Genomic DNA, 129,605 nt, shown 5'->3' on the forward strand with positions numbered 1-129,605 from the left:
TGTAATAATTAGCTTGTGTTCAGGATTCCGTCATAATCAAGGTGTGTTTGGCATTCATCTATAACCTCTGTTGCATGCCTTTTCTACTACACTCAGAATTAAGCAGGAAGCAGCTGTGTGCTGTCTCAATCCTCAAGAAATGAAAACAATTAAACAAATGCTTGACAGGATCTGTTTTGTTTTTTTTCCACCCCAGACTTTGGGATCAAGTTGTATTTCCAAATTCTGGCCTTGAATGTGGCAGATTACGTGGAGCACTTGAAGGCAGCATTCCTCTCCAGGTGTAACTCATCTTCTGCCTCCAACAATAGAACTGACAACCCCACCAGTCACAGAAGAGATATGTGGTCACATGATGGACAGAGTTGTATTAAGTGTGCTTTTTGGACGGGAGGGGGGGGGTGATGATTGAACTTGTGTGCGTCTGGATGTGAAAGAATCCGACCTGAATTGGCTGCTAATCCTATCTCTTCCTACAGGAGGTAAGATCTGAACGTGACCTCTCTGCACGACGGCAAAAAAGGTCAAGAAATGCATTCTTTGAATTGACTTTGAAGTACACTTCATGTTTTGCCATTTCTAATGAAACTGAAATGTTCATTTGAACTGAATTCTGTCGTCTGAGATTCCTAAACCTCCTCAGCATGATCTAACAAACTAGCTGTTACTCCTACCAAGTCACCAACGCTGAATTAGATTGGTCAGACATTTTTTCTAAGTAGAGTCTTAAAGATTTTATGTTTTTTCGTTCATGCGTTCTGATCCGAGCAGTGCATATAGTGGTGAGGAAGGTGCCGAGCTCGCCCCTGAGACAGCTGCGTTGGTAGCATGCTTCAGGCTTTGACTAATACTGCCTAATGCCCAAACCAGCACCCGCAGCATTCCTGCCGCTGTCAGACTGTGTTATTTCACGGTTCCAGCCAGACGGGGACTGACCGCATGCATTAAAGCAAATACACGTTTAATACCCCAGCCATGACAACCGTCATACACTGTGAATTCTTTCTGGGTTTCCAGTCGGTGCTTTTTCTCCAACCAGATGGTATTCCTCTATTATTCAGTCTTTCTCCTCTTCACATTTCTCTTTCCTCGTCCGTTTGACGTCAGCTGCTCCATCCGATCACGCGTGTAACAACCGCACAGGGACCCCAGGCACCACACTTTTTGAATTTGAGCAGATATGTAACAGAAGTTGAACAGAAGCGTGACTTTAGACAGTAACCATATATATAGTGAATTTAATGTGCAGCTGGCCCTTTGGAACGACTCTGAAAGAGAGAACAGGAGCGTAGCCAGGCGGGAGGAGGGGGGTCAGACCGGGATCCAGCATCACCCCTTCAGTATATCAAATAAGTCAGTGTTGTTAAATCTGAGATACAACTTGATTAGCGTTAATGTTTAAGAAGCAAGACTTCTGAGATGCATTAAGTACAAAGCTCCCCAACCAGCAGCTGACCAAACCGCAATGACAAAAATAGCCCGTCTGAATGCGGGACCCTGCTCATTGATTTACGGCGAGGTGAGCCAAACCTATTGTCTGGAGGAGTAACTCCACACCTGTTGAAAAGCACACTTTATTCTTCTTAAAAATAGACCCTCGCTCCCCTCCACCGTTCAGCCCACTGACACCGCTTTTTACGATGCGAGGATTTATAAGCCCGTGGAAATGAACCTTGTCCAAGGGTTGTTCTGACACGTAACTTATATATATACAGAGCCTTACCATACAGAGCCTTATTGACCTTGGCCGCAAACACCCAATGTTGTTCCTTTTTAAAAAAAATAGATTGGAATTTATCCTCAGAAATATACTGTATGTAATGCAAATGAACATGTTTTATTTTTTATGGATTTATGTGTACTCCAGTGACTTAGCATTGCACTTTCATTAAGTTGGCAGACTTGTGAGAAGCGGATAAAGATAATATATTGACACTTTGATGAATAAGCTGCTTTGCTTTCTTGTGGAGAGTTTGGGAAGATTGATAGCACTCATGTCTGTCGGTCTTTAATATGAAGCTATAGCCAGGAGCGAGTGTGTAGCGAAGCAGAAAGACTGAAAACCAGCAGCTAGCCTGGCTCTGTCCAAAGGCAACACAAATCCACCTAGCAGCACCTCTAAAGCTCACGAATTAACATGTTATATATTGTTTGTGTTGTTTTTTACAGGGGTTTATGTGCTGGACTATTTCCTGCGAATTTTCCACAATATCGAGACAGATCAAAAACGGAGCCTAACTTTTAGTCCAGAGTGTGGCTCAAGCTCCTAAAACGCCGGTTCCTGCATTTCTCACAATGCGAGTCAATCGTCTTTTGTTCGACAGCATAAAGCCTCCTGACTTTAGAAAGCTCCTCCAGAGCCACGGGGCCCATCATACAACTGTTCTCACGGGTTGAGTACAGGACTCCTTATGGAAGCCCATTTCCGGCCACTGTGATGAAAAAAAAAATAAAGATCCTGGAAGTCAATATAATGAGAAACCGTCTCAAAATAATGAACTTAACATCTCATAATAGTGAGTTAGTATCTCATAATGATGGCTTAAAAAGGCAGCTTGTCCTCCGGTGGAACAGGAGCGACGGACCACTCCAGGGATCGGCACCGCTGAACCACATCGGTATCCCGTCCCAGTCGGGCTGACAGAGGAGAAGCTGCCTTTCCAAGTCCTAATTATGAGATAGCAACTCATATTTATGAGATAGTAAGTCATATTTATGAGATAGTAAGTCATTATTTTGAGGAAGTTTCTCATTATGACTTACTGGATCTTTAATTATTTTCATCACAGAGGTGGAAACGGGCTTCCATAACTCCTCGTGACAAACTGATCTTCGTGTTAAACTGTTAGAATGCCCTTTAACTAGACCTCTACTGTGTCGAGGCTTTTTGATACTCCAATCAGATTTCCTCCCCCCCCCCCCCCCCCTTTTTTTTACAGAGTAATAAGCAGTTATGCATGAGTATCAGGCTAAATCACACTCGTTGCGATGGACATTTATTGCAGCGTTCTACTTCAAAGCCTTTCGAGCGCCTGGAAAATTGTTTACGGGCGTGCAGATCTGAGCCAATATGACACGCGTGGCTTCAGATGCACGAGTCGCTCCCTGACGGACTCGTGCGGTCCTGGTACTTTCAGTGCTGTTCAGACTCCTGTCGGCCGCCTGCAGCCTTGATCATTGCCAAGAGGAAATGGCTGAGGATTAGCCCTGGAGCTGTTTAAAAGCCATGCGCCTCTGCTTTCAGTGCCCATGGTGGAATCATTTCAAATTCTACAATCGCTCCAATCTCTCAGCATGTAGCAACGTTTTTTTTTTTTTTTTGGGTTAGTTGTTTGTACAAATAATAAAAGCATAGAAAGGATAAATACAACCCATCTGTCCGAGGAACAATAAACCTCAAGGGCTTGTAAAAACATAAGTGGATAAGACAAAGAGGACAAACAACAATACATCACAGTGGGAACAACAAGAAAACACCAACACAAATATAACATCTTCTAATTATATTGATCCCAAGAGAACTCTGTCTGCGTTTGCGTCAGTTCGACAGCTGCATTAAAACTCCTGTTATCTGAAAACAAGTTCCTTAAAAATGTATCTCGTCCTCTGTGAGGTGAGTTGAATTGGTGATTCTTGATGTTTTGATTGTCTGCTTTCCTCTTTGTTTCAGGTAATTCAGATCCAAGATGTCTGGAGAAGAAGTAGTTGGGGAGATGCCGTGAGTACCTTCATTGCTTTTTCATTGAGTCTTTAGTGTTTTAAATCGACAGAAAGATCTGCGCTGAGTTTGACCAATCGCTCTGAAAGTTCATTCCCTTCACTTTTCTATTTCAGGGAGGAAGATGAGGAAGGTGAGGAAGGCTTTGAGAGCATTCACTGTGTTTTTGAAAGCAAAATGTCACTTTCAAGCTTCTGTTGCGAGACGTAGCTGACCTTATTATGTCTGCTCAGAGGTAGAAACCCAGCAAGAGCAAGGTAAAAGCTTCTGCATGCCTTCATGTGTGTATTGTGTCGTTTCCGTTGTGTCTACTGCTGTTGAGTGTTGTCTGTCAGTGATAAAGGCCGTGTACCAGGGTCAGGACTAAAAGGAGTTAATAAATGGTGACCAAAAAGAGTCACAATCTGTAGTTTGATTTTTGATGGAGGCTGAAAGGTTTTCCATGGAATCGTAGGTTGTGTGTGTTGTTTGGAAGGTAACACTTAATTTGACAACACTGTGAACGCTGTCAGCTTCTCGTGTAACCGTAGCTTTTTATCTAAATAACTTCCATCCTAATTTAGCACTGCAATGTTTGCTTCTAAATAATTCTGTACTGACAAAGGTTGCATGATGGGTTTCCTGAAGTGACTTCCCAGTCGAGGTTTAATGTACAAATAAAGCTTTTTATTGTAATGCATGCCAGTATTTGGTCAAATAAGCATTGTGATGTTTCCATGTCAAAGAATAAAAACGGTTATGAGCATCAGTGGTGGAAAGTAACTGAGTAAATTAACGCAAACATGCTGTACGTGTACAATTTTGATATTGATTGATGTTTTAATGTTACTTTTACTTAAATACATTTTAGAGGGAAATATTTAACATTTTACTCTTGATACCACTCTAGCCCCTCTAGGATTTTGACTTTTTCTATTGATGTATTTGTTCTTATACGTAAGCAAAGTATCAGATTACTTCTTCCACCACTAATTAGCATTGGATAAAAATAATTAAATAGTGATGTTAACAACATTATTCCTGTTTTGTTATGTGACTCTGCTTTGTTTTCTGCCACGCGACCGCTCACAGGCTCAGTTTGTAATCCCAGATCATTTTAGCTCTGGTCACAAAGACCTCAGCATTGCTTTCAGTGCATCCCAAGAGGCAATATGAGTGTTCCAGGTTTGACCAAATCCCAGCCTCAAGCTGTTTACCACAGGCTTATTGATCCACTAATCCATATTCTGTTCACTCAGTCATGGAGACACTGAAAGACGGTTTGTATGACTTGTTTTTGTCAGTAAATATTGTGTGTGTGTGTGGAACCATCTCTTCTTTTGTTGTTTTTTTGGCCAACGGTAACAGAATTTGGCCTCAATAGTTCTTGTTCTGTTCTTGTTGTATAGAAGTTGAAGAAGCTGTACCTGAAGTAGAAGGTAATTCTCCTCTTTAGCTATTACGTGTCATAATTCCATCAGTGTTTTTCTCGAACATATTTATATGGAAAAAGGCTCGATTGAATCGTTCACTTTATATGCAGTACTACACTGTGTGTGTAGTACTGCTCTTGTGCTGTCATAAATATTGCATACATACCCATTTTATATTGATGACACACCGACTCAGTAAAAGCTTGTGTGCTTTCCACCTGCACATTGCAGTCGAAGGCTTTTTTTCACCTCTTCATTAAAGATAATAGCTTTTTTATGTTGAGTAGTTGTGACATCTACTCAGACGCCATTCCTGTTTGCATGCAAGTAAAACTGAGCACTGATTGTTTCATTGACGAACAGAATATTGGTTTAAACATTTCTTTTTAATGTGACAATTTTCTAGAATGCATAAATGTCTATTTCATTTGAATCACATCATACTGAAGGTCTTGTTTATTTTATGTTTACAAAGAAAAGCTACCGTATACAATGAGACATTTAATGTTTTCATTATTTCACGTCGCCTTACAACCTCCTGGCTGAAGATGAAAAAGCTTTATTTTGTCATCTCTTATGTCGCATGTGTAAATTCTTTAACTTGAGTATATTTTGGCTGAATCGTTCCCCTGTTAACTTGTTGTTGCAAAGTCATGAACATCTACTGATTAGCTATTCTTGCATTTATTATGATCACTGCCTCTGATAAACCGCCTGTTCCCATTACTTCCACACAGATCCTGCAGAAGAAGGTAAAACACAGTCTCTGATCATACTTGCATGCATGGTGTGACTCTGGTTTGTGCATCCCACCATTTTTCACATTCATGTAGACCTTAGTGCTGAGATATTTTGGAAAATAGTAATGGTTCAGTCTTTTGAATTTCCCATCGGAGATGAATTCATGTTCATGTGGCGGTGTAATATGTTTCCTCATGCCTTTATATTTATTCTGATAACACACTTCTACAAAAGATATGCCTCCATTTTCTGAAAATATACAAAGCTTCCATGGCTTTGAACCCCTAGAGTAGTTACACCAACCCAGTATGACAAGGCATGCAGGAGCTGTTTAGACTTTCTATTTCTTCTCCTGACAGGCGAGAACATTTTTCATATGAAAATATATAAAGTAGATGTCTGACCTGTGTGAAACATGGAGTGAATTTATTTGTGTAACGTGTCCTTTGCCGTAGAGTCTCCAGCTGAAGGTACTTTGTGACTGTTACCGTTTAAAATGAATGTCCAGTGTCTTCACTTGTTCACTGGACAACTGCACTGTACAACACACCGGCTGCCAAAATACAGATTATTTTATATCCAACTTTGGGAGACAATGAAGAAACCGCCGACATATTTCGTGTACTCCATTTCAGAAAGCTGCTGGTACGCATGCTGCTCATTTTACTGTGTTAGACGTCATGCACAAGATGGATACAGACGGTTCATACTTGTGTTTTTGCAATAGAAAGTGCTGTTGCATGTCAGAATATTGACTAATAGCGTTATGAGCAAGAGTTCTTGTTCTAGTACTTTTGTCAGAATGTGTGTTGAGTGTATGAGCACTGCCATTTTATCTAATAAAGATCAGTTTGACACATCAGTTGAGAATTTGTAACTACAAATTCATGTTGAAACGAATTAATTAAAGAAAACAATGTAAATGAGTGTTTATAATATTCGAATCCTTCTTTTTTTATATCATAGATGACGCCAAACCCAAACCAAAGTAAGTCTAATGCCGTGTGAACTTGAATCTGTTTACATCAACCAACTAGTGGTTAACTGCTCATTTAAAGTTCGTCCTATTCTAACCCAGACATATTATTTTAGGGCATTTGCGCCACCTATAGCTGTGCCGAAGATACCAGAGGGAGGAGACAAAGTCGACTTTGATGTAAGTGATTGATTACATTTTAAGGGACATAGAAATATAGACACAACTTTTCTTGATTTTTCTGAGGTGTGTGTTTTTTGGTCTATATTGTATGTGTCTGAGTTTGTCTAGAATGTAGTCGTTTATAGTCAATACTTTGTTCAGTACTTTTGCTCAGTGGAAATGCAATACAAGCAATGTGCACGTGTAACTGCAGGACATCCACAGGAAGCGTCAGGAAAAGGATCTGACGGAGCTGCAGTCTCTGATCCAGGCCCACTTCATTCAGAGGAAGAACGACGAGGCGGAGCTCGTCACTCTCGTTAACAGGATCGTAAGTCTTCCAGGAAAGTGTGCCAGAACATTGTAGTTACATACCACCCAGTAAGCAATTTCAGTGTGTGTGTGTGTGTGTGTGTGTGTGTGTGTGTTTGTGGGCATGGATGAGCAGGAGAAGCGTCGTACCGAGAGGGCTGAGCAGCAGAGGGTCCGTGCTGAGCTGGAGAAGGAGAGAATGGCTCGTGTTGCTGTGAGTCCCCTCTAGTTGTCATCACATATTTTTCACGACATAACCACAAATATAATAATTAAACAGCATTCCATGAAAAATAACTGACACTCTGAAGTTTCACCTTGCTTCCTGAACACAATTAGGGTGTTGGGCATGTGTGTATCCTGCTGGGGAATCTTCTATGATAAATATAAACTCCAACCGGTGCAGTTTACTCATGTCATGTTACACGATTGCCTTGTGCAAGTTCATTTCAGCTCGGATGACATAGGTTTTGATGAACTTGAAGGCTTTTGGGGACTATTTATTTTCGTGTCGTCTGTGGCAAATATTTCTGCATCACATTTTTCTTTAAAGCTCAAAAGGTGGATCAAAAGACTTGTGTTTAATGTGAGGAGAGTCACTCATAGTGAAGAGCCTATTGTGAATTATCAACCAACTCTGCTGCTCCCATCAGCTTTAGTTATTTCTATTGCATATGTTTAGTCATTATTTTGGTTTTCGGCCTCGTAACTTTAACGACACTGTTTTGCGTCTCACACTCACACAACTCTCATGGCAGGAAGAAAAGGAGAGAAAGGAGCTGGAGGAGGCACGTAAGAAGCAGGATGACGAATTGAAGAAGAAGAAGGCTCTGACAAACAGGACTCATCAGTATGGTGGTGTCCAACAGAGGGTCAGTCATCACACACAGGAAAACTGTTTCTCATAATTGATAATATGTGAACAACCATCACTGAGATAAATGACAAAAGACAAAGACTGTTACCATGATCGTAAATACAGCATGTGTACAGCACTTGAATTAATAGGAAAAAGGATCAGAGATTCAGACTTTGTGGCCTTATATATTTTCTGTCTTCCATTCATTCTTTCTTGTTTTCTTTCAACACAGCAAGAAGGAAAGAAGGGCGCGAAAAAGCAGACGGAGAGAGAGAAGAAAAAGAAGATCTTGGCAGAGAGGAGGAAGCCTCTCAACATCGACCATCTCACTGAGGACAAAGTCAAGTAAGGACAATAAATTATGTTTTTACTTGCAGTCATGGTTCACAGTTCTGTAGACAGGCTAATGTCCACATTTTCAGTCTGATGCAGGGGATTTGTTTGTGAATAGACTTTCATCTACTTCCATTCTTTTTATCTTCGAGTTTTACAAGTATCAATACGGCCTTTCAGTTTTCTGTTACTGAAATACTTCCGGTTTTTGCTGTAAAGGGAGAAGGCCAATGAGATGTGGCAGTGTCTGGTGACGCTGGAGGCCGAGAAGTTTGACCTCTGCGTGAAACTGAAGAAACAAAAATATGAGGTAAGAACTTTGCCTTGATGTTCATGGGCCAACTGCTTTTAGAACGGTGTCAGTGTAAAAGTGTATCTGTAGATCTGGTTTGGAAAGTATGGAAATGTTTTTCAGAATGATTGTTTTTATGACATGTGAAGATGGATACAACTCATGTCTGTATGCTAATTAGGAACAAGCCAGGAAGCTTAGCTCAGCAAAGACTGGAAACAGGGAAACAGCGAGCTTAGCTCTGTCCGACAAAATAAAACATGTTAACTTGTGAGCTTTTAGACGTCCTGGTTGGCAGATTTTGCAACCTACAACTGTGTGCAATGTCATTCTATATCTATATATGTCACTACTGCCTTTTACAACAGTGTATCCTTTTTCAAACTTTAAATTCCAACTCATGTTTTTGTTTTTGCTGATATATTTTAGGAAACCTTTTTTCAACAGCTTAGCCAGGGACTGCAGATGTAAAATAGCATTTTGGCTAATTCTTGCATGTTTATACCATGTGTATTTATTAATTTGCACATTCCCTTTTCTCAAGTAAACTAAACCGCACTGACATTAGAGTGGTATAGATCTTCTTTTCTTTTCTCTTGGGAAAAAAATGTCTATTTCACAATATATCTTACTATGTTTACAAAATTGGGAAATGGTAGTACCGGTGTTTGTTGTGTTTATTTTTTTTAAATCAAATGAGATAAATATCCTATAATGTGGCTTTAAAGCCACAGACTACCTGGGGTAAAATGTTTATGACAAACATTGCAAATTGATGGTGCACAGCCTACAGCCCTGAAAAAGCCACAGAATGCTAAAGCTCTCCAAGTATGTACTGTGCTTTTTGAGTGGAAGATTGTCCGGAGGGTGCCTATTTAACATGAATGTGGCTTGACTTCCAGATCAATGTACTCCAGTCCCGAATCAATGAGCAGCAGAAGTTGTGAGTAACCGTGAATGAGGAGTGTGAGCCTCTTGCTTTGTAGTTTTGCTTTCTGTGTGTTGAAGAGCTACAAACCGAGCCTTGGACAGTGGAGCATGAAAAAAACGTATCGACCACTTAGTGACTGAGTCACAAACAGGTGAAACAAGATGTGTGTTGATGATGAAGTCTGCAAGAAGCTGCCATTAGGATTATTTGATCCAGCAAGAGAAGTCCCGGAAGTCAGGTATTTTGTTTCTACATTTAGTCAGTGATTCTTAAATGATGTTCAGTCAGGAAGACTGGAGGTGAGTCTCATCTGCAAAAATCATAGTACAGTATGTCATAAGAAATTCATTAAAGAAATGATAGTATATTGTGCCATAAAAATCCATAGCATAGTATGTGTTTAGATTGACCAAGCGAAACACATTTTTGCTTGAGAAGATGAGATCAGATTTAACTTTATATCAAATACAAAATTACGGTGACAGTTGAGGGGAAGAAGCTGTTCTTTTGCCTGCTGGACTAGGAATGCCAGTCATAGTACAGCATGTTGAATAAAGCCATAGTATAGTATGTCGAAAAAACGAAAAGACGCTCATAGTATAGTGTGTCGAAAAAACTAAAAGACGCTCATAGTATAGTGTGTCGAAAACACTAAGACGCTCATAGTATAGTGTGTCGAAAAAACGAAGACGCTCACAGTATAGTGTGTCGAAAATACAAAAAAACGCTCATAGTATAGTATGTCGAAAAAACTAAAAAACACTCATAGTATAGTATGTCGGAAAAGTCAAAGTATAGTACGTCGAAAATACAAAAAAACCCTCATAGTATAGTATGTCGAGAAAAGTAAAAACGCTCATAGTATAGTATGTCGAAAAAACTAAAAGACGCTCATAGTATAGTGTGTCGAAAAAAGTAAAAACGCTCATAGTATAGTGTGTCAAAAAAATAAAAACGCTCATAGTATAGCATGTCGAAAAAAGTAAAAGTATAGTACGTCGAAAATACAAAAAAACGCTCATAGTATAGTATGTCGAAAAAACTAAAAGATGCTCATAGTATAGTGTGTCGAAAATACAAAAAAACGCTCATAGTATAGTATGTCGGAAAAACTAAAAAACACTCATAGTATTAGTATGTCGGAAAAGTCAAAGTATAGTACGTCGAAAAAACTAAGACGCTCATAGTATAGTGTGTCGAAAAAAGTAAAAACGCTCATAGTATAGTGTGTCAAAAAAATAAAAACGCTCATAGTATAGTGTGTCAAAAAAAGTCAAAGTATAGTACGTCGAAAATACAAAAAACGCTCATAGTATAGTATGTCGAAAAAACTAAGACGCTCATAGTATAGTGTGTCAAAAAAATAAAAACGCTCATAGTATAGTATGTCGAAAAAACTAAGATGCTCATAGTATAGTGTGTCGAAAAAACTAAGATGCTCATAGTATAGTATGTCGAAAAAAGTCATAGTATAGTACGTCGAAAATACAAAAAAACGCTCATAGTATAGTGTGTCAAAAAAATAAAAACGCTCATAGTATAGTACGTCGAAAAAACAAAAAAACGCTCATAGTATAGTATGTCGAAAAAACTAAGACGCTCATAGTATAGTGTCGAAAAAAGTAAATAAACGCTCATAGTATAGTACGTCGAAAAAACTAAAAGACGCTCATAGTATAGTGTGTCGAAAAAACTAAGATGCTCATAGTATAGTATGTCGAAAAAAGTCATAGTATAGTACGTCGAAAATACAAAAAAACGCTCATAGTATAGTGTGTCAAAAAACTAAAAACGCTCATAGTATAGTACGTCGAAAAACTAAAAAACGCTCATAGTATAGTGTGTCAAAAAAATAAAAACGCTCATAGTATAGTACGTCGAAAAACTAAAAAACGCTCATAGTATAGTATGTCGAAAAAAAGAAGACGCTCATAGTATAGTGTCGAAAAAAGTCAAAGTATAGTACGTCGAAAATACAAAAAACGCTCATAGTATAGTATGTCGAGAAAAGTAAATAAACGCTCATAGTATAGTATGTCGAAAAAACTAAAAGACGCTCATAGTATAGTGTGTCGAAAAAACTAAGACGCTCATAGTATAGTGTGTCGAAAAAACGAAGACGCTCACAGTATAGTGTGTCGAAAAAACTAAAAGACGCTCATAGTATAGTGTGTCGAAAAAACGAAGACGCTCACAGTATAGTGTGTCGAAAAAACTAAAAGACGCTCACAGTATAGTGTGTCGAAAAAACTAAAAGACGCTCATAGTATAGTATGTCGAAAAAAGTCATAGTATAGTACGTCGAAAATACAAAAAAACGCTCATAGTATAGTGTGTCAAAAAAATAAAAACGCTCATAGTATAGTACGTCGAAAAAACTAAAAAACGCTCATAGTATAGTATGTCGAACAAACTAAGACGCTCATAGTATAGTGTCGAAAAAAGTAAAAACGCTCATAGTAGTGTCGAAAAAAGTAAAAACGCTCATAGTATAGTGTATCGAACAAACTAAAAGACGCTCATAGTATAGTGTGTCAAAAAAATAAAAACGCTCATAGTATAGCATGTCGAAAAAAGTAAAAGTATAGTACGTCGAAAATACAAAAAAACGCTCATAGTATAGTACGTCGAAAAAACAAAAAAACGCTCATAGTATAGTATGTCGAAAAAACTAAGACGCTCATAGTATAGTGTCGAAAAAAGTAAATAAACGCTCATAGTATAGTACGTCGAAAAAACTAAAAGACGCTCATAGTATAGTGTGTCGAAAATACAAAAAAACGCTCATAGTATAGTATGTCGGAAAAACTAAAAAACACTCATAGTATAGTATGTCGGAAAAGTCAAAGTATAGTACGTCGAAAAAACTAAGACGCTCATAGTATAGTGTGTCGAAAAAAGTAAAAACGCTCATAGTATAGTGTGTCAAAAAAAGTCAAAGTATAGTACGTCGAAAATACAAAAAACGCTCATAGTATAGTATGTCGAAAAAACTAAGACGCTCATAGTATAGTGTGTCAAAAAAATAAAAACGCTCATAGTATAGTATGTCGAAAAAACTAAGATGCTCATAGTATAGTGTGTCGAAAAAACTAAGATGCTCATAGTATAGTATGTCGAAAAAAGTCATAGTATAGTACGTCGAAAATACAAAAAAACGCTCATAGTATAGTGTGTCAAAAAAATAAAAACGCTCATAGTATAGTACGTCGAAAAAACAAAAAAACGCTCATAGTATAGTATGTCGAAAAAACTAAGACGCTCATAGTATAGTGTCGAAAAAAGTAAATAAACGCTCATAGTATAGTACGTCGAAAAAACTAAAAGACGCTCATAGTATAGTGTGTCGAAAAAACTAAGATGCTCATAGTATAGTATGTCGAAAAAAGTCATAGTATAGTACGTCGAAAATACAAAAAAACGCTCATAGTATAGTGTGTCAAAAAACTAAAAACGCTCATAGTATAGTACGTCGAAAAACTAAAAAACGCTCATAGTATAGTGTGTCAAAAAAATAAAAACGCTCATAGTATAGTACGTCGAAAAACTAAAAAACGCTCATAGTATAGTATGTCGAAAAAAAGAAGACGCTCATAGTATAGTGTCGAAAAAAGTCAAAGTATAGTACGTCGAAAATACAAAAAACGCTCATAGTATAGTATGTCGAGAAAAGTAAATAAACGCTCATAGTATAGTATGTCGAAAAAACTAAAAGACGCTCATAGTATAGTGTGTCGAAAAAACTAAGACGCTCATAGTATAGTGTGTCGAAAAAACGAAGACGCTCACAGTATAGTGTGTCGAAAAAACTAAAAGACGCTCATAGTATAGTGTGTCGAAAAAACGAAGACGCTCACAGTATAGTGTGTCGAAAAAACTAAAAGACGCTCACAGTATAGTGTGTCGAAAAAACTAAAAGACGCTCATAGTATAGTATGTCGAAAAAAGTCATAGTATAGTACGTCGAAAATACAAAAAAACGCTCATAGTATAGTGTGTCAAAAAAATAAAAACGCTCATAGTATAGTACGTCGAAAAAACTAAAAAACGCTCATAGTATAGTATGTCGAACAAACTAAGACGCTCATAGTATAGTGTCGAAAAAAGTAAAAACGCTCATAGTAGTGTCGAAAAAAGTAAAAACGCTCATAGTATAGTGTATCGAACAAACTAAAAGACGCTCATAGTATAGTGTGTCAAAAAAATAAAAACGCTCATAGTATAGCATGTCGAAAAAAGTAAAAGTATAGTACGTCGAAAATACAAAAAAACGCTCATAGTATAGTACGTCGAAAAAACAAAAAAACGCTCATAGTATAGTATGTCGAAAAAACTAAGACGCTCATTGTATAGTGTCGAAAAAAGTAAATAAACGCTCATAGTATAGTACGTCGAAAAAACTAAAAGACGCTCATAGTATAGTGTGTCGAAAAAAGTAAAAACGCTCATAGTATAGTGTGTCGAAAAAAGTAAAAACGCTCATAGTATAGTGTGTCGAAAAAACTAAAAGACGCTCATAGTATAGTGTGTCGAAAAAACTAAAAAACGCTCATAGTATAGTATGTCGGAAAAGTCAAAGTATAGTACGTCGAAAATACAAAAAAACGCTCATAGTATAGTATGTCAAAAAAATAAAAACGCTCATAGTATAGCATGTCGAAAAAAGTAAAAGTATAGTACGTCGAAAATACAAAAAAACGCTCATAGTATAGTATGTCGGAAAAACTAAAAAACACTCATAGTATAGTATGTCGGAAAAGTCAAAGTATAGTACGTCGAAAAAACTAAGACGCTCATAGTATAGTGTGTCGAAAAAAGTAAAAACGCTCATAGTATAGTGTGTCAAAAAAATAAAAACGCTCATAGTATAGTATGTCGGAAAAACTAAAAAACACTCATAGTATAGTATGTCGGAAAAGTCAAAGTATAGTACGTCGAAAAAACTAAGACGCTCATAGTATAGTGTGTCAAAAAAATAAAAACGCTCATAGTATAGTGTGTCAAAAAAAGTCAAAGTATAGTACGTCGAAAATACAAAAAACGCTCATAGTATAGTATGTCGAAAAAACTAAGATGCTCATAGTATAGTGTGTCGAAAAAACTAAGATGCTCATAGTATAGTATGTCGAAAAAAGTCATAGTATAGTACGTCGAAAATACAAAAAAACGCTCATAGTATAGTGTGTCAAAAAAATAAAAACGCTCATAGTATAGTACGTCGAAAAAAGTAAATAAACGCTCATAGTATAGTACGTCGAAAAAACTAAAAGACGCTCATAGTATAGTGTGTCGAAAAAACTAAGATGCTCATAGTATAGTATGTCGAAAAAAGTCATAGTATAGTACGTCGAAAATACAAAAAAACGCTCATAGTATAGTGTGTCAAAAAACTAAAAACGCTCATAGTATAGTACGTCGAAAAACTAAAAAACGCTCATAGTATAGTGTGTCAAAAAAATAAAAACGCTCATAGTATAGTACGTCGAAAAACTAAAAACGCTCATAGTATAGTATGTCGAAAAAAAGAAGACGCTCATAGTATAGTGTCGAAAAAAGTCAAAGTATAGTACGTCGAAAATACAAAAAACGCTCATAGTATAGTATGTCGAGAAAAGTAAATAAACGCTCATAGTATAGTATGTCGAAAAAACTAAAAGACGCTCATAGTATAGTGTGTCGAAAAAACGAAGACGCTCACAGTATAGTGTGTCGAAAAAACTAAGACGCTCATAGTATAGTGTGTCGAAAAAACGAAGACGCTCACAGTATAGTGTGTCGAAAAAACTAAAAGACGCTCATAGTATAGTGTGTCGAAAAAACGAAGACGCTCACAGTATAGTGTGTCGAAAAAACTAAAAGACGCTCACAGTATAGTGTGTCGAAAAAACTAAAAGACGCTCATAGTATAGTATGTCGAAAAAAGTCATAGTATAGTACGTCGAAAATACAAAAAAACGCTCATAGTATAGTGTGTCAAAAAAATAAAAACGCTCATAGTATAGTACGTCGAAAAAACTAAAAAACGCTCATAGTATAGTATGTCGAACAAACTAAGACGCTCATAGTATAGTGTCGAAAAAAGTAAAAACGGTCATAGTAGTGTCGAAAAAAGTAAAAACGCTCATAGTATAGTGTATCGAACAAACTAAAAGACGCTCATAGTATAGTGTGTCAAAAAAATAAAAACGCTCATAGTATAGCATGTCGAAAAAAGTAAAAGTATAGTACGTCGAAAATACAAAAAAACGCTCATAGTATAGTACGTCGAAAAAACAAAAAAACGCTCCTAGTATAGTATGTCGAAAAAACTAAGACGCTCATAGTATAGTGTCGAAAAAAGTAAATAAACGCTCATAGTATAGTACGTCGAAAAAACTAAAAGACGCTCATAGTATAGTGTGTCGAAAAAAGTAAAAACGCTCATAGTATAGTGTGTTGAAAAAAGTAAAAACGCTCATAGTATAGTGTGTCGAAAAAACTAAAAGACGCTCATAGTATAGTGTGTCGAAAAAACTAAAAAACGCTCATAGTATAGTGTGTCGAAAAAACTAAAAGACGCTCATAGTATAGTCTGTCGAAAAAACTAAAAGACGCTCATAGTATAGTGTGTCGAAAACACTAAGACGCTCATAGTATAGTGTGTCGAAAATACAAAAAAACGCTCATAGTATAGTATGTCGATAAAACTAAAAGACGCTCATAGTATAGTGTGTCGAAAAAAGTAAAAACGCTCATAGTATAGTATGTCGGAAAAACTAAAAAACACTCATAGTATAGTATGTCAGAAAAGTCAAAGTATAGTACGTCGAAAATACAAAAAAACGCTCATAGTATAGTATGTCGAGAAAAGTAAAAACGCTCATAGTATAGTATGTCGATAAAACTAAAAGACGCTCATAGTATAGTGTGTCGAAAAAAGTAAAAACGCTCATAGTATAGTGTGTCAAAAAAATAAAAACGCTCATAGTATAGCATGTCGAAAAAAGTAAAAGTATAGTACGTCGAAAATACAAAAAAAACGCTCATAGTATAGTATGTCGAAAAAACTAAAAGATGCTCATAGTATAGTGTGTCGAAAATACAAAAAAACGCTCATAGTATAGTATGTCGGAAAAACTAAAAAACACTCATAGTATAGTATGTCGGAAAAGTCAAAGTATAGTACGTCGAAAAAACTAAGACGCTCATAGTATAGTGTGTCGAAAAAAGTAAAAACGCTCATAGTATAGTGTGTCAAAAAAATAAAAACGCTCATAGTATAGTATGTCGGAAAAACTAAAAAACGCTCATAGTATAGTATGTCGAAAAAACTAAGACGCTCATAGTATAGTGTCGAAAAAAGTAAATAAATGCTCATAGTATAGTACGTCGAAAAAACTAAAAGACGCTCATAGTATAGTACGTCGAAAAAACTAAAAACGCTCATAGTATAGTGTGTCGAAAAAAGTAAAAACGCTCATAGTATAGTGTGTCGAAAAAACTAAAAGACGCTCATAGTATAGTGTGTCGAAAAAACTAAAAAACGCTCATAGTATAGTGTGTCGAAAAAACTAAAAAACGCTCATAGTATAGTATGTCGAAAAAACTAAAAGACGCTCATAGTATAGTGTGTCGAAAAAACGAAGACGCTCACAGTATAGTGTGTCGAAAAAACTAAGACGCTCATAGTATAGTGTGTCGAAAAAACGAAGACGCTCACAGTATAGTGTGTCGAAAAAACTAAAAGACGCTCATAGTATAGTGTGTCGAAAAAACGAAGACGCTCACAGTATAGTGTGTCGAAAAAACTAAAAGACGCTCACAGTATAGTGTGTCGAAAAAACTAAAAGACGCTCATAGTATAGTATGTCGAAAAAAGTCATAGTATAGTACGTCGAAAATACAAAAAAACGCTCATAGTATAGTATGTCGAAAAAACTAAAAGACGCTCATAGTATAGTGTGTCGAAAAAACGAAGACGCTCACAGTATAGTGTGTCGAAAAAACTAAGACGCTCATAGTATAGTGTGTCGAAAAAACGAAGACGCTCACAGTATAGTGTGTCGAAAAAACTAAAAGACGCTCATAGTATAGTGTGTCGAAAAAACGAAGACGCTCACAGTATAGTGTGTCGAAAAAACTAAAAGACGCTCACAGTATAGTGTGTCGAAAAAACTAAAAGACGCTCATAGTATAGTATGTCGAAAAAAGTCATAGTATAGTACGTCGAAAATACAAAAAAACGCTCATAGTATAGTGTGTCAAAAAAATAAAAACGCTCATAGTATAGTACGTCGAAAAAACTAAAAAACGCTCATAGTATAGTATGTCGAACAAACTAAGACGCTCATAGTATAGTGTCGAAAAAAGTAAAAACGGTCATAGTAGTGTCGAAAAAAGTAAAAACGCTCATAGTATAGTGTATCGAACAAACTAAAAGACGCTCATAGTATAGTGTGTCAAAAAAATAAAAACGCTCATAGTATAGCATGTCGAAAAAAGTAAAAGTATAGTACGTCGAAAATACAAAAAAACGCTCATAGTATAGTACGTCGAAAAAACAAAAAAACGCTCCTAGTATAGTATGTCGAAAAAACTAAGACGCTCATAGTATAGTGTCGAAAAAAGTAAATAAACGCTCATAGTATAGTACGTCGAAAAAACTAAAAGACGCTCATAGTATAGTGTGTCGAAAAAAGTAAAAACGCTCATAGTATAGTGTGTTGAAAAAAGTAAAAACGCTCATAGTATAGTGTGTCGAAAAAACTAAAAGACGCTCATAGTATAGTGTGTCGAAAAAACTAAAAAACGCTCATAGTATAGTGTGTCGAAAAAACTAAAAGACGCTCATAGTATAGTCTGTCGAAAAAACTAAAAGACGCTCATAGTATAGTGTGTCGAAAACACTAAGACGCTCATAGTATAGTGTGTCGAAAATACAAAAAAACGCTCATAGTATAGTATGTCGATAAAACTAAAAGACGCTCATAGTATAGTGTGTCGAAAAAAGTAAAAACGCTCATAGTATAGTGTGTCAAAAAAATAAAAACGCTCATAGTATAGCATGTCGAAAAAAGTAAAAGTATAGTACGTCGAAAATACAAAAAAACGCTCATAGTATAGTATGTCGAAAAAACTAAAAGATGCTCATAGTATAGTGTGTCGAAAATACAAAAAAACGCTCATAGTATAGTATGTCGGAAAAACTAAAAAACACTCATAGTATAGTATGTCAGAAAAGTCAAAGTATAGTACGTCGAAAATACAAAAAAACGCTCATAGTATAGTATGTCGAGAAAAGTAAAAACGCTCATAGTATAGTATGTCGATAAAACTAAAAGACGCTCATAGTATAGTGTGTCGAAAAAAGTAAAAACGCTCATAGTATAGTGTGTCAAAAAAATAAAAACGCTCATAGTATAGCATGTCGAAAAAAGTAAAAGTATAGTACGTCGAAAATACAAAAAAAACGCTCATAGTATAGTATGTCGAAAAAACTAAAAGATGCTCATAGTATAGTGTGTCGAAAATACAAAAAAACGCTCATAGTATAGTATGTCGGAAAAACTAAAAAACACTCATAGTATAGTATGTCGGAAAAGTCAAAGTATAGTACGTCGAAAAAACTAAGACGCTCATAGTATAGTGTGTCGAAAAAAGTAAAAACGCTCATAGTATAGTGTGTCAAAAAAATAAAAACGCTCATAGTATAGTATGTCGGAAAAACTAAAAAACGCTCATAGTATAGTATGTCGAAAAAACTAAGACGCTCATAGTATAGTGTCGAAAAAAGTAAATAAATGCTCATAGTATAGTACGTCGAAAAAACTAAAAGACGCTCATAGTATAGTACGTCGAAAAAACTAAAAACGCTCATAGTATAGTGTGTCGAAAAAAGTAAAAACGCTCATAGTATAGTGTGTCGAAAAAACTAAAAGACGCTCATAGTATAGTGTGTCGAAAAAACTAAAAAACGCTCATAGTATAGTGTGTCGAAAAAACTAAAAAACGCTCATAGTATAGTCTGTCGAAAAAACTAAAAGACGCTCATAGTATAGTGTGTCGAAAACACTAAGACGCTCATAGTATAGTGTGTCGAAAATACAAAAAAACGCTCATAGTATAGTATGTCGAAAAAACTAAAAAACACTCATAGTATAGTATGTCGGAAAAGTCAAAGTATAGTACGTCGAAAATACAAAAAAACCCTCATAGTATAGTATGTCGAGAAAAGTAAAAACGCTCATAGTATAGTATGTCGATAAAACTAAAAGACGCTCATAGTATAGTGTGTCGAAAAAAGTAAAAACGCTCATAGTATAGTGTGTCAAAAAAATAAAAACGCTCATAGTATAGCATGTCGAAAAAAGTAAAAGTATAGTACGTCGAAAATACAAAAAAACGCTCATAGTATAGTATGTCGAAAAAACTAAAAGATGCTCATAGTATAGTGTGTCGAAAATACAAAAAAACGCTCATAGTATAGTATGTCGGAAAAACTAAAAAACACTCATAGTATAGTATGTCGGAAAAGTCAAAGTATAGTACGTCGAAAAAACTAAGACGCTCATAGTATAGTGTGTCAAAAAAATAAAAACGCTCATAGTATAGTATGTCGGAAAAACTAAAAAACGCTCATAGTATAGTATGTCGAAAAAACTAAGACGCTCATAGTATAGTGTCGAAAAAAGTAAATAAACGCTCATAGTATAGTACGTCGAAAAACTAAAAGACGCTCATAGTATAGTACGTCGAAAAAACTAAAAACGCTCATAGTATAGTGTGTCGAAAAAAGTAAAAACGCTCATAGTATAGTGTGTCGAAAAAACTAAAAGACGCTCATAGTATAGTGTGTCGAAAAAACTAAAAAACGCTCATAGTATAGTGTGTCGAAAAAACTAAAAAACGCTCATAGTATAGTCTGTCGAAAAAACTAAAAGACGCTCATAGTATAGTATGTCGGAAAAGTCAAAGTATAGTACGTCGAAAATACAAAAAAACCCTCATAGTATAGTATGTCGAGAAAAGTAAAAACGCTCATAGTATAGTATGTCGATAAAACTAAAAGACGCTCATAGTATAGTGTGTCGAAAAAACGAAGACGCTCACAGTATAGTGTGTCGGAAAAGTCAAAGTATAGTACGTCGAAAAAACTAAGATGCTCATAGTATGTCACGTCGAAAATACAAAAAACCGCTCATAGTATAGTGTGTCAAAAAAATAAAAACGCTCATAGTATAGTACGTCGAAAAAACTAAACGCTCATAGTATAGTGTGTCGAAAAAACGAAGACGCTCACAGTATAGTCTGTCGAAAAAAGTCAAAGTATAGTACGTCGAAAAAACGAAGACGCTCGCAGTATAGTGTGTCAAAAAAAGTAAAGACGCTCATAGTATAGTGTGTCGAAAAAAGTAAAAACGCTCATAGTATAGTGTGTCGAAAAAACGAAGACGCTCACAGTATAGTACGTTGTTACGACCTGACTCAAAGGCTGCAACATGAGGGAGACAAGTGATAAAAGTAATAGACATTTATTAAACGAACATATAACCAAACAATCAAATGAAGCAGCTGCCGTGAGAGTCAGAGCGGAGGCACCTCGCCAGGTGGGACTCGTTAGATCAACATCCTGAAAGACAGAGTAGGCAGCAAACAGATCCCTAGTGGATGAGAGGGGTCATCACAACGTTGAAAACAGTCATAGTATGGTATGTCGAAAAAAGTCTAACAACTTCACCATCCAATCTCTTTGGCTAAATACATATGGAATGGAAACACATTGTACCTTGATTGATTTATGAACTTTAAATCATTAAGCTGCAGAATGCCACGGAAAAGTTGAGTCAGTTATGCAGTATTTCATTACTTTTTTAGCAGAGTGTATTGATTTCTTACAAAGCTTCATTTCCTGATTTGTGTAACACTTAGTTTCAAATTTTGTACGTCGACATTTTAAAGACGTCTGTTTAATCAGCTATTAAAAGTTATGGGTAAGAGTAAGGCTGCCGCTGAGAGGACACAATCATGCAAGCTGTGCGTGCTTAACCTTTTCTAAGAGCATGATGCATTACCCTGTTATAAGCCTGTCAACATTTAAGGAATTCAGCTGCTTTTGTTCACCAAACATCCATATTCTTCAAAAAAAGTACAATACTGTTTACAAAGGAAGCCAAAATCCTTAGATGTCAATGCATTTTTTTTAACTTGCTATGCCATCACCGTCTAAAATTTGATCATTTAGATTTGAGTTGTATGGAGAACCAAAATGAAGACAGTAACAATTATAAATTTGTTTCATTCCACAGCGCCAAAGGAAGGGGCAAGGGCAGGAGATAGACATCAGCAGGAGCTCTGCAAGGAAACGTTGGAAAATGAGCAGCAGTATTGACAGATAACATTTATGTATGCTTCAGCAATAAAAAGTTAAGTTTGAAACTAGTCGATATTTTTCGTCTACCAATCACCACACGTGTCAGTTTAAGAGTAAATTAATCCAAAACATTCACCGGGAATTAAAATATACATGTTTATTATTCTGGCCACAGTGCACTTCACATATAGGCAGTGATATGTAAACAATTTAACATTCTGATTGTGTCAGAATGATGAACTTTCTATACAGTATGGTGACAACAGTGCAAAAAATAAAGTGATTAAGTACAGAGAACTAACATTTGCTGAAACTCATGTATTTAGTTACACAATCTCACTATGAGGTTTGACACATGACAGCTACTCCTAAATGAAACAGTTGCAGATGAGCAGAATATTTAGAGCCTGAAGCTTTGTGGAGCTATCAAAACTCCCATTTCCATACTGGTTAATCGTATCAAACTAACTTTGGAGCCATGGGTGGCAACTGCAGTTTCTATACTTTCACCTTTTAACAGAAAGTGCATTTCCATATACTGTATACATTACCAAGTATTTTAAATAAACAATTAACTTACATTTCTTTCAGGTAGCTTACGAGACAATATGAGACCTACTTCAAGCAGGAATCAGAACAGTGCATTTTCTTATTTGCAAATCCAAACTTCATGTTCAGACATGAACGCGTGGAGCGTCGGTCCTTTAGGCATGATGAGATCGGGTTCAGCTCCCTTTGTTGATTTTTCACCACAGATGTGTTTCTCTGATCTCGGCGATCACCTGGCTAGCTTTCTGCAAAGCCTGTGGACAAAACAAAGTCAAACTACAATTAATGCCTCACAGTACAACCAGTCACTTTACATCCATGTCTGTCCAAAATGTCATAATTAGCATGTCAGTTACCTTGGACTCAAGGATTAACTGATTTTGTTGCTCAAAGCGTTCCTGAGACATGACAATAGGACGTACATGAGGTCAGAGTGAATCTAATCAGTTCATCCTTGAGTCCAGGTGGATGTTTGTAGAAATTCGCAGAGGCATACAACAATGAAGTGACTGATAAAGGATCCTCAATCATGGAGAACTAGACACTAAACAGTGGGAATCCGTTACCTGCAGCATGTCGGCGGCCTCCTTGCGCCGCTGGGCCATGTCCTCCGATTCAGTCAGCAGATCGTTGAGGAGGCCAGATTTATACAGCTGGCCGACGAGCTCGCTCTGGAGGCTGTCCTTCACATGGTTGACCAGGAAGTGCATCACTGCCTTTGGCACACTGAGAGGGCGAGAGGAAACAGACCGAACAGATGGCAGAGAACAAGGAGGCAAGATGGCCTGGTGATTGTGTTGTCCCCCAAAGATGGAGGGGCTCGGGTTTGGCCCACCAGGTGGCCGTGCTTGTAGAAGTATCAACAATATGGAAAATAATCAAATTGGTCAAATCTTATGAATTGATTGTTGTCGACGGTAATTGTCATAAGTATTTGTTATGGTAGGTCTATGCTTAGAGTTACAACCACATTGTGAAAACGTTATCCAGGGAGAAATTCTTAATGATAAGGGTGGCAATGTTTGATATTTTGGATATTGTGAATAAATCCCAATAAAATCCCCAAAACAATGTTTTCTCAATACTTTCTGACTTCCCTTTCCTGTCTGTGGCTTCGAGCCCCGAGCCTGTTGGTTCCTACAACTACTTTATCTTAAACAGTTCCTAAAACACATGGTTCAATCTTTGAAAAAGGCGAGGTCATATTTCTACAACAGCTGGGCACATTCGTTTTTAGCAAATATTACTCAAACAGGAGTAACTACTGCACTTGTTGGGGACAATTTTCAGCAGAGGATTAATATACATTTGGCGCATTGGTGAGTATCTATGACAGCAGGAGGGTGTGTGCGATATTGGCTCAACATTACCTACTAAATAAACTGTAGGTAATGTTTGACGTCGTGTAGCGGCGGCTCTGGTTAATATCTGACCCAGCCAACTCTAGCCAGAAATGAACAGTGTCGGCCTGGTACAGCATTTGCAAAGCAATCAGAACAACCTACTAACCTTACAACACAGCACTGCTATCACATGGGGGCTTTTAAAGTCGTCTCACTCATAATATAGAAACAATAGTTGTTGCTAACTCACAAACTCAGCGGGCACATGTCACAGCAAGCATGGTGATCTTCTTCTTCCTCTGATGTTAATGTTTCAAGACAAATCAGAACTAGAGACCACACTGCCATCTAGTGGTCTGACAGACTTCCTTTTCAAAAGCCACAGAGAAATAAGCTACATTCACCAGGCGTCTCGGTTTAAGAGGAGCTAGCCGGCTTACCTGTCCTGGATGTTCTTGCGGACGATGAGGAAGTAAGACTTGATGAGGCGCTCGATGACCTCACAGTCCCGCTGCTCACGTGATGACAACTTCCTGGCAACCGGCACAGGCTTCGGGGGAAAGAGAGGTCATGTTTTTAATCAATCGTTAAATACTGTGATCTTTATAAAGGGGCCATGCTGATCGGCTTATGATTAGTTACCACATCGAGCAGGTTAACAGCTCCTCTAAGGGGGCTGCCAGGTCTGGAGCCAGGGGCGTCCTCTCCTTTCTTCAGCATCCCCCTCCAGTTCCCCGTGCCATCCTGCTCCCCCTGGGGCCCTGCTGCTGGGGCCTGACGAGCCAGGACCACAAGAAACATGAAAATAAATGGTCATTAGGGTGCACAGGGAAACGCAAGGCAAACAGGCATGTACACACAAAAAAGTTCATAGAGAGGAAATTAACTATTACTGCACAAGTTAAAGAAAAAAAGTCTTGTTTTTTATTGACTGAAATGTAATGGTGCTTTTAGCTAAATCCTAACATCATCACAACGACAATAGAAAAGCTCATGTAAAGCAGATATAATGTTGATCCTACCAACAAGCTCAGTTTAGCATAGCTGACAAATGGAAATGTGAAAGATGGAGATGAAAAGTTAAGAGATTTGAAAGTTATTCAAATTCACACTGATGGGAACATGAATGGCCGTTACGCCGATCCATTCGATTGTTGCAAAACACAAATGTCAACCTCATGGTGGCGCTAGAGGGAAAGTCAGGGGATCACCAAAGCAGGTCGCTTTTGTCCTCTGGGGACCATGAATGTTTATAACATGTCAAGTCATGTCTGGACAAAAGTGATGGAGCGACCAACAGACCGACGGCTCGGCATCCCTACAGCCGGGAGCAGGTCTGCGAGTGCATATTTTAGGATAATTTCCAAACAGGCTTGGCTTGATGATGCACAGTAGTAGAACTTCCACGATCACATATTTCCGACAAACTAAGTACAAATAAAACGGGCAACCGAAGTGTTAAGAGGTTGGAAAAGGAAACGGGGAGAGAAAGGCATTTTCTGTGAGACAGGTGGACCAACTTTGAGGACTACAGAGTCTGCAGGAAACACAACGGTTGTTAGTGGAACTCCTCACAGGCTGAGGGAGAGCAAGACAAGAGCATGGCATCAAGAGACAAGGATGAAAGTGCATGCCAGCAGCCCATGCTCATCCATCCATCCATGCCCCACCATCAGCCCCGCACAGAGCCAGCGAGCTGCGTTTGTGCCCACCATGGCAACGTCCATGTCTTCTCCAGACGCAGAAGGCTCGCCAGGAACCTCAGTTGGGCGAACCGGGCCTTTGCCAACAGACTAGGCAAGGCAAGTTTATTTGTATAGCACATTTCAACAACAAGGTAATTCAAAGTGCTTCACATAAAACCATTAAAAGCATCAAAACATAAGGCAAAATAAATGGAGATTTTAAAACAATTAAAGAAACAGTGTAAGAAGTAAAATGCAGGAAATTGATTAATATATTAATTGAATGTGGTTCAATTAAAGGCAGCAGCAAACAGAAAGGTCTTCAATCTTGATTTAAAGGAGCTGAGGGTCTCAGCAGACCTGCAGCTTTCTGGGACTTTGTTCCAGATATGTGGAGCAGAAAAACTGAACGCTGCTTCTCCATGTTTAGTTCTGACTCTGGGAACAGAAAGTAGACCGGTCCCAGACGACCTGAGGGGTCGGGATGGTTCATAAGGTAGCAGCAGATTAGAGATGTATTTTGGCCCTAAACCATTCAGTGCTTTGTAAACCAACAGCAGGATTTTAAAGTCAATTCTTTGTTGGACAGGAAGCCAGTGCAAAGACATCAGAACTGGAGTGATGTGGTCCACCCTCCTGGTCTTAGTGAGGACTCGAGCTGCAGCGTTCTGAATCAGCTGCGACTTTCTGACGGACTAACAGGAATATGAGAGGAGGAATGGAGAGAGAGAGAGAGAGGGAAAAAGCACTGAGAAGCAATGTGGAAAGACGGTTGGCAGTTGAAAGTCATTTGAGGTGAGGAGAGGAGACTTTCTGAGAGGAGATGTGGGATAAAATTCCTCAATGGAAACTATTCACTGTTCACAGACCCTCGTCCTGTCGTGCCATGAACGACTAACACTGCACAAGCTCCCTTTATACGACCGGGGACTCTGCAGACTGCAACCAAACGTTAGAACACATGAGCTGCTGCGTTGTATTTTAAAATAAGCTTGTTCTTTTACCTTGTCCCTGGGCACTGCAGAGGGCAGCTCTCTCATTCGGTTTCTCCTTTCCTCCTTCAAACACACAAGAACACACGCTGGTTGAAAGAATAGTTTTCATTATAAAAACACTTGAACACATCTTAGGAAAGTATGTCACTGAAAGACTCAAAATGAAGTCCAATAAATGTTCGACCAACTATTATGCTCATTAAACATAAATGGTATCATGCCACGGTGTAAATTATTTTCTGTGTAATATATACAAATCCCACCTGGATGTTTTCAGCAGATTAATGATCTCATAAATAACAATAATGCAATTTAAATGAAGATGACATCCCTGTGGAAACAAAAAGGGCAGAATAATTTAAATACCCAACTGTGAACTTTAATACCTACTGAATAATTTATAGCATTGAAATATTAACCGTTTATATGGATGTGGTTTAGTTTCCCCTTTTTAAAAATTCCAGAAGGATATTTGGAAAAAAGTTGCTCAAATTCAATTGATTTCATTTCTGATCGAAACATTTTAAAAGTCAGGAAACATTTATGGATAAAAACGGATTGGCGAAAGTCAGACACCAAAATATGAGATGAAATATTAAAATTGTAACAATCAGGCTACAAAAGACAATTTGTCAGTCACATGATCCAAGTGTGTAATCTGCTTTACTGTCAAAACAAGAGAAAGCCAGAGCTTCATGTTTGAGCTTTTTTAGGTTCTCCTGCAGTGCCGGTTGAAGACCTGCCTGTTCAGACCGTTGGGCCTCTGGAGAAGCGCTCAAACAAACAACTTGCAGTTATGAGTACAGACCTCTATATTGTTATTCATGACCCCACAGGCGTCTGCAAAGTCGGGGTGTTTGGTGTTGATGTAGGCCAGCTCTATTGCAACCAAGTTATGCACCTGTGAAAAGAGAAAAAGGACAACTTAAGTTACCAAACTAACGTTGTGCTTCAGGTTCTCATTAAACACAGCAGCCTGAAAGATGATGACTGCAGGCAACGGAAGCACAAATGCAAAAAAAAGAGAGATGAACGTGATGGTACCATTTCATTGGTTACAGGCAGTCTCTTCCTCAAGAGGGAGGTGACCACTTCCACAATGGCCTCATGCAGCTTAGGGAATCTCTGCAGCTCCTGCAGGACAAAACATTATGAATATGAATGTCTGTGTGTGTGTGTGTGTGAGCGAAAGATCAACACGAGTGAAGATGTGAGCCTCGCTGTTTACCTGTGTGCTGTAGTTGCTGCAGTGCTGGATGATCCTCTGCATCTCCTCGTGGACGAGCTCCACGCAACGCAAGCTGGGCTCCTCCAGGCGTTTCACCTGCTTCTTCACCAACAGCTCGAAGGAAACCTCGGGCACAAACAGGGACGGACGCGGGCCCTGACGCGGGGGGGGGGGGGGGGAGCAGGGAGCTGCAGGTTAGCAACTATTACCCAGAGCTCTGTTTTAAATGAGCAACAAAGGCAAAAGAATAGACTGTAGCTCACAAAAAGAACAGAGCTGTGTTGCTTTACAATAGCTCAGTGAAGTAACGATGTCGTATTTCTGGAATGATGCAGCAGCACTCACTGTTGCGTTCCTTATGGCCGTTAGGATGTCTATGGTGCTGAGTCCTCCCAGAGAATCCACAGACTCCAATGTTCTGCCAAAGGTCTCGTGGAATATGTAACAAATTCTGGCTCCACCACACCTGAAAAACAGCAACGGGGGGATATTAGCTGTGATGTGAACCCCGTGGCCCACGCTCCTGTCAGCTCCTCCTCCGCCGAGGCTGCGCGTGCCTCAAATCACAAGTTGTATCGTATGAAATGATGAAACCGATGCAGTCGTTTTGCTCATTTTCACCGCGCTGGATCAACAGCATCACCCTGTGGCCGAGCGGAGGAGAGGCTCCGGTACTCACAGTTCTGCCGTCTCAATGTATTTGGCCGTGCCCTCGATGGTGTTGCAGTATTCTGTGGCGAACTTGGTGATGAGCTGGAGCAAGGTGGCGCTTTGGTCTTCCACGGGTTCACCGTAGCTGCTGAGCAGGGACTGGTACTGGGCTGCCAGCACGTTGATCCGTGTCTTCAGGTTGGGGAGGCAGTCTCTGATGTGATGCATCAGTAACCTGACATGACGGAGGTGAAGGGCAGAGGGTTCTGTGTTTATGCAGATATGAGCTGAGCGTCCATTGTTTAAATAAAAGACAATTTCTCTGATGGCTGTTATTAACAGCAGGGCTGCTTCTGACATGCTGACATAACTTCATGGGTCCTGGTTACATTCATACTTGTATATCTGTGTCGCATCTTATTCCTTGTTCACTCAGTCTTGGAAAAATGAAGAATTATATATATATATATATATATATATATATATATATATATATATATATATATATATATATATATATATATATATATATATATATATATATATATATATATCTTTTTCACAAAGACAGGCTGTGGGTACCTGGTGCACAGAAAGAATACTGCCGAGTAAAGTAGAATGAACGTAGCTACAAAGGAAGCACTCTGCACACTAATAGGCTGCAGAACTGTTTTGCATGCAAAACTGTTGATGCGGTGACACAATGGTTGTAAAATGGTTTACACCGATCGCACCATGAGCCTCCCATGTGTCGTTGAGGTTTACCTGTTCAGGGTTCTGGCCAGGTACTTGGTCCCGTTTCTGTTGGCAAGAGACGGATATTTCTTCTGCAGGAACGCATGTTCGTCTCGGATGGCATCGGCCACAGACTTCTTATTGTTGATGTCCAGCTGGCTCCTAAACGTTTAAACACAATACGCCATCAATTAGTCCTGGGCACTAAAGGAGATCAACAATAAATGCTGCTTAGAAGATCTTACATTCATCAACATCCCACAATGTATTCCATTATCACTGTAATCACAAGCAATAGATATCGATATACCAGCATTAAATATGTATAATAGTACACTCATCTCTATTGAGCCTCTCGTCTCCATCAGATCACACTCATCTCCGTTATGAGTGATGGATTATTTCATTATATATTCCGCAACAGTAAATGTGCTTGTCCAGACCTGTTGACTACTCCGATGAGGCCGAGTTTGACCGGAATGACTCTGCCCATCAGCACGTCCATAGCATCGGTGCCGGCGTCCATCAGGTCCAGCTTGGTGACCACAGCCAGTGTCCTCCTGCCTGGTGAGTCGCAATCATTTAAAAAGGTCATCATCTCGACGACAGGTACCGACACACAGCTGTTATTCATCATCTTTGTGCCAATGAGTCCAGTCGATAGCGGTTGATTTACATTGAAAGAAAGAAACTCACGATGGTGTGTTTTGTTTTCTTACCGTCGGGGTCGACCTCCCGGGCCACCTTGAGTGCCTCCGAGGTGGCCATGTCCGTGTTCGCCGCAGTGACGGCCAGGATGATGCAGTTGGGGTTAGCGATGTGCTTCAGGATTAGATCCTTTATCTGAACCTCGATGTCAACAGGTTGATCACCCACGGGCACCTGAAGGTGGCAATATCAATTCAAAGAAGAGACTCAATTTGATTCATTCGAGACTACAGCGGGGGGGGGGGGGGGGGGGGCGAACTAACGAGGCTGGAATCAAAGCCTGCAGACACTTTGGCTTTGACAGCGCCGGGTTTAGAAGCATCAAGAACGAGTTACAAATCCCCTGCAGCCTACAAATATTAGATACACAAAAGCAGAGACCAGACAGGGAAATGAACACCAGTGACCACGCATATCTGGTACAGCATTAGTACCTTTTAACAAAAAGGGAGTGTTGTATAACAGATTTCCCCAGGGGTACGAGGTGATCAAAGCCTCGGGGAGTAGGCAGCAGGAAGTACAGCGCGCGTTACCTTCGTGATTCCAGGCAGATCCACCAGCGTGAGGTTGACAACGTTCGGAGAGAATATCTTCAGATGAATGGGATCATCGCTGATCCCCTGCAGAGGGACGAGAAAAGAACAGACGCGTACGGAATGGAGTAGCTCAGCTGTGTTTCACAGGACGTGTTGAAATGTCTGTCAGTTCTGAAGATGGCAATATTAGAGGCGCTATCTGAACTCTCATGGTGCCGTTTTTCACACCGCTGGGTGTCTGCTATCGGCCCTGCTTGCACCTCTCGCGTTACATTCGAGCCACACAGCTGAGCACCCGGTTCTCGAAAAAAATAAATACCCAGCAATGTTTGAAAAACCCACAAAAAAATAACCTGCCTGCTGCGCCCCAAGCTCTGTTTCCTTTCGGCTCCATCTCTGTTTGGATTAGGATGAGAAGCTGGTTAATCGTGGTTTATCATGCAGAGGACTGAATAGTGTTTGATCCAGATGATTAAAAGAGCCTTTGAGGAGTTTGGAAATACTTTCAGTAAATCCACAAGTGTTGAACAAGCTTGTGGGTTTTTCAAAGATTTCCATGCATTTCATTTTTCAGAGAAATGGACGCTTAGCTCTGTGACTCAAATGTGACAATGACGTTATCAATATGAAACTTTTTTTAAATAAAGTGCTTTACAAGAAAACCTGGATAGAAATATCAAGATCCAGAACTGTACACAAGATAGAACAATCGAAATAGTTCTGATTGTGTAGTGTCAGCTTTATTTAAACGGAGAGGGTCTCTATTATCACTGACACTAAAACAGAGTGCTCTTAATGTAAAACCATAACTCCTCTCAGCTACTCAGATAACCATGGTAATGTGAATAACCCAAAGTTTTACAAAGCCACATGAAAGCAAGTCTTCCTTATCTTTGCCCTCCTTTCAGCTTTCTAGAAGCGTCACCAAACCCTTTGGGCGCCTGTAGCCTGAAGCTACGTGCCAGAAGATGCGGGTGTGATTTTCAACTGTGGTCTCAAATTTGATAAACAAACCGTGTAAGCTCTGCTGGGAAACCCAGTTTCCTCAGCTCGGGGCTATCTCCAAAGTCAGTCCTTAGCTCACATCCTCAGCTTTGGGGGAAAGAAGTTGTGTACGCTTTCATCTCATTGGGCCTGGATTACTGTAATTCTCTGTACATCGTGTGCTCGTCACTAATCCTTGGTTCGCCTGTAGCTAGCCCAGAACATGCACCTCGTTTTTTTAACTGGCAAAAGAAAGTAAGAATACATTTCTCATGCACCAAACCCCCATCCTTTACTGCTACAGCACTTAAAGAGTTGTGTATCTACAGTATATATGTTGCTTTGATTATGTTCTTATCACTCGAGACCTTCTAATTACTTCCACCCCCTTAATCACTTAGTCATCAAACCAAAACCTTCCGTCTATCCCACGCATCTTTGTTCAATTAGGTTGGTACGACTGAGACGGTTTCATATCATCTGAATCATCATTAGGTCCTTGGCTATCATGTGTTTTTTTCAATGTTTTGTCTGAAACACCATCACTATTTTTTAAGGTCCTTGCTCAACATCTCTTAATGAGTTTTATAGGCAAACTGAATTTACTACTAGACACGCTTTGTGAGGATAATATGCATCTTAGTTTTGTTTCCCACCAGCAGCACTGCCTGTGGTTGAGACCCAAACAGTTCCTCATTTAACAGTATAGATGAAAACCCCTCCACCCACGACTCACCTTATTATTCCCAGATTGTCGCTCCGTTTCATTTTCAATTTCTTGCCTGATTTCTTCAAAATCTGTGTAGATCTGCAACAAGAAATAAATGAAGAACATAAAGACATGCAAAGGTCTAGAGAGTAATACTTGAATATTTAGTTTCTTAAATTCATACCTGGTTTTTTGTATGCAGGAACTTGCCCCAGTGTTCACCTTCTCTGCCTGAGAAGCATAATAAAACAGTTACAGTTGTAGCATCGCATTCTCTAAAGGAGGAAAACGCAGGTGTTAACTATGACAACCTCAAAGTCAACCGCTACAGCTAAGCAAGCACGGATAACTTAAGGATCGACGCCTGGCGACATTTACTGGTCTGGAGAATAAAGCTGGAATCACAGGTGGGGCTTTGAGGAGGGGGGGGGGGGGGGGTCAGAACTAAGAGGAGAATCCATGTTATTGAATGTGAAGACATTTGTACAATGCACCTTTTGTTAAAGCACAGTGCTTTTTTCACTCCCTGGAACCTGCAAATGATTAGAAACACAGCGACAGAGACAGAACTTTAAAACTGATGACTTTTTTTCACACTGGAAACAAAAACAATGGGCCTGTTCCCTACATGTGGTTATTAGCCTAAAGAAAAGGGAAATGATGGGGACTAATATGTAAGAATCCAGCACAACATACAAACAATTGATGCAGAATCCAAAGACTTGGAGTTGGAGAGATTTTGATGCTTACCACCGTCATCATTTTTCCTCGCAGCTCCAGGCTCTACATGGACCAGTTGGAGGATGAGAGGTCGCCTGGTTACGACACCAGTCCCACGGGGAAGCAGGTCCCGGCCCACCAGGCTCTCCAGCACTGAGCTCTTACCACTGCTCTGGAGACAAAATACACAGATAAATATATGCGTTCGATGAGCAATGACCTGACGTTACATTCACTTTCTGATTTAACACACCAGGTCCATCAATGCCTGACATGGGACCATGCTGGATCAGGGCTACAGCCAACACAGCAACTTGTACAGTACTTTCTTCAAGCAGTGGCCTGGTTTTGGCTAACAGCAGGTAGTGTCTGGATGTGGCTCTTAAAATAGCACTGTTTGAAGATGATCAAAATAGATTCCACTGCCAGTGCAAACTTTGCAAATGAAATGTGCAGCAGTCGAGCACCATTTGCAGTGGGTTTTTAGCAGAGCTGCATTACCAAGGCCTCGGTGAAGCCGCAATTCATGTCTGACTATTTCTTAGTTCTCAGCATGTTGCAACATTTCTTCCCATAAGGCTATCTCTAACTGTGCATGGTTATCTAGCTAGCATGGCAGCCGCTAAATCACAAAGTGCACACAGTCAAGGCATTTACCTGATTCCCAACTACTGCTATCTGCGGGAGCTGAATGACATCCGCTCCCACTGTGTTGAACACATCTTGCAGCTTGTTTATCACGGGGATAAGAGCCTCCATGCTCGCGGTTTATGAGGGAAATGATAAACCAAACGTTAGCGACATTCGTGGTGGAGCCAAAGTCATTCAATGTCCCACCGACGCCACCATTACGACAACACCCACTGGCTGGACGATAGATTTTGTTTGGTGTTGGGAGTTGTAGTTCTCTAATTTGGAATAATAAGAAGAAGCTACAGGCCAGGCTGAGGAAAAGACTACAGTACTTGTTCGCCGAAGATAACGCGATAGTCGATTGTTTTCTCGCGCATGCGTATTGTTGATGACGTGCTAGCTTCGTTAGCCAAGTAGATTGGTTGATGTCCTCCCTCCAACCTTTAACTGTCTGACTTTAAGTCAGCACATTAGTCTGCTTTTGACAATCCTTCGTTATTCCACCATGCTACAATTCCTGGTGAGTTTAATTGACGTTGTCGTGCATGAGATCGACTAGGACGCTAAGGGATGTGAAACTAGAATAGCTAATCTGTTAGCATAACTTGCTGTCAAAACTCTTGACGGGGTTTATGGAAAATCTCTACTTTGACGTTTAGGAATAACTTACATTTTTAAAGCAGGTTTCACCAATCCTACAGCGAGCAGTTAAACATACCACCTAATGAAAGTACTTTAAGTTAACGTTAACATGTAACTTAAGAGCTGTTACTCTATCAGAAAGGCAGACATTTTGGGCTTAAATGACAGTTGTTTCTCTTCCAGGTTGGTTTTACCCTGGGGAACGTTGTGGGGATGTACCTGGCTCAGAACTATGAGGCAAGTATATCTACATTAGTTCACAGCTGCAACTAAAACCGACCTGTGTAGCCTTCATGGAGGTATTGGACCTATGTCAGGACTGTTGTATTAGACTACATTAGTTTTAGCAAGGTGTACTGTACCTCATCAACTGGTATCTGTGCGTCAGATCGTATTGACTGTTTTTTACTTTCTAGCTTCCCAACATAGCCAAGAAAATTGAGGCCTTTAAGAAAGATGTGGAGGCCAAGAAGAAGCCCCCAGAGTGAGCAAAGCCGGACCATGTCGCAAGAAGAGATACACTCTGTCGAGAAATGTATTTATTTTACAGGGATATAGTACAATTAGTGTACATTTGATAAAAGGATTATTGTGAAATATATATATAGTAACAGTGCCTGGAACCATATTTGTTTCTTCCCTTTAGTTTTATAGGCATGTTATCATGTGGCCTATTTTTATAAGATAAATTGTGCAAAAGCTGGATTTAAAGAATGTAACAAGTGACTGATGGGATCACTTCAAGTCCAGTATCATGGCACTTTTGACTGGTGTTTTCTAGGATGCACTGTGGTGTTTTAACTTGCACATTACATTCATATTCTCAACATTAGGTGTATATTAAGTGAACATGAATGGAGCTTCTCTGTTGTCTCCCACAAAGTTCAAAGATTTCCTTCACAAGCTTCAAGTGTATCAATAACTGCCAACTTTTGACACAAGTGTAAACGCAGCTCTGGATCATTCAACTTACAATAAAGTTGCTGTATATGAATTTTAAAGTCTGTGTCATGAAGGTTCACGAGTACAAGTTTGCTTTCCTGTATGGCTTTGCAGAAGAAAAACAAATCTATATTGCTGCATTGCACTGGTTCCAACAGTCAGAACTCTGTATACATGCTGTCACTACAAATGTGTCCACCAGGTGGTGCCATTTAGATACCCATAATTTTAACCAAAATGGGGGGAAAAGTTACTTAGGTTTGGCAAAAACTATAATTTACTTTTTCTTCACCCTTTTCATTTGATTTTGGCCACCCAAGGCCTCTAAACTCCAGTCTACTGCATTGTGAGAAATGTAGACATTCTCCACAGCTGCTGGGCTGAGGATGTCCACCTCCGTCCTGGTGGATTTGGCACTAGAGGACCTTTTTGAGTGTTTTTGGACTCAGTCTTCTTGGTGGGTCCAGAACTGTGGGACCTTGATTTCCCTGATTTGGTGGGCTTTGAAGAAAATAAGGTTAACTACATTCAGGTTTGGTTCCTCTACTTTGACATGTTTTGATAGCCCTGATAGTCTGTAATGTTACATATACTTTAACATGGTGAAAGATGTCGAGGTCACTTCCAATGAGAGATTATTTATCCATCTGTAAACTCAGATGCGTACACCGAAGAATGCTAGAATTAACAGATCTGTTTTTTCAGATACACAAGATGATTTAATGGCCAAGTAACAAAGTGCTTTCTCAAAACAGTTTGTGCTAAAAATGGTCACAAATAGAAAATATCTATGCATATCTTACCAGTTCAGCACTTGGCACTGTAGTAGGTTAATTATTGTTGCATCCAAGATGTAGCTAGGCTTCACAGGCAACACTAAGCTAAAGAAGAGATGAGCTAAATTAATTGATTAAAATCCAACAGCCAGCTATCTTTACTTTTTTTATTTTTAGTGCAGTGGAAATCCTCACTTGTTACAACAATAAGCTTTCAAATTCATTGGAAATCCTCCCCAAATTCTCCCAATTTAAAAAGCCCTCGCATTCACAATGTGAAAGTGCAGTTTTGACATCACGGTAACATTTAAATACATTCAGTGAATGTAAAACAGGGCAGTACCATGCAGAAGCTCTTGGATCTCTCAAACATGCATTATAAATAACAATAATTACAAGTATGCAGCCACTGTCAGTGTAACAAATCCAATATGGACCCAAGAAACTTCCGTTGTGAGTGAGACACAACCCAAAATAAAAATGCACGATAAACATATGAACTTAAACAATCGTGTGCCAATAAAACTAGTTGTCGCATGGCATTAACAAACACCTTTTTTCTGTTGCATTTAAATGTCAAAATAAGACTGTAAAAAATACAGAGAGGTGCTTTATTCCAGCAAGAACAATGATGGAGGTTTGTCAATCACCTGCATAGACTTTTTTTTTTTCTTTGAAGGCAGAATTTGGTTTAAAAAGCCTCCAGTGCAGCAACAGAGTAAGTTGTTTTTTTTCTTCATGTAAACTGATACTTAAACAGTCAGGTGGCAGTACTTCAACCAGAGGACGTCACACTAAGTACAGTATCTGCCCTGCCGATGGGTCTGTGGTAGTAGAATACAAATTTGAACCAGTAGTTTACCCCGGCGACCCTAAATAATGGAGCAGCGTGTTATCAAAACTGTGGCAGTGATGCAGGCGCAGACACACATGTTGACTGCAAAAAGGGTTGAAAGGGGGCGTCAAGTAGCAGAGCTACTGTGTAGAGACCAGGTGGACTATCATGTGGATGATGCGGGAACCGCGGGGGCAGCTGCACAGGTCCATGCTCGGGTTCCGGATTTTATCTTCCAGCAGCTGGTCCAACTCCCAGCGCAGCTCCTTCACCAGCTCAGCCACCTGGATGACACGCACACATATATAGCGCCAATATCTGAAACAACCTCGGCTAACGGCGCTAACATCTGAACCAAACCGTGCATTTCTTTTTCGCATGTCGGGCAGACTATATGGCACCGCATCATGTTTTCTTAGTTTAAAGGGCCCCCATTAGTGCACTGCATCCCGTTTTCTCCACTGGAAGGGGGCACTGTCATGTTTTATTGAACATAGGGGCATCGAAAATGGCACTTTAGCATGTTTTCTCCACTGGAAGGAGTCGTGGGAGTCCAGTGGCAGCATAAGCGAAGCACAGGTGGAGCAAGACTTGCTAGCACACTTCATTTACCGGTAAGCTTCTGCGACATCGGACGGTGAGCGAAGTTTGCAAAGATATGCCCTCAAAAGGATGCTGAATGAGAGCCGAGCAACACTTTTCCGAGGGCCGAATTCTATATTATATTAGGGACGGGTGCCAAGAAGGGAGGTGTCGCATTTTAGACGAGTAGATTGTGTTTTTTTTCTTCATAAAAGCCTGTTAAATCCTTAGAGCATATAAAAACAACTTTACAAACAGCATGTCACCTTTTTACACCATCACCTCTCACCGAGGTTTGGGCCATGCTCACTTATCAAAATATCACGTGTTTCTATATTTCAACGAAGCCAAAATCTGCACAGACATGTTTGGGGAGATGTGCAAAGACATCCCAAACAGCGTTGTGCATGTAAACTATCAAATCTCCGTTATCTCTGACCTGATGAGAAGCGGCAGCAAAGCGGATCCATCCATCGTCGAGGGAGATGACAAACTCTCCCTTGTGCAGCTCCATGTGGACCTGCCCGCCTCCGAACAGCACCAGCGGGTAGACGGACACCATGCTGCAGTCCCTGATGAAGATGCGGCTCGTCTTCACCTTCTCGTGGTAAACCAGGTAGGGGCTGTTGTAGTGGCGGACCTGGAGCACAGAGAGAAGTCTCAAGGGGCTTGTACCTCTAAACAGCTGTTGGATACGGGGCCACATCTGTCCTCTTATCTCACCGTGTAGTTGACAGACGACGGGTGCACATGGACGCAGCCGTCGTCCTTGGTCATGTAACGGAGCTCGCTGGCTTTGGGCTGCATCTTCATCGCTCCTTTGCTCGTCATCTTGTAGTTCCCTTGAGGAGATCGCACCTAGAACAAAAAAGGACCAAACACAGGAGCGTGAAGCCAAGTCGAGGAATGGGACCGCTGTATACCAACACACTGGCTTGACTTTCTTATTCTGAAGGAGGGAAATAATGAATACACACCTGGACCACATTGGGATAGAGGGCTGCACAGAGCATGGCGGACATCAGCCGGATGTTATCTGCGTTCAAGTTAGCCTGAAAAGGAACATCTGTGTGCTTAAAAGCAGACTGAAATAAGTGCAGCTTATACAATTGAAATAAATGATCTGTGTGTGTTACCTCGGGGCCGGTGGCCTCTAGAACACCATCGGTGCCTTTAGAGCTCATGCGCTCTATAACCCGGGCCCTCAGTCCCTCCTTGATGAAGCCAATGTCAGACAGCAGTTCGGCGAACTGCCTCTTCAGACTGGCGATCTCCTGCGCAGATCACAACAGACATTGTTTTTTAAAGAAATGTCTGACAGCACAGTTGTTGAAGAGAGTGAAGTAGGCGCTTTCAGACAGCACCGCCTCACCTGTAAGACTCGCCCAGACAGAAAGTTCTCCCTGCAGTAAAGGAAGCCAGCCTGGTTGCCATTCTTTGCAGCACAGCACCATCCCTGCAAGAGAGGGATAATCCATCACAGCTACCATTTGGAACGCCACATCAACATTTCTACAACGATGAGTGGACTTGGATGAGTGCAGTCTTTACCTTGTATGCCTGCAGCAAAGCTAGATGGTCACTGCTGGCCACGGCAAAGGCCAGTTTCTTCTCATTGGCTTCTTCCCGCTTATCCCATGGAGACACCTGGAAGACAGACGACCAAATATATAAAGCATTTCTATAGAATGAGACACTTGTTGATTAGTCACCATTGTGTGGGTTCTTCCCGACAGCAGCAAGCGATTTCTTACAAATGGGGATTTGAAGGCCAGACTGGCTGCGATGGTGAGTGCCGGGTCGAGACAGCGAAAGATGGCACCGAACAGCATGAGTTTCCCGATGCGCACGTCAACGGGCAGGCAGGCTAGGTGGTAGCCCAGCGGGGTCAGTTTCTCATCTGCCGTTAGAGCTCCAAGGTCCCGCAGGCGCTGCTTGGCTGCATCCAAGCTTTCCAACGCCGGCGGCTCGATGAGCCGAGAGAAGACCGACACCAGCGTCCGCTCAGCAAACACGTCCAGGATCTTGATTCTGTTGGCGAGAGAGGGAAATGGATATTGCATATTGTTAAATTTGACATGGTGCCACAGGTAAGGCCTCTTTTCTCAGTAAACCAGTTTCCACTCCCAAGCATAAGTCCCAGTAGCCATGTCACACATGATGCTCTATTGTTTGCATTTACAGAGACAAAAATCTGATGGATCTACCGGAGGCAGAGCTGCTCCAGAGGAACCCTCTGGATCTCAGGCAGCTGTTGCTCAGCCAGCTGGTGTTGGAAGCAGTGGCTGGTGAAGAGGTGGAAGCAGATCCCCGAGGCCACGCGACCTGCTCGACCCCTCCTCTGCAGAGCGTTGGCCCGGGAAACCCACGAGTCCTCCAGGCTCTCCATGCTTTTAGTTGCATCGTACCTGAAAATATAGCCAAGAAGAAATGTACGTATTAAAAACTCCACGTTGCACAGATTTTAAAAGTACTGGATGATTGATATCGATTGTGTGCGGCAACAAAAAGTACAATTATTACAACGATTATTCTCTAAAAATTGCACAAATACAGATCATCCAAAGACTCGACTTGAGGTTACCTTTTCTCCTTCATCTTGCCGGAGTCTATGACATATACCACATCGTCAATGGTTACCGAGGTCTCTGCGATGTTGGTGGAGATGATAATCTTCGTGACGCCTTCGGGGGGGCGGCTGAAAACGGCCTGCTGCTCCTCGTTGGACAAGGTTGAATGGAGTGGGTACACCGCACACCTAACGATGGGAAAGTACAGCCACATGAGTTAGCTTCTGATTAGTAGAGCATTTAAAGTGATAGAAGACCACCCGATAGTGACATGGCATTCTTGCTGCCATGTAACAACCCTTAAAAGGATTTGGTTTTAAACAAGTCAAGAAATTCTGGTTTGCACCAAAAAGGAGAAAAAAGAACCACAGAACATTCATTGTATACCCTCATGAACAACAACAGGAACTAAAGTCGCCAAAAGCACACGACTTGACACACGGACCTGCTGTTGCCCCTGTTGTTGAACATTCTGTTGGACATGAGCTGCTCGTAGAGCATCTTGATCTCAGCCAGGCCGGGCAAAAACACGAGCACCGCACCTGGATAAAGAAACAAAAAGTTCAAACTGAAACGTCCGGTCTTGAATTCATACCACTGTGATTATACACATGGCGGATTCTAACCTGGAGGGTAGTCGTGTTTTCCATCTACAATCCACTCCAGCAGGCTCTCCACCAGGTCCATGTTGATCTTGTCCAGGTCCATTGCAGCAATAGTCTTCAGCACAGACTTCTTAGTGTCTGCAGAAACACAAATGTAACATTCATGCATTAACAGGCAGCAACAGAATGTTTGGATAAGAGCTACAGTAGAAGAACCCACAAAACAGACCAGCTCTGTTGAACTCACCTTTGAATCTGACCGTGAGATCCTGCAGGCTGAGCTGCTGGTCTGGAATGGAGTCTTTGACATAGTCCTTCTTACAGAAAGACATGAAGTTCCACATGTCGTCACCCAAGTCGTCCACCGTGTCTCTCGGCTCTACTTTGCTTCCTCGTCCGACTGAGGAAGACGAATTCTGTTTCCCTGAGCGCATATAAGGGCTGCCATCCTCGATGACATAGCTGGGAAAATGAATTAAACTTAACTGAGTATCAAGACAAAAAGTCAACTACATCCTTTCACCTGTTAATATTCCTCAAATATTTGTTGGACTGAAGTACTTACCGAGATTTATCGATTGCATCTTCAAGAAAAAACTGGTCCACGGGAAACGTGCGACCTGAAACGAGAGAAATCCACTGAGTAGGAAAAACAAAAAAAACCAATCTACGAAATGAGGCGTGCGAGTTGAACATGTGACGTGTATGTCATGTCTAAAACAGATACCACACATAGGGCTGATTACCTGGGATGTGGACAGTGGGACAGTTGTAGAAATACTCAGAGAAAAGTTTGGCATTGAGCGTGGCACTCATGAGAATGATCTTCATGTCTGGCCTCTGCAATATCAGGTCTTTTAACACCAGCAGCAGGAAGTCACTGACCAAGAGAAGACGAAACAGAGACAGAGAGTGAAGCCAGTTACAAAGACGTAAATACTTTCCTGTTTGAGAAGGGAACGTCTGAGATTGAGTAAATAACAAAAGGCTATTTGGTGACAGCTCAAAGCACAATGAGAGCAACGGTTTGATTGATACCCTGCTATTTTCTTGATTTTATGAATTGTACTCTTTTCTTTTTAACATCATTATTGATTGAGGCTCTGGCAATATTGTCTCCGTCACACTCGTGCCAATAAAGCACAATGAATTGAAAATTGAATGCACACGTTCTGTACCATCTGGTCTATGGAATCTCACCTCTCCTCCGTTCGCTCGTGCACCTCATCCACAATGACGTGCGTGACGCCTTTGAGGTCCGCCTCGCTCTCCAGTCTCCTCAGCAACACGCCTGTGGTGCAGTACAGCAGTCTGGTGGCAGACGTCTGTCAGTCAGTGAAAAGAGAGGTAGAAGTCATTATCTTATAACACAAAGCTTGGCTACATATACTTACGTTAGGACTTTGAATCACATGCAACGCATTCCAAGTCCTCTGGATCCAGTGGCTAATGCTGATGGCTTAAAATCCTGCACACTACACACATGTACAAGTCAAATGTGGCCGTACCCGAACACTCTCCAGGCGGATCTGGTAGCCCACTGAGTTGCCGAGAGACTCTGCACGCTCCTGTGCCACTCGCTGGGCCACAGAGATGGCAGAGATGCGGCGTGGCTGAGTACAGATGATGTTGACCACCTCCTCCGCTGGTCCGCCCAATGAGTCGTCCAGAATGAACTGAGGGATCTGAGTGGTCTTACCACACCTGCAGAGAAGCCACAGAAGATAAACATTAAGACAGAATCATATCTGTTACAGAGAGGTATGAATGGGCTGAGTGTCTTTATATCTACCAGATATTTGCTTCATATATATAACCTTCTGGGATCTTTATTTTTTTAAATAATGTATTTTTACACATTGTTTATATGCTACCCTGTGTGACCCACCCTGTCATCCCGCTGACAACCAGCACCTGGCACTCGTCTAACAGGTCGAGGATGTTTTCCTTTTCTTTCCAAGCCGGCAGTTTCCTCCTCTGCTCCAACATGGACCTGAAACGCCCGGATGACTGGGTGAACGGGAGGATGAGAGAACAGCAATGCATTAAAACACATACACCGCGTCGGAGAAGGTGCGCGCTGTGACACAATGTAAAGATGGGCCTTCTTTCACCTGTTTATTCTTAAACTCTCGGCACAGCTTGCCATTTTCCTTCAGTAGGTTGTCCATCTTCGGGTTGTGCCTAGTCGCCATCTTCTTCCTCAGATTGGCGTAACTCTCGTTCTCAACCGGAACGTCCTCATCGTCCTCGTCCCTCTCGTCCCTCTCGTCCCTCTCGTCCCTCTCGTCCCTCTCGTCCCTCTCGTCCAGCTCCTCTGCCTCTACCGGCTCTTTCACTTTAAAGACAGAGGTGGGATTTTAACTCATATACACACACACACACACACACAATGTTGAGCTCTATTTGGTGAAAATAGGGACGATTAATAAAAAAAGGCATTGATCTTGTTGACTCACGATCTATTGGTCTCCGGTTGGCAGGTGGAGCAGTCCTTCTGTTGCTGGTATGATTGCCATTGTTGGTACCATTACTTCTGCTTTCTTCAGCAGCGTTGATCCTCACACTCTTAGCCATGGGAAGAGATGGTGGAGGAAGCACCACGACGGGCAGTGGCGTGCTGTATTTGTGATGACTGACAGCCAGCAGGTCCTTCATGGTAGTTTCATCCTCGCATAAAGTGATCAGAGTGTAAACAACAGGCTCGTTGTTCTTTGCCGCGGCCAACGCCTCTCCGAACAATCTCTCAGTCACGCTGAGCCTCCCTGCGGCCCCGAAGGACTCGTCGGTGGTGCTGAAGGCAACTACTGGTGCCTGGAATGGGTAACGGTTCCCTTTGGGGAATCGGACCTCTAGTTCATACTCGGGAGGAGAGTAGCTGCTGAAGCCAGGCTGGCTCGGGCCGTCCAGGTCTGGGGAACCAGCCCCAGATCTCCCTTTAGTGGGGAGCTCGTGCTTAAACTTGCACTTGTCCCCAAACCGGCAGCCTTGCCCTTTCAAGAAGAACCGGCAGACATCTCGGATGCTAATGGATCCTCCTCCACCTCGACTCCCGACTTGCCTACCATTCTTAGCAGCATTGTCTGAGAGGAATAAGAGGTCCAGGGTTATTGTCCAGACTGTATTGGCAATGCGCTCACTGAAGCGCTCACCATAGATGGCAGCTAGAGCCAGAGCTTCTTCCTGCCTCTGGCTCAGCCACTCATCCATAGGCACCGCTTCGAGGCCATCGGGGGAAACTGCTTTCTGACCGTAGCGCTCACTGAAAATCTGGCAGAGGAGCTGTTCCAAAGTGGCCCCGAATTCCCCTCCACCGGACTCCAATGCTTTTTTCCCACGCTCCCTGTCAAACCCATACCTACACAAAGTCAAGATGAGGAGACGAATGGTTAGAAGACAAGGGAAACCTTCACCAACTCAAATCTTTTTAGTTCCTGACAGCACAGCAGCAAAAAAACAGACTTGAGATGAAATTGCACGATCATTTTCAACAGCAAAATAAATGAATCCCAACATCACCTGCAAAGTTTTCCTATCGCAAATAAGGAGAGGACAGGCTCAGGGGTGGGGCGGTCCTCATCGGACGCAGTCTCATACGCTGGGCTCTCCGCCCTCTCCACAGGCTCATCAGTAGTGGCCCAAAACTGGCCTTCGTCGCGGTGGTCCAACTCGTCAAATTCTTCCTCATTCTCTTCGCCCTCTGAATAATCTGAATCGGATTCACTGAGGCAGAGAGGATGATACGAGTTCATGTCAACGTGCAACGGACAGACTTAACTGAATTCAATCGAATTCCAATTAGTTTCTTTAAACAGGTAAAGGGATGTACCACATTTAGTAGAATGTACTTACTCGTATGGCTCGTCAAAATCCCGTGTCTGCAGATTCCGCAGAAGCTCCTTGAGTTGCTCTTGGTTCTCATTAGTCATGAAGAGCTTCTGCAAGGGCATGGTGCTCATCATCTCTGGCCTGATGGTGTCACTTGCCTGTGGGCTTGTTCGTGTCCTCGCCAGGGACCTTGGGAGAGCCTTGCCGCCGCTTTTCCCATCGCCTCGATCTCTACCTCCTCCCCTTCCTCGACCTGCATCCCTGCCGCCGCCACCGCCACCGCGACCACCGCGGCCGCCGTCACCGCGACCACCACGGCCGCCGTCACCGCGACCACCACGGCCACTGCCGCCACCACCACCACGGCTACCGCTACCACCACGGCCACCGCTACCTCGTCCCCTCCCAGGTCTTGAGGAAAAGCCAGGTCAACAAAGAGAGCGGGAAAGAGGAGGGTGTAAGAATAAATTAGCAGGGAATGGCCACACTGTCACAAACTTAAAGTCTTATATTTAATTCCTTCACTATAAAAAGGAATACCTGCTAGGACGAGGGGGTCCAAATTCAAGGTTGAAATCATCTCCTTCATCCCAGCACCCAGCTCCTCCTTTCTTACTTCCACCTCCACCTCCGCCTCCTCCACTTCCACGTCCACCTCCTCTTGGCTTGTTAAACTTCCCCCCTCCTCTGTTTGGCTGCCCGCCTCTTCTCCTTGCACTCATTTCTCTGTTAAAAACATACACACATGGTTTCTCAGACAACAGATTGTTAAGTAGTCTAGTATCACCACCACCAACACATCATGGATTGCTTGAAAAACACAGCTGTTATCCCACAGAACACTCACCTTCAATTAGTGTCCCTTCATAGCAGCAATCAATCTGTGACGTAAAGAGACATAAAATGCACAGTTTGAATGAATCTTCTCAGGAATGTACAATAATCCTGGATACACCAGAGAGAGCAGTTAGTCCAGGCAGGCAGCTACTGTACATCCACTGCAGAGCACTGTGTCGCACATCGCTGCGGGCGGCTCGTCGTGGCACTTCATTTCAACTGTGAGCAATGAGATGGTGGCTGACACACACACACCGCGCTGGTGGCTACAATTATGCAATCATACACGGTGGCATGCAGACCGACAACCCAACCAGGACGATGACCATTAAACCCAACCCCCGGCTGACTGACAGAACAAGCTGTAGTTAACAATAACGTGGTGTTGTGTCGCCTAGTGCGACACGCCGGGTCTGTAAAGTTGATCAAGCTTCAGCTAGCTAGCGAGCTAACAGCTAGCTAGGCTCACTCTTCACTATATTCATCTAACAATCTAACAGAGAGAAGCTTTATCACGAGCCAAGTCGAGAGGTTAAAATGCTCTAGAATACCATTAGTATATGGAAAGATATCATCAGCGATACAGTACAAAAAGTACTTGAAACACACGGCGTTAACTTTCACAAGTATGGACAAACCTGAGACAGCAGTTTCACCGGTAGACTGCTTGTCTTTGATTGGTCGAAACCTCAGGGTTCATACTTCCGTTTCCGGTGTTCGGTACCGTTTTTAGGATATCATACTTGTTAACGTTCAATGTATTATTTGTAAGCATCTGTAGGTTGTTGGACTTCATATGGTACTCATATACTGAGCTAAACTATACAATAGGAGAAATAAAATACCTTTTTTGTTAAGCAGTTCGTTAGTTTGCTCTGCGCCAAATATTGTAACCATGGCAACTGCAGTTCGCGTCGAGTTGAGCTGACACGATGTTTGCTTGTGTTATTTTCAACTTTTTAAATCGAGTTGTTTGACTTTTTACATTTATAAAGTGGCCGGCACACAGCGGTTCCTGTCGGTTCTGACAACCATCTGTCTCGGATGTCTGGTGGGGTGTGATTGTGACATTTTAAAACACCAAACAACACCTTCTGTCTTTACTATCTGCTGTATAATGTATCGTTTTCACTTTCAGACCATACGGAAAGGGATTATTTATTAAAAGATCAAGGTAGGATAAATATTGCATATTCATGGTTTGCAAATATTGCATATTCATCTGACAGATAAGGTGGTAAATATGTGTATTTGTTTATAGGGGAAGGGCCTATAAAGGTGTCCTACATTTTCCCAAATGGGGACAGATATGGTGAGTAATCACTGTACATATAGCTAGACACTTTTACATCACAGAACTGTGTCAACGAGACGTCTCCTATGTCCTGTACAGAGGGAGAGTGCGACAGGTCTGCATCAGGGGTGATGAAGAGGAGCGGTGCTGGTAAACACACGTCAGCAGGTGGCGTCCTATACACTGGAGAGTGGCTTGAAGACAAAGTATGGATTCAATACTCCTGATGTTACTGAAGACTGCATGGTTGTATTTGCTGTGGTTAGTCACACTGTCCTCTGTGGAATAGATCCATGGCAGAGGGACCTTGCAGCATCCCTCTGGAGCGCTCTATGAAGGAGAATTCCAAGAAAACATGTACCACGGCACGGGAACATATACCTTCCCAGACGGCTCTACTTACAAAGGTCACTTTCACAACAACAGGTAAAAGGCAATACATTTTTGGCACTTACTGTGCGATTCCTTTAATGTTTTCTGAAAAGATCCATGATTATACTGCAGAGCTGTGGTCTAATTGATGGGCAGCCCTCTTGTATAACCAGAATAAAGCAGCTAGGCTCCAGTTGTACGCTCCCACAGCAATCAGTGGTTTAGTGCATCTTGATATGACGTTTCTCTCTTAGAGATTAGTCACTTGAACCCTATAGCATTGCTAATATTTCCGTTAAATTTCCCCTTGTTTCAAAGTTGAATAAAACATTTTATTCAATATGATTTCATTACTTTGGGGGGAAATATTCAAATCCAAGACCTGATGTTTATTGTTGTTTTGCCATCCATGTAAATGTAAGAGTTTGATGTCTCCCAACTGGTGTGTTCTAGGTTGGAGGGAGACGGGGCGTTCACTGACACACAGGGACGGGTTTGGACGGGGGAGTTCCACGGCAAAGCAGCGCTGGGCCTGAAAATGCAGCACACTTTGGCAAAACAAGCATAATTGCGCTACACTTTATAAAACACTGTATATGTTCTACAAGAAAATTAAACCGTATAAGTACTGGCCACAGTGTCTCTTTGTGTAAACTTCAATTTCACTCAGAAGATGTTTTCCTGGCCCTTTGTCACACTGCTTTTATGCTGCTGCGACAGGAAAGGTGAATTACATGCTACACTTCTCAGCTAACACAGATAAATCAAAGAACACTAGTGGCAAGTTTATGCAGTTATTTCATTGCACACTTTATCTTACTTGTCAAGACTTGAATTTTGACAAACCTGTAATTCCATCTTTGAAATATAAGCATTATTTAGCGTGCAAATAGCTAAATAAACCCTGTATACCCATTTCTCCCTGGCTGTCTTGACTCAGTCAGGTTGAAGGCTGAATAAAGGGCAGTTGTACATCATTATAGCACCAGCCAATCACAAAGCAGGATATGCTCACGTCCCCATCCACAACAGCTGTACCCGAACCGTTGGAACATTGGCCCGAGGAAATGTGTGATGTGATGCGAGTGTGTGGTCAGTTTGACCTTCTGTGAACCAGCTGTCAAGCCTCTGCAACCCTGCAGCTAATGAACGATAACTTTACAAACAATCACAACTGTTCAACATTGTTTAATAAGCAACTCTGACATTGCACTGTCATTGCATTGAATAATGCCTATATGGATCTGTAATTGCACATACCCCTGAACAACTGCAGTGTTGAGTATTCATTTGGACTATTCAGATATGGAAATGTAACAAAAACACATTATATATATCTATATATAGATATATATATAGATATATATAACGTAGTAACACCGATACAATGTTAAACAATTCTGGTAAAATACTGTAACCAGATACAAGAAACAGCTATTTTTATTGATTGTACAATTTTCCGGTAGAAAATAAAAACTTTGTATTGCAAACCTTCAGCTGTGATTTGAATGAATAACCTCACGAAGGCAACAGCGATGAAAAAACAAACAGAAAATGGCACTCAAATTTGGCACAAGATACAAAATAAATACATCTGAACTAGAAATGTCACCGACGTAAATACAAACGCACAATGAAGTTATTGTGTTCAGTGAAAATGTACAGCCTATGCAGTAAATGTTTCGTGCTGGAGGTGTTATTGTCATACAAGAATGTGATGGTACAGGTGTCTTCATCACTACAGGTAGTGAGCTAGATGATGGCAAGGAAGCTTAAAAACGTTTGCAATATATTATCTCCATGAACCTGAGAATCTATAAAGTATACAATATTATTTTTTAACAATTTCACCTTCCTGAAGAAGACAAAAAAACACCCATGTAACGCAGAACACTGACTTTGAGAGGGGGAAAAAAAAATACACTTCTAATTGTGCTGGAAACATTAGAAAAAAATTCCAAAGACTATATTTAAATGTCACCAGGTACCCAAAACAAAACAGTGGCCATGCACAGAGAAGCACAAGACTGCGTGTCAAAAGTATTGTTCTATGCCGAAGTAAAAAATGACTGCTTTTGACCCCTCGAGGCAAGTATATAACAATCTGAACCAAGCGAGAGTGATGCAAAAGAAAGGCAAACATGCTTTTTCCTGTGCTTGTTTGTGTGCTTCAGTTTCAGACATTTACGGGAAACAAACCAGAGCTCTCGACTCTGGAGCCCCGCTTAGGTAGTTGGACATGAAGGAACGGATAAGGTACAGTGAAGACAAATAAAAAAAAACAGCACCATTTATGCGACAGCTGTGTTCTTCCAAGCGAGGGTGGCAAAGTCCCCCAACAAGGTCATCTCCAAGGGGCCCGGTGTCTCACATATTGTGCCGTTTGTCAGGCAGATAGATAAGAGTCGGAGTCAGCTGGTCCAAGCAGGGATTCACAATTGTTAATTATTCTCATAGCTGAGGTTTGATTCGACCAGGATGGTTCCATAAAACAACTCAGAGAAGTGCCACCTCACTGAGCTTTTCTATTGGAACACAACAGGCCGTAGGTTCGATATGCCAGCGTGAACACATCCTGGATGACATCAGTGATTACAGATTTGTTTCTGTGATTTCTGAATTCAAAGTTCATAAGATATCTGGAATAGCAAGGACTCTTATATAAAGTACAGTTTATATTTTAGAACAGAACAAACACAATACAGTTTCTTCCAGAAGACTATTTCTCACTCCTAACCGTCCTCCACACATCTGCCCATTTTGCATATAATTATTTTCTTTCCGCACACATTTTACGTTCACAAACAGACCCTAACCCACCTACTGCTGGTAGATTTATTTTCTTTTTTGGTGACATATTATGTTATATGTCATTCATGGAAATTGCTCCCATGTCTACATTTAGACTATCAAAATTACCCTGTGGTTTGCTTCCAAAAGGCCTTTTTTTCCTTTTTGTTTTGAAAAAAGAGATGAACAGATTAGAAATCATGTAAATTTACATCTTCATAAAAAAAAAAAAATAGTTTAACCACACACACATTGATACAAATAAATAGGAAAACATTACTGAAGATTCAAAAAAGCAGCAACAATTAAAAAGAGGGGGACATATAAATTGACAAAGTGGTGAATATATTTTGGGGGGGGCGGGGGGGGGCAGTATAACTGGCCGAAACTGTCTCCTGCTACAGCGGTTTCTTACCTACCTCTGTACTTGCCGCGTCCATGTGTGTTCACAGTAGTCATAGGCACATGTTAGCGTCGTGTGTGTGTGTGTGTGTGGCATCTATTTGTGCTGAGCTCAGAGTAGGCAGCTCCATTCGTTCGTCAAATTTGCTCCATATTACACTTCATCTTCCATCTTCTCCCATCACGGGAAAGCCTGGGAGGTGGCTTCTCCATCTCCAGCTTCTTTCTCTTCACCCTCCCCCATCCGTCCATCACGGATGAGAAGCATAACCCCACTCCCCCCTCCTTCACCTCCTCCTCCTCCTCTCCGTGGACTCCATAACTCACCCTGAAACCAAAGAGGCTAGTGTGGGACTTCTCCACAACCCCAACCCCACACTCTCCAACCCTGTCCCTCCATCAGGGATTCTGCAGCAGCCCCTCCCACTGGATCGGCTGGGAGAAGACCTCTCTCTCCAGCCACATCTCGTAGCTGTAGTGGAAGTCCTCGGGCAGCTCCACGCGCTGGCCCAGCACGCTCTGCAGGCAGTTGTCCACGGGCACAAAGTCTCCGTTCTTGTTCTTGTCGTAGCGGCGGCTGTTGAACTTCTCGATGCTCTCCCGCAGGGCGCACTCCTCCGCCTGGAAGTCCCAGGGGCGCGCGTCGATATCTGGGGTGAGAGGAGGCGACACATTTAATATATGTTTGAATGTTCACACTTAGACTTTGCCCCTTGAATCTACCAATATCCTTTGTCTTAGTGGATTCCCCCCTCTCTTTATTTTCTACCTTATTCTCTCCCTCTTTTACTTTCCATCCATCTTTCTCTCTAACACTCATGGTGACAGATCACTTGGTCTCCCGTGAGGGACGTTGACCCTGAGAAGTCCCCCTTTCTCTGTTACCATGGCAACACCATCCAGGCTGTTGGCCAATGGCTGGTGGTGCGTTGTATTTTACACATGCACAGATGCACACATCGACCATTAAATCAAGAATTTGAATGTATTAACCTACGTTAAAGCATGTTTACAGAGCGTGGGGTGAATGTGATCTTTACACTGCCGTCTCTGTTGTATTGATCAGCAAAGTGTGACGATTAAGGACGACTGCTGGGACTAATTATCTCCATGACCGTTTCTTTTATGAAGATCCAAGAGGCCAACTGAGCTGTGGGTCCAGGAGAATGACATCATTTTTTTATTTATTTAAGCTGCATTTGATCATTTCTTTGATATAATACTCCGAACACCATAAATCATGAGTTAGAGCTGTAACAAAGAAATATATCCCTTCCATACTAACAGACATACCGTGTCAAAAAAGGTAGAAATTGGTTGATGGAAATAACATTACAACAGATTGATCTAGAAAACATTCTGTCAATCCTTTTGTTGTTTATTTTATCATTTTCCTTTCTTGGTTACTTAATTAATTATTGTTAGGATTGTGAACTTTGAATTATGAGTTATTGGCTGTATAAATTGTGAAAAAGTCTGTAGAAGGCAAAAAAAAAAAAAAAAGGATTCATAAAATAAAAAATAAAAACTTAGCGCTGCTGTTGGTATCTAATCGGTTAATGTCCCATATCAAAGCTTAAAAATCAAAAATGAAATCGAAGCATGTCATTTGTAATAAACTGTGGCCAGCCTTCTTTACCGGCTCAGCTAAACTCAAAGAGACCAGTTTGAACACTTCATGGCTCCACAGACTGCTTTTTACCATTTCCATAGGCCCAGTCGTCATTGAGCCTGTGGCGGACCTTCTGGTAGATGGCCGACATGGTCTTCATGTTGCTCTTCCTCCACTGGCGGCCCAGGTACTTGGTCTGGATCTTAAGCAGCTTGAGGACGTAGAGCTGCATCATGGCCTGCTTCACCTTGAGAGCTCTCTTTAGGATGGGGGCGGACTTGAACACCACCAGCATCTGAAAGAAGGAATCAAAATTGACGAGAGGAGCATGTTTGAGCGTGCTGTGGCGAACCAAAGGCACACTGCAAACACTTGATTGTGTAATATACCAATGGACATGGACTGGCTGCTCTGTGCCGATGGATTTGTACACGCTCATAATGGGACAAGTTGTTTTTTCATTTTCTCTTCGCACATCCAAGGGCCCACAGGGTGTGCGCACTCAGAAGAATGACTCACCATTGTTCGGGAGTGTTTCCACTTGGTCAGCTTGTTCAATATTCTCAGCAGATTGATACAAGAAAACAAGTTTCTCCAACAGAACTGGTTGCTGTCTCCCGCTTCCTAAAAGACACACGCAGGACACACGCGTGTCAGGATGAAACCTTAGAAAGGCTCGACCTCCGTCCAGTGAGGATCCATCAGGCGTCACGCCGACGCTGTTTTCACTCACCAGGCTCTCGGCTGTGAGCTCAGGCAACTCATGGACCACACAGTGGGGAAAGTCCAGCACACATATGCTGCAATGAAAAAAAAACACACTGATCACTTCCCAAAATCTACCCGGCACTTTACGCACTGCAACATCACTTGAATCTGTCCCTGACTTTTACAACATCATCTCGGGAGCCATTGCCAGCACGACTCACTGGAAACGGAGACACAATGATACAATTTCCCTGCGTCTGTTGGAACCAAACCAAGCTCGTCTGTTGTCGTACAGCGAGACGAGAAGTGCAGTGCTTCCTGTGAAAGGTGCAGAGCAGGAGACGAGGATCCTACCTGTTTTTGGCACTGATGTAGGACATGATGTTCTGATTGAAGAACTTGAGGATGAGTGGGATACAGTTAGCAAACACCAGGTGCTGGGAGACAATCTCGAACTGCGGGGAAAGAAGAGGCGGCAGAGTGGAATAATTTGTTTACACTCTGGGGGGAAAAAAAAAAGCAACAACTACAAATTCAACTCTTCATTTTAACGGAGTAATGATTTTCTTTTTGTTATGAGCAAAATTAAGAGCAGCCATTAAGAGTTTGAAGGAATGCCCCTTCTTAGTAACAGAAAATATCCCCGTCCCCATCACGCTGAACCGAACAACTACTGATAAATAAAGCAAGATACAAGTGCTTGAAATGGGGCCAAATCTGCTCCATTAAAAAAAAAAAGAGCAGATTTCAGACCAGATGCTCTCTTTCAATCTGTTTTCCGTCTTTATTGAGAGGAATAGACCAACTGTGAGTCTATCCGGCTGATGCAGGAGGTTGCGAGATGGAGGACCAAAGGTGGGGGGGGGGAGAGGAGGATGAGAGGAGGAAGAAATGGCACGCTTGACTGGATAATCAGGTGGAGGGTATTGGATAATAGGGTGCGTTTGTGCTTGGGGAAGGCGAGATGGAGAAGGAGAAGAATAATGTAAAAGGACAGACCGATAATGTGAGGTGCCTGTAGGAGGGAGGACTGTGTGTGTGTAACCTGATAAATGTGGTTGAGTTTGAAGTGTTTGAGGAGCAGCAGCAGCAGAGCAGAGATGGCCTTGACGAGGATTTCCTTGTGACGGTTCACGTCAATTCCCAGCTTCATGCTCTGAAGGACTGTGATACTGGAGAGGACACACACACACACACACACACACACACACACAGTAAGGGCTTCAGGTCTCGAATGATAATACAGCTTTGTCCCAGTAAAAGGAAAACTGAACAATTAAGACACTGACATTTCCAAAACAAGCAGATATTCTGATAAGTCTGTCAATGATGCACTTAAGGTTTCTCAACAGGGAAACTGTCTTTCAGCGCTCTGGTTGAGTGTCAGCTTGTCTAAAACTAGGACAGACTGCGGACCATAAAACAATTTCAGAACAAGTGCATTTTCACTGGTATTCTATCCGCCCAAATGTTAAATTTTCTTCCAGACAGAAACAAAGAAAGAAACATAGAACATGCGCCTGATACGGTTATCTGCAGCTGTAAATGGTGGTGAAATTTGACAACATACATGCATCTTTTACGTTCAGCTGTCTGATCTGAATGTGGCTCTAGATGTGTGCAAATTTATGCACACAAAAAACAACCCAGCACCATTAGAAACAGGTGAAATAGTCACACTGCTTTCTACAGTACTTACGGCATCTCCTCAGGCAGCACATCAGCCAAGATGTTAATGGAGTCAGTTTTGGCTTTGGAGGTTGGCGCTGCAGCCAGCAGCAGCTTCAGGAGGGCGATCTGACACAGGTGACAATGCAGAGATTTATCGAATAATTGTTTAGCTACAATATATGTGTATCAGTGCTGACAGGCTATTGATACACAGAAACAAAAAAAAATCCTCAATGTTAATAATCAATTTTCCCTTTTTGGGAGAAACTGTACCAACTGTAGAACAGAGATTATATTGGTTTACAGTGTTTTTAAAGAGTCAAGAGAACATACATTTGGTAGTAGGATGGTGTGAATCCAGGGTCAACAGTTTTATGGAGGAATTGTTCATCATGAGCCACTCACCACGTACTGGGAGAGGTTAGGAAGCATGCCCAGGTAAAGCATCTCTGTTGGCGTCTCCGCCACCTCCTCATCTCCCTAAACAAAATTGAATTCACATCCGCAAAACACTCACGTTTAGGACCCAATAACAAAGCCATGTTCCTGTCTTGATTGAATATGCACCACATTAAATGTTCAGTTCATCTGTCCGCGTTGCTTTAAAACAATAGAAATAGATTTATAGAGTTACTGTCGTGATTGTGCAATCATTTCACGGGGGACATTACTGACCAGACTCATGGGACACTGTTGCAGCTCGTCCTCCTTTTTGATCTGGACTTCAGCGATGGACACATATTTGTGCTGGAGAAGACAAGAAAACCAGAAGAATATAACACAAATTATACAGATACAATTAACACTTCTTCAAACGCCTTTATAGCATTGCTACCTGACACCCACAGGGGCATTCCTGTGTGTAACTACAGTTTGTTAAAACAAAAAGGAATGGCTTTTTATGTGGGATTCAGCAGAAAGAGAGTATTGATTAAGACGCACTCTGACCATCATGAGCCATGGTAGAAAAAGGAGAATAACACTGGGAAATCTGGGTACTACTGAGTGAATGAGATGAGATGCTACATGAGGCAGTGATTTCCCCCAGTCACCTGTTTCAGAGTCTTCACGCTCTCATGGATGGGTCTGGGCAAGCCCACCAGGGTATCTGTGTCACTGCAAAACAACGCACAGTTACACCAGACTGGAAGAAGACAGTTTAAAAGGATATCTTTAAACGTCTGAAATGAAATGCCTACTTTCCCAGAGTAAACCCGATGAACTTGTTTCTGCTGGTCTCAAGGAAGTGCTCGATGTCTTTCTCCCTGCACACACACAAAGACAGGCTGCAGTCAGATTTTGGATTCATTTGAGGGCACCTGCTGCCACACACACGAACAAGCAACCAAAGGGACAGTTTTCAGGGGAGCACTCGCATAACACCCACACAAACACGCAGAAGAGCCACGGCATGCATTAGCTTCCTCAAATCTCATCAGTCACGCTGTCTGCTGCTGCTCTCTGTGAGCCTCCTACTAAATCAGCCCTGTATGTCGCAGCACTCTTGATCCAAAGACATCGCAATACGCACAATTAATGATAAGGTTTGCTAATACAGACAGAATATAGGTTTTCTGATCATGAATGCATAATAAATGGTCTGCTATTAAGCACTTTACTACTTTACGTCCTCTGTCGGAAGCATTATTCATGCACCCTGGGAAGACACCACACGCTACACTGTCAGGAATACACAGATGGAAAGCATATTGCTGGATGACAGCGAGGGGAGAAAACTGTGAGACGATTTTCTAATTTGGTTTTAAGTCCGAACTCAAATGGTGGCACAGAATCAGGGCGGGAAACTGACACCAGCTGCCAGCCAAATGGTGCGAAGTCGTGTCTGTGGGTGGGAGGTTCTCTCTACTCTACAGTGGTCAAAATGGCAAATTTAGAGCTTTTATTCAATGTAATGGAGCTAAGTGCTTTTAAACTAACAAAGGGATTATTTTAGCAGCTACAATAATGAGTATCTGTATTATTTATCATAGAAAGGTCTTACTAAAGCCGTTTTTTTATCCTGAAGTAAGGCTATAAGAGGGCAGTTTAAAGAACTTTTTTCAATTCTTTGAGACGAGGCATGTAACTGCAGCTTGTAATTGTTAAAGCTGTCCAACGTCCAAATAGTTTTTCCCAGTATTTTACAGTTAATGGGTGTTTGTTTCAGACTCCAAAGTGCAGAAATGAAAACTGTTAATTAACCTGACTTTAGGGGCCCAGGGAAGGCCCTTGGGGAAGTTGACCCGTTCTGTGGGAGGCCTGAGGGGAGGCGGCGGAGGTGGGGGCTGGATGATGACGTCGCGATCCAAGGGGTCCACCTCGCCTTCGATGCCGCTGTCTGTGTCCTCGGGGTCCTCCTCCTCGTCCCGGGCGTCGTCGTTCTTGAAAGGGTCCCGCTCGTTGTATGTGTCCAGGCTGTCCTGCTTGACCAGGGGCTGGGAGAGAGAGAGGACAGGCGGTCAACTGCACTGGCAGGACTGCTTAGAACAAGTGAAATGACCTATAATTAGCCCATCTTATATTTAACATGTGGCAAAGTCCAGTTGTAAAACTACAAATCTGAGGAATGACCGAAATCAACCACATGAACTTTACCCGACACATATATTACCTTTAACCCCTTAACAACATCTCCCAATTGCACTAACTGTATGAAGATATTCGCAGGAATAATGTGAAGTACACAGCAGGCTACATTCGTACTGCAGCTATAGTGGAGCAGATACGCTTTTTATCGCCTTAGGTATGCGATCTAATAAAGATCTAATAAATATCTAATAAATAACATTTAATCCACATTTAGCATTAAGGTTTTCAGCATAAATGTATCCTAAAGGACTGGTACACGCTTTAAAAAGGAAACTGCAATATCATCATCATCTTTTTTTATTTTTTTTTTATTTTTTTTTTTTAATGGTTCAACAATTTGGGAAACATTCTTATTCCCTTTCTTGCAGAGACTGAGAGAGAAAATAGATACCACTTGCATACTTTTCCGTTAGATTTGAAACTACAGCCAGGACACGGTTAGCTTAGCTTAGCATAAACAGCTAGCCTGGCTCTGTCCAAAGGCAACCACAGAGACGGCAAGCAACATTTCAGATTGAACTTACCACGCATCTGCACGTCAAAAGATTCAGAAAAAAACCGCACTCAGACTTATATTGATCTCTTATCTACAAAAAGAAACCCATTTCAGCTCAAGCGCAAAACACACATTCACAAACACTCAAGTGTCGCAGTTCAAACTACTTTTTCCGATGAATGGCTGTGACAATAGTGCAAGCATCAGGCATGAGTCAGCGTTTTGGACATTAGCTGAGCCAGTGCAGTCGATGTATGGTGCACCAGTGGTAGTACCAATGCTGGACTATGTGAGGGGGGTAGTGAGTGTATGGTTGGGAGGAGGGGGGGAGGGAGGGAGGGAGGAGGTGAAACCGTGTTGCGAGTCATTCTCTATGGAGAAGCCATTCTCTGGTACGTGGCAGGTAAAGCTACTGTAGTGTCGTTTTTTCTGTCAGGGTTAGGGGGCAACCGCTTTCAATGACATCCATGTGAGAGAGAGAGAGAGGTCAACTGAGACCCAAATGCAACACCTACAGAGAAAGTACGGTCGTTACGATCTCAATTCACCTCCTCAATGAATGCATTTTAAGGACATTGACCCCTAGTCCAGAGGCTGCAGTGCAAGGTGATTTTTGCGGACAAACCTGGTAGCGATGTGATGAAAACTACAGGGGAGATGCGACTAGAGGTAGATGTCGGAAGTGACTTTAAGGGACAGTGGATAGTGACCGCTCCAGCGCCAATGACAACAGCCAGCAAGGCAGCCCTGTTTCTCAAACACCCCCCCCCCCCCCATCCAAACTGAGCAGCCCACAGTGGAGGAGGAGGAGGAGGAGGAAGACGAAATAAGTTGAGTAGAAGAAGAGAGGGATAGTATGAGGTGTTAGTGGATGGTGTGGAAGGAGAAGAAAATGGTGGAATAGGCATGGGAGGAAAAGGGGAAAAGGAGAGTAGGACAGAGAGGAAGATGAGGAGCAGGATGATAAAAGCAAGGAGAAATATAAGGAAGAAAAAAAAAGGAAACTGACTATAAGTCAAAAACAGTTGGAATAATTAGGGGCATAAGGAGGATGGAAGTAAGATTTTTAACAGTGTAAAGGGGAATGGAGGATACAGGCACGCATGCGTGGGAAATTAAAAGTTAAGCATGAAAGGAGGAGGAACAGAATAAAGGGAACAAGTAAAAACAAGTAAAGGGAAGAAAATATGCATTGGTGATGACTGAATTAAAGGAAGATTTTGACATTTTGAAAAAAACGGGTATTTGCTTTCTTATTGAGAGTTAGATGAGAAGATCGATACCATGTTTTCAGTCTTTACACTAAGCTAAGCGTTTCTTTGCTGTAGCCTCATAACTAGCATTCAGACACAAAAGTGGTATATACTGTACATTCTCATCCAACTCTCAGCAAAATATGTTAAAGTGTATTTCCCAAATGTCAAACTGTTCCTTTAAGTATTGGAAATGAGGCAGCGAGTAGGATTGCACCGAAACCACTCGGAGCATCAAACTTCTGGTTTCTGATTCATTTCTTTCATAGTAGACGATTGATTTTGTCCAATAGTTTGGAGTCTTTAGACAATATGGTTTATATAGAGTGTAATTCAACTTCCTTTGGCAGAAAAAAATATTATATATTATTATTATATTATAATATTGTGAAAAGGGTCAAATTTCTGACATGTTAAATATTGCTTCCTCAGTTTTTAGTGCATCCTGGTATGATTGGATGAGTTTAAATGACAGGAGGGGGAGGAGAATAGGAAAAGACAAAGAGAGAGAAGGGAGTGCAGAAAGAAGAGAGAGAAAAGTGGGTGGCGGGGATGTGGGAGACGAGTGCAAAAAGCTCAGTGCAGAGAGAAAATGCAGAAGGAAAAGAGGGAATTTGTGGGTAAAGACCTGCTTCTTGGGAAAGGGACTGTCTCCTTCCAAGCTATCAACAAAGGCACTCTGTGGGAACACAAGGAAGAGGGGCAATGAGAGACCAGAGTGCAGTTAGAGAGAGAGAGAGCCTGTCCAGTCAAAGCTCTAAAGCACTTTTGGAAAGCCGGACCCGGAAAATAGTTGGAGGATGAGTTAAGGGAGGAAGTCTGTGGGATCAGTTGAGAAACAGATGAAGCGGTTCAACAATAAAAGGGCGAATAATGGAAAAATGAGTCTTACATGTAGGTAGCATTTACAATGTCATGTTAGTAATAAAGTTCAGTTATACTGTAGGGTTAAAGGTAGCAAACACACCTTCTGAAATACTGTCTCACATATGACGACATCGGCACGTTTTGTTTTTGATCAATGAACGCATCGTCAAATGTTGCATTTATGTCCCCCTGTCTAAAAAAAGTTAAACGAGTATGTGTTTTTTGAAGTGAATGTGTGTGTGTGCGCGCTGTAAAGTAACAAACACTACTGATTGTGTGTGGTTCGTGGAGGGGGGGTCTGTACCCTGCGGCTGCGGCGGCCTCTCTTCTGCTGCTGCTGCTGCTCAATGAGCTCCATGGCAGAGGCCGGGGGCGAGGCCGCTCTCATGGCCCTGACCACCTTGATGCTGTCCTCCGGCAGCGGGGGCAGGTTCAGACACTCCCGGCCGCGCACCTTCATCTCCTGAAGCTCCTCGAAGCCCCCCAAGGTGAACTGGAAGATAAGGATGGAGAGGGAAACAGCGACTCACAGAATGCAGGTGGATGCATCTAATATAATACTGCCCATCACAAGCAAGTCATTTTCATAGCAGAGTGAACTTAATGGAAAACAATGGCTACCTCTGGTGGTCCCCGTTTATAATATGTGTAATTTGTGGACAAACACATTCCAAACTCTCACTATGGCTGTGCAGGTAAATAAGCAAATAGGAACACACCAACAAAGGCACACCAACAAAGATGCAGAAATGCACAGAAGTTGATTCACGTGCATTATGTGTCAGTGTTTGAACGGTCGTAATGTACCAACCAGTATCGTCTTCCAGAGCAGCAGTAGCACTTTCTTCATGGGGAAGTGCGGGGCATTCATGCTGCAGAACTTGGTCACCATGGTGAAGAGGAGCAGGGCGAGGGGCTCTCCGTTGTACAGAGGGGAACCTGGGGGGGTCAAAGGTCAAAGTCTGTGTTTTTGGATTGGCTATATGAAAGCACCTGCTAAGACAGACTCTCCTGTGCTTTACGAGAAATGATGGCCATGAATCAGGGATGTTTTAGGTCAAAGGATTACATATCTATAAAAGTATACGACCACACACGCACACACACCGAGCTCATTCTTGAAGGCTTCTCTTGCTGCTCTCCATTCAGGTCTGTCATCCTCCGTTTGAACTCTAATGGTCTCCACCATCAAGTACATGATGCTCAGTAGGACTCTGCAAAGAAAGGAAAGACACAATACTCAGCTTGATCCAGTGTGTGTGTGTGTGTGTGTGTGTGTGTGTGAGAGAGAGAGGTGGTCATTTAACTAGTGCCTGGAATGATAATAATGGGCTTAAAAAGGTCAACAAGTACAAGAGACAATAATATGATGGAGGAAATGATGAGTAGCAATGAAAAGGGACGTGCAAGCAGCAGCAGAGGATTGAATGCAATCTTCTTGTGCATATAATAATTTGTATTCTCTGCCAGGATAACGTACCATGCATTCACAATTACCTGATGTAAGTCAGGCGGTGTTTGATCCATTGAACGCTTTGTTCGCTCAACAAAGCCTCACAGTTCAAAATAACTAAAATGGTTTTCAATTTTGTGGAAGCGATTATGTGCAGATCTACTCCTCTAGCCGGTAATTATTTGAAAGTGTTCAACTGGGAAATGCACAGACGGGGCTCTGGCTATGTGTGAACATACAAGTGTCTATATGTGGGTGTAGAGGGGTGTTTTTTTGTTTAAAAAAAAATCTATTTCATTAATTAAGTAGAAACAGAAAATTAATTTGAGGGGAAAATAATACAATTAAATGTTGCGGATTAAGTGTGTGTGTGTGTGTGTGTGTGTGTGTAAACATGTGTGCTTGTGGCCGGATGACAGATGGGGAAGCATGAAAAATGGTCTTTTTTTTTTTTTTTAAAAGGTGGAAGAATTGGAAGACATTTTTGTACTTCTTTGCTTTCCTTCTGGTGTGAAGTGAGAGGAATGTGGAGCAGGCAGTGAGTCATGTGGTTGTGTTACTTACCTGAGCTCTGTGCTGTCTGCCAGAGAGATGGCAGGCTTCCTCACCGCACTGCTGCATGCCTGGTTGTTACTGCAGACACAAGTAAATATTCGCATCATTTTTCTGTGGTTTATTTGAAAAAGAAGAGCCAGTCTGTGCATACACAAAAAAAAAAGCATGAAGATAAGGTTATAATGATCCAGAGGTTTTAAACACACAACCTCAAGTCTCATTTTTTAACAACAAAGAAGCGCCGGATCCCAACTGAGGCCGACACCAGCAGCAACGAAGCCGACTTGAAGGAGGCGCTGCCGCTCCGCGTCCTCGACGGAGGGATTGAAGTGTGGAATCACAGGCGGTGTGTTTACTGTATTCCTGCATCTCTCTCTCTCTCTCAATGTCTGTCTGTGCCTTTCTATCCACATAAACCTTGGGAGGGAATGAGTGGATGTGCTGAGGGACCAGAGCTTCCAACACGGGAGGATACCGAGCGAGAAAGAAACATCGACTCTTTCAGGGTTTGACACTATGAGCTTTTAATAACAGGCCCTATGAAAGACGTCCAGATTTCAGGATAAAGGTTCCCTTCATCCGAGAAACATGATGCCACTTTTTTACTGCCTGCAGACCATCACCCAAGGGGGCTATACATTTATAAAAGGCACCTGCAGGTCTGCCCTGCCTATTTCTATGGCTTACTTGCCCTTTATGTCCCTTTCCCCTGGCGTCCAGTAGCAGTAAGTCTGTAATCTTATTTATTGTCAAGCAAATCCAAGGTGAAAGTGAAATTGTAGCTGGTGCTTTTGATGACATTTATATTTATTCGGAAGTTTTCTTTCATGACTCGCATATCCCCAGCATATTGGGCGCGTTCTACTCACTCTATCTCCATGCTAAGCAGCTCCAGCAGTGCCGTGAAGATGCCCATGTCGTAGAGCAGAAAGACATTGTGTCTGGACCAGTGGAGCACATCCACCTCCGTGTCGCACTCATCAAACACTCCTGGAAAATAAAGAAAAGGTGTGGGGGGGGGGGGGGGGACCTTTAGAAGCTCATTTTTGTTAAAGTAAAAAGTTAACAGCAAACAGAGTAGTAGTTTACAGCTCTAACTGTGACAGCGTGGTGCGTAGAAAGACACTTGTGTGCATGCTGGGTCACTGTCACACTGCCATGGCTTACTAGGACTCCGGGAGAGAACAGGTCCATCGTCAGTAATACACCTGTGATGTTCCTGCTGCTGTGAAAAAAGGCCTAATGCTGGTTGTACTGTATTGGTCCCACGCACCCTGAGCCAAGTAGAGGATGGCCCTGGCCACCTTCAGCCTCTTGTCTCTGTCCGTCACCTCCAGCGCGTCCAGCAGCCTCATCACATGGGACCTCTGCTCCTCCGCCGTCAGCTCGATCCACCTCCGGCCTCGAGCTGCAGGAAGGACACGGCAACAGGGTGGGCAAAGTTATTTCATCTTCTTCCTCTGCCTCAGACAGTGCGGGCTACTATAACATCATCCTCATTCTATCAGTCACTGTACTCGTTATCTGGTTTTAATACATTATGTAAGCCACAGTGTGCCATGTACGGTCAAGTTATTGTGAGCACCACCTCTATGCACAAAGACAACTTTACAAGCTCACTGCAGGTCTGCATGTCCTGCAAATTGGGGATGGACTCATTTGTTACTGCTGCAGTTTTTACTCCCTGTAGTGTTTCCTTTACTCTTTACTTTCTGCATGTCATACCGCTCATCTCTCCTGTCCTCCTTCCCCATGTTTCATCAAATATTAATCAAACTGAGATTGCTCGGGAAATCGGGGGGGGGGGGGATGCAAATAACTGACCTGCCGCATGTGGCAGATGCTCTGCTGTCCTCTCGCCTGGCAGGTGCTTTGAATATTCTGACAGCACGGCCGTATTCGCCCTCCTCACAGGACAGGGACTCAGTCACAGCCTGCCAACAATCGGTTCGCCCGCTACGCCCAGTACAATGGTGCACAGACTGCCACCTCCTCCTCGACGTCACCAATGACGAAGGAGCTCGTCTTCGTGACACTCCCCTCTCATTTCCCCCACCGCCAGATTGGAGACGGTGGGTAGCTTTTAAGTACCTCGGTATCAACTTGAAGAGTAATCTGAGCTTTGACTACCACACCAGAGACATCTAAAACAAAGACTCTGCCAGCCACAGACTAAGGGCTCTCGCAGTCAAACGCCACCTCCTGCTCCCTCTGTATCGCAGCAGTATTGAACCCATCCTCCTGCACTGCGCCACCTGCTACTTCACGTTTAAAGACAAGCTCCTGAAAAATTTGAATTGGCCTCCCGACTCCCAACCGGCCTGATGTTTGTTTACAGCCTGTGAAAAGCTACATTCCTCTATAGAGGACTACAAAGAATGAATCTGAATCTAATTTTGGTAAGACTGCTACCTTGATCTGGATATTCACAGTACTCGTGTTGTTGAACCGTGTGTGGAAATATAGAGGCCGACTGCCGCTGCTTTGACGCGTCCGTCATTAGCTTTTAACATTATGTTCTGGCCCAATGCTTCAGCTCTGGAAATAGCTGAAAGCTAGTGAGTGTTGAATAAGACAGAGAGTCCGTGGTGTCATCATGAGGAGAGACCAGCATGCAATGAGACTTCTACTCCTACAAAAAATACAGTTTTTAAAGAAATGCACACCGTGTTTTTTAAGAGTGTTATTCTTCTATTCTTAGACGCTTCATTTCATTACGCGGACAGTAAAAGGCATTAAAAGCATCGTAACATTATCATGATCGGTTGAGCTCAGCGCTTCTTCTTCCTCTGACGTGTGCCGTCTACTCAAGTCAGGAAATACAGGAAATGCTGTCTAATTTCAGCTTAAACGAGACGCACTGTGATAATCACAGGAATTCAGATGATTGGGAAGTCATGGTTAGTGGTGAAAAAAACATTGATGAACACACTGTCAGTGGCCCTGTCACACACACACACACACACACACACAAAGAGCACAAGTCATAGAGGAGAACCACCCTCTGATAACTAACATACATTGCCCACTGAACACACACACACAGATACACACACACGCTAATGAAAAGACCATCATGCAAAGAGGCAGCTCTGTGCTCCATCTCTGTAAAACAGCAGCCGGAGAAGCTCTCATCTAATCCTGCTGTTCATTACCGCTCAGCTTGGAGAGGAGGTGACAGATGAAGAGGATGAGGCTCGTCTCGCTCTTTGCCAATGGAAAGATGCCACAGTGACGAGAGACCATAATGGCTTCTTACTTTGTTTTTTTTTTACCAGAGTGATATCTGGGGTATGTAGTGAGATCATATCATCACCCCAAAAACCTTCTTCCATTGCAACCAAATGCAACAAAAGGACGAAAAATTACAACAAATTATGGTTCTTTATTCTCTCTTTTTATGGAATATGTTACTTGGAATTAAACTTCACCATTTCTACACAAGACAAGACGGAATGATAAAATATAAAAATATCTGGTGAAGAGACATTGTATTCAAGCTGAAGTCTCTTGTCAGACAGTAACTCATGTTGGAAGAGCTGCCTAGTCCTTGGTAACCAAATATGAATCACATGGTTAGGATGGGCCCTCCCATGTGAATCTGTGGAGATATTCATTCTTTGAACAGCTTATAAGAGCAGAGCTTTGATGTGCCTGCATGGCCACTCTTATCGAGCCCTGAACTGGGGCCCACGGGGCCGGTCAGAGCTACACAAAAAAGGACTCTGTGACAGCGGTCACACTGTTGCAGGAGCCGTCAAGGTCTCTGTGATAAACAGCATGACTGGCTGTAGACTTCTGTGTGTTTGCCAAGACCCAACATACACAGTGGGAGTATTTGAGAGACAATTTTGTGTCTCGAGCACCATTGGAGCTCAGTTGTTTTACTCATCGTGTGAGCCACAGAGAGCGAGGGGAACGACACACCTACAAGTGATCTTAACACATGAAGGGATGTGCACACAGCATATCCACAGCCATTTAATATGTCTTATAATGTACACACACACACACACACACACAGTACCATGGCTCCTGAAGTCCTCCTCAAAGTAGTCTCTGTTTAGGGCAAACTCTGGCTCCTCTGTGTAACTGTAGAGCTCTGTGGACAGACAACAATACAACAGAATTAGAGCTGAAACGATAAGCCAATATATCGTAATAATTTTTTAAGCACATTTTTATTTTTACGTCATCGGGTTTCATCGATCAAATAATTAATCATTGAATCAAAAATTAACAGATTAATCGATGATGAAACAAATGGGTAGTTACAGGCCTAAATAGAATCGAACATAATGTAACAGAAATAGGAGACAGGTGCGCTCCTGCAGGTAAACTGTGCTACCCAACAGTGTGTCAGCTGTTTGTCTTGTTTTAATGAACAACGCTGAAACATAAAACAGCCGAAGAAAAAACCTGAGGAATGCAGAAACAGCATTATATTTTTACAATCGATAGCACATTGTAGTCTGTATGCTAAGTAGAACCAGAGGTATTACTGCAGGAATTCTGTGGGGGGGGGAATCTCACGTCGACCAGTCACTCGTTTTAGATTTAAGTCTGAATCAGTTTGACATGGAAAGAGAATTGGATAAAAGCTGAGGAAAGTGCAAAGGAGGACAGATTCAAGCAAGTAACTAGGCCGGCCGTGTGCATGAAGGTACATGACAATCCAGATTTACAAATGGCCGTTTGTGCCACAACAAGACTAAGAGTCGACAGCCATAGGGCTCTGAGAGACTGTACGAAAAGCACAGCTGGGCTTTGAGCTACATGCTAATGTTAGCATCCTGACACGCTCACAACAACAATGCTAACATGCTGAGGCTAAGAAGGTATCATTGCTGTGTTATAGTTCAGTGTGTTAGCATGCTAGGCTGATGGGAATGTCATTCGTTTTGCAGATACTTGGTCGTAAACTCAAATATTGGACAAACTTCGACCTGATGGCACGAGAAGAAAAGTCTGGAGATCATCTAATTCATTCTAATTCATCCTCTGGGTACCATGAATGTCTGTGCAAAATGTCACGGCAGTCGATGCAGTAGTTGTTGAGATATTTCTCGAAAAGCAAAAAACTGTCAACCTCAACTTGGCAAAAGAGGAAAAGTCAGGCGATCATCAAAGTCAGTGGGATTCATCCCCTGGGGACCATGAACGTCTGTACAAAATGTCATGAAAACCCATCATATAGCGGTTCAGATGTTTCAGCCTGGACCAAAGTGATGGAACGACGTCACCATTACTACGGCCATGTTACTAGCATGGCTATAAACCTGCATACCTTATTGTGAGAAAACCAGATTTTAATAAACAATACATGTAGCAGACATGATGAAGAATCACAAATACTTCTTCTTAGATTACATGCATGGATTGAACCAAATCTAATCGTATCACTCTAAGAGGAAGTACATTGAATGCAGCTGCTACTGTATGAGAATGTGGCGCAAGCTGTTGTTGCAGTCATCGGGGACATAAATGTTCATTTTCTAACCACTTGGAAGAAAGGTGTGGTGTTTAGCGGCTGGCCAGTCTTACCTGAAAGCTCAGCAGTCAGTGCGTCTGTGTCTCCGTACTCAAACTCCAGGTTTGGAGACTCCATGGAGCTCTGCGAAGAGCAAAACACACATTTGCGTTGACATTATAGTACGACACTGATCTCGGCTAAATCACAGATGTCCCGACACCCACGTGCAGAAACATACTGCAGGCAATTCACATTTCCCAACACCTACTGTACCACTACTCTGTACTCCACTCACGGTCAAGCACTTCAGCGCCACACATCACCCACGCACACTCTCCAGGCTCGTTCAGTTTCATTTCATCGTGTGCACTTTTGAGTTTTGAGCTGCTGAACATCCAGGCGGCGTTGATTAGTCAGTTACATTTTCTTTCTCTCTCACATCCGACTCACAATTACAGATGCTCTCCACAACCGGCTACAGCTTTGATCAGACTGATTCGCTCCCTAACAAAAGACCCAGATGTTCGGTGGAGCAATAAACTGCAGTGAGTCAACCCGGCCCCTCGTTTCAGAGCAGATTAGCTGAGTTTGATGACAAAGTGAATGAGGAGCATGCGATCCATGTGCACGTCCTCACATTTAGTGCATAACCTTAGAAGGAGGCGGGCAGACACGCTCACATAAGAGGCCCACATTTTCCAACCCCGGGAAATGACTTCTTCTCTCTAAAATAGATGAGCACTTCATGATATCAATAACCTTGAGAGTGTAGCCTGGTCATGATTACCCCGCCTGGGGCAAATGGAGGCTTAATAGTAGGAAGAGAATAGGCTGGTGGCTGGAACATTCTTGGTTTTTTTCAGTAGAGGATGTGAACGGATGAAATTTCCCTAAAGGGACGATTAAAGACACATTTTATGTTAATGAGAATGAAAAAGAAAATCCCTCCTGGCAGCACTGGGAGGCTAAAAGCTACGAGTGTTCGATGTGTTTAACCCTGTCAGAATTGCCTCAAGGCCAGGAGAGTAAATAAGGATGTGCTCTGAGTCATCTATCCTGGTTAAGCAAGTCTGCGTGCCGTCATGGAACGGCCTCCTATAAATACCTGCTGCAACCAAGTCAGCACGAACTGAAATGTACAGGACGGTCAGCTGGAAGTTTGTTTTTACGAGATTCGATGTTGTTACTGCACTTGCAAACCAGGAAATGAGAAGCACCTGGCAGCGCAGATGACTAGACTAACTGACCCACACCTCTGATCGCGAGTGAAGGAAGCCTGTGGGCACATGCTGCCTCACTTTTACCATCTGCAACAAGTTCTGGAAATCATCATGAAATCAACCGAGGTGGCATTTTATTTTGGAGGAGTCCAAACGTACATGTATATTTTGCAATATTTCGCCACTCTTTAAATTCAAGTGCATTAAGAAGAAGACAGTACAGGGTGGCCTTGCAGTTAAAAGCACCATAATGTCTCTTGTAAAGTCATGCTCTTTAGTCTCCTCTTCAGTCCCTTCAGCTTCCTGCACACTACACATGATGGTATGTTGTTTATGGCGTTTATTGCGTCTGCTTATTATTGATCCAGCTGCAAGACGTCGATTACGGACACCGCTCTCAGTACCCGCCGTCATATGTGTTGAAATCATTAGTCCATTTATATCATGGGGTTTTATTGCTGAACTCACTGTAAAATGTAATCAATCAACAAGCTCTATTGACTGACATATGAGGAACAACCTCAGACATACGAAAGCTATTACAGACTGTGTTGTGTGACATCGTCTGTGCTGGAACTCAAACACCAACATTCACTTCCCATTTCATCCTGCCGTTCGATGCTTCAGTCTGTTGCGAAACGGGGCAAAGACGAGTAATAATTTTCATTGTTATTCATTTGATTCATTTATATGCTCGGTCTATAAAAAGGCAATCAATACCTGCCTCCAAATATCTTCTTTTGTCCAACAGACAAGACCATCAAACTTTGGATTTCACACAGCCCAACAAAGAGGGATGACATCACCAGCGTGACATAATAACGCCGCCGATGTCATCAGGGTTAGGACTTCAAATCTATTACAGAAAAGTCAATATTACAAACTGGGTGTGTGGAGTTTGAAAGACAGGGAGAGTCTAATGAAAAGACGCTCATGGTTACGTGAAGGGAAATGTAGGATCCAGCATTATTTGAGCTTGACTGAAATAAAGTACCAGAATTCTTTCAACAAGATCCCTCCGTTTTGTGATGAATTCATTAATCATTTAATCTATTGTGTGTCAGATAGTTGTGGTCTTCAAATTGCTTATTTTGTCCAACCAACAGATCACAACCAAAATATATTACATTTGCAACAATATAAAACAGAGAAAAGCTGCAAATCCTCACATTTGAGCAGCTGGAACCAACATTTTACCCGATAAATGACTTTCACGGTTAATGTTGTGGTCAATTACAGGTATTGAATAATCGAACAAGCAGCCTCATCTACCGTCCATCTGTGGAAGAACCCACTGTCACCCAGGGACCGGGGGACTCGACTTGCCCCTGAAACCGGAGTGGTCGTTCTTTCCAAACTCAACTGGGATGTTTCTTTCATTCCCTTGAGCATCAACACAGGAGAAGCCTGTCTCTCTGTCTCTCTCTCCTTCCTTTTCTCATCCAGTCTGTCTCCCCTCTCGGCCGCCAGCTGAAAACAAAAGTCGCCCTGGCTCCAAACTGGCAAAGCTTCTGTGCCCCAACGCTCTGCACCACATCAGTGTGCAAACACTGGGCGCAATGTCAAGGCAGGCCACCTCCCACTCCTACACAGCATATGCCACATAGACAACAGACGACTGCTCTAGCCAGCACAAATGAGGGACAATTTACACATGAACGAATCAGATTCGAGGTGAACTTAACAGACAGACACAGGAGCCCCGGTTCCAGTGCAGTGGCCAGGGAGTATTTTGACCCCCCCACACCATCAACAACCACTCAACCCCAAATCCAACGGCTGTGAGATGAATATGCTCCAATTCCCTGAAAACCATTCACTGTGCTCAAACAATAACACACACGCCAGGGGTGACTGGATTTTTGCCTGGACGACAGCTTTGACCGTTTAACTCCTCTGATGTATCTGGACTGAGGAACCCCAGGAATGAAAAACACATCTTCTTCTCATTTTTTTCATGAAGGGAAGAATTATAGCTGCACGTGCACTCAAAAAAAAAAGAGGCATCATCAGGCTGAACGTGAGCCATGCTGCTGCCATGTTCAGAGAAGCAGAGTCGATTTTTTTGTATTCAAATGATTAATTGATGAATGGAGAAAATAGTTTGCAGATGAATACGTAATGAAAATGATTGTTAGTTGCTGCCTTAAATTCAAGTGCAGTAACAAGTGCACTCGTGCTCTTATACAATACATAGTATTACATATTACCAGAGACCAAAGGAGAGTCTTAAATTGGTCACTTCATTTGACCAGCAAACCCATTTACAATGATATGAAGTGATACTATTTTTGCGTTTGTGAAGCTTTAACCTGCAAATGTTTACTGTTGAGGTGCGACTTGATGAATTACTTGAACATAGACAATCAAAACGTATTTAATTCGAGTCAATAAACCAATGAACTGACAGACACAAACACAATGTGAGCTATGATCGATAAGGAGATTATAATTCATGGAATATTTACCGCAGGAGAATAAAAAAATAAATATAAATGTCAAATGACTCTAATTTTGAGATATGCTTGGTGGTGAGGGTGCTCTGACTTCACATTTCACCTCCTGCATTCTGCACGTTGAGATTACTGCTGGGGGTTATTTATAGGAGCCGGTTGCCAGAATAACACCTCGGTGTCTGCCTGCCTGCCCGTCTGCATGCTTCCCAGCCAAGACGTCGACTCACTGCAATGGAAAGGACATTCAGCTGGACGGAAAGCTACCCAGCAACAACACACGAACACACGCGCACACACACCTCCAGCGCGCTCCTGTGCCATAAGTGGGTTGTAACCGACTGCACGTAATCGCCTCTCCAATTTACCTCCGACTCCTTCTGCTGATCCTTGAACACATCTTTCCCTTTCGGCCTCTGCCTGTCGCCGTTACCGTTAAGGTTATTAATGATAGGTACCTCAATGTCCTCCGCCTGCATCTTTCTCAGTCGGTGCGGCTCACTTCCCTCTCCGCAGATGGTGCATACCGGTCCGGTGGTGAGCTGTGACTGCACCGCGCCAGGGGAAGCACCGGCTCCAGAAGCCCAAGTTGTGGATCTCCTCCTCCTCCTCCTGCTGCTGCTGCTGCTCGTGCTCCCCCCTCTCTGTTTGGTTCACCGTCCCCGCGCGCTCCGAGAGGGCGGGGTTAGAGAGTCAACAGCAGAGAGGAGCATCAGCTGACCGCCTAAAAGTTAAACGAGGTGGTGTTAATGTAGACATTGTAGAGAGTTGATAGCTCAACATGCAAAAGTAGGACGAATACAGCTCGTTTAATACTCGTAACAATTATATCATCTTGGAGATACGAGAATTTAAAACAAGATCCTCAAAATATCAAAATGTTAATCATATCACAGAAAGATATACAGATGTACAGGACTATAACAATATATCAATGTGTATGAAAATGATACATAAAGATTTTTCATGACACAAACATCTTTAAATTCCTGATTGTCACTGGAGGTGCAGTCAAAGTCTGTAAATGTTAATGTTAAAATGACGTATGCACCGTTTTCCTGTAAATCCCTTCTGTTTGTGAAGGCAACTTGAATGGCGGACTCCGCCACTAACAGTGAAAACACAGAATGTGAATACATTGAATGAATGACGACACATGTTCCTGTTTCTTCATCAGCCTTCTTGTCTGTTTAAATGTATGAGCTAGTTTAATAAATTGACCTGTAATTTACACATTTGAATATAATTAACGGCGCTCAACCACATGAGAATTCCAGCAGGCTGAGATGACAGTTACTGCTACTTTGCTAGTTACCATCTGATGTCTTTTTTTTCTCCATTAAGATTACATTTATCTATTGACTTATTTATATTGTACAACAAACTCAATTAACTATTTATATTGAGGGATCAAAACAGGAAACAGGTTGGAAAAAGTGTGTAAATTCGCTTTTGCTAAGGCTTTCTCAGTCACTGCTCATGCTGTTTCTCTCCAAAACGGACCGTTTCTGAAAGAAAAGTCACTTTGAGGTCTTAACTCCTCTTTGACCAAATATGTGGTGACTGTGTTTTGACAGCTCAGTTGGGTACCTGCTCCAGATTCGGCAGAAACATACCAACCTCCAACATTTACCAGCTTTGGCTGATGAATGATGTTTTCCCACCAGCTGTGTCAAACTCAATTCACATGAAACAAGATTTCTGTCCTTGGTAATAAAAAGCCTCGTAATGCAATCTGCTGTCAGGGGTCCAGATCAGTTCATGTGTCTGCCTCCTTATTTCTGTGACTCCTCCAGTTTAAATGTTAAATGTTAGATGGAGGTGGAGGTGCCCCCCCCCCCCTGTAGAGAAGAAGTGAATTATTGATATGCGCAGGTTGAGGTTGGTGTGTTGCCAAACCCACCCACATGTACCTACCAACACACAACCCACATACTGTGACAAACCACTTTAGATGACATGATTGGATTGCATAGTTGAATGTCAGCTTGAGCTTCTGGTGGAACGGGACCACATGGCAGGACAACGGGGGACAATTTCATTCATAATTTAGACTCATGCCTGACAAAGCCATAAATACATCGATACTTGTATAATAAATCGAATTAAGAGTAAACCAACAACGGAGAACGAGTTGTATTTCACAGAAGAAATGTTAATTTTCTTTTTATCTCTCTGGCTTTGGTAATTATGTTTACTTTGAGGTATGCTCAAAAGTAGCCATTCAAAATATTTTTTCTTTTTATAATCATAAAGCGAATTGCAGCGATTAGTAGTGCACTTCTGAAACATTTAGGGTCAAAATCAAAGTAGGGGCCAAGAAAACAGGACGTTTAGTCCCCAAGATGGGTCAAGCTCCAAAAACACTGAATGCTAGGGTTCCCATCATGCCTCACAGTTTCCTGCACAGGCTTTCCGTTTTAAATTTAGTCTCCAAGTCCCAGCTGAAATAACCCTGGTGCCATTTTCAGGGTTATTTCTTCAGACCTAAGATAGCTCCTCCTGATCTACAGAAGACATTATACAATTATTTTCACAGGCTCACAAGTACTTGACATAAGGACATTGATCTTTAGTATTTTTGTGGGGGTGCCCCTTAAAAAAAAATATGTCTAAGTGCATGAATATATTTTAATTAAAAAAAAGAAAACGATTACAATTCTACAGATAAGAGCATTTGAATTGGAGCATATTTGGAACGAGGAAGTGATCTTTTCACTAACTTTAACAATATCAATAAAATAACTCGACATTTCTTGTCAAGCTATGTTTAATTTTTTTAAGAGTGAGAAACAGAAACATGTTGAGAGACTAACATGTAGACATTTGTAAATCTTTGAATCATAGTTTGGACTGTTGTAGATTACATCTTACTCTATATTTGTCAAACTATTCCTTTAACCTTGTGACGCTGATGTGTGTGTCCAGAATAAATTAAGGATCAGAGCCAGCTGTTGATGTCAGAGATGTCCCTGTCTGTTCACTGGCTCAGATGAGATCACTGACAGACCTCAGCAGCTGCACACATGGGCTCCCCTCCCCCCCCCAACACACACAAACACAACACTACCACATAAGACCGGAACAAAAACACACGTCAACCACCTGCAGAAGCGGTAAGTCTGGAAAAGGAGTCAAATCAAGGCGACAAAGTGAAAACAATTTTTTACATCTTTATTCATTAAGATTACAGAATGTTTTTTTTAAATTATTGCTCATCATCTACCATTATCACTTGCAATATTTAAACATAGGGGCTTTTTTTTCTTCTTCTTTATTAGACAACTTAAAACATGTTTGAGAATTTCACCAGTTTTGCACTGTATGAGGATTTACAACAATAAATACAGGAGTGGATTCTGCTTTTACCTCCCTATAGTTTTAAAAGGTTGTCATATCTGTATATTGTATGCATATACATATATGATGCTGGTGTCTTCCCCCGCCCATCCATCTGTTGGTCAGCTTACAGCTGACTAAACAAAAAAATAAAAGGGAAAAGTAAGACTCAGGACAACAGGTTTAAGAGCTACACTGACAACAGGTCACACTACTGGATGAGGGGATTCTCAACAGCACAAGGAGACAGAGAAACACACGAACATAGGGAACGGAGTGCCATTGAGGTCGTGTGGGCCGTGACAGTGTAGGATCTCGTCATTACATGGTGGCACATGGACGTATGCTAGGTTTGTGTTCCTATGCACAGACTTTAATTTAGCTTTTGCCAAATTTAAAAGATATAGTTTGACATTTTAGGGACACAGTTAGCCTGGCGCTGTTCAAAAGGTAACAAACTTCTCATGAGGACGTTTAAAAAGGTCACTGATCGACATGCCCGTTTTGTTTCATTTGCATGAAACCCGAGCTTAAGAGGTGCTGGATGTTGGATTTTGTTACCTTTATGCTAAGATAAGCTAACTGGCTGCTGGCTCCTGCAACATATTTATCATACAAAAATGAGAGTGGTGTACATTTTCTAAACTCTCTGCAAGAAAGTGACGATGTCCATTTACCAAAATGTCAAAAATATTCCTTCAAAGACTTTGGTTGGTCTTCACAACAACAAAAAATGCATGAATTGTGCATATTTGTATTTTGAGTCGGCAAAAGTATTTATTAAACTGATAAACAAAGCTTTTTTGTGCTATTTTAAAATCTGTAATGTGATCAAATGTATTTTCCATACAAAGTGCAGTACATTTTTTAGAACTGGATGAACTGCATGTGTGTGTTTCAGCATTTGAGCCTTCTCTGTGAGAGTAGAGCTGGCAGTGTCTCCCAGCAGGCTAAAGGTTAGAGAGACTCTGATTGGTTCAGGTGCAGAGCCGGCACAGCGGCGGGGAGCACTCGGCTGTCAGGTGAAATGACTGTCAGGACTTCCTAATTTCCACCGTCAGGTCAGCTGGGGACGAGCTGCCGAGGATGACGACGGTGCAGATCATTATACTGGTGCAGTCTATGCCTTTGAGGTGGGGGAGAAGAAACTCAAATATATCAGGGCTAGAACAGCAAGTTTGGAGATCTTTAATAAAAAAAAAAAAAAGGTGAAAAATCCCTTTACAGGCAAACGCTCATGACTCTGCAGTGACGGTAAATGTGCTTCTCGGAAGTAAAGAAAAAAAAAAAAAAAATGGTGGCATTCAGATCCCAGATTTTATTTTTCAAACTGTACCAAAGAGTTGTGGTGTGTATGTAAGTACAAATCTAAACAGAACCATGCTTTTCAAGGAGGACCTGATTGAATTGATCTGTTTAATGTACCGGCCAGGTAGCAACTTGCTGCTCATTTGGTATCTCTGTAAATATCTTCTGTCACAGTATTCAAAGTGAGGGTTAAGTACATTTATTACACTTATTAGAACATTTAATTGCTTATCTTATTGGCATATGTTGATTTTTTTCCCCAAAAGTAATGATGTTAGATGACGCAGGAGAGAAAGAGATAGAAAAATCGGTTTCAATATAAATATCTAAATATACAGTATACCCCTTGTAATGATCTGACAACCTGTCATGCTTCAAATATAGTATAGTTATTCTTGGTAAAGAAAGAGAGTAAATGAAAAGGTTAGCTCTCACAAGCTTGAAATACTTCTCATCGCTTCAACACTGGCGCCATGTGAGCAGCTGGAAGCAGAGGAAGAAGCAGCCAATGAGATGGTTTCACTGTGGCTTTGAGTGACAGGCGGGAAGACCCGGCCACCATCCAGTCGTACTACCAAAGAAGTTCTGACAAACTACAGGCGGATCCGAAGGGACTTAAAAGAATGTTTAAAAACAGATACAACAGAGAATCTTAACAAAACGATCAAATAAAAGACATGATATTATTGGACCCTGAGATCCCGCCTAACCCCGCCCACCAGGTCTAACCCCAACCTCGCAGTATTACGCAAGAGAAAAACAAAAATCACAGGTAGAAAAAAAGAGACAACAAAAAAAGGACAGAAAAAAAGTGTCTGTCACTAACGGTCATATTCATTCACGCAGATTTGTTTTTTGTTTTTAATATATGATATCTATTTTCAGCATGAATAAGTTCAACTTTAATTAAAACAATAAAAGATCTGGCAATGGCAAGGGAGGATGGAGGATATACTTACGACTCGACACACAGATGAGCGACTAAAGAGATAATGGTGGTGAAATGACGAGTGGAAGAGAAGTAAAACGTCTTCCAGAAGACGTCTGGGAGCTAGCTAATGGCGAGTGGCAGGAGGAGCTCTTCAGAGTTAAAGTTATCATTATTGTTTTCGAGCGTGAAATAAATAAAAACGGCTGCCATAAGCGCAGGGAACGCCACGCCCTTCCGCCTCCCCCTGTGGCTCAGTCTGAGCCCCCCCCCCCCCCCCTTGAATATAACGCAGGTGTGTTGACTGTTCCGTCAGTCCTTCCTTCTGTTCTCCTCATCCTCCTCTCCTTCAATCAGTCTGTGCCATTCACGGAGTATTTGCATTTCTTCAGTCCGACCCCGACACTGGTTTTTAATACCTCAATGAGAAAAACAGAAAGTAAGCAAGTTAGGATGATACGTTTCTAAACCGTTTCTTCCTCCCTGTGATTTATCTCTTGGAATGTGTCGTGTTGAAGTGTTTCCATACCTATAGTAGTTTGGCTTAAAGGGCCCGTTCTTGTTCAAGCCCAGATACTTGGCCTGCTCGTCACTCAGCTCTGTGAGATGTGCGTCAAACGTAGGGAGATGTAGGCTGGCCACATACTCGTCTGGAGGCCCGAGAGAGAGAGGAGGAACATGTTAACATTCAGCAGGCGTCTGTGGCTATTTAATCATGCAAATGAGAAAAGGAAGAGGGAGGCTCTAAGGTTTACTCTCCATCCCTTGCTCTGCACTGTCTTCCTCCTCATCCTTCCATGCATCTTTACTTCCTTTCTTTCCTTGCTTCCCCCCGTTCTCTCCACCATCTTTTCTGTCAAGTGTGTGCCGTGGTAACAGCAGTCGTCACTGACGGCGTGACCTACATCCGACTCCCTGCTTTTCTTTAACATGCTCTGACCCACCGAGACAACGCTGCAGACAACGTGTGTGTGCTGTACGCATGTACGCACACGCACACACACGCACACACAAACAGGACTCATTCTACTGTGAGTGATGAGGGAGACGACTCCGGACTGAACAGATGAGACTGTGTCGGCTAAAGAGATAAATGAAATATGCCTGCAGGCTCTCTACTGGGGTAACAACAAACCACTGCCAGTAACTTGCTTGGTGGCGACTTAAGTACCAAACAAGGCTATTTTGTATCTCCCTGGCGTGATATCCGTCTTTGTTTGTGCACACTTATACTTCTATTTTGTGTATTTCTGTATTCAGCAGTCTTTGTTGACATCTCAGTGCTTACCCATCTTCTTGGGGAGCAGGTACACATCCTGTTTGTAGCGTCCCTCTGGGGCGTTGTACAGCTCAATCAGAGCCAGCGCCTGGGTGGTGGCGGTGATGGAGAGCACAAAGGTGGGCACGGTGGAACAGCTGAGGTTCAGCAGGCGACCCTGCAGAGGAAGACAAAGCAACACAAGGTTAGAGAACGCACGGTTCCTCTTTGCAGTCGCGAGACCAAAGTGCCAGGATGTGCGCAGTCTGGAGTGAGACGACAAATGTGTTATAAAAGAGAAATCTATTTCAGGTTCCGACAAGATTTCAAAAAGCAAGATGCGTGAAAATATTTATCAGCAGCGGTTTCGTCTTGATTCTGAAAGTCACTGTTGTGCAACTTATACTGACGAAGATGTTTTGTTTCGGCCCAAATACTAAAGTGTTGCTGCTGTCTGAGAGAAAATGAGGTCGTTCGTAAGTAGAACTGAAACACTCTGTAGCTTTGAGGAAGGAGGAACAGAGAAAGGTTGTGTTGTTGATAAAAAGCAGAATTAAAACATAAGGTTTTGATGCTCAGTTCACACACAAAAAGAAAAATCACATGATTGTTTTTAAGTGCAGACGAGGCTGGTGCATTTTATGTGGCCCGCGCACATACCATGAATTTGTATAAATAAATAAAATTAATAAACGGCAAAGTTATGAAACAAAGGGGGATGCACACGCATCATCTTTTTAAACTTTAAACAAAACCAGCCATCTGAAATTGTCTTGATTTCAGAATAATATTATGAAGATGATGTATTACTTCTTTAAATAAATGCGAATTCGGGAACACAACTCTATTTTGGAGCTCAAACAGAGAGACAGACATCGGCGGGCTGGCAGGTTGTCTCTCTGGCCCCGACAGACTGCTCTCATTCTGTCACAGCGTGTGACACACACACAGTGTCTTAACCTGCAATGTGCATATGCTGCATTCTGTGTGTCTCTTTAATCCCTCGCACATTTTCTACAATTTAATTTGTTGACAAAATGTGAGTGTCACCATATCTGTGTCGCTAAGAATCTAAAGTTCCCTTACTCAGGTGTTCTTTCAAAGTCCTCTGGGAAAGACTGTGTCAGTGTGTGCGTGTGTGTGTGTGTGTGTGTGTGTGTGTGTGTGTGTGTGTGTGTGTGTGTGTCCCACAGTGTACCTCAGCCAGCAGCACTATTCTCTTGCCATCAGGCCAGATGACGTGGTCCACCTGAGAGCGCACTCTCTCCCAGGTCAGTTCAGGAGTCCTCAGGCTTGCCTACAGAGTGAGCACAACATCGTGAGCAATGTTTGTTTCCACTTCTTATTTCTGTTGGGCTGAGCTGTCGGACGTCCATCGTCCCGGGCCAGAAGTTGACTCAGGGCGCTTGGTCTTTTACAGTGATGAAGAACTTTAAGAAGTGAGTCACGACTTCCTCTCTTGTGTCTGGACTACTTTCCTGTTTTCTTTAAATAAAATACTTTAATTCATCTCACTATGGCAGTTTGCTGCCGTACATTAGTTTCTGTATCGCTGTTGACTGACCACATCGATCTCAGTGTTGGAGTGTCCCATGTTGCAGACAATGCAGCCGTTCTTCATGCGGTCAAGGTACTCTCTCACCACCACGTTCTTGTTGCCTGAAGGAGCGAGCGAGAGATGAAAAGAGAAAGAACCGCGAGGACAAACGCACAAAGAGCAAGAGGTCAAAACAGTGACAAAATGTGAAATAGACACAAAGAAAGAGAGGAGAGCGAACTTGAAGTTTTATCAAATGACACGTTTGAAAAGGGGCCGACAGTAAAACGAGGTTTTTAAGACTTCTTATCCACTTGTCTCTTCCACCTGTCTGCAATTTGGGAACACGCTGGATGCAAGGATGACTTGGACAGGAAAAGGATGTGAACTATCATGTATGATTTGTCAGCAGAGGAAGATTTTCACATTTTCTAAAAAATCTATTTAACCAGTACCTTATTGGATCTAATGATTGTCCCGTTTTATATATTAATTGGGGAAATCTTACACAAAAGCAAAGCGCCTTCTCCTTTTTCATTATCTTTTCTGTTCAATTGCCGTCACCCCTTAAGCGAGCCCCTCTGCTTCAGGCCTGCCAGCAACATTAGGTAACGAAGCACAGAGACAGAAGTAATTCTCTGCTCTAATTAAGTGTTCAGGACAACTCCCTGGCTGCTGAGCTGAGAACTTGATTAGTGGCGGTTAGACACCGACGACAATGACTGAATATCTGTCCAGTCATCCTGAACGAACAGACTGAATAGTATGTTCCGTTTACATTTTGTTTTATCTTGGCTCAAACACACAGAGAGAGACAGCGGCTGAACCGACCTGTGCAGGTGATGACGATGTCCACCTGTCTGATGACTTCATTCAGTTTCACCAGCCTGAAGCCGTCCATGCTGCGTTGGCGAGAAAGACAACACAGAGCATGAGACGAATGCAACGTCAACGCCCGGCAGTGAGGAGCTCAACCGGCGGAGTCTTACCAGGCCTGCAAGGCACAGATCGGGTCGATCTCTGTGACGTAGACGATGGAGCCCATCGCTTTCAGGGCGGCACAGCAGCCTTTTCCCACCTGCCCATAATAGACATGGGACATCATCATACAGTAAAACAATCATTTATTGTGTTCAAGCCTGTATGGAAACGTCCGCCTTACCTCTCCGTATCCACACACCACCACCTGTTTGCCTCCGAACATGACATCAGTGGTCCTCTTCAGGCTGAGGACAGAAACGCAATTATACCGGCCGCCATAATATTTATTCGGACTGTTTGGAGCAGAGGTGGGTGTGATTGCCCTGCAACGCCGAACATGTTCGGTTTTATAATCCCCAACTCGGTTAAGCAGGAGGGCGTGTCCTACCCGTCTAGGATGGACTCCCTGCAGCAGTAGAGGTTGTCAAACTTCTGCTTGGTCACGGAGTCGTTGACGTTCATGGCTGGGACGCAAAGCTTCCCAGCTTTGGACAGCTGGTACAACCTATGTTTGTAGACAAACAAATATCCTATTTAACATGCAAGTCTTATGTACACAGCAATTGTACAGTGCACTATTAATGGCAGCATTTTAACCACTAGATGGCGATGTGACCACACAGGAAACTGGGAGTGTGTCACTGCATGTCTGTGTTGTAGTGCGAGTTTGTGCAACAATTTACTTGCGTATTCTCGAATCTAAAATACAGAGACTGGTTTTACGTGAGGCAATGTCACGTTTCACCAAAAAACATTGCTTTAAAACGACGACAAAGGCAAGAACGTGTGCACGCTGCGACTCCCACCTGTGCACGCCGGTCACACTCTCCTCTACAATGCCCTTGATCTTCTTGAACATGTTGGGGTATTTTTTGTAGATCCAGTGAGTCAGGTCGCCACCGTCATCCAAGATCTGACAGAAGGGAGACAGAGAAAGATTGAGAGGGGGGGACAATCCAAAAGTAAGTGGAACAAAGACAGCGAAATGTGGAGAAAGACATGTCAATAAAAGGAAGTATTAAGCAGATATACGTCTGTAGTTCCTTCCTGCATGTCTAACAAATGTTATGCTTAGAAAGAGAAATGCACTTTGTATTTTGTTGTACATGTTATGCTTTGTGTACTTCGACTCAGTGTAAAAATAGAGTCCTTGTATTTAAAAAGATCTAGGTTGTCTGGTGAAAATAGCAGCACCACCAACGCTGTTGGATGGAAATAAAAAGAAAAGCATAAGTGAGCTTTATTTAGAACGTAGGTGTGCTACCATGTTGGGTTGCCAGCCTTCCACGTTGACACAGCGGTCGATGCACCACCAGAAGTCGTCCTCTGACTCACCCTTCCACGCAAACACACTGAAACCTAGAAAGAGCCAGGAAGCATTTTAGACGTAGACGTAGAGAGAGAGAGCACAGGAGGGAAGAAAAAAGTGCAGTCGTCACACACAGGAACTCCCAGACTCACCTCCCTCTGCCAGGGCAGCTGCCACTTCGTTCTGGGTGGAGTAGATGTTGCAGGCTGCCCATCTGCACTGAGCCCCCAACGCTGACAGAGTCTCCATCAGCACCTGAGGAGAAGAGGGTCAAGTTTGACTTTTTTGTTGTGGCAGCTGGAGTAAAACCGTCTGATGTTTAGGCTGTGAGTGTTTGTGTGTGTGTGTGTGTTTTGCATCCCCACTCACAGCAGTCTGGGCAGTGATGTGGGTGCAGCCCACCACCTTGGCACCGGCGAGGGGTTTCTCCCCCTGGGCTCGCTTCCTCAGAGCCATCAGAGCTGGCATCTCTGAGAGAGACACGCAAATGAACACATAAGTGGATAATCAGCCGGGTGGTTAAGGACTTCCCATCATTTAATCCCTCCAGTACTTCATCCCTAATCCATCGACTCATCCAGCTGAAGGAGTTAGTGATGCTAAGGGTGTGTGTGTGTGTGTGTGTGAGTGTGAGTGTGAGTGTGAGAGAGAGAGAGAGAGAGAGAGAGTGAGAGAGTGTAGCCTGCAGGGTGTCAGCTGAGGCTCTCTGTATGTTCTGTGGAGTAATTAGGGGATGATGTGAATAATGTGCGTTGACGTGTCGGTTCTTAAATGGTGTTCTCACTTGTAGTGCCAGGGAACATATGGCACCTTTTACATATGGCCCTTCTACAGTCGTTTGGTTTACCTTGCTCTGCGATCTCGATCTCTCTGCGGCCAAAGTCGGCCTGTTTGATGTTTTTGATGCAGAAGTCTCCGTTGCCCTTGGAGTTCTTCTGCTGTTTGTCCCGAGGAGACGTCTCATCGTCAGAGCTGTCCGTGTACGACGCCGCTGGAAAAACGAGACGCACACATAGACAAACGTATCGTCAGTACGTCTCACACACACACACACACACACACATAAAAGTACAATATTTTTGCCACTGCCAACAAAAAGGGATCAGCCGGTTCAACAGAGTCTTCAAAAGGCTCAGCAAAACCAGAGGTTTGAGAGGGACCATTCACACTGACAACTTCCATCCGTTCTGGGGATGTAGACATTCTGAGACACCCATCAACCGGGCCTATGACGATGCAGCCTGACAAACAGCAGCTTCGGCGCCACGAAGACAAAACGTCAGCCTCAATGTCAGAGCGTTGACAACCATCTTATGGCTCAGTCTCCTAAATCCTCCCTTCCTTCACTCTCCCCTGCCTCACCCCCCTTTTTGGGGATTCAGTGATAAATCCAGCACCCACCGGTCACCGAAAGAAAAGACGACCAAAAGGGAGAAGACCGCTCTCTGTCGTACGGACATCTCTAACAAACTAAGATGAGAGATTAAGGGACTGGATGTGATGTTAATGGATGCCTCTAAGCTGCACTGTTGCATCTCAAATCACCACAAAGCAAATCTGTCTGGCCTCAGTGCAGACAGGAGAGAAGATGCCTGGGACACTTCCACTCCCCCATATATGACTCTTCTTTCTCCCATCGGACATGGAGCGTCTGGACAGAAAGAAAGCAACCTGTGAGGCCTGGACGGTTCATAACAGAGTCAAAGATAAATGTGGAGAAGCACTTTTCCAGTTTGTGTGCAATCACGTATCTGAAACAATCTTCCAGAAAATAATATGTTTTTCTTAATCAGAGCTTATTCAATCTCATGTTCATCTTCTCTTTTGCTTTGTTTTAATCCTTTTAAATCCTATTCACGTGCATCTCTTGTATATTGCCTGGTTACTTTTAGATCTTGTCTGAATGCCTTTATGTTTTATCTGAAGCACTTTGAATATGGCAAAGCAAATGTATTTGTATAGACTTGAAAGAGCTGAGAGGTTTCAAAGTGCAGAACCAACACAATGTGCCGTCGGTTTCTACACTGTGAATACGGTGTTTTTTTCCCAACCCAGCAATTTGACTTTGGTAGGCCACAGATTCTGCACAGATTATAAAGCAGCCGAACTAAACCCTCCACAAAAACTCCAGTCTCCTTCCAATACACGAGTGCAAAGCAAACAAAATACAAATGTGTTTCAACACTGAGAGAAACCTGTCAGAGAGCGGTATCGGTGCACCTCTGGGAGATAGAAACAGTGCGGCAGCAATCTTAGTAATAAGATGCCTCCATGTCTGGCACCAGCACTGAGAGGTTCCTGTGCTCAAGGCTGACTCAAGACACAGGTACGGTTCCTCTTGCACAGAGCAGGTACACGACGCCAACATCAGTTCTTTCAAAATGACCATGGACCAGCTCCAGATACCACCGGCTCCCTCGCCAGCACTGCAACAACACCGAAGTCAGAGAACATGCTGTACTGTGCCAGGAGGTGAAAGGCTTCAAAATGAAAAAGAAGATAATAATCCACGAGTCCACCGTTTTCTTTTGAAATCCCCCATCCGTACCGACAGGAGGGAAGGGGGGGGGGGGGGGGCGAGCAGATCTTAGGGATCATGAGGGCGGATGTGCCGATACTTGGAAAGGAAAACTGGGACAAAGCCAAAGACTGTGAAGAAACGGCATTCTACATTCACACTGAAGTATTTTTAGACATCAACAAGAGCTAAAAAGGAGAATCTATTTCACGTAATCCACAACTCAAACATAATACTTAATCATTTAAAGTCTCAACCAACACGAAGACCTATTACACATTCACTTCTGTCAAATACAAGTCTGAAATGGGTTGTGCATTAAAGCACTCCATCAATTTAGCTCTGCACTCCTTTAACATCGTCGGACTCACTATGTAGTCATAAAAAAAATCAATACAGCATTTTGCCATATTTGTCAAAACTTGTTCTCACTCCACAGCCACAGATTTTCTTTTTCATTTTCAAACGTCGAGTCTTCAGACCCAACCGAGTGGCAGAACTTGATGCAATTTATCAGACTGTGCAGCAACCTCTGGCGCCTCAAAGGGCTTCATACAATGTGTTCACTGACGCAGTCCCACAGCCTGGTAACGCACCATGCCGTCGGACATTGCTTTCCCTTAAAGTGTAATGGGATGACAGGCTTCAGTCATACAAAACTCTTTACATCTACATATTTAAGAAAATGTTAGAATTGAACTACATAAACAAGTCTTTTAAAAACAACATACATATTGTAATTGCCTCTTATTTCCGAAATAAAAACAGATTGTTGTTGAACTTATCACAAGGCGATTCATCTGTATCTGCTATGCTTTGACAGACTTTGACCGCTACCTTAAGAGGTGCACGTAATGAAGATAATCTACAGCAAAGCGGCCTTGGGAAAAGTACTACAAGTGTGTTCGGCGTGTCCTCTGCACTGTGGGAACCATCAGAGGAATAAGAGGCGCTCTGTTGAGGGAATTATGGGAGAAGACAGGGAATCAGCAGAGACGGGGGAGGAAGGAAAAAAAAGAAAAAAGAAAGGAGGATTCAAAAGGGGAGAGAATAAGGCTGCACATGTTTCTGGAAATAACCTTAATATTGGCAGCACTGACGCATTTCACTCAATTTATATTTGCCGCTGTTGAGATGTTAAGATAAGAATCCACCATAGAAAAAACCCTATACCAGCTGACCCTGGTTAGTGATGCCTGCAAATGTGCCGGTGGCAAGCTCCAAATGTTTCATCCTCTCTCAATAGGAGTGAATAGTCACTCGTGTTTTTTAGCTCTCCGTGACCCGACGGGCTCATTACGGCCGTCCACTAATACTGACTGAAAGTCATTAGTCCATCTGCCTGTCCATCTTATTCCGCCGCGAGAGGCGACGCCGTCTGAGCCGTACGGATTAATTCGTCATGTTAATGGTGTCAATGGAAGATCTGTGGTCTGCGAACGAGCCCGACACACAGCGGGAAGTCTAAAAGCAGAGCCATCGGGAATGTTTACACGCTGCTTCAAGTTTGAAGGCTAATTTACACATTTCTCTCGCACCACTATCGTCATGAATGGGACTGGGGATTCACTTCTACCTGAGCTGTAGCTGTCTGTGGACGACTGGGAGATGGAGCGGGACAGGGAGCGCCGGCCGATCTTGGCGGGACGTTTGTTGAACTCCTGCTTCTGGTCCGCAAACTGGATCTGCTGGTGGACGGAGAGCACAAAGAGGGAGGGGGGGGACAGAGATCAGCACTCGTATAGATTCTGCAAAAGCATCCATTTACATCACATCAACAGCTTTTGTCATCATGGATTTATTAAAAAGGTGCATGTAAAGTAGCTCTTGCTTCTTGGAAACGACCACCAGGCTTCACGCATAGATACACAGTTCTTGCGCGCACACACGCACGCACACGCACGCACACGCACGCACACACGCACAATCTCCCCATGTGGGATTAATGAAGTAACTATCTCTATATATCTATTGAAGAGATAAAGACAACTGAACAGAAGAGTTTCTCTGCCTTCGGCATGGCCGGAGAGCTCTGAGTTCACTCTGACTTTCAAAAGATAAAAGGAGACAATGGGCTTATTATCAACCGGCGACAAGGCCGCACGGCTGACGAAGGTACAACAGTTCACTCTGGGCCTGTGAAATAGGTGGGAGGCGTTTGGCTATTAACTGTAGTCGCGCCACAAACTGACCGGGATTCTATCGCGTCGTTAATCTTTCCGTTATTACAGAGTCAATAGCTTGGTGAATTGTAATTCACGTAATGACAATATTAGAGTGCGAATAGTTGACTTATTCCCACCATAAACCCACGGAGAGGGAACAATACATGCTGGTGTGTGTGTTTTATGCTGTGAAGCATGAAAACAACTTTGTTTTTTCATCAGTCAACAAAGAACCGCGACTCTTTGCAATCGTTCATTCTGTCAAGAGAAATTGGGAAGTGAGAGTTTTTTTGCCGATGCCACAGTCCTCTGACGGAGATGGTGAAAAAAAAGAAAGCTTTCAAGATTTGATAAAAAGGTGACGAACGTGAATCGTGCGTCATTCATGTCAGTCATTCTCCTCGTTGAAAAAGGCCGTCCTTGAGTACAAAACAAGAAGATATTTTCAGCTTTTTATAAGAGGAATTACAAAATTTCTGATATTCAACCACACTGTGTGTGTGTGTGTGTGCACGTCTGATGCAAAGAAGCTGTGTGTGAGGTGAATCATAAAGTGTGCAAGTCCAGAAAATATACTTAGAATTATTAAAAGTACTCAATGCAGAAAAATGTCCTCTGACTGTTATGCTGCTTTTACATCATTGGATCACTATTACTCATGCACTAGCGTAAAAGCAGGATTTTATTATTGTAGGAGAAGTAATGACAATTTTAAGAGCTGCTGTCCAATCACAAAGAACATTGAGTCAACATAACCAGAGGTCGACACATGAGAAAAAGGGTTTTACTGTTGATGATCTTGTGTTTTCGCTCAGTTCACTGATCTCCCGGCTATTTCGAACGCAGCCGAGAGCATCAACACCTTCCCGATCAGGCATGGAGAGGTCCATTATGAAACGTTACAATCAACCATATCTCATAAAAACAAGCCAAGAAACTATTTCCTGATACTAAAATTGTAAATACACAATCCAATCAAATGTACTATTTGCTTACTTCCACTATCAGCCAACTGATGGCTATTGAGGTGTTTAGCCATTTCAGCTTAATCCAGACCCCGATATGCTAACCCTCACCATGCGTGTCCTTTCTTCTTACCTTTTTCACACAGGGCTCACTGCTTCCCCCATTCTTTTTCTTCTTCAGCATTGCCTCACATGTGTCGGGGTGTGCAGTGGAGTTGCAAGAAGTACGATGCACGTCTGATTAAAAGGCCTTGTGCACCGATAGGACCTCGTCTTTCGGATCATTTCACGGGCTGCGTCTTCCCCCTCAGCCTCTTTTTAGCCTCCGCTTTCCTGCAATCCAGCCCAAACTGGTCCGACCATGTGCCGGCAGACACAATGCAATGAATTGTTTCCCCTTCCTTTCCTCTCCCTCTCTCCCGCCTCTGTTTTCTTATTTAATTGTTCAAGAGATCGGAGTCCCTGAAAACCAAAAAGGTAAACTTCAGTCTCTGCTGACGATGTGTGGAAAACTGAATACTAAATGTATTGCTTAAAATCTAGGGTGGGACTCGGTGGAATTGATGAAATGTATCCCAAATTGGAGCACACAAACTCGTTTTCTAAACAACTTTCTATCCAAAAGCGTCGAGAGCCCTTGCCAATGAAACGAAACACACAAAAAACACAAATTAAAATCGAGGCATAATACACAAAAGGGAGCAGTAAACCTAAAAAAAACAGACAAGAGTAGCTAGCAGCTCTGTGGGGTTGTGCTTCTACGACGTGCAAGTGAGAAAATCTTCATCTTCTAAACTGATGCTCCTTGGAAAGGCAATTCCCATTCTACTGCACGACAAAACTAACGTAGGAGTGCAGCCGAAGGCCCCTATAACAGGCTATAATACAGCAATTGGTCTCTTCAGGTTCATGGGATGGAGTTTTAGATGAGGGGCTTTAGGAGCTCAGAGTTGCAGTGGAGGATTGACGGTCATTTTCGGGGAGCTCAGGAGGAGATACAAGGGCTTATGACACAGGTTAGCTCAGGCTACAGCACAGAGGAAAGATGAAACGCTGGTTTGCTTTTTGCTCTCACCCTTTGGGCATTTCCCAAAGTACTGCTCTGTACATAGTACACGCATCTCCACATACTTGTGAGAACATGGGATTTGATTTCTAGGCTGCAGCTGGTCCGTGGCAAGCAAAAACTAAATCTCCAAAATGATTAATATTGCACGTATTTGGCCGACAGCAGGAACGAGCGATAGAAGAACACAACATGGTGCCGATCCACTTCTAACGGGCCATACAGTCTTGAAAATCTATATTTTTAACGTGCTGCAATCAGACTTTTACGATTCATTTCAAGGGAGTGAATGAGCTGATGCTCTTATCCACAGCCGCTTACAATAACCCACCAGCCAAATGCTGGCCAGCTGTTCCTGTAGCTTACGACCCGCTCCGAGTCTTTCTGGACCTTTGCATGAAGTGTGTCGTATTATGAGCGGTCACAGGCTAATATGATCCAAAAGAAAAGAAAAGAAAAGATAATTACAAGCATGACTTCCTGGTAACGTGACATGACAGAGCATCACACAGAGAATTATTATGCATTATGAAAGAAATGAAGAAACGAATGGAGAGTGCAAGACTCTGCTCCTGTACTAGTACACTGTCGATATACATGACCCAGCAACACTGGCTGCCTGTTTGGAAAAGTCACTATGAGGAGTTCATTCAATCGGTCTAACATTGAGAGAGCAGCCGAGGACAGAAATATTATTATACTATCAAAAACCAGAAATATTTTGGGCTAAACTTCCACCTCTGTGACACTGATCTTCCCCCCTCTAACCTCACGGTGCACTGCTTTACATTACGGATGGTGGCGGATTAGGAGCTTAATGACATGTGCAGAATGAATGTTAACTCGATCCTGGGACACATGAGAGACTGCCACCTTCCACTCAACTGTGTGTGTGTGTGTGTGCGTGCGTGCGTGCGTGCGTGTGTGTGTGTGTGAGAGAGAGAGAGAGAGAGAGAGATCGGACTGCAGGGAACCAAGGCGTAGAGTTGCTGAAAACGTTTGTACTCGTGAAGATCCCAGAGGGGATGTGGGATCCTGGGAGTGAAGCCAGGTGTAGGCCGTCCCGCTGAGGTGGACTGTGATGGTTGGCGAGGACGACTTGGACAGCGTGTTCACGCTTGTTTTTGACGCTAGCAGCCACAATGAGGACAATAGTTCCTAATGTTGCTCAGCATCTACTGCTAAATCTGTTTCAAACAAGGCGCTACTTTGCCACACACCAGCGCTCTAAAGTGCTAAAACAAAAACAAGTAAGTACCCAAGTACTTTCATTTCCTTTTACTGCATTTTCATAAAAAGATAAATACACAGACTCTACACTTTGTGTTTCATCTGCTTATCTAACTCGTGATGCAGTTTTGAGTCAGGACAGGGTTAGGGGATCTCTCGCTGAACGCCACTGGATCTGCGGCACAGGTCAGGAGATCGTCTGGGCCGGCCAGGTGAAACAACAGAGACCCCTCTGGGCGAGAACAGAGGAAAAACAAAACAGGCACAGATGTACCGGAGCGGCAAATGTGATGAGATACGACACTAAAGCTCACTAAATTCCTCGACTAAAATAATCAGAAATTAATGTAGTTGTAGGTAAGATATAAGGACGTATTTAAGTGTTATTACCACTGTGTTGTACTATAGTCATTCATTATCTGTTGATTCACCAGCATCTGGAGTGTTACCGAAGCACGTCAGAATGTCAGACTAGGCACATTTATAAAAGGTTTTTCTGTGTGAAGAACAAGCACCATTTTAACACCTTATAGAAGAACATCTACCTGAAAAACAGCAGGGAGGGGTTCTAAATAAAAGACGCAAATATGCCGCTGCAGGCCAGGTTAGAAGCTTGGATTTTGAGGCTTTCTGTTCTAAACAGGAAATCAATGCAAGTCACCTTTCTCCTCCACAAAGCAGCTTGCGAAAATCGCTCCCAATTTGTCCCAATCAAACAATGGTTCTCTCCACAAGAACACTTGCACATATCAAAGTGCAAAATGCCAATCTCCCTCTGCATTTCAGCTGCACTCAATAAGCCTTTGGCAGGACTCCAACGAGGGGGAGAGAAAATTAATGTTTAGCGAAAATGTTTCCACGTCTTTGATATCCTGAGGCTCTCTAAAGCCTCGGAAGATTAGTTTGAGGCTTGGCCAAACATCAGCGGTGAATGGCGCCTTGAAATAGTCCGACAGCGCCTCAAATCACGACTGTAAGTTAGCGGGGACCACAACTTCAGCGGAGCGCGAGCTTGACGTCATCTGTGATGTCGCTGATTGATGAGCCGGCTCTATCAAAACACATTTGTAACTAAAGGCACACAGGCCTGACGTCATACGCATTTTCTTTGGCTTGTGATTAACCAGGGAGGGCTGAACGACCAGCTACATCTGCCACAAACCCACGCAGTCATACAAACACCTGTGAAATGTGATACGACGGTGTTTTCTTCGTCTAATATCTCTAGGTTTTGAACTGTTGGTCAGGCAAAACAAGCTATTTGAAAACACTGCCCTGGCCTCCGTTAGCTGCAGCCCTATATAGGATAATAGAGAATGAGTTAATAATTAATCGTGCACTATTCATCATTCGAGATTCTCTTTGTTTTTCCCTTGTGTTGCGATGCATGCTTTCAGCCAAATGTTTCATGTAAAAACGTGTGATCAGCTGTATCTGTAGGGATGCAAGCGGGCTGACGACATACAGCCGTGCCTTCACAGCTGTATCGTCTGCAGGACGTTCCATGTGAAAATATCCTCCTTCAAGTTTCTACAGAGGTCCTGAACATTGTAGTTTCTCAAAATAAAAAGTACATAACCCCACAGACATTGAAAAAAACATTTTCACATCCCTGTATATGAGCTTTTTCTTTGCTTACACAGCTTTTTTTCCTTCTTTAAGTCGATCCGTACCAGAAGACATTGATCATGTACCGGCCACACCTGTGTCGGAAGGAACCCGATGCTAATCAAACACAATGGGGTCATGGGACGGCGACCCCCGCAGAAACCAAACACCGGGCCTCTTGAGCCGTCAACTGGGCCGGAGGTCCTCTCTCAAGCCCCGCACACGGAAACACGTCACTTCTGAAATATGGTTGCAAAATAACCGTTTTCGCAGCCGGTTATGACAATTATTATTAGAATGGTCCTCAAAACAACAACGGCTACCTCTTAAAACTGCTCGTACATATACTACAGCTATGTTTACAGAGTTGAGAAACTCATTTGCTGCGACGCACACGGACTCTGCACACTGCCCTTGAATCGTTCTGCTCCCCACAATCCACCTTCAACTGGTCAACAATGCCACGAGGCTCAATTATGTTTTCCTGAGGCTTCCATGTTTCTGAGTCATTCCTTTGTTTACATCCCGTTCTGTTTATCTCGTCCATGGTTGGGGGCTGAGGTTTTGGTGCTTGCATGACAATACAAAGCAGAGGCCCGAAGAGACAAGACTCTTCGGGCTCGTTCGTCAGCTAATCCATCTGGTGCAAAGTGTCATTGTGCAAACAGACCCTCAAATTGCACTGACATACGAACATTTGTGTGCAGTGTCATATTCTACAGCAGTTTGAATTTTGGAGCGATAGCTCCCCAGCATGTCTCCGGAGAAGAGTGTGTGAGGAGGCAGAGTGTCAATAGAACGAGGACGAAAGAAGACGAGCTCCTTCTCACAGTAATCATATTTCAAAAACACTCCCACGAACAGCCTTTCAAGCTGCAGGACATCCATAATTACTGGCCTAAATGACAACGTCCCCATCAGCTTAGACGGCTGTCTTTCTGTTCCTCCACCTCAAAGAGCTGCCACAGACCATTGAAGGCCACGTCATTCAAACCCCCCTTCCATTCCCAACCAAAGAGCCGAGACAAAACTCAATGTGAGAAACCGGTGTGCGTCTTTGTGTCAGAGATGCTGAGACCCCATGTGCAGTTTAACGGAGCCTCGTCTCACTGTCTTCTGGTTGTGTGCGTGTTTCCCTGATTGAGAAAAATCTGCCAGCAGCTGTGATCCTTCCATTGTGGCAGTGAGGCCTGTTTCTACTGAACTCGGTATAAATGAACAAGAACAATGAGAGGATGCTATGTAAAGTAAGGTAGTTAGGACGCGGATATTCACAGCACTACCAATAACAGCACAAAGACCTTTAGAGGGGTCAGTTTAAACACCGTAACACATTTGAAAAGCTATTAACATTTAACATTCAGTGGGAATTACAGGACCGTGAGGGCGCTGTGACTCACTATTAAGGATTGATGTTTCTCGGCTTTGCGTGTCCCAAAATGAGTTTTAAATGAGTTGCAGAACAGCGGCTCCCTGTAGATATTTTAGATTGTGTCATTTGGTGACTTAACACTTCAGTCAACATCTTTCAGTCAGCCGGCGTGTCTATCTGAATCAGTAAAGAGCCGTGCACTAAAGAGACAGCAAACTATGCCGGGCCAGCGGAGAGCTGTGGCGCAGGTTCTTTGCGAGGAAGCCCAAAAGGGGAGAAGGGAAGGAAGTGTTCTCCATCAGGCCCATTGGGAAGCTGGCTGTTTATACCTCCTCCCTGCTGCTCCCCTCCGGGGAACCCAGCCTCCGTCGCTGGCAACACAACCTGAGCTCCAACCGAAGAGCACAAACACACCGGATCAGTATATGTGACGGCATTAAAACACAGCGATCACTGGGAAATTACATTAATATTCAAGTATTCTCTGGTCATATCAATGCACAAGAAAAAAAAAGAAGAGTGCTGAACAAGATGCACAAGCCCTTTATCAAGACTGAACACAATAGTCGAGTGCATTGGACCAAAACACAATGTACCAGTGACCCGTTTCAAAGTCCCCAGTTTGAATGTTAACTGAAAACTTGAATTGCTACTGCACTGCGTCAAGTGTTGTGTCAACACCTGCTCCATTGTGGGAAGCTAGCATTGACCGGGAACTCTCACATTACCAGACAGACACAAAGTCTATATCGGTTATGGGAGGATGATTGTGTTGACAACAAGTAGTACGCTTTCCATCCAGATAAACAGGGCTTTCTGGTGGCCTAATAGTGAGAGCGCGTTCGGCAATTACCATTTTAAGGTGTCTGTCAGAGTCCCAGGTACACAAACTTTTCAGCCACAGGCAACTTTCACTAGCATACGGCCAGCAGTTGTATTCAATGTCTTTCCATATCGTCCATGTGATGATAGCAGTAGAAAAGCTGTTGATGGCTAAGTTAAAATGAGGCAGGCAAGATAAGCCAGGCTAAAGGGCAGGGAGGGGTACTCTCAAACCAAGTGCCAATGGGCTTTTAAAAGCTTTCTGTTTGGATGTGGTCCGCCAAAAGACCCAGAAAAGTGAGAGTGATGGTGGAATTAAAAAAAAAAAAAGACTGCAGGGAGAGGGAACGAAGAACATGCACAATAAATGGTTTAATGCTGTAAAGGTATGTCTGGAAATATCCTCAAAGATAAATCCTAAAAGTGATTCTGCCAGGCTGTCCCAAATCTGGGAGTAATTTAGGGAAAAAGACAAACCTACAAGTCTAAAAAGCTTCTGAAAGAGAGATAAAGAGAATGAGAGGCCTGTATGCCAAGAAGTGGGAAATCCAAATGGAAATTAACATAAAAAACTATGCATCCGATATTAAAATCAAACAGCGAGTGACTTATTTCTATTAAAGTATCTAAGAAGTGGTAAGGGCCTTTTAACGTTGTGTAGTTAATCACTACGTGTTGAAAATAATGTATTCCAGAAATGTGGTCTAAAAATATCTTGACTTTTAGGCCCTTATTGGCGCAATAATTGTAGCTACCGGTCGATCAAAACACAAAGCCCAGCCAGCCAGGGATACGACGCCCTCTGATTCAACTCGCACTACGTCGATCTCCGGGGATGAAAGAAAGTACGGCCTGTACTGTACGCTGCCACTGGTGTGGCAACAAGGAAAAAATATTTCTGCTTTTAGTTTCCTCTTATCCTCTTTTTGATTGGCACCCTTTAACAGCAGGGTCAAACATTTAAATGACACCTTCACAGTTGGTTGACAGTGACAGTGTTATCTCGCTGACAGGTTTCCTGGTCTTGACGGATCACACTGCGGTTGATCACATCGGCTGACGAGCCGTTACTGTCAGGTATAGGACAGTCTGTCACACCCAAGGCCATGCTGCACATGTATGACCACCATCTTTGTTGCATGAATTCAATTTCGTTTCTGTTATTTTAATGCATTTAGTGGACGGATTGAAAACCATCACTGCAGTTTCAACACACCTCTGCTGCTGTGTGGTAGGTTATCATTTAACAGCTCTCCACAGGTTTCCTCAGAGTCCAGTAAATCAAACCAGCCAGCAGGGGGGCAATGTGCATGCTTTGTCCCCCTCTGTTCACCTTTTGTCCGAGTAATGTCCACTCTTTGCGCGTCACTGGCACTTTAAGTCACAAGTCAAGTTACTGTCTAACACATGCAAGCACTTTGCTTCCTCAATGAGAAGCTGCTCGGTCAGATCGAAATTAGAAGCCACGGCAGCGAGGAAAAAAATCGGCTGCTCCGATCGTGGCTGAATTACCCTCCACCCATCCAATAGGAGAGACTTTCTGGCCACTCTGACCAATAGAAGCGCATCAGACTGTGCTGCCCCCGAGACTGGCTGTGATGTAAGACTGGGCCCGGATGATTTATATACACGGACAAGTGCTCATAATGGCGCACATACACACCCATTACCGTCCAGTCACTTGGCAGTTATCGAGTCCACACGCAATTACCAGTGGCCTAACACGTGCCCCCATAAACAACACATATACATATTGCCAGAGGCTTAGTGCCAACACAGGGCCTCACTACACTCAGTGCAGCCACCGCAGGACATCCTCTGCTCTCTGTCTCTGAAGCCTACACACAGCGTCAGCATATACAATGTGGAGGAACACACGGATACATTATACAGCACAAGTGCCTGCTGCTTGACACACTGGTGGCCATGTTTAACAAAGTCCAGTTATGGGAAGAATAACGCTGCACAATTTGTTGTGTTATAATTGCACTCTTGGTTTATTTCTTAAATCAATTAGAATCATAAAACCAATAAACTTTGATAATGCTAACATGCTGCTGTTTTTCCACATGTGAATGCAGAATCGGTTTATAGAGATTAGGTCTAAGCAACTGCCCTGGCCCTGAGTAATCACAGCGAACACACTCTGGGCTTCCCGGAACATTCCTTTCCATTCATATCTGCCGCAGAGCGGAGGAAGAGTGCCAAGACTGCAGGCCTCACATGTCATTCAAGGACAAATTAAAGACCTCGTCAGGTCGACTGTTTCAAATCGTTCAATTTTCTCTGTCCCCCTGAGACATCGTTGATAAATTGTGGCTCTTTGAACATTTAGCGAATTTAAGTTTCGTTGTATTTGCGACTATGCCAGTTGCAGTTTTATGGTTCGTCCCATACAAAAGGCCCATAAAAATTCCTACCAATTATCTGATCCAACTGTACATCTCACTCCCTCACAAGCACACTTCAGTTGTGTAACAGGGTCTTGTTGCCCATGCGGACCAGACTAGGGCACAGTTTGGAGCCCCAAGGCTAAGTGATTAGCTTTACTATTGATCAGATTGTTTAAAAATCTATTATTTCTTTCCAGCTCTATTTGGCCATCAAATCTGAGAGCAAACAAATAAAGGAAAACGGTTGATACTTGATCCAATCCGGTAAACAATGCCGAGACTAATTAAACAGCAAGCTGTATCTACAGTATACATCCATCCACTCATCTCTTTCCCCATGAAACAGTCATCCATCCGTGCATGCCATTTGTCTTATTGGTCACTTCTGAATACCACTACAGCTCTGAGTAGTCAAATCCTTTCACTGAATTGAAGAACAAACTGATTGTTAACGTCAGCCATTAAGCTAAATGAAACCTTCCATCAGCTTGAAAGCTAAATCAAAACACCTTAGGATTGAACAGCAACAAAAGTCTTAAAATTTAAGTGGTCCGTTTCTGGAATTGCATGTTTGTTTGTTTTTCTTTTCTCCTCTTGAATTCCCATAAATATCTCTCTCTTTCCCTTTGGGGAAAGTATAATTCCATCAAAGGCACACAGACGGGGGTGATGCTGGTCTATTTTTTAATAAACCCGTTATGGGGTCAATGATCTGTGTTTAATTAGGAGTGTGAAGCAATTCTTCAGTGATTAGGCCGGATTTGGATTTCTTCTTTATCCTCTTGACCACTGGATGCTGGCAAAATAAATTAAATAATTCGCAATGTGAAGAAATGAAATGTTTAAAGCAGCTCAAATGACTGTGTGTAATATGAAAGCTGTCATTCATAGTGTTGAACCCGCAGATAATTATTACCGGACTCTCCAAGGGCTCTACCGGGACGTTTTAGCCTCATTGCTGGTCTTGGTTTTGTTTTCCTGCATCTTTATCTTTCCCTTATCTGCATCGCTTCAAGCTGCCGAATGTTTTCGGCAGAAATGATGTGCTAAACCCGCTGTATGCTACCCGCCCAGCACCAGACAGCAGACAACGTTTGCTGGATGTAAATGTGTACATACAAGGCTGAATGCATGTATGCATTTCCCGGCCCAAAGATGTTCCGGATATAAACAGCTCTCTCCTCTGTCTGCCAGGGCTGGGTGGTTTGGCCTGACTAATAGGAAGCAGGGGCAGACTGATGGGTGTGTGTGTGTGTGTGGGCTTTGTGAGAGCCCTTTTGTGAGGCAGCACTTTTTGAACACAATGTTGAGCCTTTGTTCACCGTGCAATGCTTGAATATGGAGCCGCATTCCTCGTCATGCTTCATAGCCGGTTCAGTGGTAATGTCCACTACTGTCTACTGATCCTCATGTAAACTCAGCACTGTGGGCACAGATACATACTCACTCACTTATTGAACAGGAACTAAACCAAAAGGGGTTTGAAATGTCACACTGTGCCAGCTTCTTGCGGACGCACAGGTTCCAGGAAAAAATGAGTGCTCTCCTTTTCCCTTCAGTCTGTCCACATAACTGTTCCAAGAACCCTTTGAAGGTACGGTGTGTAACTCAATGAGCTGTACATGCTCAGTGATAGCAAGCTGCGATGACGAGGCAGGAAATGAACCGGGGAGTCACAGATGGACATGTGTGGGTGGTACAGTCAGGAACAGGGAAGCACAGACAATCGGCACTGCCAAAACCAGACGAAAAACAGAGCGACTGCATCAGAGACTATACGAAAACACAAGAGAACATACAGTGTGTGAAAATTGATTTTGGCATGTTGAGTATGGCACTGGGTGTTCAGTACTTCTCTCTGTCATTATAAAGTGACTATAGGTATATCAGTGTCAAATTAATATGGATTATAGGTAAACATGCCGTGTAATCGCAGAAACTGACAGAGCTAGCAGGTGGAGTACAGGACAGCTAGCTCCGCCCCCTTAATGTCAAGGTAACTAACTATTGTTTTGAAATGTCATGAAGAAGGTCTGATATGATCATGACAAGAGCTACTGGCCGAAAGACAAACTTCTCTGACATTTAGGAAACCGCATTGACATTTAAACATGAGTTATTTCAATAGAATTAATTAAAGCCGATTTTAATAATTTTGCATCTCAGCGAAGGCAAATATGAACACACGTACATGTTTATTTTTCATTTGCATGATTCTGACTCTATAGGTTTACTTGTAAATGTGTTTTGAGGCTGAAAGATGTGATTGAAATCAATATCGGGCATCTCAAAATATTTCTTTACAAGGAATTGAGATCAAGAAACAATTGTGATCTCAAGCCCGACAGCAACGTAGCTGCTCAAACGTCCCGTCTGGACAGTGATGAAGAGATCACTATCTGGCACCCTGGGGGGGTGAGAGAAACTCTACCAGGTGTAAAGTTCCAACAGACCATTTCCTGAGTCGAGATGAAGATGGTTAGGGAGATGCGATCTCACGCATGCCGTTGTTCCGCGGCGCTGAGATTTACAGAAGGCACCGCACATGAACACAATGAGACGGTCGAGAGAGCCAGACAGGGGGGCTCAAAAACCGGAGGCATGTGCAGTTTACGACTCACTCTGCGATGGGTTTTGGTACATTTTAAGTAGTCTGTCATTCCACTTATTAAGGGTCCACGGTATTGTTGAGTCGTGTGACACAAGGCAAGCAAGACATGCAGAAACATGATGCAAAAATAGAAGTGCTGTGACGCGGTAATTTGAGGACGAGGAGATTGAGGGCACCAGAGAAAGATCAGATGAATCAGGATTTACTTGGAGGTCATTAAAAGCAGCGACAAACCATGACTAAGTGCACTCAGGGCAAGGCTGGTCAAATATACACCTTGTTCCATGAGTGGCAGAGGCAGCTAGGACATAAACACCTACTTAACAGCACCACTAGCTTCCTCCAAGTATATATTTTAAGACATTTCTTGTTCAAATGCCTGGCAGAGTTTCACAGTAGTCCAATACAGATCTGCATTCCTTTAAGTTCACAGCAATGAAAAACAAGAGCTAAAAAGGCACTTAATACTATACACATATACATAAATAGACACGATTTCTCCCCACACAATTTTCAGCATGTTCTTAACTCCATCATCGGACACGTCCCATTGTTTGATATAACCCCTGATTGTCCATGAAACGGCACAAAGAAACCCGAGAGCTGATATCTGCAGGACACATCAATACTGAAGCCAACTTGTGTTCTTGATTGATCCAACTCTTACCAGTGACTAACTGATCATCAATAAATCATTAACATCCAAGTAGCCAAACAAACATTAACACTCCGTCCACTCCCCCACCCCCCATCTGTCAGTACAGCGCTAACCAAGCGTGCAATATCATTAGCAGGTGCTTCATACGCAGGCCCAGCTGGCACTCTGCTCTAAGTCTTATGATTGGGGTTTTCAGGGCAGGGACTCGGCACTACATCCTCTATCGCCGACTACTGCTGAGTCATTCCCACCCCCTGGGTCACGGTCGGCCCCTCATCCTCCCTGCCGGTGACCTCTGACAATGGTCAAACTTACTCGCTGTCCTCCGAACGCCAGCGAAAGGTAGTGTCAGCATAATAACCAACACAGAAGAGTTTGATCATTGACAGGGCCGGACAGAGAGAGCGTCCATGGAAGAAGGGATGGAAGACTGAGGGACGGCTGGATTTGGATCCGATGCTAATTCTTTTCTCTCCTTCGCTCTTTCTCAGGGCATTTCTCAGACTCCACATTCCCGTATCAACACACAGCGAAAGGATGCGTGCATGTGTGTGTTTGTATGCCTCAAAGGACCCTCTCTATCTGTCTAATGTTGTAAAGTGTCTACGGCTGGCAGTGAACTCCAAATGAAATCACATTTGGCACTTTTTATCTTGCTGCCGAAAACCGCACAGCTGGCAAACGCTGCTTTACTCGCTGTGACTCGAGATGTGGTATTTCTTATGCCGTATAACTTCTGATCAAGATATTTTTCACAAATAAAATTAACCTGTAGCATTTTGGGAACTAACTTTTTGTACTTTGTTCCTGTATGCAAAATAGGTCTCCTCAATAATCCAGATGTGGCCGATGCTGTCCGGTACAGCCTGTTTTCGGTTGTCCCCTGAATGTGGATCAGCTTGTGGGGCCAGTGCTCCTGACTGCTGCTTTACTTCCACATGACGGCTTGCTGCGACAGTGTGAGGTCCGAAAAGCAATCTGCTCTGAGCTGCTGTTGATGTGCGGTCCATTCTCACACTGTACTATACAGTGCTCCTCCTATGGAGGCTTCTAGTGGGGCTTTCTTCGGGGTGGCCTGATGGGATAGGATCATTGTCAATGTGTATTCGTGGGTGTGGGTGTGGGTGGTGAATGCGTCCCGTCCGGTTTGTACTGTCCCTGCAGGTTTCCCCCTGACAATCAACAACCTTTTAGTTCCCTTTCTCCAAGAGTTCATTGGGAAAACACGCTTAACAAGTATTTTGCATTCATGTCGCATGCCACAAACTGGCAAGCAAAAAAAGAAAAAAAATCCTGATTATGACCATCACTGATTGAGTGCACCGGAGTGACCAGAGGCTATAACTCTCAGTCAACTGTTATTAATAACTCTGATCTAAAGGAAAGAGCTGGAAGCTGCCTCAAAGGATTCCTTATCAAAATTGTTCTTACCTTGGCCTTTATGTCCACTTCTGACCCAATCACGACTTTGTTACACACAAAGAGATAAGGTCACAATCGCAGAAAAGCAATTTTTTGTATCCACACTCGTCAAGGACAAGAAGTCAGTCCGGCCTCTGAATTAAGCCACAAGGGCAGGAACTCCCTTCACTGAAGTACAGGTGCCCCACAGGCTCAATCAGGCTCGCAGGAAACTAGCACAGTTTGCTCAGGAGTGCTCTGGAGTCAGGGATTACAACTGTTATGTCTCGTGTTAGATCACAACACTTGGGTGGCACTGAATCAGTAAAACCAAGATTATCACGGCGTGTTTGTAAGCAGTGGACGGTGATCTTCATTTTACTGACCTGAGGTCAAGCAAGGATCATCACTTGAGCAGGTGTTAAAACGTTAAAGCAGTCACACACCAGCACCAATGTCTTCTCTTCTATTTTACTGCATCTAAATCATCTGGAAACTTCTAAACATCTGCCAAATAAGATAACTACCGTACTGAAAACAACCATACATATATCATGTGCTGACGTGCCCCAAGAGTGGAGGTGACAATATATGATTATTAAAAGAAAATCTGCTAAAACAGCGACTCAAGCTTCCATTAAAGTTAATGACACTGCGTATTTCAGCTAGCATCACATTGCGTAATCTATATGAGGCATATAGGTAAGGTTATAGTCACATCCACAAAGCAACAACAGTAAGCGTGAGCTTCTTTATAACGGGAATAACACTTAATATCCACAAAACTTGTGAGAGCAGTTGAATACTTTCCATCCAGCTGACGTTACGAAGTTCACGTCTTAAAGATTCAGCCATGTCAGCCTAAATTAAATGGGTACAGCTATTGTTTAAATGGTAGTTATCCCTTATTACACCCTCCACCGTGTTATTAACACCGAGGAGCATAATTAAAAGAGTTTACAGACACCGCTGGATGAGCTTTGGGACCAGCTAGCTGTGTTAGCATCGGCACACAATGAGAGCTTTCGTAGCGGCGAGGTGCTCGGTGGTGGTCCGATAACACAGAGGATATAGCAGCTAATGTGAGGGTGAACGTGTTCGCTCACTCGCCTTTTTCATCCGCGGAGCCTCGGCCACGGTACCGTCCCGGTTGACGAAAGCCTCTCCTCCGTTCTGCTGCGGGTCCGTCCGCTTCATAGCCGATGCCTGCGGCATCTTCGCGGGGTTCGGGGTGAGCAAACCCAGGCTGCCTTCTCCGGCTTTCGCGGAGGGCTCCGCAGCAGAGACAACGGCCTCGTGCGGGTCGTTTCTGCCGAGGGTCTTGCCCTCCGAGTTTGGTGTCACCGGGGAGCCCGCCTGTAGGTCTTTGCCGGTGGGGACGTCTTTGAGTTCGACCTCTGCCATTTTTGCTGCCACAACCTGGACTGACATCGCTGCAGTTTCACAAAGTCCCTTTTTCCACAACACAAATAGCGAGTCAAGCGGATGTGAGCGGAGGAGCGACTGTGTCCAAATGCATTGTGGTCCTTGTAGTTCGTCTCAGTTCAGTACCTTGACTCCAATATCAATGATAGGCACACATCTGACATTTTACAAAACCTTAGTCAAAGTGGGGAAAATCCATTGACATATACATTTTATTTAGTCATAATCGATAAAGTGACGACTATTCCCAGCAAGAAAAGCTACCCTGCGAAGTGCATTGTGGGAAATGACGTTTGTAATAAATAAAAGTACGACACTAAACTACAAAACAAACGCGACTTATGCCTGATAATGCTGCATGGCAATCAGGAATAAAGTTTCTAAATTGTTTTCTGTTACTAGGCAGTCTCTCAGGTTCACATGTGAGAATTAATAACACCAGGGTGCACATAATCACTCATATTACATTATGAAGGCATTTTCCAGCAAAAGTTTGTCCTAAGCAGATGCTGACACAAAACTATTTAATAATGTTGAAATTTGCCAGTCAGCATTGTTTTCCAGCTTCAAGTCTTTAACTTGACTTTGCTGCACAAGATACTGAATCACATATAATGATCTAGCGGTAGACATCATGCAGTATGTCAAGAGGAAAAAGGATCAGATGGTCAAAAAAAAAAGAAAAAAGAACTACATTGCCACCAAGTGGATGCCTACAATAGTCAAAAAATGCAATGAGGCAGAGGGAAATGAACATGCTCTTACAAGTTTCTTTTCAAAATCTCAATTTTATTTCCTGTAAGTCTTGTGACAAATGTAAAATGGCATTATTGAAAACGCGCAAACATGTGGAAGGTTTGAAATTGAACAAATGGCTGACACAAGACGTCAGGATAAATGGCTTTTGTAAAAGACGTTACATTCTCAGAGACTTTGGTGATTCAAAGGCTTTTCAATTGTTCTCCATCACGTATCAAAAGAATTAACACTATACATAGTTACGTGTTGCATTGTAGCCTAGTACCAGGGAAGCTTCACTAAAACAGAATACTTCAATACTTGAATATTTTGTGTATTGCTTTCACAAGTCCAATTTTTGTATGTGACTTCAAGCATGTCAGGAGCATCCCTACAACAGCAGGCCATCATTCAACTACAGGGAAGAAGAAAAACGGCATACCAGGCTACTGAAGCTGAAAAATCAAAAGTCAAGTCCGCACACACTGTGTTTGCATTCATGCTAAATGGCTCAGAGCCATTTACAATTCACTAGATAAATCTGAGGTATATTATTTACAAGGCTGCCAAGCTGGTATATTCTCAGATACAAAAATCAGAAAACCAAACAAATGTTAAAAAAATACAGCTCTGCAGTGCAACGTAAATGTGTCCTTAAAATTACGATACAGAATGTTACCCATGTGTACACTAAAATTGAGAAAATGTCCAAAAAAATGCATTTGTTGTCTTTCAAAGGGAGGTGCCACTTCTGCTCTGCCCCAGAAAGAGCCGTCCTTAAAATGAGGTGGTATTCCAACCAGTGTAGAAAGAAAATCCACTCGCAGCGTTTTGTTGCTTGGTAAATGATAATCATCATCATCATCAGTTCTCGAATATCCACAAGATGTTCACACCAGAGAGGCCAAGATTTACTCTCCTGTAGAAAAAATTAAAAAAAGAAATAATTATCCTACAAGCAAAGTCAAACCGATCATTTCAAACCAATATGCAATCTGTGCTTTGTTGTATGACCCTTGTGTTGAAAATTAATCAGTATTTCATTATACTCTAAAATGACATATGCAATACAAGCTAGCCGGTCTTTTACAGGACATTCGTAGCAGAAGTACTCACCCCAGCATCCCTGACTCCTTCGTCTTAATGACATAGAGGAACATTAGGATTGTGTGGAACAGGTTGTTCCTGCCCTGTAACAGAAATCAAGATGGGTTCATGTTCGGAAACTGCTGAATGCTGATAACCAGATTAATTTCTCAAATGTCTCGCGTGTTCAGATGTAATGACTTAAAATATCATGTCTCATTGTTAGAATGGAGTGAAACATTGCTCCCTCTTTTATTGTTATGTGCTTTGTATTTAAAATTGTTTGACAAGTTCAATCTTTAAGGGAGTTAGTAAAGTTGATCTGATCATGTTTGATTTACAGTGCTACCCCAGGGATTCGATTTAAAGCCGGTAAGGGCAAAATAAGAGCACAAGCTGTTTTGTAAGATCCTGAAAATAGACGTCATTATTTAAAAAATGTTGCCGTCACCTTGGGTAAACTGTAGATATGTCCCTGGTAGATGAGCTGGTAGTCAGGGGGAGTTATGCTGCTTTGGTGGATGCAGAAGAGGCTCTCCTTCGTAGCATCTATGAGAGTGAACACAAAAAGAGACAACAGTTGAACCAGCACGAAGAAGTAACGACAGAAACTAGATGCTGTGTTTCCAGACTGAGAAGAATACAGTGAAAATCACAAGCATTTCATTTTTGTCCTTCCTGTTTACCAGTTTGTGTGTGTGTGTGTCCACTCACCAGGTTTGTCTGGAATGTGGCTGAAGTGCTGAGAAGTGAAAGTCTTCCCGTCTGGGTACTTTGGGTGTGGAGGCAGTCTGGTGTCCAAGTATGTACAAAACATGTGCATGAGGATCTAGAGGGACAAACAAAACATTAAGCAGAGGTATTTGGCCGGTGATCCCCCATTGATGAGGAAAGCGCCCCCCAGAGTGCTAGTGCGTCACGTCTGCAGCACAGATCCTGTAGGTAAAAGATTCAAAGAAGGCTGCGACAAATGTCCTGCTCTTACTGTTAAGCAGTCTGTAAACGGACACATTTGCATGTATTTGAAAAGTCAAACAAGTTGTCACACTAACTAGTCCCAGCCTGTGCAGCCTGCTCTCTTACTGACATTTGTAATACGATCCGTCTAATCCCTAAAAGTTTGTGGACGAGAACAATGAAAACGCTTTTGATGACGAGGTCGAACATCATCAAACTTGTGATGTGTATGTTTCACAATTTGCTGACATGTTAAGGACCAATTATTAATCGATTACTCAAGCTATATCTGGCTGTACTGCAAGCTTGGTGTGTTTATGTGTGTCGACTCACTGCACAGTCAGTGGGGAGGTCCGTGTCCCACTTCCTGTTCTTCAGATCCCCACCACCATTCCAGCGAAAGGAGCTCATGCAGCCGCTGTGGGCCAGCTCTGACAGGATAGAATATAGGAAGCACATGAAAAACATACGCGTATGACAAATAAAAAATGTCTTCCCTCATCGCATTATTGCTGAACCTACCCTTAACGCGATCCGCTAGATACTCCTGGTTGGGAGTGATGTCCAGATACTGAACAATAGAGTTTATAGTGGGGATGGATGAGGCTTTCATCACCGCTGCCTGTTTTAGGCTGCTTATGCTGGCCTCTGGTGGACGACAGAGTGAAAATAAGCTAGACTCAAAAACCAATAGAAGAATACACAGAAATCACAGTAACGACTGAAGCAATTTCCATATTACAGAACAGGGTTTTTTCATTCAAATTAAAATGTATGTTATACAGTTCCCAAAACTGCAGACGGTTTACCTCCTATCTGGAGCTCAGGGCAGCCCATCCTCCTGAGCTGGCTGTTGACAGAGTCTGTTTCCTTGACCAGAGGGACCAAGATGGTGTCACTGATCCACTGGAAAAAAAGACAAAAAAATATTTATTTTCTTACTCAAATCAAGTGTAGATGGAAGGTTTGTAACAAAAATCACACATGAAATTTACATAAAACTTTTCTTTACGTTATGTAATGCTGCAAATATGTTTGAGTGCTCACATTTCTAAGCTTGGCCGTCCAGCTATCAATGCGGTCCACTACAGGACGGCTGGTGGTGATTCTGGCCCACACCTACATAACAGGAAGAGAAAAGTACATCATTTCATGGCAATCATACATTACACACCGACAGACTGGCGTGTCTCAATTTGAAAATCATAATTATTTTATTTATTTGGGCTGCAAAACCAATGGTAGTTTACAGACCTCCTCTGCAGCCTGTTTGGAGCCCAGGTCCGTCTCATCCTTGTGGGCAGACGGGGCCAGAGAGCGGCAGGCCGGCTGGTACAGGAACTTCCTCAGGCTCTGGGCGTAATCTCCCACCGAGCGGTTGTAGTTCCAAAATGTTGGGCCGTGGCTCGGAGACACAGACTCTGGACTCCCTATATAGTGAGCATCATATCATTCCATGATCACATACATCACCATGTTTTTCCACATTTACTAAGACTGAGATAATAATTACTCATCATCTGATGAATTAACGGGCCAAAGCTTGTAAAAACAAACTCTTGTGTCTTTATCTGTCTGTCTCACTTAGTGACTCTGGAGTGTCCTGCTCTGTTTATATTAAGAATGGACTTTCTAAGGCACTTGCATACTGTACCTAACTGACTGCGGTGACTCCTCTCCTCCTCCGTGCGGAGGAACCTCTCCAGGCTTTTCAGATCCTCCATGTAGTCCTCCTTGCTTCCAGGGGAGTTAAACACAGAGGGGGATGTGCGATATCGAGCTCTCAAGCTGGAGCCTTCTGCTGGTCCAATGCTGCTGGGGTAGGGAGAGGAGCCAGAGGAGGAACTGTAGTTCAACACCTGAGAAAAAGGAAGAAAGTAATGCTCTCAATGTGAAGAGGGAGAAATTCATCAATTACATTGACGCACTACATATCTCCAGGCTAGGACAGACAACTGATGTAATAGACATACCTTTCCGAAGGACACTGAAGGGGAAAAGGGCCCCCCTGCACTGTTTGGGGTGGATGGGCTTCCGAGAGGAGGGCTGTAACCGGCTACACAGCTGGGGGAGAACTTAGGGCTGGTGGAGGCTGACCGTGAGGGACTGAAACTCAGCACGCTTTGGCCCTGCAGCGGAGACGACTGGGCCGGGGCTGGGGTCTCTTTTTTTTCTGGTTTCTGTGGCGGAGAGACATGAATACCTGCAACGGGACAGACAATAACCATCATATTTGTCCCGCACTCAAAAACTAATAACCAAGGTGTGTTAACATAAATCTAATAAGAGATTTAACAAAAGGAGTGAAAAATACAAATTCTGCAGGCAACAAAATCCAGAGCATTACTTGTGTTCCTCAGACCCAGTAGGTGATGCTGCTCCGGGGATACAGCAATGGTGGAGGGGGCCATTGTGTATTTGAAATATTTCCAGAAGTCAAAAAGGGCATTGAGGCTAAATAGAGAGGCTAGCACCAGTTCTGTAAACAAGGAGAGCGGAGAAGGACAAACTCAGCATACAGGGGCTTACAACAATGCCAAGCAAAGTGTAACACAACAACATTTTATTACTTTTTAGCTCAAACAGAAAGCCCTTTGGTAAATGAGAGAGTAGTGGGACCTCACCGATGTACCAGATAGGCCAGTACGTGATGTTGTAGTAATGACTCAGCAATTTCCCTGACCTAACAAAACAAAAAGGTGAAAAAGACACGCCTATCATTTCACCGTGCAATGGAAGAGATGGGAGATGGTGGGACGCTGTATCAATGCAATGGTTGCGAGACATCACATTATTGAACTTCGATCAACTTACATTTCAGTGTAAAGCATGCCAGCTAGAGACACGTTGAGAACAGCCCAGGCCAGGACAACCTGACGAGCCTGTTCCTCCCTCCTCATCCTCAGCGCCCTGTCTATCATACTGGGCATCCCGTCCTTCGATGGGGTCAACATCATTTAATCTGTTCTGTTCAAGCTGAGACAAGGAGCAGTGAAAAACACTGTGAGACAAAGCGAGCATGCAGTGAGCTACGTTCAAGAGATTAAAAAGCAAATCCCAAAAAGTTACTACTAATACGTAGCGTGTGTTACAGAGCAAATCACTATAATTTAGACAGACATCTAATAACACTATGTGACATGACAACTCTGCGTGACTCACGGCTACAAGAGCAGTTAGCCGACCTGCTAGCTAAACGGTAAGCTAAAGTTAGCTAGCTCACATTTAAACAATACAAACATTGCGGGGGAAGTATGGTTTCCGTGTAAATTTCAACAACCAAAAATACAGAATTGTATACCCAAAGTGAAACAACCAGTAGAAAATGTAAATAATTCATACCACGCTACAGTGAATGACAACTGCGGCGCCGCATATTTTGTAATTTAACCGGAAGTTGACTCTCGTGCTTCCGGTCGCATCAGTAGCACGCTTAGTCGTGCAAACTCTGCAAAGCCGCAACATTTTTACAATTACTTAATTGATTAAAAATATAAAGAAGAAAGCTAAATGGAATACACCCACGACAGAGTAGAAGAATCAGGGACATTATTTCCTTTCGCGTTGTCTCATAATAATACCGACAGTTGTGCATAGAAAGTACATCTTTGAAATGTAGCTAATTTTTCCTCAGTAACTTTACTTGAGCAAACCATTTTTTTCTCCATTTCTTCAATGATCATGGTCTGCTTTTTGTCATGAAAACATCGAAGTGAGACGGCCAGGTGGGGGCGCTACCTCTCTATTTCGTCCATATGGTTTTGCTCTGAATGAGCATGTGTTGATCGATGACCTACAGTCCATGATCACTAAGGTTAAAAACCAATATAGACGCAAGAAAATGATGTAGTCATCTATGTGGGAATGCATGCTTACAACTCTATCATGTACATAAGTCAACAAGAAACAGCTGTAAATGTTCATTTAATAAAACATTTTGCAACACATAGGATGGAGCTACAACATAAATAATATAATTATAACATTAGGTCAACATTCACACACATATCACAACAATGCCCAGGTTCCTGTTTTAAAGAGGCTCACTTCCATTCACAAGATAAAAAATCCTGGTTTTAATAAATAAAGAATGGCCAAGGCCATTAAGCAATTACATATCCAGACTATGCAAGAATATGGCATCATCAATTGTAATTGATATTGTTGTGCAACTACAAACATATCAACCATTCATTCCATGTTATTGAGTGAGACAAAAAAGAAATAGAATGAATTACAATGAATGAAAGTTAGCTTAATGAATCCCATCAACCACTATTACACAGGCCCGAGTTAAATAAAAAGAGTTTTGTAAAAATAGTCAGATCTTTGAGTTTTCTTACATGATAAAGATTATTTCACCAGCACCAATATGCTTGGGCGAGACTAAACATATATTGATTAAAAAATGTATGTAAAATGTGTATTAAAAAGTATTGCCTATGTACTCCAATAAACGCAGGGATAGGCATTACGCTCAGGTGCATTGTGATCCGGACAGCAGGCAAAGGCGGAGACCTAGGCGTGCCGACCCCTGGCATCGCAGACGTGGAACATGACCTCTCTGGCGTGGAAGGAACCGGAGCTGGAGGTGGAACGGTATCAACTAGATATAGTTGGGCTGACCTCCACGCATCGGGGCTGGACTTTAGTTCTTATCACAAGTGAGGTTAAAACGGAGCGTGAGATGGACAGGCGGTTCGGTGCGGAATCAGCAGTGATACGGGCGTTGCTCCGGAACCGTTGTAGTGAAAGCTCTCCGTTTACCGGTCCATCTACCTTCCCACACTCACCGATGATCAAGAGCTTTGGGTAGCTAATGACCGAAAGAATGACATCGACATGACAAGATAATGGAATGGATTAAACGTAAGATGTTGCAGATGAAATTTGACAAAGTAACTTGATAATTGGCAAAAAACTAGAGATAAACATGATTAGTGAAGTAAAGCATATAAATAAACAAGACATCTCAAAAGGCACAGTGTTGTCAATGAGGGGGTGACGGAGACTTTTCAGAGTCATATCCTCCAACATCTAAACCACAGTCTTCATTGCTGGCTGAGTCTACAAGTCTCTCTCCCCCTCTTCCCCGACCATCATCATCATCCTCCTCCTCCTCCTCTTCCTCCTCTTCCTCCTCCTCCTCTTCTTCCTCATCTAATTCCTGCTCCTTGCGAGACGCTCTTTCCGCCTTGGGCCCTTTGCATATCTTGAGGTGACGGGTGAGGTGGTATTTGGTGAGGAAAGCTTTGTGGCATTTCTCACAGACAAAGTCTCTTCGGCCCTCGTGAGAGTTCATGTGCTTCTTCAGGTGGTTGGTCTTGAGGAATTGTTTGTTGCACTTCGGGCACTCTATGCGGCGCTCACTGTGGTGGAAAAGGGAAACAGCAGAAAGAGAATGCACGCGTTATATAACCGTTATTTTATTAGGTAATCTCAATGATATCAAGATCTCTTTGGCAAGAAAAGACCAGAGTACAGAAAGAAAAACAAACAGACCACAATCTTTAGGCCTGCCAACTCATATAACAACTGCTTAATTCTACAGCTTTATCGAGAATGCAATAAATAAGTTACATACTGTGTGTGGGAGAACATGTGTTGTGTCAGGTCATGTTTCCTGATGAATGCTCGGTCACAGAGGTCACACTTGAGCTTCTCTGCACCGGTGTGGATGAGCATATGCGATGCCACATGGGATTTCTGGGTAAACAACTTCTCGCAAACTGTGCATCTGTAGTTCTTCTGACCTGTCGGAGAGAAGAAAAAAAAAAAGAAGCGTTTCAGAGGTTTCAAATGTTTTAAAGCACTTTTCCACTTTCCTGTATCGAGCTATTCAAAAGTGTTGAAGGGCGCTGGGAATTAGCTGTTAATTGGTTATTTTCTTTTGAAGTGCATTCACTCTCTTGTCAGACACGTCTTTCCTAGAAAAAAACGAATACACACATAGTTGAGTGCAATCATGAATTTATATAAGTGACTTCTCATAATTGGCCTTCTGGGACAACACAGGGTTTATAGTATGACAGCTGACAAGACAGATGTTGCCAAAAAATCAAACCTGTTTCCACTTCAATTATCCGTGTACACACCTGTGTGAATCTTGAGGTGCATCCTGAGGTTGCTGGGATCGCTGAAGGCCTTACTGCAGTATTCACACTTGTGAGGTTTCATCCCCACGTGCCCCATGAAGTGCACGTTGAGCTTTGTGGATGTGAGAAAAGCCCGGGAACACATGCTGCATTTGAATTTCCTCTCCCGTACATGACCCTGACCTTTCGCTCTGGAGGTAACATTATTAGAGTTTCTATTCCTGCTGGCCCTGATGCTGTTGTTTTCACTGTTTGTTTGTCCTGCAGCGTGGGTGTGGCAGGGCCATGGGGAAGAGGAGGAGCTCGAGGTCCCATTGGTCAGCTTCTCTTCCCGGTGAGTGTGTTGCTGTGGTTGTTGCTCTTGCTGCTGCTGTGGTTGTTGCTGTTGCTGAGAGTGGTCCTGCTGCGACGGGCTGTGGCTGTGTGGAGGTTGGTTATGGCTGTGGTTGCTGTTATGGCTGTCAAGATGAGACTTGAGCTCAGAGAAAGAAGAGTACTCTTTGCCACAATGGCAGATCTGGCCCTCGGGGACCTGCGGGACACCTGTGAAGACGTGAAAGATGGTGGAATGGTCAACATCAATCAATGGATAACAAGTGGATCGGTGTGGCTTCTTTCAAATCAAGAGTATACATGTTTAGTCATCTGATGTCTCACCCATCAGCCTGCAGTAGTCTCTGCTGTAATAGAAGAGCAGCTGCTGGTCCGGGTGGATCTCTGTGGTTGTGCAGAAGAACAGTTTACCGTTGGCGGGGTACGCCACCAGGTTCGGTTCCTCACGAGTTCTAAACACACACACACACACACACACACATAAACACAGCAAACAGGACATTTTATTAACCCGTCGGCTAGACTGAAACATGGCAAAAGCGACAATGCTGATCACAAGCACTGACAATTTGGGTGGAGAAAACTGAAGGGCACATCTTTATCCTACTCCAGCTCTGTGTCATACCTGGCTTTGTGGACAAACATCATCCAGTTGCACTCGTTCTCATCCGTTGTCACAATGTAGAATTCCAGCACATTGTTGTGGTACATCTGAAATAAATAACTGGGTTAATCTACTTATAATGGCTTCGGACTGACTGTGACAACCCCTGGTCCAACTAAAATCACTGCACTGACCTTCCATATTTGTGGTGCGTCCTTTTCTGGCCAATCAGAGAGGTCCACGTTGCGACAGTGCTGGCCCACCATTGGTCCAAAGCAGGTCCTTGGAGGAATGACATCCCGTGCAAAAACTCCTGAGGGGGGTGGGGGCGGGGCAAAGACAGTTTGTCAGTCATCTAATTGATGGTCTGCTAAATGTTTATTTGTGGACCTATGTACAGCCTTTAAAAAAAAGAAGTATATAAATAATAAATTCTAATAATGCTTTTACTTTGCACTTGAACTGGCAGATACAAAACTTTGCACAATGTTAAGGAGGTTCTACATAAAATGCAAGATTTCATGCGTTTTTGAATTCCATCTAGGAATCGTTAGCGGGTTTATCCTCTTACCAAGCGGTTCGTCAGCTACTGAGATGCGCAGGCACAGTTGACGCGGCAGAGAGAGGCGAGCCCGGCTTTGGATCGGCGTGTCAGGGATGAAGGTGACTGGGCCGTGCTCTGGGCAGTCTGAGGTATACGAGCGCTCACACAGTGTGCACCCTGGAAGACAATAAAAGCACTAAGGTTGCTTCAGGTGAGAGTCACTAATATACTTACTACAAAGTCAAGTGCTTAATATACACAGTGCTCATTTCACTTCAATGACTATGATTTTTACAATTACTTGTTATTTAAATGACATATTTCCTCCTAGCTGTATATGATTCCTAGTACCGTTTTATTTTCTTTAATCCATTGATGCAGTTTTTTAACCTCTGAAGAAACAATTACAAATACACACTCACAGATGGTGTAGGCAGTGACCATGTTCTCCTTGTTGGAGGTAGAATCCTCTAGCTGCAGGGTGGAGTTGACCAGCACCAGGTTGTTTTCTGGCCCCAGCGACACCTCTGCAGTGATGGGGGACACATTCACTGCGTCCAGTCCCATCCCAGAGTGCCCATGGAGCGACACTGGCTCCAGTTGGCCCTGGCCGGCCATGGAGCCAGTGAGCACCACACTGACAACGGCCGAGTTCAACTCCCCATTTGAGTGGAGCTGCTCCACGAGTCCTCCTGCTCCTCCTCCCACCGTGTTCCCCACTCGGCCCCCCATGTGATCCTGCTCCATCACCACCGGTAGTTCCAGAACAGGGGGTCCATGGAGGGGCATCACCCCACCAGATGAGTCCACCCCAGTCAATCCCTCATGCGGCTGAGGCTGCCTTCCCCCTCCGAGCTGCTGCTGGGTGTCAGACACCACCACCACCCCGACTCCATCCATGGTGGCCAGTTCCTCTCCCATCCGGTCAGGGGACATGGGGCTGCTGACACGCGACTCCATGGCCAATCCTGTAGAGTCCAGCTCATGAGCACCAGTCTGGTGGAGGTCTCCCTGGCCGTTCACCTGTCTGGAGTCCATGGGCACCAGGCCCTGCTCCAGTGGGCCTCCAGGGCCACTGTAGGGATCAAGACCCGAGGGATTGTTGCTGGCCACCGACAGGGTCCCATCCATGTTAAGGCTGCTAGGGTGGATGTATTGAGGGGGTGGACGGTCTGCCAGATAGGACAGGATACCTACAGCAGGGAAGAAAGAGGGAGCATGATCAGCGCTGAAACAAAAAATTCTAACTGAATGTACTGAGCAGAATGCATGATTTATTCACTAACTTAAATATGTTGAGTAAAATAGCAACCGGAGGATGGCTACCCTTCAAATTATAGCATCCGGGATAAAACCCATTCAAACAATCATCCGCACAAGAATCTGTCTGACTGCTTTGAGAACGTCAACACAGACAGATGAGGTGTATACCTCACACAAAAAGAGAACCCACCTGGCAGTATGTGTCGGAAGTAGCTGCTCTCCAGGTGAGGGTATGGAGGTGGTGGCAAAGAGTAGTTCCTCTCTGGCAGGCCGCACATCACTCCTCTGTCACTCAGCGGACCCATGGGGAGCATCAGCGAGAGGGCAGAGGGAAGGGAGCCCAGGGAGGGACCCAGGCTGGGGATGGCCACTGACATGCCTGAACCATAACAAAGAGTCAAGAGGAAATAATAAACCGAGATTAAATTGAGTGATGCTTGATTTCTCAACAGTTGGTTTAGTGTGTTAGATCTACTGTATTGTGGCCAGCTGGAGCAAACAGGCCTTTCCGGTAGTGTCTTTCAATACCTGGAGTGGGAATGGGGTTGTGTGTCGGGGAGGTGGGCAGACCCAGGTGGCTGGCACTCACTGAGGGCACATTGAGCTGGTCCATGCCCACAGGACTCAGGTTCATGTCGTTCATCCTAGAGTTAAACCCAGACATCCAAATAATGAGCTGATGGCTTAAGTTTCCGGCTGTTATTTAGACACAGTTAGAAATACTGAGACATATAGCGTGTATCGCCTGTATGACACACTCATACAAAGACACACAGGCGATGCACTGTGCAGTGTGAGCTACGTTAGCTTCACGTTACCTGAATTCAACAACCGATGCCCGTCCGAAACCATGTACTGTTGAATTGGGCTTTCATATGTCTCTCCCTGTAGAATAAAAACAGCGGGTGTGATTACAACTCAACTTAAAACGACATGCCAATCAGGAATATCATAGAAATGTTATTTAAATAGCTTAATAACGTTAGCCTGGCTAACTTGCATCTAAATACGTCGTCAAAACAGAGAATTAACTGCTGTGTTTCAGTTTGATAGAAGTAACGAAATACCTGTCACGACAGAGCGTGACGCTTCATTGCAAACATACTGACTATGTAGAAAGGAAGGTGCCTTGAAAACAACAACATACCAGCACAATGCCTCCCTGAACGGGGCCATGACAGTTTAACTGCACGTTGTGCGCATGCGCTGTAGGAATAGAGTCAGTTCTTCTGTCCTCCAATCTCCACATTCACAAAAAAAAGAGGCGGAGCATCAGGGGGCCGGGAAGTCATCTGTGGCCTAAATAAAAAATAAAAGTCTTCTTTTTCTGTTTTAAGTCATGATGCTTGCGCTGTTTTGGACTGTTTTAAAAGACTGCCTACACTTTTTACAGAGTTTATTGTTTGACTGACTGTGACGCTATTGAATGATAATTTCATCATTCTTTCAAATCACAAATGTATGCATCCGAGATAAACTGATAGTGAACTGGGATTAAAATGCAACATGACAATCTGTTGCATTTTGCCTACCATATGTTTTATTGATATATAGGCTGTTTTATAAATATTTACAATCAAAAAGTCAGTTATTTCAAGCCCGTATAGTTTGACTTACACCTTCATGATAAGCGTTGCTTCACAGTGTCAACAGAAGGAGGAACACGTTGTGTAAACAATTTTATCTTGATGAGAAAGTCATGGCTGCATCTCCGCCCCGGATCACACCCACCATACACCTACACCCTCAAAACCCCAACAAACAAGTTGTCAAACACAGACTGATCTCGATCAAGAAGTTCACTTATAAACGATCGCAAAAAAAGATTTACCGTAATCATAAAGTGGCGGTATTTACTTTCTGAAAAATCGAGATGACTGTGAGGAGACTGTATGGGTAAGTTGCATCGTTGGTGCAAAATTAATTGCATATATTTTGCAGCTGTTTAATCAAAGATTGTCTCCTTTTTTATTCGCAGGGAAATGTCTTATCACAGTAAGGAGTTAACGGAGCATATGCCATATGTCCCTCCACTGGCTCTCCACGGCTTCTCCATGGACAGCAGCGGAGCACACTACAAGGATGCGCTTCGACTTGGACTGCCCATCCACCTAGACGCTGCATACTTCGACCCTGTGCACGGCCAGAGGTCCCCCTACAGACGATTATCATATTTCCCCTTTCACGTGCCGCTCGGTGTGTATGATTATTCCTTTGAGCCTGCATTTATCCGGAAAAGGAACGAAAGGGAGCGACATCGAGTGCGCTGCGTAAACGAAGGTTACGCGCGGCTCAGGGAGAATCTCCCGCAGGAGTTTGAGGACAAACGGCTCAGCAAAGTGGAGACCCTCCGGGCGGCTATCGATTACATCAAACACCTGCAGAGCCTGCTGGACTTAAACGCGTCCGGGATGGAGACGCCACTTGGAGACGCGCGTAACCGTGCGCCGCTTCCGCACAGGACAGATTCCAACAGTGATGGAGAATCCAAAACTGGCCTCAACGACAGTGGGGTAATAGTTTACTAGCTCTAACTCTCTCGCTCCCTGTGATATGCTGTACATTAATTCAATTGTTCAGAAAGTAAAACATGCCTAATTGACACAATTTACACTGTCTGATTTTATTCCAAAGTCTGTATTGAACATAAACATCGTTTGTTTACATGTAAGGAGCCATGTGACAAACACCCATCAGAGAAAGCAGTTATGTTAAGATGGTTGTTAGACGCAAAATCACAATGAATGATATTGTGTTGCATCTGTTGATATAGTGGTGGTGTCTGTTATGTTGCATGTTTTATTACCGAGTGTGAGTTTGAAAAAACTTAATTGCTAAAAATTAAAAATTCAGCAATCAAAATCTTCACCATGTTATAAACCGATGAGGGAATAGTAACAAAAATATTATGACTATTTTGTGGGACATTTGACAAGTTGAGCACTTCATCTCGAGTATCAAAAGATGAATTCAGTGTAGGTCCATCCACTTTGAATTTTTCTAAACATTTGGTAATATTAACATGACAATTAACTGTAATGCGGCTATTTAATCATGTTATTAATGACAGCTGTGATTTCCTGCTATGACATAAATGTCTTCGATGAGCAAGGCTTATTCTGTCTGAAACTGATACTCTTGTGTCATGTTTTAGTTTGGGCCAAGTGAACATTGAATTACAGTAACACAGGCTTAACTGGCCCCTAAAGCACATAAATCAAAACACAAGTGTCTATTGAGAAGAGTTACCTGCAGCTTCAAAGACCACCTCGCTGCTGTACTATAAATCTCAGGAAATTATCTCCCCTAATAGCTTAAGGAATGCACTTATCAGGGAGACCTATTTGTGTGTTTATACTTCCCACCTCCGCTGACCTGCACGATTTTCAGAAATACCAAAACCACAAATATGGGGGGTAAACACACTGTTCTATCCAAGTAAAAGGGGTCTGGAGAGACCAGCAGAGTATGGAAGAATGGCATTGACAGCCACAAAGGCGTGACAAACCCATAACAAAAGGTGTTTGGCTGTGAATAAGACCCAATAATTAGCCAAGTGCTGGTACCCTGGGCTTGATGGTTCAGTGGCACTCTGAAGATAGAGAACATGAAGCTATTAAAATGACAGCATCCGCCATAATGGATGTTTTCTCCCCTGATGCACACAGGCTGATTCTAATCAGTTTCCATCCCTGATTCATTGCATTGCTATAGTTTACCGGAAAGGTTGTTGCTAATGCATGCATGTGATTTTAAACAGTCGACTTTTGAATGTATTTCCTCCTACATGATACATTTTGTGAATCTGTCACAACATGTACGACAAAACCTTGTTGTCGTAAACCAACACATTTTTACAAAATGAGCTTATACTGCATACCGTATGCAGGCACCACAGCTCAGACTAACACAGACAGGCAAAGGCACAGCGTCACCATGGACCTCGGAGTAAACATGTAGACAATAACTGCCAGTCAGACAGATTATATTTCTATATTAGGCCTGCAAATTGTGTCTTCTGTGTTCAAGGCAGCAGATTTGTGCAGGGCAGGAGAGGAAATACCTGCAAAGATGCACGATGACTGAGATAGATAAAGTTTGTCAGTTGAAGTAAGATCAGTGCAGGACCACCGGGAAAGGTTGCTGTGACATGTCGAGACAGAGAGCCCACATTGAGAGACGGAAACGGAACAGCAGGACACTCAATGGCGCAGGGTTGTCTCCAGTACACTTCAGCTTAAAATCTGGAAATTGTATTTCACTTTCAAAAAATAGTGTAAATTTTGAAACTCCGCATTGCCAATAGATGGCATGTTGATTGAAGTTTTGCATCATGTTGGTTACATTGAATTTGTGGTAAAAATCCAAAAGTATTTGTTATTTGAGGAAAAAATTGAAATGCAATAATCCAATTATATCAAAATACTCGAATGGGCAAAAAACAGGAAAAGTGTTCGTGCCGTGCTGTACAGTGGAAAACATTCAAATATTAATTCAAATTTGAAAATGTAAATGCAACGTAAATAATGTAAGCAATATTTAAGTCAAAATGAAAAAGATATTTTCCAACCATTTGAAAATGAAAAAGAAAACAGTATTTAACATTTATTTTTTACCTCCAGGATCATGAAACGCACACCACCACATGAGATATACCAGTATGCGAAAATGAAAATGGACGCAGCGCTTTTCTATAATAAAGTCAGTTATTCAACGCTTCAGCAAAACTGGTTTGTATTGAAAAGAACACATTGAAGCAAATGATCCTTTACTGCCATTTATTAATTAAATACATATTTACAAGTAGTGCAACGTAAGCAACTGTGTGACATGAAGTGAAATGTGCACCTCGTGTGTCTTCTATGTATATATACACACACACATGTGTGCTGGCAATCAATGGGCCTGCAGCTTTTCCACGAGTGCATCTTTTTCCAATTCTAACATGGATATCTGACGATTCTTGTCGCTCACCTCCTGTCAAAGGAAGAAAATATGGCCATATCATAGAAACGCCAACGGATGAATAAGTCAGGATTCATGAAAACAGCATCCCCTGCTTGTAAAGATCAATTAAAGGGGAAAATCCCCCCAAATATCAAAATAAATGAGTACCAAACAGGATTTTTTTAAAGAGTTTGAAGCCTTTTAAGGCTAATAGTAAATTAAATGACGTCCCCCTTCTTGAACATGAGACATTTTTTCTTCCCCCTACCTGAGTTAGTGCTGTGTTGTGCCACCGGAGGTCACTCACTGCCACCGCGTCATGCAAAGAAGGGTTGCTCCCGCTGGTGACATTGGGCTCACTCATCACAGAACCCAGAGAGCCATTCGCCCGCTGGATCCGAGACCTGAGGAGGCAAGACCGGGCCTGCAGAGATGCAGACAGGCGGGTGTTGAGGGACACCGTAAATGACAGTTCAGTAAAGCCTGTGAGGCCCTGACCCCAACCCTGCTTCGCACCTCTGCTGCGCCTCCCTGGCAGGAGCCGACCCCATTTTTGGTCTCGATGTTGCCCTGCCTGGCTCTGTTCTCCTCCAGCCGCTGGAGGTACCAGAGACGGGCCTTCTCCAGAACCTCCAGGCCGGAGCACAGAGCGTCCTTCTCCTTCTCTATGTCCTTCAGACGCTTAACCTGAGGTAGAGAAGAACACAGCTCAAACAGGTTCATGTGAGAAATTGTCCTTCATCATCCAGGAACAGGTTTGTGAGAGGATACCGACAACATGAATAGACGTTGGCGTGTCACATTCAGCCAGACCCCCCCCCCCCCCAGCCAGCTGACCTGAAGCAGCGTGATCGGCACAGCGCTGGCTGTTGTCTTCCAGAGGCCCCAAGGCTTTGTTTACATCAGCAGAGCAGCAGGAGGCCTTCAGTCCTATTGTCTGCCCTCGGCTGCATTACATGCACTTTAAATGGACTCACATTATGCGCTTTTCAAATGGAAACGGAGTCGTGTGGATACGGCCTAACAGTGCCACAACAAGCAGGGAATCATAACACAGGTCGGTGTGATCCGCCTCTGGACGAGGACAGGACGTCACAGTCAGAAGGATATTAGAAACTCATGACACTGTTGTATCACGAGTGAGAGATTCATCTTAGCTGCGTTTTCAGATGTGCTAAATAGTTCCCTTTTATTTAATATAAGATCTTATTTTACAACTGTGTTTCTGTAATAATAATCTCAAATCTATGACTGTTAGTTACATGACAACTCCTCTTGTAATAATAGATTCACAGTTATTGGAAAACTGGTTATATTGAGCCGTTAACAGGAAGCTGTGAGGGGCAGACCTGACATGTGGGAATGTGTCACTGGGATGACTGCATCCATGCAACCTTCAAAACAGTTCAGGACATGGAGCAAAGACAGAAAAACAGACTGGAAACAGAGATTCTACAAGTATTTAACTTAAACGTCCAGTATAAAAAAAAGCTAAATCCTATGATGTTTATATGAATAATACAGTTCATGATTACAGCAATGTTACAACCAAGTATATGTCTAAATACGCCATAGTGACCACTTCATTAGGTATACGCTGACACAATCGAATGCAATCCTATCCAAACTTCTACCATGTCTATAACGTTCAGTGCATTTTGTTTTTCTGACACTATTATAGAGGTGTATAACTATTATTGAGGTCAGGTCATTGGTTGTGTTGTGCTGGACTGCATTAAATCCAGAGATGTTTCTAATATGTTGAACCCCTCACGTTTGCAAATAAGAAAGACACAACATGAAACACACCTTTACACAATGCCTTTGAATACAACGGCGCCTTTAACTATGACTTCGATAAAGAGCTCGGAATTGAAATTCCAGATTTGAGACACCATGCATGTTCACATGCAGTACAGTGTATAAGCATAAATGCCTCAATTCAACTAAATCATTTGTTCCACATCACAGAGGAGTAAACGAGGTCATGTGTAATGTACCTTGGCCAAATGTACCAAACATGGTGACACTTTACCCAGACTGGAGAAGCAGTGAATGCTTAACTTTGAGTAATGAATCACAAGTCTTTTTAAACAGAAACTGTATAGTTAGTGTTTTAACCAACATGGCTCGGTACTACTACATTTTGTCAATTGTGCAGAAAACAGTGAGCTGAAAACTGGGAAACGAAACTGTGAGTAATGTGAGCATGCACGGCAGTTGATAAGAATCACGAAGGAGAATCACACTAATTACCCACGACAAAGACACCATGAGATGCAGCTGATTAGAAATCAATCACATGCAAGCTTCTACCACCCCCCTACACACACACACACACACACACTCAAGCTCCCTCCACACTCAAGCTCCCTCCTCACCCATAGGTAGAAGCGAAGTGCGTCCAGGCTGTAGAGGCCGGTCCTGAGCGGGATGATAACCACAGTGTAGGAGCCAGAGCCGGGGGGACGACAGGCCATGGAGAGGAGCTCAGTCACTGACAGCTATATGACTACTGCCCCATACAGCTGGCTGAATAACAAACAAAAAACCACAGCTGGCCACCGACCAGCTCACAATAATAGGCCTACAACAGAGAGAGAATGAGAGTGTGTGTGAGAGAGAGAGAGAGAGAGAGAGAGTAAGCAGGGGTGGGAGGAAAAAAAGCAGCAGGATACACAGGCACAGGCAGCGCGGTTCCCCCTGGGGCGAGGTAATGAAAAATTCCACATGTCACTGGTTAATCGACGTACAGTGACACGGAGTGAGCGATGGGGGTGGAAAGAAGGTGAAACTGGCCGCGCAGGATCCAAATAAAGCAGAAGCGACAACAATGAGTGGGAGGAAATATGAAAGGGGAGCTGCGGGTGGGAGATTTGAGAGGAGGATACAGGTGTGAGATCGGGCGTTTGCCAACTTGTGTGTTTTTGGCTGAAAAAAAACAGGCCTCAGTTTCACAGTGTCTGCTCAGGGGCAGGATTCACAAGGAATCATGTCATCCTCTAACTAGAGCGTGGAAACAGGACGTTCCTCTTATCGAATGAAAAGAGAGCGCGTGTGATTGTTCTTCTGCTCAGCTTCAGTTGAGCCCCAACACGTTCCCTGGAATGTGACCTAACCTGGGAACGAGGATCGCGTGCCAGCTTGGACATTATAGCAACAGAGTTGACAAGACAAACAAGCGGAGCAGTCGAGTACAGTTCTGAGAGCAGAGGTGGAGGGTGGAGCGCGCGTGGATTTCAGCCACGTTGCATTGCCATCAGCGCTCGGCTGTTCAGCTGGTCAATGGCAGCATCAGTGGCACATGTTTTGTTGTTTTATTACTGCCTCAGGCCGAACGGGCTGTTAGACCAATCGGATGAACGAGGGGCGGACTGGGGGGAAAAAGTGGCCCGGGAGTTTACTGTCAGACCGGCCCACTCAATACACGGCGCGTTGCCCACTCAATGCATCGCACGTATCGACCAGTCAGTGGCCTACTTGGAAAAATACCCATGTACTGAACATTATTTTGGATGATTACAAAGAAATTATATCATATCACCCTGCGTCACTCTCTGGCAGCTTGTGTCACTCTGCGTCACCCTGCGTCACCCTGCGTCACTCTCTGGCAGCTTGTGTCACTCTGCGTCACCCTGCGTCACTCTCTGGCAGCTTGTGTCACCTACTGACATACATATACATATAAGCAGAGGAAGAGTGAAGATATTTTCAAACATGTATTTTTGGATTGGACATTTTATGGGTTTTAATTTAAATTTAAATTTTTTAGATATATATATACTTTTAAATGATAATAAAACGGATGATTTATTTTTATTAGTTTAGCCGATTGTTGTCAATGACTATAAAATTAATAATTTGGAAAGAGTGTATTATGTTCCATTTTGTTGCAAAACCAGCAAAATCATACTTAAATAAAATGAATGAGAAACAAAAAAGGACAACGTACTTACTCTAAGGATGCATACAGAGAACAGGGGGCTCCGGTGACTCAACTAAAATCATGAAACTGATTTATGGAAGCTGATCTGTCGTAACAACAACGGGTGTTCTCAGGAAATGTCTCAGGAAATGTGGCTCCGCCCCCTCAGCTCCGCAGCTTCTTGACGGTTGCCAAACTATGCTCGCCTGCCACAGCTGAATCTTTCCGCTGAACTGACACAGACTGCCGCTGAGTGACGCTGACTGCCACAGACGGACGCTGAGTGACACAGAATGACGCTGAGTGCCACAGACTGACGCTGAGTGACACAGACTGACGCTGAGTGACACAGAATGACGCTGAGTGACACAGACTGACGCTGAGTGACACAGAATGACGCTGAGTGACACAGACTGACACTGAGTGACACAGAATGACGCTGAGTGACGCAGAGGTGCCAGTGCCACAAGAAGGATCTCGCTGTCTCTCCCAATTTGCCTGGATGGACACATTGAATAAAATAATACTCGCGATTGTAACACTCCAAGGTAGGTATAGTTTGCGAGATGAATATGCTGAACTCAGGGCAAGTATCAGATGGTTATACGCAGTGGCGGCTGGTGGAACATGTTCTCTGTAGGGCTGTGCCACATCCAATCAATTTCAGCAAACCAGTATGATTTAATGCAAAACAATTAAGGTATCAAACACGTATTACTACTTTGCAGTTAAATATTTAACTTTTATTCCAACATGAAAAAAGCAGTAAATAACACTTTGACAAACACGTCAGGACATCTTATTTGTGTCACCCACACAGGGAATTCAGTATAATATAATAATATATAAATCATATAATAATATGCTGTATAATATAATAATACATATATATCATATAATAATATTCACTATAATATAAAACACACACACACACACAAAAAAAAAGAAAAAAAAGAAAGAAATATATATATATATATATATATAATGATGTATTTATAACTATATATCATGTCTCAGCAGGTACTTCATGTCTCTCACTCCCTAACTGTGCTGGATCTGTCCCCGTTGTAAATAAGTCATTAGCATGACGTCATCCAGCTAGCCATACCTGTCTATTTGAGGACGCTGATTGGCTAAATTGTATGTCACTCATTTATATCTTCAATCAGCATTAAAGCATCATTGGCTAAACTGCTGCATGGACCCGCCTCTTTGTGGCAGATTGCATGCTGGGTGTGTGATTGTGAGTGTGTGTGTGTGTGAGTGTGTGTGTTGTGTGTGTGTGTGCGTGCGTGTGTGTGTAGGGGTGCTGCCGGCTCACAGACGGAAACCATGAGTGTGAATACAGAGCGCGAGGAGCAGTATAAATCTCAGTCAGCGATTATTAAGTATTATTTAATATTATTTAATATTATTAAATAATACTTAATAAATTATTATTATTAAATAATTATTAAGTATTAGAGTCAATTTAACGTGTTCTGTGAAGCATAGAATATAGTTGGGGTCGGCGATCTCAGAGCGAGGGCCGGTTACTACGTCGGCCCACCGGGGATTCCCCCGGTATCCCCCATGGCCAGCCCGCCGCCCCTGGATGAAATATTTTTTTAGCGTCCGGAGATTTACGAGGAAGAATATGAAGATACAACACAAAAAAATGTGTTTATCGTTTTTTCTTTGGCAAAATTAACGAATTAATCAATCAGTTTTTTTTTTGTCACATCATATGATGTACAATTACCGCCAGGTCCTTCAATTTGTGCATCAGTTTGAATATAAAAGGCTTAAGATACTCTGTCTGATCGGGAGTTGAGTCTGACCAGTTGATTCACTTAATTAACAGCGTTCGATCCCCGGCCCTGCTAGTCCATTTCAATTTTATTTCTATGAATTGACTTGACTACCTTTACATGTAATCAGCTTAACGAATAGGCCCCTGAAACCGATTGAATACTCGCTGAAAGTGTCACTGACTTTCTTTCCCACTTTAATGCCGCAGTCCTGCTTGATCACCAGCAGAGAGAGCCATAAGAGCGCACACCGCCTGCCAGGGTTCAGAATCCTATTCAGAGCTGACATTTTGTGATTCTTTATGGTTTACGCGTTGAAGCGTGAAGCTGCAGCTCTTACGCAACACCAGATGGCGCTGCAGAACAATGACACAGAGCCACGAGACTTCCCCAAAAGTATGCCAACTATTTTCAACCTCAAGCCTGCAATTCATGGAAAAAAAACTAATTAGGATCTCTGAGAGGTCACTTTGACATAACATTATACATTACAAACTGTAGGTATATCGAACAAAAAAGCTGTTCTGTAATATTTTTGTATCGTGTGACAAGCGGCCAATCAGCTTGAGGACAGCAGTTGGATCAAAATGCGGGATTCAACAACCACAGAGGAATGTCTCTCTGTGCTCATCTATGAGATGGAGCCTGCTGGGAGCTCGTGACCCTGTGTTACATCATGAGACATGTTCGGGTTTAGAAACCAAAAAGGATGAGAGCCTGCAGGCCGCAGGGACTTTTCTGCTGCGAGCTTCCTAGTGCGCACGCGCATCAGAAAAAATGGACTGGATCCGGTTCACAATCAATAACAACATTTAATGTACGACACAAAGTTCACTTACAAACGGAATTAACTATCAATAGTAATGTTCTCGAGAACAGAGACCACACGCACGCATCTCACTCACAGGTCTGAATTCAGGTACTGAAAAACGAGAGCGGATGTGGTCTGAGGAATTCCCTCCAGAACAGTCCTTTATATGTCATAAAACGTGTGACTGATCCTCCATTGATCTGTGATTGGCTCCATTCTGTCCCCTCCCTGGATCCACCCTTTAGCGAAACAGCTTTGCTCCTTGCAAAACATCTGTCTTGACTCCACCTCTGGTCAGTTGTCCTCCCCACTGACCACATCCTCCATTTGCTGCATGTCCCATTCAGAATCCCTGTCTGACCCTCAAGCTATTCTTACAGTGTTTTAATACCTTTAGTGACTATACTTTTATGATTTAATATTATTGTTGTGACACTTCTACTCATCACTAGGGGGGTTATTTAATCGTACTTATAATGCGTTTAATACTGAAATTCTCCACAGACACATGATTCTCACCAGAATAAAGCTCTGAAAAGAAAAATCTCATGACAGCATGAACACTAACAAATGATGCATTTTCCACTTCTTTTTAGCTGGTTGTTGGGCTCTTTACCGGGAGTCAAGAGAGAAGTTGAGATCAAATAAAAAGGAACAAAAAAATGAACTTCTGCACAGTTTATATGTGAAGGAAGTCATCTGACTTGCACAGAAGTCACTTGCTAAAAAGGGAAAACCTTTCGTTGTTGATCATGTTGAATTTACACTGTGGGGCCCTGTCACACAAATACGTGAAAATATAATCATACAAACAGTTTTACACACACACACACACACACACACACACACACACACACACACACACACACACACACACACACACACACACACACACACACACACACACACACACAGCAGTAACCCCTTTTCGTCCTATACAGACACTTTTAGTCCCTACTACTACTTTGCGGCCGAGAGTGGGCCCCCAGGTGCTTCCTGTCTCACTCCCACACACATACACACTTTCACGCACACGTATTTGCTCTCTCGCTGTCACTACTACTTTCACACATAGCTTCGAAACCACTTGTACAATGAAAATAACATGGACGCATGTACACAAAGAGCTGGAATGGTACACACAAACATCTCTTCAAAATAATAATGTAGGTATAAGGAGTGCAGCTCTCCATTCAGTGCTGGGAAACAGAGCTGAAAAAGTAAGTTAGGACCTCAGGGTGACCCTGAGGATCATTCCGGGCCACAGAAGCCGGGCCACTCCCTTTCTCCCCTCCAGCCTACGCCAGCGCTGGCCGCTCAAAGCTCACTGTTCCAGGTCATAGCTCCGAGGAATCTAATACAGATATGTAACCCCCCCATGCACACTCACTTCAATCAGGAAAGAAAGGAGTGCGTCTCTGGTCTCTCAAAGGGGCCTCATTACAGACCGACACTCACCTCCTCGTTCTGAGAGATCTAAGAAATGGATTGAGGAACAAAACAATCTTATTGTTGCATTTTTTGCTGGGAGTGGCTGAAATCTCAAATTGAGACTGGAAAAGTACCAACACACTGAATTGAAACTAAATAGATTTGCTGAATTAGGCCGAAAAAAATTCCAGTTCAAATGTGGACAATCGATCTAAACATCTCGTAGTTTCCAAACATGACAAATATGCTCGACTAAATTTGTGAAAATGTCTAAATGTGATACTCATCATGTGAGACATCGAGAATATTTATATTTGGAGTATTGGAGCCATTATAAATAAATATTTCATTCAGTGTAAACACCAAAGACAGTGCGGCGTCGGTGAAGAGTTGAAACAAGCCGTACAGAAGTGTGAACAAACATGATTTTTTCAACCTTAAAGGGGTACGCCGCCGATTTCATATTACACGTACATTAAGTTCGGGGACTCGCAAGAGACAGATTCAAGAAAGAATGGTCAAAACAGAAGCAGCAGAAGCCGAGATATCCAGACGATTAAGTATTTCCCACAGGTCAGGGTATGAAAACACATAATCCTACATTTCCCATAATGCAACTAAATAGCATCTTTGATGAGACTGCCACCTAAATGCCAATTGCTTTAAAAAAAACAAATAATCTGAAAGGACCCTGATGACGTCACCGTGACATCATTGTGGAACGTAGACTGAACTTCATATGTAAAATTGGTGACGTATGTTTCTATTAACAAGAAACATAATGACCCGTACAGATTGTTCCTAAGCCCAGCTGGCCCTGTTGCACTTAATAACACAGCGACTCCAAATATCCAAAAGCAACCTTAAAAGTATTGGTTGTAAGCCAGGTAACACAATCACACACTTCTCTCTCTTTTCAGCCCAGTCATTTGCTCGCTCACTCATTCATTCCTCCTCTCATCCAGCTAGTCATGCACACACACACACACACACACACACACACACGCGCGCGCACACACACGCGCACACACACACACACACACCCAAACTCACAAATATCTTCCGAGCCCTCTTCTCGTCATTCTCTCGCAAACACACATATTGTCACGCTCATGCACAGCCCGGTACTGCAAGACCAGAGCCAGATGCAAACCAGATGTTCCCCAGATGTAGATATGGGCGAAAAACACATCAGCTGAAGTACACCACCTTTTCACCTCAGCTGCGTGGAGCAGAAACAGATGCGGGACCCGAGCATCCTGGAGTTATGAATGGCAGATACAGTATGTTTTTCAGAAATAAATGGTGATGAGTATGATTGCTGTAGGTGCTTGCATTGAAATTAGGGGTATACAATATCATGCGGGAGCGGGTTTCATATGAAAGCAGCATTTTCTACATTTTTTTGGGGAAAAAATGTACTCTGTTTTTGTCTAAATAAACACATTTTGGTTGATCTTTACATATTCGTCAGACATTCCTTTGTCTTGCTGCGTCTTTCTCTCTAGTTTAGACATTAAACTCGTCTCAAAGTCACTTCAGTGGGACCAAAACAAGTCCCTCTCAGAAACATATGCATGGACGAAAACAAAGGATCGGTTTACACCCAACTTGCTCCGCCCTTCAACCCCCCTCCCCCCCTCCCCACGCCCACAAACACACTCTGCAAAAACAATATTTTAGAGAACGTGTGTCACGGCCAAGACAGCACAGGCTGCTCTCAGAAGAACAAGAAGTGCTTCACATTTACAGATAGACGCACGAGGGCTACACACTCACTGGCTCACCGCTGCTCAAAGAAAATAAATCTGAGACCCCCAATCTTTATGTTACACCGGCACCCCCCAGGCCTGCCCCTGAGGAACTTACCCCCCCTCCCCCCCTCCCCAAAACAAACACAGCCAGTCAGGGTCTCCTTGGGCACATTTCATCTTAAACCCGTTCACCCTGACATGTAAGCTCCCCTGGAGAACCTCTGACAATATCCAGCTGCCAGTGAGCGGCCTCGCTCTCCCTGCACCCCAAATTTCTGCAGACCCTGCCCTGGAAAGCTCACACACTCCTTCTTTCACTCACTCCTCCGCCCTCCCCCAAAACCCTACCTGTGGCCCTTGACAGCTGGGCGAATGAACTCCTCCCACTTATGTGTGGAGTACTTGTACCTTTTGTGTGTGTGTGTGTGTGTGTGTGTGTGTGACTTAATTTTGGGGTTCACTGCCTTTTTTTTGTTTCCTCTGTGCATCTCCCCCATCCCCCTCACAAAGTTCTAAATTTAGTTTTACAACCCTCAGATCGCTTGTGCTTGGAGATATATACATATATAAACAAAAGAAAAAGAAAAAGTTGCATAGTGTCTCCCAGCCTGGATGATAAATGACTCCCCGCTCAGTATTTAAATCTCTGTAAATCTGAAGATCAAACAATAACCAGAGTAGACACTATATGTCAGTGTGTAGTTAGGTTGTGCTACACATTTAAATACAGTCTTTTAAAATGCGGTTGATCCATGTTTACTGTTTTGTGCATTTTTCATACTCCTACTGCACATAACTTGGCTTCTGCATGCGTTTAGCCTGCAGGCATCCTTTACAATGGTCACGCACAACTTGTTTTGTGTCAGATCACAATCTACCGTATGGACGTTGGAATACACATGTGTGTCAGCGTGTATGGATGAGCTGCTCAGAGGTGATAAGTGACATTAATCCCATCAGCGGTTAGCAGGCGGCTACGGATGCTAGCCTGAATGATGTGCACACACCGTTTCCTGTCTTTCCCTTTTACTTTCTTTAATTCTGTTGCCATCTTGTTGTAATTCTCTCATTTGCCGCACCGCATTTCTGCACGAGGTCCCTCTTCTTCTCCTCGCTGGTAATTGTTATGATTGACGTAACAATCTACTGTCTGCGGTGAGCCTCTTCTCAGTATTTGCTTCCTCAAGTGAATGGCAGTAGGATGTGGAAACCCCCGCGCTGCACCTGTGAACCAACAACTTCCTCCCTCCATCACAGATTCCCCATTCACCACAGAGACTTCCTGCTCAAATGCCACTGCCAAACATCCTCTTGGCGTTTCGCTAAAGAGCATCTTCAGCGCCAAACTCTCGGTTTCAAGGTCCTCGTTTAGCCAATGACCTTTGACCTGCAGCTTAACAAAAACGAATTTGACGTGAAATCATAAAGCATTTTGTTTTCTCAAAACAACACAGCGAAGCAGGAAGTATTGCTAATGATATTGGGTTATTACAGTGTTATTGTAGCTCTCGTACTGTGCCAACACATTAATTAAAACCACATGTTTTTCAAAGTTTAGTTTTTTGTGCAGATTATACAAATGAGATTTGAAGTGTTAATCTGTAAACTCCAGATGTGCTGGTAGGCAGAGTTTGTTAAATCTGGAGAGAGACTCACTGGCTGTTTCCAGTCTTTAGTTGAGGATAAGATAAGTTGCTGGCTCAGCTTCTTATTAACCATACGGACACGAGAGAGGCACACCAAAACACACACAGCACTGAAGGCGACAAGAAGAGGATTACAAATTTGATGTCGAACAATGAGCTGACTGTAAATACAGGTCAGAGAGCTGACAAAACAGTGAGGTATCATGGCCGCCGAGGCCTCATTGTCTGCTGCTGAAACCTCAAATATGACCGTGTATAAAGGCCTCTTGACACACAGAGTAGTAGGGAGTTAGGGAACTGGGGCACAACTTTAATTGACTGTTATGTGTCACGATGGGAAAGACCTAAAATAACAATACAAGTTTGTGCTGAAGATTTGTCAGCAGAGGAACAGCTCCTCC

At 42.9% G+C, this 129,605-nt stretch overlaps 10 protein-coding genes across 17 annotated transcripts; 3 read left to right on the forward strand and 7 right to left on the reverse strand.

Moving 5' to 3' along the window:
• Positions 1-3,832: 3,832 nt before the first annotated feature.
• Positions 3,833-22,184, forward strand: tnnt2e (troponin T2e, cardiac; the record flags this gene model as incomplete). Its single annotated transcript, XM_079294878.1, has 13 exons — positions 3,833-3,851; positions 3,952-3,975; positions 5,107-5,136; positions 5,868-5,882; positions 6,838-6,859; positions 6,964-7,027; positions 7,224-7,340; positions 7,458-7,535; positions 8,080-8,193; positions 8,413-8,525; positions 8,733-8,823; positions 9,708-9,748; positions 22,021-22,184. Coding segments are annotated over 13 exons (759 nt in total), but the record flags the coding sequence as incomplete, so codon positions are not given.
• Positions 22,185-22,227: 43 nt separating this feature from the next.
• LOC306795779 (dynamin-1-like protein) lies at positions 22,228-33,767 on the reverse strand. Of its 2 annotated transcripts, XM_079294403.1 has the most exons (19): positions 33,586-33,767; positions 32,959-33,100; positions 32,393-32,439; positions 32,236-32,307; positions 30,513-30,599; positions 29,991-30,153; positions 29,715-29,835; positions 29,302-29,433; positions 28,565-28,771; positions 28,231-28,351; positions 27,886-28,041; positions 27,702-27,791; positions 27,466-27,558; positions 26,667-26,720; positions 25,690-25,770; positions 24,620-24,751; positions 24,418-24,527; positions 23,201-23,360; positions 22,228-22,888 (listed from the first exon to the last, which is right to left on the reverse strand). In XM_079294403.1, the coding sequence occupies exons 1-19, from the start codon at positions 33,685-33,687 to the stop codon at positions 22,832-22,834; spliced, it is 2,127 nt and encodes a 708-aa protein (XP_079150529.1). In that variant the 5' UTR covers positions 33,688-33,767; the 3' UTR covers positions 22,228-22,831. The 2 variants fall into 2 exon arrangements, with proteins under 2 accessions (XP_079150529.1, XP_079150530.1); XM_079294404.1 differs by lacking the exon at positions 25,690-25,770.
• A 178-nt stretch (positions 33,768-33,945) lies between these two features.
• On the forward strand, positions 33,946-35,168 carry stmp1 (short transmembrane mitochondrial protein 1). Its single transcript, XM_079294323.1, has 3 exons — positions 33,946-34,081; positions 34,387-34,440; positions 34,620-35,168. Exons 1-3 carry the CDS (start codon positions 34,067-34,069, stop codon positions 34,689-34,691), a joined length of 141 nt encoding a protein of 46 aa, XP_079150449.1. The 5' UTR covers positions 33,946-34,066; the 3' UTR covers positions 34,692-35,168.
• A 1,476-nt stretch (positions 35,169-36,644) lies between these two features.
• On the reverse strand, positions 36,645-44,987 carry dhx57 (DEAH (Asp-Glu-Ala-Asp/His) box polypeptide 57). The gene is made up of 23 exons (XM_079294088.1): positions 44,882-44,987; positions 44,366-44,752; positions 44,033-44,236; positions 42,973-43,871; positions 42,628-42,851; positions 42,402-42,523; positions 42,022-42,217; positions 41,714-41,838; positions 41,260-41,393; positions 41,079-41,133; positions 40,761-40,975; positions 40,535-40,651; positions 40,354-40,450; positions 39,923-40,096; positions 39,546-39,746; positions 39,093-39,369; positions 38,890-38,985; positions 38,711-38,794; positions 38,475-38,612; positions 38,316-38,390; positions 38,062-38,196; positions 37,778-37,978; positions 36,645-37,040 (listed from the first exon to the last, which is right to left on the reverse strand). The coding sequence occupies exons 2-23, from the start codon at positions 44,473-44,475 to the stop codon at positions 36,897-36,899; spliced, it is 4,023 nt and encodes a 1,340-aa protein (XP_079150214.1). The 5' UTR covers positions 44,476-44,752; positions 44,882-44,987; the 3' UTR covers positions 36,645-36,896.
• Positions 44,988-48,029: 3,042 nt separating this feature from the next.
• On the reverse strand, positions 48,030-70,969 carry strip2 (striatin interacting protein 2). Of its 6 annotated transcripts, none has more exons than XM_079294972.1 (22): positions 70,845-70,969; positions 66,785-66,854; positions 65,268-65,342; positions 62,514-62,648; positions 62,110-62,230; positions 61,250-61,318; positions 60,340-60,446; positions 60,044-60,171; positions 59,537-59,725; positions 58,994-59,044; positions 56,230-56,462; positions 55,227-55,292; positions 55,080-55,143; positions 54,703-54,774; positions 54,433-54,507; positions 54,056-54,153; positions 53,402-53,528; positions 52,711-52,811; positions 52,382-52,448; positions 52,168-52,272; positions 51,739-51,943; positions 48,030-50,686 (listed from the first exon to the last, which is right to left on the reverse strand). In XM_079294972.1, the coding sequence occupies exons 1-22, from the start codon at positions 70,863-70,865 to the stop codon at positions 50,436-50,438; spliced, it is 2,430 nt and encodes an 809-aa protein (XP_079151098.1). In that variant the 5' UTR covers positions 70,866-70,969; the 3' UTR covers positions 48,030-50,435. The 6 variants fall into 6 exon arrangements, with proteins under 6 accessions (XP_079151098.1, XP_079151097.1, XP_079151094.1 ...); XM_079294971.1 differs by having other exon boundaries at positions 60,334-60,446; XM_079294968.1 differs by having other exon boundaries at positions 70,755-70,887.
• Positions 70,970-76,216: 5,247 nt separating this feature from the next.
• On the reverse strand, positions 76,217-101,308 carry ahcyl2b (adenosylhomocysteinase like 2b). The gene is made up of 16 exons (XM_079294618.1): positions 100,966-101,308; positions 85,141-85,249; positions 81,894-82,037; positions 81,416-81,516; positions 81,199-81,301; positions 81,002-81,096; positions 80,544-80,650; positions 80,126-80,242; positions 79,919-79,982; positions 79,746-79,834; positions 79,588-79,658; positions 78,784-78,878; positions 78,418-78,516; positions 77,250-77,397; positions 76,491-76,611; positions 76,217-76,380 (listed from the first exon to the last, which is right to left on the reverse strand). The coding sequence occupies exons 1-16, from the start codon at positions 101,284-101,286 to the stop codon at positions 76,374-76,376; spliced, it is 1,791 nt and encodes a 596-aa protein (XP_079150744.1). The 5' UTR covers positions 101,287-101,308; the 3' UTR covers positions 76,217-76,373.
• A 785-nt stretch (positions 101,309-102,093) lies between these two features.
• Positions 102,094-107,429, reverse strand: tmem209 (transmembrane protein 209). 2 transcript variants are annotated; one of them, XM_079294774.1, is made up of 15 exons: positions 107,404-107,429; positions 106,876-107,037; positions 106,686-106,744; positions 106,409-106,540; positions 106,035-106,264; positions 105,716-105,920; positions 105,316-105,491; positions 105,109-105,180; positions 104,871-104,967; positions 104,584-104,709; positions 104,395-104,492; positions 103,819-103,933; positions 103,556-103,653; positions 103,135-103,208; positions 102,094-102,937 (listed from the first exon to the last, which is right to left on the reverse strand). In XM_079294774.1, exons 2-15 carry the CDS (start codon positions 107,016-107,018, stop codon positions 102,883-102,885), a joined length of 1,680 nt encoding a protein of 559 aa, XP_079150900.1. In that variant the 5' UTR covers positions 107,019-107,037; positions 107,404-107,429; the 3' UTR covers positions 102,094-102,882. The 2 variants fall into 2 exon arrangements, with proteins under 2 accessions (XP_079150900.1, XP_079150901.1); XM_079294775.1 differs by lacking the exons at positions 106,686-106,744; positions 106,876-107,037.
• A 540-nt stretch (positions 107,430-107,969) lies between these two features.
• Positions 107,970-114,075, reverse strand: prdm4 (PR domain containing 4). The gene is made up of 12 exons (XM_079294350.1): positions 114,048-114,075; positions 113,719-113,785; positions 113,429-113,544; positions 113,091-113,279; positions 112,060-112,830; positions 111,665-111,814; positions 111,288-111,406; positions 111,115-111,200; positions 110,814-110,941; positions 110,157-110,699; positions 109,646-109,814; positions 107,970-109,430 (listed from the first exon to the last, which is right to left on the reverse strand). Exons 3-12 carry the CDS (start codon positions 113,541-113,543, stop codon positions 109,052-109,054), a joined length of 2,649 nt encoding a protein of 882 aa, XP_079150476.1. The 5' UTR covers position 113,544; positions 113,719-113,785; positions 114,048-114,075; the 3' UTR covers positions 107,970-109,051.
• A 698-nt stretch (positions 114,076-114,773) lies between these two features.
• LOC306796102 (achaete-scute homolog 4-like) lies at positions 114,774-115,428 on the forward strand (the record flags this gene model as incomplete). Its single annotated transcript, XM_079294879.1, has 2 exons — positions 114,774-114,779; positions 114,856-115,428. 2 exons carry the CDS (start codon positions 114,774-114,776, stop codon positions 115,426-115,428), a joined length of 579 nt encoding a protein of 192 aa, XP_079151005.1.
• A 2,284-nt stretch (positions 115,429-117,712) lies between these two features.
• Positions 117,713-120,408, reverse strand: sapcd1 (suppressor APC domain containing 1). The gene is made up of 4 exons (XM_079294799.1): positions 120,229-120,408; positions 118,364-118,534; positions 118,116-118,271; positions 117,713-117,877 (listed from the first exon to the last, which is right to left on the reverse strand). Exons 1-4 carry the CDS (start codon positions 120,325-120,327, stop codon positions 117,797-117,799), a joined length of 507 nt encoding a protein of 168 aa, XP_079150925.1. The 5' UTR covers positions 120,328-120,408; the 3' UTR covers positions 117,713-117,796.
• Between the last annotated feature and the right edge of the window lie 9,197 nt (positions 120,409-129,605).

Source organism: Melanostigma gelatinosum, assembly GCF_949748355.1.
Source record: "Melanostigma gelatinosum genome assembly, chromosome: 22".
Classification (NCBI taxonomy): domain Eukaryota; kingdom Metazoa; phylum Chordata; class Actinopteri; order Perciformes; family Zoarcidae; genus Melanostigma; species Melanostigma gelatinosum.

Bases quoted from the DNA above. Each gene is read 5' to 3' on its own strand.
- LOC306795779 (XM_079294403.1), bottom strand. From the start codon at position 33,687: ATGGAGGCTCTTATCCCCGTGATAAACAAGCTGCAAGATGTGTTCAAC. The intron at 29,434-29,714 runs GTCTGGACAAGC...TTAAACGTTTAG, and splicing joins CTCATCGGAGTAGTCAACAG to GAGCCAGCTGGACATCAACA. The intron at 25,771-26,666 runs GTAAAAGAACAA...TGCCTTGCCTAG, and splicing joins CTGCAGTGCCCAGGGACAAG to TCTGTTGGCAAAGGCCCGGT.
- stmp1 (XM_079294323.1), top strand. The intron at 34,441-34,619 runs GCAAGTATATCT...TTTACTTTCTAG, and splicing joins ACCTGGCTCAGAACTATGAG to CTTCCCAACATAGCCAAGAA.
- ahcyl2b (XM_079294618.1), bottom strand. From the start codon at position 101,286: ATGTCAGTCCAGGTTGTGGCAGCAAAAATGGCAGAGGTCGAACTCAAA. The intron at 80,243-80,543 runs GTGGGAGTCGCA...CTACAAACATAG, and splicing joins AGTGTGACCGGCGTGCACAG to GTTGTACCAGCTGTCCAAAG. The intron at 78,517-78,783 runs GTCAGTCAACAG...CTCACTCTGTAG, and splicing joins CCAACACTGAGATCGATGTG to GCAAGCCTGAGGACTCCTGA.
- tmem209 (XM_079294774.1), bottom strand. From the start codon at position 107,018: ATGATGTTGACCCCATCGAAGGACGGGATGCCCAGTATGATAGACAGG. The intron at 106,265-106,408 runs GTAATGCTCTGG...GTCCCGTTGCAG, and splicing joins ACTGGGTCTGAGGAACACAA to GTATTCATGTCTCTCCGCCA. The intron at 104,968-105,108 runs GTGAGCACTCAA...CTTTTTTTCCAG, and splicing joins GGACGGCCAAGCTTAGAAAT to TGGATCAGTGACACCATCTT.
- sapcd1 (XM_079294799.1), bottom strand. From the start codon at position 120,327: ATGGCCTGTCGTCCCCCCGGCTCTGGCTCCTACACTGTGGTTATCATC. The intron at 118,272-118,363 runs GTGCGAAGCAGG...GCATCTCTGCAG, and splicing joins GCCAGGGAGGCGCAGCAGAG to GCCCGGTCTTGCCTCCTCAG. The intron at 117,878-118,115 runs GTAGGGGGAAGA...TTCCTTTGACAG, and splicing joins ACAACACAGCACTAACTCAG to GAGGTGAGCGACAAGAATCG.
- prdm4 (XM_079294350.1), bottom strand. From the start codon at position 113,543: ATGAACGACATGAACCTGAGTCCTGTGGGCATGGACCAGCTCAATGTG. The intron at 112,831-113,090 runs GTGGGTTCTCTT...TCCCTGCTGTAG, and splicing joins CTTCCGACACATACTGCCAG to GTATCCTGTCCTATCTGGCA. The intron at 111,407-111,664 runs GTAAGAGGATAA...CACCCCCCTCAG, and splicing joins AGTAGCTGACGAACCGCTTG to GAGTTTTTGCACGGGATGTC.
- dhx57 (XM_079294088.1), bottom strand. From the start codon at position 44,475: ATGATGAGCACCATGCCCTTGCAGAAGCTCTTCATGACTAATGAGAAC. The intron at 41,134-41,259 runs GTAATCAGCCCT...CTCTCGTTTCAG, and splicing joins TCCCACTGTCCACATCCCAG to GTCGCACGTTTCCCGTGGAC. The intron at 38,613-38,710 runs GTGAGGCGGTGC...TGATCTGCGCAG, and splicing joins TGTCTGGGCGAGTCTTACAG to GAGATCGCCAGTCTGAAGAG.
- strip2 (XM_079294967.1), bottom strand. From the start codon at position 70,865: ATGCAGGCGGAGGACATTGAGGTACCTATCATTAATAACCTTAACGGT. The intron at 59,726-60,043 runs GTTGGTACATTA...CTTATCTTCCAG, and splicing joins TGCTCTGGAAGACGATACTG to TTCACCTTGGGGGGCTTCGA. The intron at 56,463-58,993 runs GTCTTTACCCAC...TCTCTCTCCCAG, and splicing joins GTCCCTTTCCCAAGAAGCAG to CCCCTGGTCAAGCAGGACAG.